The sequence below is a fragment of the Mustelus asterias genome, chromosome 13 (assembly GCF_964213995.1).
Source record: "Mustelus asterias chromosome 13, sMusAst1.hap1.1, whole genome shotgun sequence".
NCBI classification, from domain to species: Eukaryota; Metazoa; Chordata; class Chondrichthyes; order Carcharhiniformes; family Triakidae; genus Mustelus; species Mustelus asterias.
This window is the reverse complement of record NC_135813.1, coordinates 80,640,545-80,762,440: the sequence shown is the minus strand read 5'-3', so window position 1 is coordinate 80,762,440 and position 121,896 is coordinate 80,640,545. Positions and strand designations below refer to the sequence as shown.

At 43.1% G+C, this 121,896-nt stretch overlaps 5 protein-coding genes across 13 annotated transcripts in view; 4 read left to right on the top strand and 1 right to left on the bottom strand.

Moving 5' to 3' along the window:
• Positions 1–519: 519 nt before the first annotated feature.
• On the top strand, positions 520–15,769 carry tmed2 (transmembrane p24 trafficking protein 2). 4 transcript variants are annotated; one of them, XM_078227127.1, is made up of 5 exons: positions 676–975; positions 5,125–5,317; positions 8,583–8,603; positions 9,483–9,590; positions 11,355–13,360. In XM_078227127.1, exons 1-5 carry the CDS (start codon positions 790–792, stop codon positions 11,477–11,479), a joined length of 633 nt encoding a protein of 210 aa, XP_078083253.1. In that variant the 5' UTR covers positions 676–789; the 3' UTR covers positions 11,480–13,360. The 4 variants fall into 4 exon arrangements, with proteins under 4 accessions (XP_078083254.1, XP_078083253.1, XP_078083255.1 ...); XM_078227129.1 differs by lacking the exon at positions 11,355–13,360 and adding an exon at positions 14,016–15,769 and having other exon boundaries at positions 718–975; XM_078227128.1 differs by lacking the exon at positions 8,583–8,603 and having other exon boundaries at positions 520–975.
• Positions 15,770–24,688: 8,919 nt separating this feature from the next.
• ddx55 (DEAD (Asp-Glu-Ala-Asp) box polypeptide 55) lies at positions 24,689–41,722 on the top strand. The gene is made up of 14 exons (XM_078227104.1): positions 24,689–24,910; positions 25,359–25,409; positions 25,495–25,578; positions 27,277–27,368; positions 27,475–27,537; positions 28,345–28,494; positions 30,488–30,677; positions 31,441–31,523; positions 33,549–33,680; positions 34,028–34,120; positions 36,472–36,586; positions 37,749–37,917; positions 38,722–39,014; positions 41,379–41,722. Exons 1-14 carry the CDS (start codon positions 24,809–24,811, stop codon positions 41,496–41,498), a joined length of 1,737 nt encoding a protein of 578 aa, XP_078083230.1. The 5' UTR covers positions 24,689–24,808; the 3' UTR covers positions 41,499–41,722.
• Positions 41,723–44,853: 3,131 nt separating this feature from the next.
• On the bottom strand, positions 44,854–57,081 carry eif2b1 (eukaryotic translation initiation factor 2B, subunit 1 alpha). Of its 5 annotated transcripts, none has more exons than XM_078227100.1 (9): positions 56,759–57,081; positions 54,993–55,094; positions 54,472–54,608; positions 49,285–49,401; positions 48,296–48,408; positions 47,616–47,684; positions 47,382–47,457; positions 45,320–45,445; positions 44,854–45,015 (listed from the first exon to the last, which is right to left on the bottom strand). In XM_078227100.1, the coding sequence occupies exons 1-9, from the start codon at positions 56,769–56,771 to the stop codon at positions 44,860–44,862; spliced, it is 909 nt and encodes a 302-aa protein (XP_078083226.1). In that variant the 5' UTR covers positions 56,772–57,081; the 3' UTR covers positions 44,854–44,859. The 5 variants fall into 5 exon arrangements, with proteins under 5 accessions (XP_078083226.1, XP_078083227.1, XP_078083225.1 ...); XM_078227101.1 differs by having other exon boundaries at positions 56,906–57,081; XM_078227099.1 differs by having other exon boundaries at positions 55,702–56,783.
• gtf2h3 (general transcription factor IIH, polypeptide 3) lies at positions 56,929–72,182 on the top strand. Its single transcript, XM_078227103.1, has 13 exons — positions 56,929–56,958; positions 58,851–58,930; positions 60,827–60,933; positions 61,053–61,219; positions 61,327–61,389; positions 64,062–64,091; positions 65,320–65,348; positions 65,777–65,851; positions 67,670–67,723; positions 68,119–68,187; positions 69,106–69,241; positions 69,329–69,365; positions 69,454–72,182. The coding sequence occupies exons 1-13, from the start codon at positions 56,949–56,951 to the stop codon at positions 69,539–69,541; spliced, it is 945 nt and encodes a 314-aa protein (XP_078083229.1). The 5' UTR covers positions 56,929–56,948; the 3' UTR covers positions 69,542–72,182.
• Positions 72,183–79,525: 7,343 nt separating this feature from the next.
• Positions 79,526–121,896, top strand: part of tctn2 (tectonic family member 2) — a 49,759-nt gene continuing 7,388 nt past the window's right edge. For both annotated transcript variants that reach the window (XM_078227096.1, XM_078227097.1), the window contains exons 1-15: positions 79,526–79,677; positions 82,095–82,205; positions 84,285–84,355; positions 85,473–85,674; positions 89,230–89,330; positions 93,382–93,581; positions 96,963–97,083; positions 103,841–103,982; positions 106,068–106,205; positions 107,341–107,490; positions 107,684–107,767; positions 110,975–111,058; positions 112,087–112,204; positions 113,539–113,642; positions 117,371–117,518. In XM_078227096.1, the coding sequence (XP_078083222.1) occupies positions 79,584–79,677; positions 82,095–82,205; positions 84,285–84,355; positions 85,473–85,674; positions 89,230–89,330; positions 93,382–93,581; positions 96,963–97,083; positions 103,841–103,982; positions 106,068–106,205; positions 107,341–107,490; positions 107,684–107,767; positions 110,975–111,058; positions 112,087–112,204; positions 113,539–113,642; positions 117,371–117,518 (1,868 nt within the window). In that variant the 5' untranslated portion in view covers positions 79,526–79,583. The remainder of the gene's footprint in view (positions 79,678–82,094; positions 82,206–84,284; positions 84,356–85,472; positions 85,675–89,229; positions 89,331–93,381; positions 93,582–96,962; positions 97,084–103,840; positions 103,983–106,067; positions 106,206–107,340; positions 107,491–107,683; positions 107,768–110,974; positions 111,059–112,086; positions 112,205–113,538; positions 113,643–117,370; positions 117,519–121,896) is intronic.

Below are 121,896 nucleotides of genomic sequence, written 5' to 3'. Positions count from 1 at the left end.
GGCACTCCCTCAGTACTGACCCTCTGACAGTGCCGCACTCCCTCCGTACTGCACAGAGAATGAGAATGTCTGCCTAGATTTTGTATTCAACCCCTGGAGTAGGACTCGAACCCTGACCTTCTATATTGGAATTAAACAGGAATATCAATAACTGCGTTGCAAATGACGCTCAGTTTAAGTGAGAAGAGTGGGACCGCACTGACAGGGATATTAAGCAACAAGGGCAGCCAGGAGAATGAGATTGCGTGTTAGTCAGTGGATAACCCCCGGCTTCCTGCTCGCGACGCTGCACCTAATCGGCGCCAAAGGGAAGGTGGGTTCTGCATCGGCGCACAAGACAGTGCAGTAGGCGCGCCTGCGCACAGTACAACATTTTGATGGAGGTGCAGTGCCCGGCGGTGCGTGCGCAGACGCAGTATGGTGGGAACGAACGCGCAGGCGCCATGTTGGGGATGGATGAGCGAATGTGTGTGCGGGGAGGGGAGGGGAAGGTTGGTGGTGCTGAGCGAGCGCGCAGGCGCATTGTCGGCGACGCAGGCGCAGTGCCGGAGAGCTGGGTGAGCGGGTACGCAGGCGCAGTGCCGGTGAGCGGGCGCGCAGGCGCAGTGACGGGGAGCTGGGTGAGCGGGGGCGCAGGCGCAGTGACGGGGAGCTGGGTGAGCGGGCGCGCAGGCGCAGTGACGGGGAGCTGGGTGAGCGGGCGCGCAGGCGCAGTGCCAGGCCGGTTGTTGTGACGTGGCAGTAGGTGAGGCGGGCTTGGAGCGGCGTGGACAGGCCGCGACTCTGAAGATGTTGACGCTCGGCGAGTGCTCGGTGCTGCTCGGCCTCCTCACCTACCTGTGCGGCGCCTCGGCCTACTTCGTCAGCATCGATGCGCACGCTGAGGAGTGCTTCTTCGAGAAGGTCACGTCCGGCACCAAGATGGGACTGATCTTCGAGGTGGCCGAGGGCGGCTTCCTGGACATCGATGTGGAGGTAAGCGAGCGCCCGGCGCCGACTAGGCCTCAGGCCAGCCACAGCCGGACAGGGGGAGAGAGAGCCCCTGAGAAGAACCTCGATTAGGCAGCTAAACTGCCCCATCAATCCGGGGCTGATTTATCAACTGTCCCTTCCCTAGGCTGAGGGCCACCGTCACTGGGATTCGTTATTGAATCAAGTCCCTGCATCTGGGGAGAAGGCCTCAGTCCTCTTCTGAAGGAGAGTCATCCAGAACATTCACTGTTTCTCTCACCACAGATGCTGCTGAATCTTAGTCCGGGATCTGGGGTTAAAGCTCTCGCAGGGACTCTGTTAAAGTTGTGAAATATTTAGTATGTATTCAGTACACACTGTGCACATAATGTTTGTCATATTCTACAGTGTTGTGCAGGAAAGTATGTGTGGGACATTATGATGGAACTGACAGGTGGTTTTATTGATAAGTTTCTGAAACATGCTTTTTGTGGTATTGTTTCATTCATATCGCAATCAAAATGGTTATTCAATGTGGAAAGTGGCTTTGAGTGTACTTTGACACAGTACAGTAAAACATAAGAATTATGGCAAGTTGTCTGTTCTAGTATGTGTCTTTTCACAAAATAGGCATGAGAGACAAAACGACCTGTACTATATGCTTTGTCAATGATGAAACATGTAGAGTGTTCATTTGGGGAGCGGTAGTTTTTGAACTTTGATGTCCCTTCTGTCGGGAAGGGTTTAAGACTAAAGTTGCATAGATGCCATCAAGTTAATTTATAGAAGAGTTTGCATGCTCAAACATTAAATTTAAAGACTGAACATTGCTGACTGTGTGCCTCCAACAGTAAGAGGTTTTTTCCACAAGTGCTATGTCCCAGATCCTACTATTACTCCATGCTTGTCATAACATCATCATTTGAAATAGCATTTAATTTTTTACAGTAATTTGTTACGCAAATTTAAACTTAAGTAAAATTGTTAATAATCCTTTGAAGTTTGTCAAGTAGCTGATACAATATGGACACTTTGACTCTATCCATTCTGTTGGCCTGTCCAATATTTTTCCAGAGGATTTACCTGTGGGTATTTGTAACATTTTCTGTATATATTTTACTGAAATTATGATGATGAATGTGACACAGTCAGTATTTAGTGCGGAATGATCATTGATGGTTGTGAAGTGTGATAAGAGCAGAATGATGAGCTAGCTCTTTGTTGTTCAGGTATCCGGTTGAAGGTTGCCACTTTTGGTATAGTTAACACATTTTTCTTCCTTAGATAAAAATTGTGATTTTGCTGAGGTCTTGCAAATCAAATGAACAAATTGGCACAGTGGTTAGCATTGCTGCCTCACAGCGCCAGGGACCTGGGCTCGATTCCCGATTTGGGTCACTATCTGTGCGGAGTCTGCACGTTTCCCTGTGTCTGCGTGGGTTTCCTCCAGGTGCTCCGCTTTCTTCCCACCGTCTGAAAGGCATGCTGGTTAGGTGCATTGACCATGCTAAGTTCTCCCTCAGTGTACCGAAACAGGTGCCGGAGTGTGGTGACCAGGGGATTTTCACAGTAACTTTATTGCCATGTTAATGTAAGCCCACTTGTGACACTAATAAATAAATTTTAAACGTTTTAGGCCTCTGAAGTTGGTCATCTTTGCAAAGCTTTTTGCTGAGGCCATTTGCAGAACAAATATGAATCAGTCCACACACAAAGGGGAGACAGATGTTAATTGAGAAGTTTCTTCATTTTGTATTTGTTTTGCTTTTGTAGAAAGACATTATGATAAATTATTTCAAAATAACTGCCACATTAAAAATTATGCACAGTGGGAAGTTTGATTAATATCAATGTTTGTGTAGTTACAGGAATGACTGGAAGTGAACAGGAGCATCACTATTTGAAAAGAGAAGGTAGCTTAAAGTGTGGAGTGGAGACTCTAAACTATTTCATAGAATCTTACAGTGCAGCAGAAACCATTCAGCTGACTGCCCCTGCATCAGTGGCTTTTAAAATGCTGATCAGAGCCCCGTGGTCCTCCCCTTTTTTCATACTCTACATTTCACTCCCATACCACCAACTTCTCCTTTAATAGCAGTTGTGGAGTATGTTTGCACAATTGTTCCTTGATATGGCAGTTCATGTCCTAATAATCTGCAATAAAAAGTGTCATGATCACTAATGCTGGCCCTATAAACACTTAAATTATGCAATAAAGTCTTGATATTTCAATCTGATAGATTATGTACAAATGCAAAATGTTCCTTTTAAGTTGGTTCACATTTTTTTAAAAACTACAAAAGTATCAAGTGCTGCAGAGGTGCTTTTTGCCAGTTTGTAAGCAGGACATGTATTCTGGATCAGAGCTCTTTGGAATCTGCAAATCCCTCTCCTCCCTTGAACAGTTGAGTCATAGTTGTTGGTAACAAACTTTAATTGTATCTGAATTAAAATAGGAGTCACAGTACAGCTACTGCTCTTGCCCCAAGTCCCTTTTGATACTGCAGTGATGTATGTAAATCTGTTTGTGACAAATAGTTAGTTTGCGTGAACATAGAGTCTGAGCAAAATATGTGAGGGTAGTTGGAGCACTGTATGCAGTTGTAGTTCAGTCCACATTTTAAAGTTACGCATTCTGACCTTGCATTTACATTGAATTTTAGAATTCTGATGCAGAGGATGAAATCCATCATGTTTCTAGCACCTCTTTGAATTAGTTCTACTGCCCTGCTGTTCCTCACGTTTTTTCTTTTCAAGTATTTATTCAATTCCCTTTCAAACGTTGGTATTCAAAAAATGTTTTCCAGATGACAACAACAAAAATCCATCTTCTCTCTGATAACTCTGTAAATTCCAAAATTCACCATCTAAGTTGTCACACTGCAATTCCACTCTCCTGACAGTTGTGGCACTCGCACCTGAGCTCGTAGGAGAGTGGAATTAGTGACAAAGTTATACAGGCAGTTTCCATTATAACTGAAGATGGGATTTTTAATGTAAGAAATTGATGGTGTATGCAATGGAACGTTTTTAAAATATGTAGATATGTATAACCAGCACGTTCTTTGGGATTGAAGTGGTTGTAAGAAGATATTCTTGGCAATGAAGTGATTTTCTTGCAGACTTGGAAGTCAAAGGGCAGATGCACAGCACTAAAGGATTCTTGTGATTGAACAACTGGATTTGCTCACTGATGGTGCCTGGAAAGTTAGACTTGTCGTTGGGTTGAGATTCTTCCTTGTCAGTGGACGATAATTCTGTAATCCACCTTCGAGCTGATTAACTAGACAAGCAACAGGTGGTTTATCAGTATCCCCTGCTGCTCGACTGATAAACCTACTTTTCACGTGTTAAGCTCCCATGAGAACCCCTGCATACATTTGTAGTCAAAATTCTTTGTTTCAGCACTTTAAGCGTGTTTCTTTTCAGATGAGAGTATTTCAGGCAATTAAACTTCCTGTGTGGATGTTTCAATGGTTCTTTATATCGATCAGTGAGTGGTTCCTTTCAGATCAGATCTTCCGCTTTCCCAGAAATGTGCTTATGGGGCTTCTTACACAGTTGCGTTTTCTACATCATTTGTACAGCACGGTAAATAGTTGCAGTCCTGCATATATTCATCGTAAGAAGAGTCATATCAACTTGAAACATTAACTCTTTCTCTTTTCACAGATGTTGCCAGACCTGCTGAGTTTCTCCAGCACTTCCTGTTTCTATATTTGTATGATTTGGGTTGTATTTCTAACTGCTTCTTTGCTGCTGGACACACTCTCTCCCACCCTCACTCCCCTGCCCAGTGACCTAGTGGTAAGGACGGTCTAGTCCACGCAGCTTATGTGAGGTCTTAGCTTTGAACCTGCTCTGTGCTGATTTCAGCCATGGTAACATTAAAACTGGATTTCCAATTCTGGAAGAGTTGGCTGTTAATTAACACTTGTATTACAATTTCCATCCATGTTGATCACTATTTAGATGGCGAATTAGGATGGTGATAAAAATTTGCATCATGTTGCTGGTGTGAAGTTGTACATCTTTTATAATCAGTCTTTAATGTACACTGTGCCATTTTGGGAGGTGAATAAAAAGTAAAACTTCCATGTACTTTAAATGGATGTTTCACAGTTGTCAGAGCCTGTGATGCATTCAGTGATATTTCTTTTTTATTTCCTACAGATAACAGGACCAGATGGTAAAAATATTTATAAGGGGGACCGGGAGTCCAGTGGGAAATACACATTTGCTGCGCACATGGACGGAACGTATAAATTCTGTTTCAGCAACAGAATGTCCACAATGACCCCCAAGATTGTGATGTTCACTATCGACATTGGAGAGGCCCCGAAAGGACATGATATGGAGACAGAAGGTGGGATTTTACACTTGTTGTGAGGGGACTGGGATTCATAGCTGCAACGAGGGGTGGGTGTTGGCTGTTTCCTCTTGTGATTACATGGGGCCATTGACAATTAGAGCAGTACATAGTGAAACGTCTTGCCACTTTTACCACGATTTACCCAAGCCTTGAGGTTAACCATGCACTACCTGGAACTGTGGTGGAGGCAGGTTCCATCGAGGCATTCAAGAGGGCATTAGGTGATGATTTGAATTGAAATAATTTGCAGGATTATGGGGAAAGACAGGAGAACAGCACTAAGACATGATGGACTGAATGGCCTCTGCTTTGTGACAGTTCAGTGATCTTATGTTCTGCCAAAATTAAAAGACACATTTTTCCGGAATTGAATGTTTTCATGTAGCGAGAAAAGGACTCAAACTGTTGCTGTTCACCCACCCCTTCCCCAGCAGTACTGTGACACTCTTGTCTTTCTCTTGCACTGTGACACAATCGCTTTTACCATCCTGCATGTTGACCTAATGTCCTTAGCTGTTAATCACCAGCAGATATTTCACTGAGTAAATGATTCCTGATGCATTTTAATTTCACTTCTCAGCCAATGAAATTCAACTCCTTTGTACAACTTTATTAATTTAATTTGAAGTAATATTCTGGGTTTGCCATAAAATTCCATTTAATACCTTGTATTGAGATAGTTCCCTTTGAGCATTTTCTCTCTAGGCTACACTCAAAACTCCTCTAATCTTTCCCTACAGAGTCTCCCCAGTTGGTGGTCTTGCTCTTTTTCTGCGCTCGCTCCAGCATGTATTTCCATATGGATTTGTAGTTACATCTTTCACTATTTTACACTGACTGTTGTCTTTGATCTGCTTTGGAGCTTTGTTTTCTTTGTAGGCAGTTTCTCACATCTGTCCATGTGATTTTTACTGCTATTACAAGATTCCTATGAATAATAAAACAATACTTTAATTCATGAGTTTATTGTCCTGAGACCGGTGTGCTACACTTCTCCTTTAACCGCTGCAAAGTCTAAGCTGAGTGTGTTTTAAGATGTGGAGATCATAGAATCATAGAAACCCTACAGTGCAGAAGGAGGCCATTCGGCCCATCGAGTCTGCACCGACCACAATCCCACCCATGCCCTACCCCCACATATTTTACCTGCTAATCCCTCTAACCTACGCATCTCAGGACTCTAAGGGGCAATTTCTAACCTGGCCAATCAGCCTAACCCGCACATCTTTGGACTGTGGGAGGAAACCGGAGCACCCGGAGGAAACCCACGCAGACACGAGGAGAATGTGCAAACTCCACACAGACAGTGACCCGAGCCGGGAATCGAACCCAGGACTCTGGAGCTGTGAAGCAGCAGTGCTAACCACTGTGCTACCGTGCCGCGTTGGACTGGGGTAAACACAGTAAGAGGTTTAACACCACCAGGTTAAAGTCCAACAGGTTTATTTGGTAGCAAAAGCCACAAGCTTTCGGAGCCTTAAGCCCCTTCTTCAGGTGAGTGGGAATTCTGTTCACAAACAGGGCATATAAAGACACAAACTCGATTTACAGAATAATGGTTGGAATGCGAATACTTACAGCCAATCAAGTCTTTAAGATACAAACAATGTGAGTGGAGAGAGCATTAAGACAGGTTAAAGAGATGTGTATTGTCTCCAGACAGGACAGCCAGTGAGATTCTGCAGGTCCAGGCAAGCTGTGGGGGTTACAGATAGTGTGACATGAACCCAATATCCCGGTTGAGGCCGTCCTCATGTGTGCGGAACTTGGCTATCAGTTTCTGCTCAGCGACTCTGCCGTCGTGTGTCGTGAAGGCCGCCTTGGAGAACGCTTACCCGAATATCAGAGGCCGAATGCACGTGACCGCTGAAGTGCTCCCCAACAGGAAGAGAACAGTCTTGCCTGGTGATTGTCGAGCGGTGTTCATTCATCCGTTGTCGCAGCATCTGCATGGTTTCCCCAATGTACCATGCCTCGGGACGTCCTTTCCTGCAGCGTATCAGGTAGACGGTTGTCTACCAAATAAACATAGAAACCCTACAGTGCAGAAGGAGGCCATTCGGCCCATCGAGTCTGCACCGACCACAATCCCACCCAGGCCCTACCCCCACATATTTACCCGCTAATCCCTCTAACCTACACATCTCAGGATTCTAAGGGGCAATTTTTAACCTAGCCAATCAACCTAACCCGCACATCTTTGGACTCCTGTTGGACTTTAACCTGGTGGTGTTAAACCTCTTACTGTGTTTTAAGAGTCGGCCACATTGTCTTTGGACTGGAATTCTACATAGGGCCAGACAGCATACAGTCCAGTGATATCCCTGAAGAAAATTAGTGAGTAAATTAGGTCTTTACAACAAGTAATGGCTTCAAGATTAGTTAAATACCAGCATTTAATTTTCAGGTTGTTTTAACTGAAACAATCTTATTTAAATGTCTGTCTTCCTTGTAGATTGCTATATGTGCAGATGTCATCTTATTAATGTGGTGAAGGATTCACCTATATTGTACAGTGTGAGGTTTGTTCAGTGGGATGGGTAGGGTTCAAACATGATAGGGTTAACATTTTAAATAGTATTGTGAAACTCTGCAAGTATATTCAAATTTATTGCACTAAGTCTATTTCTTCCGGTGTAACACTTTAAGACTCAAATAAATACAAATAGATCTTGTGCTTGAAAGTGCCAGTGTCAAAGGAGAACTGGTTTAATGCAACTGCATAGTGACTAACACTTCAGAGAATTCATCATTTCCAAGATTTCCCTTGTGTGGATTTGGGCTATGAACACAGCACATGTTAAAACTTTCTACTACATGGAAAATTCTCTGATTTCACATGAGAAACCTGTTTTATTGTGATTGTCACCTTTGCTTTTGTTTGTTCCTGTTTCTTTATAGTTTGAAGCTGTACATTATGATATTCTGCCCTACATTATATTTGTGATTAGATTATCAAAGCTTTTATAGTGCACAAGATCTGTGCAAGTGTATCTGGGAGTTGGAACATGGGCCTTGAACAGCCAGCTGATGTAAGATGGGCAAAGCAATTAAGGTCAGAGGATGCGTTAGTGGTCCCAGGCTGGTCTCTGACTGTCACAGCATGTCTTACAGCAGCAGGTGACCCACATTTCTGAAGCCCAGGGGCACCAGTGCAATGTATAAGCATCTTGTTTTTCACTTAGTCCCCTTTTACTTGCTGTGTCTTTACTTTGAACTTTTATTTATCCCATGTCCTTCTGTTTACCCTTTCCTTCAGGTGGTGGGGATACCTGGGATGGTACGTCAACCAGTAAACATTTTCATGTGTCTTTTGGCTGTCTCTTTATCTTTGTTTTGTAATTTCCTTAAACACCTGGCGAATGCAAAAACAGGCTTTTGGAACTTCTTTTATACTTGTGAATGAATTCTTTGCCTCTCCATTGTAGGAATCATAGTGTCAATGTTTCCAGTGTTGTGTAATGGCCGTTTGTGCTAACGATTACTAACCCAGGGATCTAGGCAGAGTTTGGAAGTGGGGTGTTGTTGCTGACATTTTGGAAGTGTTGACAGTAAAACCACACAGCAACCAGCTGTTTAATCTGCCTCAACTTTCATTTTAAACCACCTACTAAAACCATTAGTGAGTGTGACAGTGAGTCTTGGGTCACCTGCCGAATGTTTATTTTCAATTGTGACCATTAACAGGGACTGTTAAATTTTGTACGTGAAAGCAATACAATATTAACTGCATTATCATTCAGATTAGTAAATATTCGTTTGCTGCTCAATGATCTTATTAAAATACTCTGAAAGCATGCAATTTATTTTTAAGCCTTGAACAGCAGAGAGAGAATGTCACTGTAACTTTGATTAGATACAATGCATTGCATCTATCTGTTTATTGAGTTATTTGCATTTTACAACAGATTGGAAATCAGTGCTTGCCGTTTGAAAAACTTGATATTCGACCCTTCCAAAATTGTCCATTTTAACTTTTTTTATTTTACAAAATTTTCAAAGACTAATTTGCGATCGGTCTTGCCATTTTTGAGAAAGCACTTGCAAATGTTGGAGCTTCAGGAAGTTGGCTGTTTGCTCTGAGGAATGGCTTTAATGACTGAACATATTGTGCACAACTGAGGAGATTGCACACTGATCTTGCTGTTTGTTCATAAAGCTCACCAGAACAAGTTAGAAGAGATGATCAATGAACTGGCTGTGGCCATGACAGCAGTGAAGCATGAGCAGGAGTACATGGAAGTACGCGAGAGGATACACAGAGCAAGTATGTACATCTCTGTCTTTGTGCATTGTTTTGCTGTCTTTGTCTCTCACATGGGGTTGTGACCTCTCCTCGTGCTCCTCAGTATCGGGTCTTGGGAGGGTTGTCTGTTTTATGTGGGCAGTGCAGCTGAACCCAATCCTGTCAAGGGGGGCAGTGTCAGTGGTTAACTGTCAGAGTGGGAATGTGAGTTGGTTCTCTTGTCCTCACTCTAAGGGTGTTGAGGCCAGTTTCTGCTTTGTTTGAGATTAATTAATGGCACAGACCTGTTGATTTGCACAGATAAGCTGCTTGCAGCCCTCCAGTTTGCTTCATGTCTTACTGTGTGATGGACAAAATTTCATACCATTAATTCCTCAGTTTTGTTTATTCATTCTCAGGATGTGGACCACATTGACAAGGGCCATTCCTACTTGGGTGTTTATAGTTGTCAGTCTTGCAGCATGGGGCACACCAAGTAGACCTGTGGTATATGGATTTCAATGTGGGCAAATGTGAGGTCATCCACTTGGTTTAAAAGGATAGAACAGGAAACTTTCTACATGATCAAAAGCTAGAAGCAGTGGAGATCATTAAAATGGCACGAACAGGTACAGAAAATAATCGAGGCGAATAGAAAGCTGGCCTTTATAACTGGAGGGCTAGTGTACATGGGCTGTAAGTCATGCTTCAGCTATACAAATCCCCAGTGGACCACATCTGTGTTGTGAGCAGTAATAGACACCGGCCCTTAGGAAAGATTATTGGCCTTGGAGGGAGCGGAGTATAGATTTCCAGAGTGATACCCTGGACCCCAAGGATTAAGTTATGAGGAGAAATTACACAAATTAGGGTTGTATCCCCTGGAATTTAATCGGAGCAATGGGGTTTTCATCGATGTTTACAAGATAATAAGGGGAACTGATTGGGGAGTCAAGTACTAGAGGGCATAGTTTAAAAATTAGAATCATATTTTTAGAAGTTAATTTGGAAATATTTCTATAAAAGATGGTAGACGTTTGAAACACTCTTGCAAAAAAAAAACCTGAGATTTTTAATTCACCAAATGTATGAAGCGGTAATGGGCATTAGGCCGCAGATCAGATATGATCTCTGGCAGAAGAGGCTTGAGGGGACAATCGAGCTTGTCCAACCCGGGGCCCATGGGCCACATTATGACCCGCAAAGACCCTCCCTGGCTGCCGGTGCTCTGGCCCAGCTTCAGCTACATCCTCCTGGCTGTCAGTGCTCTGGCCTGGCCTCAGCCATGACCCCCACCCCCGTTCATCCCACATTTCCCCAGCTCTCAGCCCTACTCAGCAGGCACATGTTTGGCCGCTGCTAGGCCTCACTCCAGCTCTCACCGCATCTACCTCCACCCCCAGTCCTAAGCCTTTGGATTGCTAGACCAGTGCCATAATCAGTAAACTATCACATCATTCTGAGGAGTCCATCATTATTCAGAGATTGTTCCTATCAGAAATGAATGGAGGAAAGTCTGCCCTTGTGTCTAAAGAGCTTACACAAAGTGGCAAAAGCCTGAAGAGCTATCTGTAGGAGGATATGGGGCAGAAAAACTAAACATCCAAGCTTTAGTTTGAAGAAGAGAAGGATGATAAACATTTGTAAATTGGAACCAAATAAATTGGTATAATCTGAATGCAAAATACAACCATCAATTTCACTGACATGAGTTTAATCTGTATGTTTTTTGTGATTTGCTTTTCATAATGTTGTTAATCGTGTGACTGGGTCAGTCTTATTTATCCTATCATGTTTTCTCTGCAGTCAACGACAACACAAACAGCAGAGTGGTCCTCTGGTCTTTCTTTGAAGCTCTGGTACTAGTTGCCATGACTCTTGGACAGATCTACTACCTGAAGAGGTTTTTTGAAGTCCGGAGGGTTGTCTAGCAGCCCCCTGTAGAATTTCAGCATCGGAACCACAATCTGAAAAATATCTGGTCACAACAGCTTTTAATACTTTGTCACGTGACTGAAAACCTTTCACGCACTGTGTTAATGGTCTTCATTTACTGCTGTTTATTTAAAACCCTTTGTAGTACAATATTGGGAGTCCGTGGGTTTAAAAGAATAATTTGCAGAGGCCTCAAATTGCAATGTAGGGGATTTTTAATGCTCCAAAACGTCTCAGATCAAAAAAAGGGATCTGACTAATACACAAACCCACCTAATGTTTTTAAAGCATTTCTGTTACAGTGCGTAAGCAGTTTAATTTGTTTGCAGTGCTGTACATAGATTGCCCCTGCTTTTTAGAACATTAGTGGTTCCCTGCAACTATGTTTTTTTAAAGTGGCTGTGCATTTCTGTGGAGGATTTCTGAAAATTTATGATTAATTTAGCACCTAAGATATAGATTTACTGTAATTCTTTCTGTCCAGCCACTTTAATGTTGTCAGATTTGATTTTCTTTCTCCTTTTGTTATCTGTTTTCACCACTGGAACCAAATTTGCCTCTGGATGTTTGGTGATTGGTTATGGATGTGGATGTTTTTATAAAAATCCATATGGATATGCTTTTTATTTGCTTTGCTGTAATTAGTTGGTAACATTGATGATGGGCTTAAACTGCAAACAAAAAAGAAAAGCATTAGGTGTGTGGGTTGCTGATAAAGATGTGACTGGTGTGAATAAGTCTTTTGAAAATCTTTCACTCAACAATTTTGTACAATTTATTTACAGTTATGGTTTCCCTTCATGTTTAGAGGTCAACTTGTATTACTTTCGAGCAGCAAACGGTGGGTACAGCAGATGAAACTCCACAACCCCACAACTTTACACTATTGAAAGTTCTTTTATTTGAAAATAAAGCAAATACTACTAGATTCTGGAAACAGTTTTAAATAATTACCTGTGCCATGGGTTACACGGTGGCCTGATTGGACTTGGTTTCTTGAATCCGCACTGATGACCTGTAACCTTTCCAGCGGACAAAATGTTTAATCTTTGGGCTGTGATGTGAGGGATGATTTGTCCCTGATGTCATCTTTGGTTTCTAGTTTTCAGAATGTTTGTGAAGTTATTGGTAGGAGTTTCTCCATTAACTGAAACATTCTTCATTGTACAACCCCAGTAGTTAAAGCTCCTAGGAAGAGTTGGGATATTTTGGGGGAGGGTAGGTCGTATTTTCATATGAAAAAAACCCCCCAGAACAGTGACTCATTTAGATATTCAAATCTTCCAGAATTTGTTTGCAGTAGAAAATTACTATTTAATTTTCTAATTCAAACTGGTTATCACCACAGTTGTTAGAAGGTTGCAGGTCTACAGTGGCTGGAGATGCTATTGTATAAATAAATACTGCTATTATTTTGGACCAGGGAACATCTGCAATGATTTGGAATTTGGCTGATGGACACTCTGCCTGGAAGGACTTTTGATGGATTAAAAACTTGTGGGGATTGTGAGACTTTCAAAAGAACAGGTTTATAAAACTTCACCTTTTAAACAGAAACAGCTGTCTGCCAATTATTTTTAAGATGTTTATGTAACATCATATCTTAAATGGATTGGATGTGATATGATGTAAAGTCAGACGTGTGTCTCCAATAAAATGACCCCAAGCCAATGAGTAATTAATGTAACATTCTCTTTAAAAGATCTACAAGGTGCGGAGAAGCAGTGGTCTTTATACGTGTTTGTATTCTATCCTTTGTAAACATGTCGGTGCCTGTATGTGTACAGGTAAACATCATTATGAAAAGCAAAATTCCAATTGATTGTTTTTAACCTCAAAGGGAAGCAGTATATATATAAAAACTTGCCAAATCTTGAGTTCATTCTTTATTTGATAATTTCAGATGTACTTTGTAATGTGCTGCTTTGTTGGTAGGAATTTCAATCATATGATCCAATAGGTTCATATTTCTGTGGCTTTCAAAAACAAGAGCCAACCAGTGCTGTATAACCAACAGGACATTCCCCCAGCTGCTCCGTTCCTCGCAACATCCCCCCCCCCCGCCCCCCCCAGCCCTCCCGATAAGCATATAGGTTTGTGAATGATTTTGAGTCAGTATTAACATGGTTGCTGAAAGTCCTTTAATTTGTCAGTGGTGAGTATTATTGGTCTGGAGTGATCTGGTACAGCAAGAATCACTAAAGATAGACACACAATGATTGTTTTTTATTTTGTGCAGCTTAACTCCGTCTCATAATAAAGTCGGCCAAATTAGTTATAATAAAAAGTGGGGAAATTTACAAAACCTGGGAATCTGAAACAGAAATTCTGGAAATACTGTGAGGACAATGGTGAGTTGATGGTGGGGTGGGGGGGGAATACAATCCTGATGAGCAAAGCACTGAAATGCTCATTATTTCTCCTCTTTACAAATGCTACGAATAGTGCTGCAAATGAGCTGGTTGACGTAATTGTGGTTATTAACCAGGGCTTTGTCTATTTAATAACTTTTTTTCAACTATTCTTGTACAGTCATCGCCACAAAGACACCTGGTCTTCCAACTTTGAAAGCTTCAGTACAGCGACAGGTATCTAGCTTGTGGTAAACACTCATCGATAGAATTAAATTCCAATCCTATTTGTATTTTCCACAAAAGTGTACTTGCAAATGAGAAATATATGCATTAAAGGAATTTACAGTAAATCAGGACAATCCTGTTGAATTTCCTAAGCCAACAAAATGGGGAATGGGAGATGTCCAAACTGCATGTGGCTGTGGATTTAGCCATCCTTATCTTTCTTTGGTTATGCTTTTACTGCAATGAGATTTTTTAATCCGTCACCTAAGGTTTTGAAGTACTTTGCTGATTTCCTTTCTTCTAATAATTCCATCCTCCTGTTGTCTTGTTTGAGCATGATGGGTCTGGGCTATCGCGCTGATTTCCCCACATTCATTGTTTTAATATGGATTGTGAAAGTTAACTGCTCTTTCAGTGACCTTGCAGTAAGAATTAAATTAACAAAATTGCAAAATCATTACATTAATATTGGAAGGATTCTCTGATATGTGGTGTGGCACAAACTGTACAGTTCAAAATCCATTTGAGCTTTAGTCTGTGTTACAATAGCTGATAAAGGAGATTAATGGGATCGCAGTAATTGCCCTCAGTGCTCATGGGATAAATCAGTCAAAGTTCCTATCCCCTAATTATGTTGGAAGATACATTGGATGTGGACAAGATTGTGCTTTTCTGTGATAGTTCTTCGTCCGCTGCTAGAAACTACTGTGGCTCACCTTTTGTGAACGATCACTGTAACAAGGTGGGTGTGATGGAGTTGTACCTCAGCTTGACCGTACTAGTTTCAGGAGAGATGGAAGTAAATTGAGAGATTGGAACAAGGAACCAATAGATGACTTTCCTTCACGGTTTTAGAATATGCCCGTTTCTCAGTTCTTATCCCTGTGAAGCCTTGTGATTATTGGTTGCTGCGATTTGTTCTCCACAAGCTTGGAGAGTTCAGCAACTGTACTTCACCTTGGAGTGTGAGCATTCAGACCACAGGTGGTTCTCTGTGTGTCTTGAAGTTACAGCTATTTGTTGGCGGGGGGTACAGCTGCAAAGGAAGAACTTGCGTTTATAAAACTGCTCAGGAACCATTCTACAGCACTTCACAACAAGCAAATTACTTATTGTCACTGTTAAAATGCTGGAAACACAGCAGCCAAATTGCAGACAATTTCCCACAAGTTATCAATATGGTAATGACCAGATAATCTATTTAAGATACTGGTTAAAAGATAAACATTGGTACCAGGACATTAGGGAGAGCTCCCTTGCTTAATGAAATGCATAATTGAGCTTCTTTGGTGTTGAAAGGAGACTTTTGCTTGATTACTGAGCCAAGCCAATATACTTCAGAATTAGAGGCTAACAGCTTATCCTGTTTGATCCTGTAACTTGAACCTTTTCCATGTAACTGTCCTTTCGCCTGCTTTAGTGCAGACTCCCTCCGTACACTCACAAGTGGGAAACATGAGCACTAGAAGTTAATTTCTGTAACTTTTAAAACAAGACCTTGTAATAAAGTTGCCCATTTACATGATTGGATGTGTTCAGTTGGCTTATCAATGTGTCTTGGTTTGCTTTATTCAAAATTCTAATTCCGTTATCAAAGTGGAATCCTTTTTTACTGATCAGGTTTTGTATAGTATGGTATGGGAGCTGAAATGAAGCAGAACTGGACTAGCTGCTCTTTTTAATAAAATATTAAATGAATAAAATATCTGGACAATTTCCTTGATTTCTTTTTTCAGTTTGGAGTTTCTTTTGCATCTATTCTGTTGTCCATTCCTCCTGATCCACAATTCCATTGCTTTCTCTTCTATCTTTTTTGTTTTCCCCAATCCCCACCCACTCTTCATACATATCTATGCATCGTGATATTTTGTTCCTGGTCTGTCCAGTATTTATCAGGGCAGGATGTAGCAGGTATTTTCTCCCCATTGGATTGCTTTGGGCTTTGAAGTTATGCAGTTAATGACTGGCATGAGCTCTGCCCTTTGCTGAACAAGATGTGGAGATGGTGGCGTTGGACTGGGGTAAGCACAGTAAGAAGTCTCACACCACCAGGTTAAAGTCCAACAGGCTTATTTGGCAGCACAAGCCACTAGCTTTCGGAGCACTGCCCCTTCATCAGGTGAGTGGGAGTTCTGTTCACAAACAGGGCATATGAAGACACAACATATAAAGAACAACACAGGGAGGTGAATGTTAACTGAAGGCTATAAATACTATGGTGGGTTGTAGTGCCTCTACTGACGGGTGTGTTTATTTACTGCTTTTATTGATTCATGGGATGTGTGTCACTGGCAAAGTCAGCATTTATTGCCTACCCTTAATTGCCCTTGAGAAGGCAGTGTGAAGTTACAGCTTTGAACTGCTGCAGTCTTTGTGGTGCAGGTGTACCCACAGTGCTATTAAGAAGGGAGTTCCAGGATTTTGACCCAACCACGATGAATGGGGCAATATATTTTCAAATAGTATATGACTTGGAGGGGAATTTATTTTATAGCTGATGTGCCCATGTATCTGCTGCCACTTGTAATAGAACTTGTGGGTCTAAAAGTTGCTTTTGAAGAAGACTGCGAATTGTTGCACTGTAGATTATACACACAGTAAAACTTTTGTGTCCCACTGAAGGATAGGGTGATTATTGAACGTTTGAGCTGCAAGTATTCAGGGAGTATCCATCACACTCCTGACTTGTGCCTTATAGGTGGTGAACAGGCTTTGATGAAACACTCACTGCAGAATCCTCAGCTTCTGACATGCTGTAGCCATAGTATTGTGGCTGGTCCAGTAAATTTTCTGGTCAATGGTGACCCCTAAAATGTTGATGGTGAGGCATTTGACAGTGGTAATGCCATTGAATATCGTGGGGAGATGTTAATCTTTATTTGGAGGTGGCCAATGCTTGACACTTCTGTGGCCTGAATGTTACTTGTGACTTAAAAGCCAAAGCCTATATGTTGCCTTGCTGCATGTGGAGATGGACAGTTTTCGTATCTGAGGAGTTGTGAATGGTTCTGAACACTGATCATCAGCCAGCGTCGCCACTTCAGACCCTAGGGAGGAAAGGTCATTGATGGAACAGTTGAAAATGGTTTGGTGTAGGACTCTACCCTCAGGAGTTACTGCAGTGTTGGCCTGGGGCTGAGATGATTAGGTTCTAATAACCACAGCTATCTTGCTGTGTGTTTGGTATGACTTCAATCAGTGGGATAGATCTTCCCTTGATTCCTGCTGACTTCAATTTCACTAGGGCTCCTTGATCCCAAGGGCAGTCAATTGCACCTCACTTCTTGAACTCCCTCTCACATCCATGTTAGGATTAATGCTGTACAGGAACAGCTTGATAAGAGTTGTGGCTAGTTCTGCAGGACAAATCTTTTAGCACTGCAGCTGGGATGTTGTCACTGCACATCGTCTTCGCAGTATCCAGTGCCATGAGCCATTTTTGATTCTGTTACAACACTTCCATCTTGTCTTTTGCACTTCTAGTTCTATGAGTTGTGAAATTGAGTTGATCAGAATTTTCAACTTTGCAAAGATATTGTTGATAATATGGGTTTCACATCCATTGCAACTAGTTTTTTAAGATTGATACCAATCATCATAACTTCTATTTGAGAACCAAGGTAATGTTTGTACATTCTAATGGTCACAGAGAGTCATTGATGGTGTTATAACTCAAGTCTATAAAATAATGAGGGACACATTAGCTAGATAGTAAACACCTTTTCCCAAAGGTAGGGGAGTCTAAAATTAGAGGGCAGAGGTTTATAAAAGTTAAAGTTTATTAGTCACAAGTAGGCATACAGTAACACTGCAATGAAGTTACTGTGAAAATCCCCATGTCTTCCCTTATGGTGAGGGGAGAGAGACACAAAGGTCCAGAGAGGCAATTTTTTTCACGCAGGGTGCTGAGTGTCTGGAATGAGCTGCCAGAGGCAGTAGTAGAGGCGAGTACAATTTTGTCTTTTAAAAAGCATTTAGACAGCTACATAGATAAGATGGGTATAGAGGGAAGGCTAAACGCTGGCAATTGGGACTAGCTTAGTGGTTTTAAAAAAAAAGGTCGGCATAGACAAGTTAGGCTGAAGGGCCTGTTTCCATGCTGTGTGACTCTAGGTCAGATACTCCAAAGTGTTTTATGAAGTCCGCTTAGATCATAAGTTTTGCACTTTGAATTTGGCTAGGGTGAGCATGAGAGGTTTCACTTCAGGTATGATTCAAATGACCCACAAGGGAGCTTTTATCAAAGTTTATTTATGAATACGGTTAACTTCATAGAATCCCTACAGTAAGAAGGAGGCCATTTGGCCCATCGGGTCTGTACCAACCACAATCCCATCCAGACCCTATTCCCATAAACCTCATTTACCCTGCTAATCGCCCCGACACTAGGAACAATTTAGCATAGCCAATCAACCTAACTCACACATCTTTGGACTATGGGAGGAAACCGGAGCACCCAGAGGAAACCCACGCAGACACGGGGAGAAAGTGCAAACTTCACACACATAGTGAACTGAAGCTAGAATTGAGCCGTGTCCCTGGTGCTATGAGGCAACAGTGCTAACCACTGCGTCATCGTACCGCCCCTAGAAAGAATAGAATGTAGTTTGTAATTACCAATTGCAAACACGAAAAAACCCCATGATATTGTATAAATCTTAACAGCTAAATACTGTTCCAACGAAGCAAATCCCATTAACAAATCCTTTACCACAGGTTTAACACAGCAAAGACTAATACTCAATTGATACTGGAACTGAGTCCTTTGGTTGGAGAATTGAAACCCTAACTCCTCAGCCTTGTAACTTCTAGCAGCCCTATGGATATACCTAGAGCAGCTTGAAGTCAGAACAGCTTCCCAGAACACCAGGGAGAGAGAGACCCAAGGCAATCCGAACAGCAACAGCAGATTTTCTGCTCCAGGAAGGCCAGAAACCTTGCTTTCAGCTCACAGCAGAATTCCCAATACCAGGGAGAGAGAAACACTGCTTTCAATCTGATGACCACTCCCTTCTAAACTAAAACTGAAAAATGCATCCTTGGATTTTTTTCCTGGGGAGGAACCACCTGACTTCGATTTGTCAATCAATTTTCCCCCTCACAATGCAAGGTCATAAAAGATCCCAGAATAAAAATAAACAGAACCCCATTTAAGCCATTGAAGTAGCAATAAAATAACTCCAGACCGCCTGGCAACAATAAAAAAACCCTGAAAAGATCTACTTACAACTGCAGAGAACGTGATTTTTAAAAAATGTCTTAAAGGTACACCAATGTCACAAGGGCAGCCTTCAAGTTCATGTAAAACAAAGAACAAAGAAATTACAGCACAGAAACAGGCCCTTCGGCCCTCCAAGCCTGCACTGACCATGCTGCCCGACTTAACTAAAACCCCCTACCCTTCTGGGGACCGTATCCCTCTGTTCCCATCCTATTCATGTACTTGTCAAGATGCCCCTTAAAAGTCACTACTGTATTCGCTTCCACTACCTCCCCTGGCAATGAGTTCCAGGCCCCCACTACTCTCTGTGTAAAACATCTGCCTTGTACATCTCCTTTAAGCCTTGCCCCTCGCACCTTAAACCTATGCCCCCTAGTAATTGACTCTTCCACCCGAGGAAAAAGCTTCTGACTATCCACTCTGTCCATGCCTCTCATAATCTTGTAGACTTCTATCAGGTCTCCCCTCAACCTCCGTCGCTCCAGTGAGAACAAACCAAGTTTCTCCAACCTCTCCTCATAGCTAATGCTCTCCATATCAGACAACATCCTGGTAAATCTTTTCTGTACCCTCTCCAAAGCCTCCACATCCTTCTGGTAGTGTGGCAACCAGAATTGAACACTATATTCCAAGTGCGGCCTAACTAAGGTTCTGTAAAGCTGCAACATGACTTGCCAATTTTTAAACTTAATACCCCGGCCGAGGAAGGCAAGCATGCCGTATGCCTTCTTGACTACCTTCTCCACCTGCATTGCCACTTTCAGTGACCTGTACACCCAGATCCTTTTGCCTATCAATACTCTTAAGGGTTCTGCCATTTACTGTATATTTCCTATCTGTATTAGAACTTCCAAAATGCATTACCTCACATTTGTCCGGATTAAACTCCATCTGCCATCTCTCCGCCCAAGTCTCCAACTGATCTATATCCTGCTGTATCCTCTGATGGTCCTCATCGCTGTCCGCAAATCCATCAACCTTTGTGTCGTCTGCAAACTTACTAATCAATCCAGTTACATTTTCCTCCAAGTCATTTACATATATTACAACCAGCAAAGGTCCCAGCATTGATCCCTGAGGAACACCACTTGTCACAGCCCTCCATTCAGAAACGCACCCTTCCATTGCTACCCTCTGTTTTCTTTGACCGAGCCAGTTTTGTATCCACCTGGCCAGCTCACCTCTGATCCCATGTGACTTCACCTTCTGCACCAGTCTGCCATGAGGGACTTTGTCAAAGGCCTTACTGAAGTCCATGTCGACAACATCCACTGTCCTACCCTCATCAATCGTCTTCGTCACTTACTCGAAAAACCCGATCAGGTTCGTGAGACACGACCTCCCCTTCACAAACCATGTTGCCTCTCACTAATACGTCCACTTATTTCCAAATAGGAATAAATCCTGTCTCGAAGAATCCTCTCCAATAATTTCCCTACCACTAATGTAAGGCTCACCAGCCTGTAATTACCTGGATTTATTCCTATTTGGAAATAAGTGGACGTATTAGTGAGAGGCAACATGGTTTGTGAAGGGGAGGTCGTGTCTCACAAACCTGATCGAGTTTTTCGAGTAAGTGACGAAGATGATTGATGAGGGTAGGACAGTGGATGTTGTCGACATGGACTACCCTTCTTAAACAAAGGAACAACATTGGCTATTCTCCAATCCTCTGGGGCCTCCCCTGTAGCCAGTGAGGATACAAATATTTCTCTCAAGGCCCCAGCAATTTCCTCCCTTGCCTCTCTCAGTATTCTGGGGTATATCCCATCAGGCCCTGGGGACTTGTCTACCTTAATGTTTGTCAAGAACCCCAATACTGCCTCCTTTTTGATCTCAACATGACTCAAACTATCTATACATCCTTTCCCAGACTCATGTTGAATCATGATATAAATGCTGGCCTAGCCAGCAACTCCCACATCCCTTAAATAAATTGTAATGAAATGATGGTTAGCTCTGTTCAGGATCACCTGTTGTGGCTCAGGGGCTCCATTCTGGCATGTTGGATTCTGCTCCATTTGCTGCAGAGGAAGAGAATGAGCTGAGAGGCTGAATGATTCGCTGTCCTCTGCTTTCTCTGAGTTCTTGACCAGCAGAGCTTTTCATTTCTGCACACCTCTTCCAATGCTCCTTCTAACAGTTCTCCTCCAGAGGTCACAGCTGACAGCAATTGTCTCCCAGTTGTCAATGTCTGCCATCTTCATATTACACTCGCAAGTGTCCTTATAGAGGAGGAACGGACAATCTGGAGATTTGAACCGGTGGTCAATTCACTGCACAGAAAATTTTTGGTTTTATGGCTGTCATCCGTCCAATGAAAGTGGCTGAGCAAGCGCAGGCATGGTTGGCTTTGGAACGAGCGGATGCTGATAGAATTAGCAAACTTCTGGACCGCTGGGTTACTGATCTTTTCCTGCTATAGATACATTCTGAGACCAAAATGGTGGAAACTGTTCAGCCTTTTCTTCTACTTAGCAAATATTGTCCTGGTCTCACTCTAAAGGAGTGTGCTGAGGATGCACCCATGCTAAACTCTTGGTTTGGTGTTCTCAAGATTGCTGTTGTTCCACATTATTTTAGGCTGGACACAACTGCAGCTTTTGCAATGTGTGTTGATTTCAGCATCAAGTGACAGATTGCTGGTGACTGTGGAGCTTAGATTTGTGAAGCACTCAACCCCTAGCACCACATTGTCAATGCTGATAAATGGCGACATCCTGGACCAGGTTAGTTTGTCTTCCTGATGCTGATGGTCAAACCAAGCTCTTCACAGGCGTGAGACATTTGTCCATTTGCCACTGCAGCTGTTCCTCAGTATGAAATGTGAGTGCAGCATCGTCAGTGTAGAGCAACTCTCTGATGAGGACTTGGGACACCTTTGTCTTGGATCTCAGGTGAGCGAGGCTGAACAGCTTTCCGCCAGTTCTGGTATGTAAGGAAACGCCCGCTGTAGATGGTCTGGAGACAAGTGACAGCAGCAAAGATCAGAAGATGCCAAAGAGTGTCAGTGTCAGAACACAACCCTGTTTGACCCAACTGCAGATCTGAAATGGTTTGGATGTTGCCCAGTGATGGCTGACTTTACCCATTATGGAAAGAGACCATATTGAGCAGTTTTGGTGGGCAATCAATCCAGCAATTTAAATAATCTGCCTCTGCTTACGTGGTTGAAGCCTCAGTGAGATTGATGAAGGCAATATATAATGGTCTCCTTTCATAGAAATCATAGAAACCCTACAATGCAGAAGGAGGCCATTTGGCCCATCGAGTCTGCACCGACCACAATCCCACCCAGGCCCTACCCCCATATCCCTACATATTTACCTGCTAATCCCTCTAACCTACACATCTCAGGACACTAAGGGGCAATTTTTAGCATGGCCAATCAACCTAACCTGCACATCTTTGGACTGTGGGAGGAAACCGGAGCACCCGGAGGAAACCCACGCAGACACGAGGAGAATGTGCAAACTCCACACAGACAGTGACCCAAGCCGGGAATCGAACCCAGGTCCCTGGAGCTGTGAAGCAGCAGTGCTAACCACTGTGCTACCGTGCTGCCCCTTTGTTCATGTCATTTTTTCCCCTTGTTCTTGTACGGGGTCAGAATCGTTCGCTAGGTCGGCATTTATTGCTGACCCTAAATTGGCCTTGTTTATTGTAGTTGGTGATGTCCTCCCTCCCCTGCCTTTGTTTTGAACAGAGCAGTCCTTCTTTGCTGATGGCACTGTTGACTTTTTGATCTCTTTCTACCCAGCACTCGCTGTGCCAAAGACGATCCAAATATTCTGGCAAAGCTGTAACCTTTGATGCATGGCTAGCAACCTGGTGGACTTTACCTTGAATAGCTCTTAGTGCATTCAGAGTCCTTTCACTTGGATCTCCCGTAATTGATGAGGATGGGCAGCACGGTGGCACAGTGGTTAACACTGCTGCCTCACAGCACCAGGGACCTGGGCTCGATTCCCGGCTTGGGTCACCGTCTGTGTGGAGTTTGCACGTTCTCCCTGTATCTGCGTGGGTTTCCTCCCACAATCCAATGCCGTGCAGATTAAGTGGATTGGCCATGCTAAATTGCCCCTTAGTGTCAGGGTAACTAGGAGGCTAAATACGTGGGGTTATGGGGAACAGGAGGGATTGTTGTTGGTGCAGATGTATGGGCCGCATGGCCTCCTTCTGCACTGTAGGGATTCGATGACTTGGCTTCCATGACAGGATCCTGCACTGCTATGTTAGCCTTGATTCAGTCAGCATTTTCCTGTTTTTGCTTCCCATAGGTTGAGAGTGCAGCATTGTACATGGTGTCTTGAAATGTCTTCCTTTACATATTTCCACTCTGATCAGACCCACTGAACTCCATTCTCACACAATCGAGTCGAGGAACTGTTGTTCTTCTGGGTATAGCTGATGTCGATGCAAGGCTGGCCTTGAAAAAAAAATCAAAGCTTGCAACCTAACTCTGGCACACCAGGGAGTGGCCTGTATCACAGTCAATGTTCTGGTAGCTGCATGTGTTGAGAATGCTGTTCAGGGAGTCATGTTTGATGATGGTTAGATGGTGTTAATTCCCTGACCTTGGATGTCTCCAGGGCACCTTATGGCTTCATTTATTTTAAAAGGTGTTAGTTACATAAATCTCGTATTGGCAGCAACGCGCTGTGGCAGAGGAGTTGCCAATTCACATGGCCTGTGTACTGGCAGGGAGAAACACATTTTTTGTGTGGTGCTGCTAACCAGACTGGAAAAGAGAAGCAAACGAGCACACTAATTCTTCACCCACCACTGGACACATCACATTTACCTGTTGGACACATATCACAGTGAGCAGCTATCATTGAGCTTATTGTCTGGGAAGGTTTATGGTGGATCAACGTAGAGTCATAGAGGTTTACAGCATCGAAACAGGCCCTTCTGCCCAACTTGTCCATGCTGCCCATTTTTTAACCACTAAGCTAGTCCCAATTGCCTGCATTTGGCCCATATCCCTCTATCCCCATCGTACCCATGTAACTGTCTAGATGCTTTTTAAAAGACAAAATTGTACCCCCCTCTGCTACTACCTCTGGCAGCTTGTTCCAGACACTCACCACCTTCTGAGTGAAGGCCAGAAAAAATGTTGCTCTTCTGCCCTTCTTCTCATTTCGCTGTTAGGATAGAAGAGAAAGTCAGGCTACTTCTGATTGGATGCAAGAAATAGGTTCCCCACTTGTTACATTTATGAGGAATTATTAACAGGCTGGGCACTTGCAGGAAAATAGTGGCAATAGTTTTTCCACCAAATAGGTTTGGACAGTGAGCCATAAATTTCTGAATCTTAATGCATTGATCCAGTGTAAAGAGCAGTGAATGAATAACTCAGTGGAGATTTGATCCAGCACTGACTGGGTTAAACAGGCGGAGTGGAGCGTAGGCGGGAGCTGAACCTGTGGCTGCGCCCGGCGTTGCTGAGCGGAACTGAAGAGCGGGCCCGGGAAGCCGGGCCGGAGCGGCACGGTGACGGACCGGAAGTCGGTGCGGCCAAGATGGCGAATTCTGGCCTGTGGGAGAATGTGGAGAACGGGCTCCACCCGCGGATTCTGCAGACGCTGCGGGAGCTGCACTTCATTCACATGACTCCGGTGCAGGTAACTGGGGCTGAGACCGACTAGCGGGAGGGAGAGGAGGCAGCCAGGGGGTGTCTCTGGGGGGTGGGGAGGGGGCGGAGGTTGGGGGGTCTGGGAGAATCTTTCTGTCAGTTCACTGCACACGTGTTGATGTCCATTCACTATTTATTTATCTGGATGAGGACTGGTGACTTTCACCTCCCTAAAGCAAACCGGTCTGGGAGTATTCGCATAGTCGGGACGTTCCAAGCTGCTTCAAAGCCACATAAGGAGACATTAGGGCAACTTGAACAAAGCAAGAGGTTTTAGAAAGCGACTTCAAGGAGGAAAGAGAGGTGGAGAGATTTGGGAAAGTGCCAGAGTTTTCCAGATCAAACGTGGGGATGAAATAACTGGGAATGAGTCAGTGATTTCAGGAGTGGGAGCTGAAACCTGAATGTAACTCCATCGCCTGTGTGGTTTCTTGCAGGCTGCAACAATCCCTCTTTTTATGAGCAACAAGGATGTAGCTGCTGAAGCTGTAAGTTACTCAAACCTCATTTTCTTTCGTTATTGGTTCAGTGCTCTGCCTGCATGGGATAAATTTCAGTCTGAATTTAACACAGGTAACCGGCAGTGGAAAAACCTTGGCTTTTGTCGTTCCTATTTTGGAAATCCTTTTAAAACGGGAGAAGTTAAAGAAGCTGCAGGTTTGTACCCAATGAGGATTTTTTTCTGTTTGTTATAAAATACCTTTCTAATGTTCGGTGAAATGAGTTTCTGTGGTTATAAATTTGACTTTTTTATTGTTGCCCAGCCAGGAAGTAAGAGGGGTATTTCTTGTTAACTCTTGTCTTTGAGACAGAAGGTCATGGGTTCAATTCTCACTCCAGGGACATGTTTTTAAGTTATATATTGGTGTCACAAGTAGACTTACATTAACACTGCGATGGAGTTACTATGAAAATCCCCTAGTCGCCACACTCCGGTGCCTACACTGAGGGAGAATTTAGCACGGCTAATGCACCTAACCAGCACGTCTTTCAAACTGTGGGCACAGCCTCAAAATAAGGGGGGGCCGGTTCAGAACAGAGTTGAGGGGGAACTTCTTCTCTCAGAGGGTAGTGAATCTCTTGAATTCTCTGCCCATTGAAGTGGTGGAGGCTTCCTCGTTGAATATGTTTAAATCACGGGTAGATAGTTTTCTGATCGATAAGGGAATTAGGGGTTATGGGGAGCAGGTGGGTAAGTGGAACTGATTCGCTTCAGATCAGCCATGATCTTGTTGAATGGTGGGGCAGGCTCGAAGGGCCAGATGGCCTACTCCTGCTCCTATTTCTTATGTTCTTATGTTCTTATGAAACTGGAGCTCTCGGAGGAAACCCACACAGACACAGGGAGAATGTGCAGACTCCGCAGACAGTGACCCAAGCCGGGAATCAAACCTGGGTCCAGTATGCCACCATGTTGCCCTAGTTAATTGAATGTTAAATTTTCAGTTTCACAGGTTAAACTGTATCCTCCCCATACCTGCCCACCCAGTGGTTTCTGCTCCCTCCCCCTCTCACATCCTGCAATCTTTCAGTTTGCCATACCTCTCTCTCCAATTTGTGTTATCAACAAAGACTGCTGCTGTTCTCTTACAGTGTAGGCCCAGATCTCTCCTACCCATCCATTCCACATCATTCACTCTGTAAAACTTATCAGGCCTATTGTTTTCAACCTCTTCTCTGTCTGTGTGATTGTGTTCCATTTGCTGCTGTTTTGACATTTCTCATTTTAGCATCCATTCCGATTAGTCAATCTCTCTCTCACCAAGACTATGTAAAACTGATGGAGAACAAAGTCTGAGTTTGAACCCAGGTTTACTTGAAGTGAAAGGACAATGTGTTAGCCTGCAGTGCCATCACCTCCTGAATGCCCTGGAATTCATAGTAACTGCTGCACTTTGCCAGCATTTGGGACAAGATGAAGCCATGTGTCCAAATTTTGATGAGAAAATTATTGTAAAAAGTGGATTATATCAAACCGTTGGATAGTGCACAAAGCCCTGAACAAAAACAGAAAGTGCTGGAAAATCTCAGCTGGCCTAACAGCATCTGTGGAGAGCAGAGCTGACATTTCGAGTCTGGATGACTTTGTCAGAGCCTTGAATTGTTTTCTACAATACAACAGGGACTACACTTGAAAATACTATCCATCTTCAGAACAATTGACCACATGGTCTGTCGAGCCTGCTCTGCCATTCAGTGTGATCGTGGCTGATCTTGGGGCTTCAACTCTACTTTCTTGCCTGTTCCTCATAACCTTTGATTCCGAGACACCAAGAACCTTTATTCAAATGATGCAAGTTTTTCGTGTTGTTGGCACAAGTGCTGGTGATACATCGTGTTTCCTGCTGTATTTAGGTTGGGGCAATCATTATCACTCCGACACGAGAGCTTGCTGTTCAGATTGATGAAGTCCTGAGACAGTTCACGGTACACTTCCCACAGTTCAGGTGAGTTTGGAAATAACCTGTCGATTTGAATGTTAGCGACCTGCACTTTTCCGTATGTGAAATAATTCTTTCTATAAACTTGATAGAAGTTATATTTTGTGTCCAGTCAGATTCTGTTCATTGGTGGGAGCAATCCGATAGAAGATGTTGAGAAATTCAAGAAGCAGGGGTAAGTGTGGAGTTGGCACCGTCGCTGTTGGTTCACGAGCAGGATCTTTTCCTGCCTTAACATTGGTTCTATTTTCCTGCCAGTTTGTTGGTTTATCCATTATTTATTTCAATAAAGAGCAGCTGAGCTACTTTCCGAACCCTACGAGATTTGGAATAGCTGGCTTTCATCGTTCTGATTCTGTTCTGCTCCATTCCTCTCTTACTCTATTACAATTCTGCAGTCTTCCCCCAGGACTGTATTCAAACAGCATGTGTGAGCTAGACAGTGATCGTCAGCCAGTTGTTCCACTGTTACGGCATCACAGCTGAGTCTGCTTTGATATATGTCATTTCCAGAAGCTGTCTCTGAACAGTGTTCAGAATGGAAAGGAAATGGCTGAATTTTTTTTCCCCCCTGTCCCCAGCATCGAGAATGAAATGGTCCACTCAGCCGGGTGTGTGAATCTGGCCAGGCTGATTGCCGAACAATTTAAGATGATTAACAGTGAGAAAATAACAGCGGCTACACCCCAACAACCATCCCTTCCTGTTTCTAGGTCTGCTTTTTGTATTTACCTCAAATCTATGCAATCGGATCTTTTATATCCTCCTAAAAGAGGAGATGGGGCCTTTTTTTAAACGCTTCTCTCGGAGGCCACCCCCTCAGTACTGCACAGGAAGTAGCGGCCTGGATTCTCCTGCATGGGGCTTTCTATTTAAAGACCACTGCCTTTTTAACAAAGTTGAATGACAAAATAACTTGACTAGCCCCAGGAAGTACTTGAATAGAAGTGATTAAAGATTTGATAACTTGTCTTTTTTACAGAGGGAACATCATTGTGGGCACTCCTGGCCGTTTAGAAGACATGTTCAGGCGGCAGTCTGATGGCCTGGATTTACCCAGCTGTGTGAAGACTCTGGAAGTCTTGGTGCTGGACGAGGCTGACAGGCTTCTGGAGATGGGATTTGAAGTGAGGTAACTGCAGCAGCAGCGTATTAGGAAGAAACTGAATGAACTAATCTATAAACAGAAAACTACAGAGAAAAACAGTTATGCTTTGCCACAGTCACATTTGAGCAGTCACTTGGAAATTTCCTGGTGAAGGGACTGTCACTGCAGTTTCTTTTAATGCCGCTCCTGGGACATGAATTCTGCTCTTCCTAAACCTATTACAATGCCCAGGTGTTGTAAAGGCTGAACTTTCACTTTGAATGAAACAGGTGGAATAAAATGTCACAGAGTTATTTAGATCCAAGAAATAACTTTCCTGTTACTCCCATGCCTTGGCCCCAATTCCTTGGAAAAGTCATGGATAATAGGCTAGGTAGATAATGGGTGGTCAGCAGAACTAGCATTTAAGTAGCATGACCATAGGACCTCCCAAAAGCCAATGAAGTACTTTTTGTTTTGTTTGTGTTGTCCTTTTGTCAATTATAGAAATGTGGTAATCAATTTGAACACAGCAGAATTCCAGAGATATGACCCAAGAACTGTTTGTGATGTTGGTCCTGGGTATAAATGTTAATGAAGATGCAGGGAGAACACCCGTCTTCCCCTGATCTTTGAATAGGGCTCTGGGATATGTCGAAATGCATCTATCAGGACAATTTAAAGATGGAACATCCGGCAGTGTCGCATTCCCTCAGCACTGCACGTAAGTAGCAGTAGTTAATGGGCTTAGGGTGGAGCATGAACCCACAACCTTCCAAGGCTAGGCTGCTAACCTGGCTGACATCAGCAGGTTAGTTTCTACGATGTAAAGTTCAGAGGCCTAAACCCCTTAAGTTCTTTTTAACTGATCTCTCAGTAACTTTAAAATAAAGTGAATAAAGAAATTAATTAAAGAGATTCTGTATCAACATGATGGTCTACTGGTGATGCTGCACAGTCTGATGTTCTTTATGTTGTCATAACCAACAGGTGTTAAATGAGGCAGCAGCATTTCTAATTCAGTGTTAGCGCGGGCCCATTCATGATGAGCATGTTAATATTCCCATCTATACTTTAAAAAGTACTTCTAATGCAGAAAGATACGTCGATGTGTGACACGTGAATACATCATTCCTTGTGTTGCTGTGTAATCAAAATCCCAACTTACTGAATTGATTCGTTAACCTCTGTTTAAAAAAACAGCTGGGATGTCCTTTAAACAGGCTTCCTGTTTTCTTTCAAATATCAACAGCTTGAGGATAGAAAAGTCTGTTAACACTTTCAGTTAAACATATTGTAAATACACAAGCTTGACTTAATTTTCTATCATCCACTACATGTTTTTTTATAGGTAAAAGTTCTAACAGATTAAAATTGTGAAAATGAAACTCAAAACTGCTTGTATTGACCTGTGACTGAGGAAGGCTGTGAATTAGAGGTCACTTCAAAAATACAGGGTCACGCCTTTAAAATGGAGATGAAACAAAATTGTTTCATTCGAGGATCTCGATCTTGAGACTTTGGAATTCTCTTCCTGAAAAAGGTGGTGGAAGCAGAATCTTTGAATATTTTTAAGGTAGAGATGGATAGATTTTCGGTGAGCAATGGGGTGACAGGTTATCAGGAGTGGGCAGAGTACAGATTTGAAGTTACTACCAAATCAACCATGCTCTTACTAAATTGCATAGCAGGCTTGAGGGGCCGAATGGCCACCTTGTGTGCATATTCCTATGGATGTACAAGCCCATCAAATACTGCCTGAAAGGGCTGTAGAAACAGATCAATTTGTAACTTTCAAAAGGGAATTTAATGAATATTGGAAAGGAAAACAATTCCAGGTCAGTGTGAAAAATTGAATTAATTGGATAGCTCTTTCAAAGAGTTGGTACAGACATGAGGGGCCGAATGGCCTCCTGTGCTGTATTTATCTCTGACTTTCTAATTGAAGGTCTGTACACTCATATCACGGAATGTTATGGCTGTGTCAAACACTTCACCTTTGTTTAAAACCCGTGTCTTTTCCGTTGTCTTGCTGCAGCCTGAACACTATCCTGGGGTTTTTGCCAAAACAGCGGAGGACCGGTCTCTTCTCGGCCACACAGACACAAGAAATGGAGAGCTTGGTCCGAGCAGGTCTCCGTAACCCAGTTCGGATCACGGTGAAAGAGAAGGGAATGGCAGCAGACAATACCCAAAAGACACCAATCCAACTGCAGAACTATTACATGGTAAGCTTTCAGGATGGGAAAGTCACTTTACGTGGACAGGAGGAGCTGGGCAAGGCAGTCACTCTGGGCAGCCTGTCTTGATTTCCCCTCAACATTGAGGGCAAGGTACCCAGCATGTTGCTTACGTTTTATTTTTCTGTACGCATCTCACACATTGCATATCATTTCCTGTTCTCTGACCTTGTTTGATTTCTCTCCTGAATTCGGTACATCTCTATTTTCCTGATGATTAGTTTCCATTTCATTACTTTTCATTGTTTTAATTTGTTGTGATTTTTAGATACTTTTTTCGTCAACTCTTGCCCTCGCTTCAGCGAAATGAGAATTCCTGTCCCCCTGTTTCCACTTGATATCTGAACACTTTCCCTTTCTAAACCTGGCGAGATGGATCAGAAACTGGCCTGGTGATAGGACACAAAGGGTGGTGTTAGAGGGCTGTTTGAGTGGCTGGACACTGTTGTCCAGTGATATTATCACAAGGTTCAGTGCTGAGTCCCTTGTTTGTTGTATACAAATGATGATAGATGATAATGTGGGGGTAATGATAGTTAATTTTGCAGATGGCACCAAGATTGGAAGGGTAATTAATAGAGAAAAGGGCCATAGGTGAAGTATCTTCCTGTATCTATTTCCAGCTGAACGTACGCACTCATTCTCAGAATGGCTCCATTGAGCCTCCCATCATATCACTCCAATGCAGCTCCGACTGTCTGTGCGCCTGTGACGTGCTTATTTTTAATTTTTTTGCCTGTTTGCTCCTCAGACATGTCGAGCGGATGAGAAGTTTAACCAGTTAGTCGCCTTCTTGCGGCAGCACAAACAACAGAAACATCTCGCCTTCTTCAGGTGATTGCCATTTGCACTCAGAAAGCAGAAATGTTCACGAAGGCTTCTTTTGAAGTTTTCTTTCTGTGATGAATCTTTTGCTGTTTTTGCCTATTTACTGTTTTGTACCTTAATGAAACATGTTCTCGGGCTTTGAGTTTTAATCTTGACGATTTCAGACGCACCAACAGCTGAGACTGTCCATTCAGCCTCAAAGAGCCACAAGCTTCAGCTGCTTTGAGTCTAGTAATTATTATGGAGACGAATGTGATCTTCATTTACACAGCAAGATCCCACAGTAAATCAATTAACCTAATTTTCATGCTGTTTGAGGGAGGAATATTGACCTGAGCACTAGGAGAACGTCTTCCTTTTGAATAACACTGAGTCTTTCACACACACTGGGCTAGGCAAGCGGAGGGAATGTGAGGGAAAGTTTAGCGTTTCCTTTAGATGGCACCTCCAATGGCGTACCACTTCCTCTTGTCAGCCGAGATGAGGTGCCCAAGCTCTGAACTGGGACTGAAAGTCCCATCCTTCAGACTTGGGTGAGGAGGTATTATTTTAGTGCAGTGAAGCTCCCAATCTTTTCACGTTGGTTCTCCAGCTGTGCTGAGTACACTGCTGTCAATGCTGATTACTGTGTGTCTGGCCAGGAGAATCACTGATGAACCATGGGTGTGGCTGCAGATACACTTTCAGTGCCTGCACTAATTTTATTCCAGCAAGAGCTTGTATTGATATATCACCTTTAATTTTGTAAAATATACCAAGTTGCTTCACAGGAGAATTAACAGAGTTCGACGTTAAGTCATGCAAGGAGAGATCAATACAGATGATCAAGAGTTTCGTCAAAGTGGGAGGTTTAAGGAGCACCTTGGAGGACAGAGTGAGAAAGATTTGGGGGATTCAGAGCTTCGGGCCTTGGCGACTGAAGACCGCCTCCAATGGCGGCACAATTAAAAGAGAGAATGTTGAAGAGGATGGAATTAGAGCAGCGTGGATATCTCCAGGAGGAGTTTCCAGAGATAGCTAGGGTTGGGGCCATGGGGGAAATCTTAAAACAAAGGTGAAAATTTTAAAACTGAGTTGCTTATCAGGAGCCATTGATTGTCAGTGAGGACAGGTGCAACGAGTGAGCAGGCACGGTGAGAGATCAGATACGGGCAGCAGAATTTTTGATGATTTCCAGTTTATGGATTATAGGAAGTGGGAGGCTGGCCGCCAGTGCTTTGGACGAATCAAGTCTTGAGGGAACAAAGGCATGGAGGAGGATTGCAGCAGCTGAGCTGAGGCAGTGGTTAGGTTGGTTCACGTTACAGAGCGGGGAGTAGGTGATCTTGTTGAATGCATGGAAATATGGTCGGAAGCTCACCTTGGTCAACCAAGGCTGCGAACAATCTAGCTCAACCTCAGCCAGTGACCAGGGAGAGGAATAGAGTGACTGGGTGTCACAAATTTAAATGGTTGCATGATTGCTTTAAGAGCTGTTTACATGATTAGATGGTGATGTCAGTGGGGTGTTTCACAGGCTGCTGTTCAGTTTAATTTTTTGTTCTGAGCAGAGAGCATCTTTCAATAAACCTGTTGTGTTACTTTGAATCTATGTGTGAAACTCCATCTTTTTCTTTTTGTTTAAAACCCATAACTCTTAACATAGTTAGGATATTACACTGGGAAATGGAGTTTATGGTGGAGATTTAAAATGATGGTCTCTGTTCCCAATATTCTAGTAAAAATCACCTCGCACACAATACAGGTAAATGTATTTCACACATACATATTTACTGGAAAACAACTCCCCATTAAGTAATTGAGCAAGTAAAGTGGTCACACACTCTGCTTTGCATCTTCCATTTAACTAAAATAATGTGACAGAGTATTGAGATCACAGGTCCAGTGACAATGCCTGTTATCATTTATTTGCTAAGTAGACGTCTATTGCTTTTAAGTCCTGGGCTCCTTCAAAATGAATAGGTTGAGAAAAGCTTCCTCTTTGCTTATTCAGTTATTGCAGAGTTTGATTGAGGTTCCTCCTCCTTTCAGTACGTGTGCGTGTGTGGAATATTACGGGACTGCACTGGATACCTTGGTGAAAAATGTACGAATAATGTGCATTCACGGGAAAATGAAGCACAAACGCAACAAGATTTTCACTGAGTTTCGGCAACTTCAAAGGTGAGGGTTTTGAATTAAGCACGGGGGCTTTTTCTGCGCTGTATGACTCTGACACATCACTGGTATTGCTCACTCAGAAAGCTCAAACAGCAAATAAATGAAGCACACCAGTCACCAAACCTCCAGCTTTGCTTTGTGGTTGGTGCTGAGTTAGCTCGTTTCAATTGGACAGTAACAGATACTGTTGCTGCTGGTTTATGGGACAGGATATTTGCGATAGTTTCCATTCCTGATCCTAAATCCCTGCTGGACACTAAACATTGACTCTGCTGGCAGTGTAGGATGCTGAACTATTTTTCACTCTTTTACACCCTCATGTGCTGAACAATCTTTCTTTTCTGTCCCAGTGGTATTTTGGTTTGCACAGATGTCATGGCTCGTGGTATAGACATCCCGGAGGTCGACTGGGTTCTACAGTATGACCCTCCCAGCAGTGCCAGGTACTTTTTCAAAAATATTTTTATTGAGAATTTTCAACTTTATATTTAGTACGATGCACAACAGGTTCCCAGGAGTCAGCACAGTACAGGATTTCACAAATATGTACATGGTGAAGACCACCAAAGATCAATCCCAATAATTCAGTTCCTGCCATTGCGGTCAGCGCCTGCTTTTGTATGGATATTGAAAGGATAACAGGAGGAGAATGTGGGGAATCAGGGTAAGGGCATGAAAACATGGCACTATGGTGCACATGCTTCCACAAAGCAACAAAATAAAAAGAAAGTCTCACTGGAAGTTGGGGTTTCCCCAAATGCCACACTCCCTGTACACAAAGGGGATCTCCATACCAAGAAGACACTCCACCCAAACCAGTAACCAGACAGCTCTCAACTCTGCCACCCAGTCAAGTAATCACAGAAAACCAGTCCAAAGATATTCAGAACTCAAAAGACCTCTGAACCATGCATGTATTGTCACACATCTCCCCCACACTTGCACCAATGGCAAGGAAAAGATGGCCAGTCCATTCCAGGATATGGCCACCATAGGATAAGCTCAGGATTTCTTAAACCCAGAATAACTAACAAAAAACAAAGAGAAGCACGACACCAATGGTTTTAATGAGGGGCCTTTCTCCCCTAGAATGAAGACTTAAGGCCACTCCAACCATCTCCAAATCTTTCCATCCACCCTCCACCCCGTCGTGGCACTATTCTTTTCTATAACTAAAGTGAATGCTACTGTAAAAGAACGTACTCCTTCTGTACAAGTGCAAGAATTACAGCAAATTAAAAAGTTAAATGAGTATCACGCGACCTTTAAGACATTCAACCCACTTGGAGCCCTCCCCAACAAGGAAGAAGAGGGCCCCTGGCCAGAGAACCCCCCCCCGCCCATCCCCCACCAGAGCACATCGGCAGAAGAGCCATCAGCAAGGATATAAAATATAGTGATTCCCCCAAGGATAAAAGGCAAGGAATAGGAAAAAAATCCCATGTCTCTGTGCTCAACACATGCCCCTATCAGGATAAAAGACAACATCACACAACCAGGAGTAAAGTCACAAGGGAACAAAGTGCAGGATTAGAAGCCATTCACAGAGTTAGAAAAGGCCGATGTCATGACCGGATTGTCAGGGAACATCCGGGAGTCGTCCAGAATTTCATTGAAGTCTCCCCACCTCCATCATGTCGTTGTCCCAGTGCCCAGAGGAACAGGAGCCCAGGCCTCAGTGGACAGTTAACGTCCATTGTGATTGGCTACGTCCAACCCTTCTCGATGAGCATTAAGGTCAAAGCAAGACCAGTGACCAGGGTCTCTGGCCAACTCCAGGCCTCAAATTAGATTAAATATGCTTCATCGAACTCTGGACGCCCAGCCCTCAGACTGAGGTTGTGAAAGCATGACAGCCATTTCTCAAAATCAGCCTGGAATCTCATTGTAGCTCTTCCTCTTCCCGGGGGGACTAGGTCACGGATAATCCTCCTCGGGCCATGTCCCCTCGACTTGTTCAATGCACCATGCAGCAGGATTGCCAAGGATCCAAGGTGGACCTTCAACAAGGGAACCTCCTTCTAGATGGAAAGGATTATTATCTCCCCATTGTTCATTCTCTGTAGGGTATCTCGCAGCTTGTTGTGTTGAGCACTCCTAATCTGTGCTGGGCAGCAGAATACATTTGCCACATTTTTACTCATAATAGCGGTCTTCATATTGGCACCGACCCCATCTCCTGAGCATGGGCCTGCACACTGTGAACCAAGCCCGCTCTGACCGCATCTCACAAACAAGGATTTCTTCAACTTAATTTGCTGCCTCGCAGTCAAGAAAGTTAGCCAGGATTTTCCGAAAACATTTCACAGATGATATACAGCAAGATCAACTAAGGTCATGCATTAGGATAAAAGAAAGGATTAAAAGATGAGTAGAATCAGAGCTCGTGACGCAGCCGTTCCTGCGCTCACGTCACGAGACCCCGTCAGGTTTTTACTCAGTCATTTTATTAAGAGGCAGAATAAATCTTGTTGAATGGAAAACGGAACTATACCTGGAATTAAAACCATTCTTCAGTTTTGAAACTAATACTTTAGTTGATGGGATCAATAGCTAAAGAAGCTTGTGCAGCTTGGGGGCTTTGACAGTACAGGAATTGGAGTGACAGCAGTTCCGATCAGTTACATTGTAAGCTGCAGTGCAGCAGCACACAGGCGGTGATATTAAATCAGGTATTAGATATTACAGCTGTTTGTTTTGTATTTGTCTGCGATCGGTACCTTGTCGATTGTTGGTATTCAGTGGGTGTTGGAGTTGAGGAGACATTTAATGGATGCTCTTTGTTTATTTTTAGTGCCTTTGTCCATCGCTGTGGACGGACAGCTCGTATTGGTCACCGTGGCAATGCCCTTGTATTCCTGCTTCCTATGGAGATGGCTTACGTCAACTTCCTTTCCATTAACCAGAAAGTATGCTTGCTTGTTTTTCCTATAATCATGTGACATCTCTCTTGGATCTCGGGTTTTTGAGTCTGTGTAATCAGATATTTAATGCGCACATTTGAGGGACCTATAGGGGTGTTCTAAAGCTTGTGTACACTGTCTGCTGGAGGTTTGTTCAGAAGCATCACCAGTGGCTGCACAGATGGAAAAGGTGGTGAAGAAAGCATACGGAATGCTTGCCTTCATCGGACGGGGCATCGAGTATAAAAGTTGGCAAATTATGTTACAGTTGTATAAAAGGTTGGTTAGGCCACATTTGGAATACTGTGTCCAATTCTGGTCACCACACTACCAGAAGGATGTTGCTTGGTATGGGGAGTATTAGCTATGAGGAGAGATTGAATGAACTGAGATTGTTCTCCCTGAAAAGATGGAGGTTGAGGGGGCAACCTGATAAAAGTTTATAAAATTATGAGGGGTATAGATAGGGTGAACAGTTGGAAGCTTTTTCCCAGGGCAGAAATGACAATTACAAGGGGGCACAAGTTCAAGATAAGGGGTGGGGTGGGGGGTTCAGTGGAGATGTGCGGGGAAGTTTCTTTTACATAGTGTGGTGGGGGCCTGGAATGTACTGCCAAGTGAGGTGGTTGAGGCAGATATGTTAGCGACATTTAAGACTTATCTGGATAGACACATGAATAGGCGGGGAATAGAGGGATATAAGGGGTTCGTCTAGACAAGACAATGTGATCAGCGCAGGCTTGGAGGGCCGAAGGGCCTGTTCCTGTGCTGCACTGTTCTTCTTTATAATATTTGTACCTGTGATAGGTTTTAACAGAACCAAACACCTGAGTTTGTGGTTCTGGCAAAGGGAAACTTACATAAAATAGAAACTGCTGAAAATTTGTGTCTAAAAATAAAAAGTTACTGTTTGAAATTGAGATACTATAGTAAAACCAGTTTTAATATTACTCGAGTCTTTGATATTCCAAAATCAGACATCTGGTGTCTCCCGTAAAGTGATTTGGGATGTTTTACTATGTTTAAGTGCAAGTTGCTGTTATATTGCCAAGGCAGTGATCAACTTGCTGCACCTCAATTAAGTGGTAAAGCAAAGAGTTCCTGTCATGGGTCGTAAACCTCTGCCTCGCTTTTTAAAATTTGTTTAATTGAGTCTTTCTCTCCTCAGTGTCCAATAGAAGAGATGAAACCGCTGAAAGATTCTGCTGACGTCCTGCCAAAGCTGAAGAAATTGGCTGTGTCTGATCGAGCTGTCTTTGAAAAAGGGATGAAGGCATTTGTGTCTTTCGTTCAGTCCTACGCAAAACACGAGTGTAGCTTGATATTCCGAATAAAAGGTAACTGGGCGGAAAAGTCAGGGTTTATTGAGCAGGTGGTGCAAATAATAGAACTATCCAGCTTGCTTTTTGTAAAATAAATGACACCAGATTGCTCCATAGGAACCTGGTATTCACTGCGATTTATGCCATTTTTCCATCTTCGTTTTGAAAATATCTGTTGCTCTGCAGAATCCGCAGTCTTTTGCAGAAGAGAATTCTGAATTTCCGCTACCCTTTGCTGAAAATGTGCTTCCTGATTTCACTCTTGTATGGCCTGGTTCTCGGTTTAAGTTTCTCCCCCCTTTATTCTGGAATTGCCCCAATAGTGGAAATAGTTTTTACCTACCCTAGGGGATCCTTTAATAGTTGAAACACCTTAATTGTCCCATCATTTTATACGCACATATGAACAAGGACTTGACTTGTAATCTCTCCATGTAACCTGTCCTCATAATCTCGTATCATTCTGGTGAATCTGCACTGCACCCTGACAAGGCCAATATATTCTTCCTGAGACATGGTGTCCAGAACTGAACACAGTTACTCCAGATGGGGCTTAAGCAGGCTCTCTACAACTGATGCCGAACTTTCTTTATACTCCAGCCCTCTTGAAATAATGGCCAACGTTCCATTAGCCTGGGTTGTTTAATATCTGTAAAGTTTATAGATTAGTGTCACAAGTAGGCTTATGTTAACACTGCAATGAAATTACTGTGAAAATCCTCTAGTCACCACACTTTAGTGCCTGTTCGGGTACTTGCTGCTCTTGCTCTATAATGAGAGAGCTTCCAGTAATGATTTCCACAATGATTTATTTTCCAGATCTGGATTTTGCCGTCGTCGCCAGGGGCTTTGGTTTACTTAAACTGCCCAAGATGCCGGAGTTGAGAGGGAAAAGTTTTCCTGGATTCGTTCCCGAGAACATAGATACAAACTCCATCCGATACAAAGACAAAAACCGAGAGAAACAGAGGCAGAAGATGTTAGCGGAGCAGCTGCGTGAGAGGAATCAAAATGAGGGGAAAAGGAAATTTGTGAAAAATAAGCCCTGGTCAAAGCAGAAAACGAAGAGGGACAAGAAGAAAAAGCAAGCAGAAAAAAGGAGGCGAGATGAGGTGTGCTGGAGAGAGGGGGGAGTGGGTGGGGTGTCTCATGTTTCGTGAGTTTGAGTGTTGGAGCTTCTGATAACTGAAATGTGGAGAAGTTCTGATCTTTTGACATTTTTTGCATATCTTCATACCTTTTTCTATCCTTTGGGCAATAGTGGGGGGATTTGGTGGAAGGATTCCCAAGATGATTATCAGCTCATTGAACATTTCTTCCGTGGCCAACAAGTCCTAGCATTGGATTCAAACCAGAGCGTCTGGTCCAGCAGTAGGGCTGTGTAAAGTTAAAGTATATGGGCTTTTGGGTAGTGTCTTGAGATGGATAGAAAGCTGATTAGCAGATAGGAAGCAAAGAGATGGCATAAATGGGTCTTTTTCCACTTGGCAGGGAGTGACTAGTGGGGTTCCGCAGGGATCTGTGCTAGGACCGCAACTAGTCACATTATATATTAATGATTTGGATGAGGGAGTTAAATTTATTATCTCCAAATTTGCAGACGATACCAAGTTGGGTGGGAGGGTGAGCTGTGATGAGGATGCAGAGAGTTTGTGTGATTTGGCAGGCTGAATGTGTGGGCATCTGCATGGCAGATGCAGTATAATGTGGATAAATGTAAGGTTATCCACTTTCGTAGCAAAAATAGGAAGGCGGATTATTATTTGAATAGGTGTAAATTGAGAGAGGTGGATATTCAGCGAGACTTTGGTGTCCTCGTGCATCAGTCGCTGAAAGTAAGCGTGCAGGTACAGCAGGCAGTAAAGAAGGCAAATGGTATGTTGACCTCTATTTGAGAATAGGGATGTTTTACTGCAATTGCATAGGACATTGGTGAGGCCACACCTGGAGTATTGTGTGCAGTTTCGGTATCTTTATCTGAAGGAGGATGTCCTTGCTATAGAGGGAATGCAGCAAAGGTTTACCAGGCTGATTCCTGGGATGGCAGGTCTGTCATATGAGGGGAGACTAAGTCGGTTAGGATTATATTCATCGGAGTTTAGAAGAGAAAGGGGATCTCATAGAAACTTATAAAATTCTAACAGGGTTAGATAGGGTAGATTCAGACAGAATGTTCCCAATGGTGGGGGAGTCCAGAACTAGGGGTCATAGTTTGAGGATAAGGGGTAAACCTTTTAGAACTGAGGTGAGGAGAAATTTCTTCACCCTGAATAAATTAATTATAGCTCTTGGGGCTAAAGGGATCATGGGATATCGGGGGATGGGGGGCTCCGGGTATTGAATTTGATAACCAGCGCTGATCAGAATGAATGGAGCGGGAGGGCTCAAAGGCCGAGTGGCCTACTGTTTCTATTTTCTATGTATGCGTCACAAGGCCTCCCTCTCAAATTATTGAAAGGCTAGCACAGTGTGAAGGGTTTTCTGAAGATCTTGTGATGCTGAATGACTTTTAAGTAAATCTCCTTTAACCTGTGAAATATTCTAGCTCCTGGAAGTGGGAAGTAACAGGAAATACCCGGCCCAAAGGAAGATGGTTGTGGTTGTTGGAAGTCGACCATCTCAATTCCGGCCCCTGTCCACTGAATATTAATGAAGAAAATGTGGCGAATAAATTGCCTTTTAAACACGAGAGCCCAGATCTCTGGAGCTGCACTATCCTATTCAGATTAAATAATCATTAAAACAGCAGCATCAGATAATCACGGGGGGTTCCTGCATTTGGTAGTACAGTTGTTCCTGGACAGCCCTGCTCTTTTCTAGATGCCCCCTCCGAAAAATAAATGTCCATGGGGAATGAGCCTTCTGACCCCATTGATGCATTTTTTAAAATTCTTTGATGGGACGTGGGCGTTGCTGACTGGACCAGAATTTGCCCATCCCCAATTGCCCTTTGGCCATTTCAGAGGGTAGTTAAGATTCATCCACATTGCTATTGGTCTGGAGTCACCTGTAGGCAAGACCAGGGCTAAAGGTGGCAGATTTCTTTCCCTAAAGAATATTAGAGATGCAAATAGGTTTTTACAACAAAATGGTTTCATGGTCATCATTAGACTTCTAATTCCAGATTTATATTGAATTCAGATTTCACCATCTGCCATGATGGGATTCATAGCCCCCGGTCCCCAGAGTATTACCCTGGGTCTCTGGATTACTAGTCCAGTGACAATACCATTACGCCACCATCTTCCCTCCACCTCATGAAATTACTCCTCTCCATCCTCTACCCTGTATTACAGACTCTATGCTCCCAAACGTTCTGTAATCCTTAACAGAATTAAGATGGAAATGTCTGGTTTGGTTTACTTTTTTCATCTTTCATGCAGTTAATAAACTCCCCTATGCGCTGATTAGAAGGATTATTCTGACTTGCTCAGCCTCAGAACAAATCCTCTCTTACTAACGCTTCCATTTTGCAGGGATCTGACCTGGAGGAAGAGAATATCGATGAACTTCTCAATGATACCCGATTGTTGAAGAAACTGAAAAAGGGAAAGATCAATGAGGAGGAGTTTGAAAAGCAACTGATGGGAAAATGAAAGTGAACTGGAAGATGTCTGATCTTGTAACTTTCTGTGAAAGCTATTTGTAAAAGGAATTTTGAACTCAAGAAGTCATGTGGACTCAATGTTAACTCTTTCTCTCCCTGCTGATGCTGCCAAACCTGCTGAATTTTTCCAGCATTTCTTATTTTTATTTGATTTCCAGCATCAGCAATATTTTGCTTTTATTTTATGTAAAATAAATTTCTTATCGGAGCATTTGTTGGTGTGAATTGTGGTACTTGGGAATAAAATCTGCCTATTTTTGGCTTCATTGCTAATTAAATACAGTCCATGCTACAGTCGATAATTTAAACTTATCTGGCAACTGATGCGTTTAACTTGTCCAATCATAGGCTGGTTCCTCCCTGCATTGGAGCCAATCAACAGCTAAAAGCTAGAGAAACCAGCCTGCCATTGGATGACCAGGCTTACAGCATTTTTCAAAATTATGTCCATGAAGTTTTCAGTGGTTAATTTCAACAAAGTTGCGGGAAGGAGCCTTCGGAGTGGTATCTGGCCCGTGGGGCAGTGGCGAGACAAGCCTGGTCTAAACCAACACAACTCTTATCTGTGCATCTCATGCCCTGAAGCAGGGACTACAAGCAGCACCATTTTAGCTTTTATTTCCGATTGTTGAGTGCTCCTGATCAGATGTCAAGATCTAGGGGGAGCCGGTCCACAGGCCCCTGATGGAAATTCTACCTGACCAGGCTTTTGAAAATGTTCCAGTTAAAGAATAGTGGAACTTGTTGCATCAGTTTTCTAAATACTAGGATTGGAGATGGGAAAAGGATGAATATTTACATTAACCTTATGTTGATTTTAACTAATATCTGAAATAGCAGTAGACCTTTTGGAATCACAGTCCTGCTCTGCCATTTAATAAGATCATGACTGATCAGTTTATGTTGAGTTCCTCACTCTTAGCTACCTTTCGTTCCCTTGCCTAAAAGAATCTATCTTCCTGTCTTTAAAATATTCAATGACCATCCCCGCCCTTCTCAGAGTTCCAAGGTTATAGTCGTAGAGGTTTACAGCATGGAAACAGGTCCTTCGGCTCAACTTGTCCATGCCGCCCTTTTTTTTAAAACCCCTAAACTAATCCTAGTTGCCCGCATTTGGCCCATATCCCTCTATAACCATCGTACCCATGTAACTGTCTAAATGCTTTTTAAAAGATAAAATTGTACCCGCCTTTACTACTACCTCTGGCAGCTTGTTCCAGACACTCACCACCCTCTGTGTGAAAAAATTGCCCCTCTGGACACTTTTGTATCTCTCCCCCCTCCCCTTAAACCTATGCCCTCTAGTTTTAGACTCCCCTACCTTTAGGAAAAGATATTGACTATCTACCTTGTCTATGCCCCTCATTATTTTATAGACCTCTATAAGGTCAGCCCTCAGCCTCCTACACTCCAGAGAAAAAGGTCCCAGTCTATTCAGCCTCTCCTTATAACTCAATCCATCAAGTCCTGGTAGCATCCTAGTAAATCTTTTCTGCACTCTTTCTAGTTTAAGAAAACATTCTCATTTATGATCTAAACGGGTGACCCCTAATTTTAAAAAGTGTCCCCTTCTGTTGGGCTTACCCACAGGCGGAAACATCCTTTCCACGTCTACCTCGTTAAGACCATTCAGCATCTCGTATACATAAGTTGCTCCTCTTCTAAATTCCAGTGGAAACAAGTCCAGCCTTTTCAACCTATCTTCATAAGACAACCTGCTCATTCCAGATATAAATCTAATTAACTGCCTCCAACATATTTACATCTTAAATACGGACACTAAAACGTCACACGAATGCCCTGTATAATTGAAACATAAGATGCTTAATTTAATGTTCAAGAAAAGCATCACTAGTTTACTCCCCACTTTCCGATCCTCAAATTCGGCTGCCCACAGAAATCCGTCACCATTCTCCCGCCTGCTCCACGATGACATGCAAGCTGTGAGCCTCATCAATGGAACCACCACAGATCAATACGAGTGCAAACTGGGGTCAAACAGGGCTGCGCCATTGCACGAACGCTCTTCTCCATCTTCCTTGCAGCAATGCTCCACACGATCGCCCTTGAAACTCCCCCCTGGAGTGGAGCTAACTTACCAGACAAGCGGGAAACTGTTCCAATCTCTGATGCCTCCAGGCTGGGACGAGGCCCACCACAACTTCTGTCATCGAGCTGCAGAATGCAGACAATGCCTGTGTGCGTGCACACAGACCGAGATTTGAACCCCACAAGGTGAAGAGATGGGGAGTAATAAGGACCCAAATATCACCTTGCCCCACACTAAAAATACCTTTTTAGAAACAGGAGAATTGACTGTCTCCCCAGTGGCTCAGATTCAGCACCACAACTCCAGTCATTCCCAGGATATCATTGATTGATGCTGTATGTTTTGCTTCCTTGGGGAATTGAATTATTTCCGGGCTATTGCTTTATGGGGTTACATCAGATACCACCACTGCTGTTGTGTGCAGAACTGCCTATTCAATCAATGAAGTGCAGAGGGATCCTGGTGTTCTAGTGCTTGAGTCACAAAAAGTGTGCAGGTACAGCATGTAGTCAAAGCTAAGGGGAAGACTATCCTTTATTATGAAGAATTGAACTGGAGTGAGAACCCTGAGATCTGTGAACAGAAGTGTAATGAACGATGGGGGTGTATAGTCCACTGTTGGATGCAAGATTCTTCACTGACTTCAATGTGTCTGCTTCATCCCCAGTCCCTCACGGGTGACAGAGTTGAAGGCCTTTGCGAGATGGAAGAAAACCATGTACAGAGGTTGATGCTGCTCTCTGCACTTTTCCTGGATATGTCGCAGGCTGAAGATAATGTCCATTCTGCCTCTTGATGGGCGGAAGCTGCACTGAGGCTCAGAGAGGAGCTCTTCAGCTGTTGAGGATTCTCACAATGATCTAATTAATGCACTGGGAACATGGTTTCAAATCCCACCACGGCGGCTAGTGGAATTTAAATTCAATTCATAAAATATGGAATTGAAAACTAGTCTCGATAATCGTGAATTGAACCTATCATCAATTTTTGGTATAATCCATTTGATTCACTAATGTCCTGTAGGGAAGAAAATCTGCCGTCCATACTTGGTCTGGTAACTCCAGACTTACAATAATATGATTGACTCTTAACTGCCCTCTCAAAGGGTCCAGAAAGACAGTTCATGGCCAATGAACGCTGCCTTTGCCAACAACACCACATCCAATGAAAGAATAAAAAGCATTGATATATGGAGCAGAGTGATTTGTTCAGCTAGTTTTACCTGCCGCCTTGCCTCAGTGTTAGATGGTTTTTGTAGTTAAGTATTGTGCATTTTCCAAAGAGTCCACATTACTGATTATTACAAATATAATTTAATTAATTCATCACTAACAGCAGATGGAGTGAGAACCCCGAGATCTGTGAACAGAAGTGTAATGAATGATGGGGGTGTATAGTCCACTGTTGGATGCTCGTCTGCAAGATTCTTCACTGACTTCAATATGTCTGCTTTATACTGTTTGAAATAAAAACAGGAAATTAATATTTTATCAGTAACAGAAGAAAGCCATTCAGCGTTTTTTTGTGACAATTTTAAAGAAAATCCCACTGCCCTGCGCTCTCATTTGATTCAAATATTTATCCTTTAAAAGACGCCACAGTCTCTGCATCAAAATCCAGAAGATAAACACAAACAACATTCTAGATGCACAGAAATGGAAGATTTATTGGTCTGTAATTAACCGTGTTGGAGGCACATCCAGATTTGTACCCACTCAAAGAACTTCAGTTTACGTAAATACTTCAAATTTAGTTCTCACCTTAAATCGATCGGGAACATCTTGCTGATTGAGGGGATAAAGCCGAACAAATTTGAAACTCTCCGCCACCACATAGAAAGGTTTATTGTGTGATTTTGCACACACAGCCATTTGGTAAGTACCAATCTGCAAGAGAAGAGAAAAATAAATACCATTCTTTCAGATGGTAACAATGAGAATTTTCGAAGATTTATTCACTCAGGGGAAGTTGGAGTCACTGGCTATCCCAGCATTTATTGCCCATCCCTAATTGCCCTTCAGAAGGTGGTAGTGGATTGCCTTCTTGAACCACTGCAGTCCCTGAAGTGTAGGTGCACCCAAGTGCTGTTAGGGAGGGAGTTCCAAGATTTTGACCCAGCGACAGTGAAGGAATGGCTGATATATTTCCAAGTCAGGATGGTGAGTGGCTTGGAGGGAAGCTTCCAGGTGGTGGTGTTCCCAGGCATCTGCTTCTAGATGGTAGTGGTCGTAGGTTTGGAAGGTGCTGCCTAAGGAACCTTGGTGTTGTTGCAGTGCATCTTGAATATCGTAAACGCTGCTGCCACTGGGCGTCGGTGGTGAAGGGAGTGAATGTTTGTGGATGTGGTGCCAATCAAGTGGGCTGCTTTGTCCTGAATAGCGTCAAGCTGCTTGAGTGTTGGAGCTGCACTCATCCAGGCAAGTGGAGAGTATTCCATCATACTCCTGACTTGTGCCTTGTACATGGCGGACAGGCTGTTGAGAGTCAGGAGGTGAATTACGCGTTGCAGTATTCCTAGCCCTTAACCTGCTCCTGTAGCCACAATATTTGTGTGGCTAATCCAGTTCAGTTTCTGGTCAATGGAAACCCCAGATGTTCATAGTGGGGGATTCAGCGATGGCACTGAATGTCTCTTGTTGGAGATGGTCATGTTACTTGCCACTTGTCTGTCTAAGCCTGGATATAATCCAGTCTCGATACATGTGGACATGGACTGCTTCAGTCGCAAATGTTGCTGAATATTGTACAATCGTCACAAAGCAGGAATTAAATCCATGAGAAATTAACTTCATGGATACACAATCTGTTGCGTTTTTAAAGCAGTGACTGGCAGGATTTCAAAAATTCTTGATTCGATATTTTGAATTTTTTTTGGCAAAGACTCTTTTTATTCATTTGTGGGACATGGCTGGCCAGTGTTTATTGCCCATCCCTAGTTGCCCAAGGGCAGCGGAGAGTCAACCACATTGGAGTCACGCGTAGGCCAGACCAGATAAGGATGGCAGATTTCCTTCCCTAAAGGACATTAGTGAACGAGATGGATTTTTCTGACAATCGACAATGGTTTCATGGTCATCAGTAGATTCTTAATTCCAGATATATTTTTTATTGAATTCAAATTCCACCCTCTGCCGTGGTGGGATTCGAACCCGGTTCCCCAGAACATTAGCTGAGTTTCTGGATTAATAGTCTAGCGCTAATTCCACTAGGCCATTGCCTTCCCTTGACTAGCTTAGGGGTTTAAAAAAAACAGGGCGGCATGGACAAATTGGACCAAAGGGCCTGTTTCCATGCTGTAAACCTCTTTGACCCTACAACAGAATTAACAGTAATGCAACAAACTGCACAATTGGAGACAGCGCCTGGCTCAGTAAACATCCCAAAGCCTTTCACAGTAATGAAGCTGGGCTCAAACCCATGACTTTCTGACCAGCGACCAGTGTGCTACCATTGAGCCAAATCTGGCAAAGCCATGTGAAGGAGCATAACCTTAAAATTAGAGCTAAGGTGTTAAGCACGAAGAACAAAGGAAGTGGAAACCCGGAACTCGATCCCCCAAAAAGCTGCTGAGGCTGCGGTGTGAGGGTCAATTGAAAATTTCAAAATGAAGATCAGATTTTAATTGGGGAGGATATTAAGGATTATGGAACCAAGGCAGGTAAATGGAGTTAAATACAGAACAACCGTGATCTAATTCGACAGCAGTACAAGCTCAAGGGACTAAACGACCTCATGTTCCGATGATTAATTTCTTTGTCTCTGATTAGTTGGATGATTTGATTCCTTCTCTAACCAAGTGAATGGAAAAGAACAAACTGTTACCTTGTTAATGATTCCTCCACTTTCCACCACCCCTTCAGCACCAACCAGGAGCAGATCCACTTTCTCCATAACATACCTGCAAAAGGGGGAAATTCTATTTGTGACTGACCCATATTGTCACTAATCTAATAACTTAATCAGCATAGTCAAACTAACTATAATGGTTACAGTTAATAAATGTCTAAATAATATTTCCACAACTGGTATAAACAGGGACAATATTTCTCAACATACCCAACGGAAGCATCCAGTATCACTGTTACGGGAATGTTCAGCTTTCGCAGCTGTTCTGCGCTTTTGAGGCTGGAAGGCAAACAGGAAAGCTGATTCACTCCATATAACTGGCAACACTTTAAAATATTATTTATATACAACTAAATTGCCCAGTAAGTGATGAATTTTTAGCATACAATGACGGGCAATAATTTAATAAACTCCCTCCACAGACGCCAATAGTAGCCAAGGCCCTATAATTAAATTGCGACAGTTAAAGTAGCAAAACCAAATGATAAACGTGAGAGCAAAAGTCATGATGAGTGGACAGGAAGTAGATGCACTGTGGGGGGCTTCTAATAACATGCTCGTTGATCTCCATGACATTGGACAGGAATCACAATCAAGTGCACTGGGTTATAGCACAACGCAGGGTAATACTCAAAGGGCACTGGCAGGCCCAAGGGGCTCTGAGCACACCCAGTGACAGTATTTAGTATCACTGTCTAGAAAGATGATTCTATGTACGGGCCTCAGACAAAGCTAACAGTGCAGGTACTGTGAGCAGAGCTGATGATGGGTCAGTTGTATAATGTAGGTAGAATGATACATCAGAAAAATGCATTTTTGGAACATGTATCACTCAGGCGTTGCCTCGAGTTATTATAAAAAAGGTAGACTCCACACAATGCTATACTTACCCTGATGAATCAGGTTGTGATTCTGTGATGTAAACAGTGAAACGTTTCTTGGCTTCAGCTGCTCTCTCCAACACTCGTAGTACAACTCGTGAAGAGGAATGGGTTAAAATTTTCTGTTAAAAGGAAATTAAAGATACATTTTCTAAATACAATGTGCCAAATTGTAGGCTCTAGTTGTCAAACAGGATGTTTGTTCCTGAGTTAAACCTATCCACCATGTGAAGCACCAAATGGAGGCAAAGGATTTCTTCAGGAAGGGACTTGTATCTGAGGACATCTCCTAAACACCCTGGACATTCTACCCACCACCTCGGTATTATGTTTCAGTTTTCACGGCGGAGGAAGATGGTATAATACAATGGACAGCGAACACTAAACTAAGTCAAGGGAGGAACCTGTTGATTTTAACATAGCAAAACAAAGAAATATTCGAGAAAATAATGGAACTTAAATTAGACAAACCTGCAGGACTTGATGTTTTCCAACCCAGGGTGTCAAAAGGTGAGAAAATTGCAGAGGTTAGCCATAATTTAATGAAATTCTTGTTCAGGGTGGAGGTGTACAGGATTATTAAGACAGGTTTAGATAAAGTATGCAAAGAAAAGCTTGTTGATGGCACAAGTCTAGGGGACAAAGATTTATGGTTTAGGGTCAGAGATACAGGAGAGAGGGAATGTGAGGAAGAACATGGTCATGCAGTGAGTGATGATGACTAGGAACTCGCTGCCTATGTGGACGGTAGAAACGGAGACAATGTTTTCAAAAAGAAATTGGATGGGCCCTTGAATAAAGTAGATTTGCAGTCTCTCAGGGAAGAGCAGGAGAACTAGATTGCTCTACAGAGAGCCAGCATGGACTCAATGAGTCAAATGGCCTCCTGAGCTGTAGTGACTATTTAAATAGCTCAGATCAGACTGAGTGAGCTGGGAAGGATTCGATGGGTCTGGTTCTCTGCAAGTAGATATGAGTAGGGATGATTCAGTACTTACAGCTCCATCTTTTATAAATGCATGGCACAGGTTTGCTATCTTATTCCTTGAAACAGATATTTTCTCCAAGTAAAGCTCTCCTCTGTCTATCATTGTCCTTTTGCATTTTGAAAAATCCTGCAATAACAAAGTTACATCAGTTCAAACTCCACTTGCCCCATAATAAAAATTGCTAGAAACCTCAAAAGGTTTAACACTCTACTAATCGCTCTCCTGTATCATCGCAGAGGAGTCAAGATTCTGTCTAACCTTCACCTGAAATGGGGCTTGGGGGATGAATCAGACCAGGAATGAGATGGAAGTCAGCCCCATTTTAAGGTTATACATCCTGCCCCTACATTTCCACCACACATTTCTGTCTATAATGTGGACTTGTCATATTGTAATGACATCCGCTGTAGCTAAAGTGGCTCTGCAGCACCTCCAGTGGAGGAGGAATGGAATTACAGCATGACACAAATAGGCAGCTTTCATTATAAATGTCAATGCCAGAATTTATATTGGAAGTGTTTGAGACACAATGTTTTACACAGGTTGGATTATCTTAAGCGAGAACATAATTAATTAATTTGTTCCAAGTTACTGCACTTCACACTGGCAACAATTTAGTCACCATAACTCAGTTGAGGTGAAGATTTGTAACACCCGGCCAGTTACTTTTCATTAAAGGCTTTGTATCTGAAGGCCCATAAGACACTGCTCACTATCGGAAATCTGTAGACCCAGCAATCTGACATGAGTAACATTAAACCACCAAAGCTCAGAACCCGGCAATAATTAACAAATGAAGAACTGGAATTTCTCTCTTAAGTTACTGGAATAGCTGAGAATGTTGTGACAATCTCCAACGCTCACAGGAGGGGCAAATCTATTATGTGTTATGACCCCAGCTGATGTTACCACACGACAAATCAGATCCCAGAGGGAACCTGGCTTGATAGATACTAACTTTCTTTTGTATAGAAATGTGGATGAACAATGTTGCAGGATTGCCAATGAACTTTTAACCAAAGAACAAACCATTTACTAAACAAGAAAAGATTAACTACAATACATTACTCCTTCACCTCAGCTAGACCTTTACAGATTTGTAAGAATAGCACAAGTTATAAAATGTAATTTATACTCTAATGTTCTCAGTAAGCACACAGTTCATGTAAAACAACAGGCAAACAGTGGTCAGACACGCCATATTCCGAAACCAAATAACGGATGCCACCCAAAACAACTTCTTGGATTTCTCATCAAATTCCCCCAGATTTTTGTCATACTGTGAGCTAACTGGTCTCACTAGAACTCTGACTTTCACATGAGGGTTTCCAATCTCCCCGCTTGAAGAATCTCCTCCCGAGCAATGCTTTCTCTCGGATGCCTTCACCTCTGCCCCGGGACACCGTGTGCATTGCAGCTTCCACACAATCTCTCAGGTACCCAACCACGTCATCACAACACCACTGCTTCACAGGCTATATGAAACATGTTACCAACCTTAGGATCACCTTGGATGTCTGGCTCCTCGCTAGTGACGTCTCCAGGTCTGCAACTTGCAGCCCTGTCTTTAACTGGGAACTTCTTTCTGCCCCTTACTTTAACTTCCTTTGACTTCACAGCCTTCCTGGGACTTTACTCTTTTTCATTCCCAGTTTCTGGAACTTCCAGTTCTTCAGCGTGGGATTGGCTTTTATCTCTGTGCACTGTCCTGCCTGTTCTAGCAGTTTCTGTAGAATGCTTCTTGTCTCTTGGTTACCTGGTTCCAAATGGAAACTCAAATGCTTTTGCTTTTCAGTGTGGATCTCTGGTTACTAAGCAACAACTTAGATTTTTAAAAAACCCTGTAATTGCTTTTACATTGTAAATCCTTCATTAAAATGCAGGCAAAGTTTAAAGTGAAACTAAACCTATTGACTTGCAGACATGAAGCTAAACTGAAGTTAAGAACATGAGAACTAGGAGCAGCAGTGGGCAATTCAGCTCTTTGAGCCTGTTCCGCCATTCAATACGATCATGGCTGATCTCATCTTGGCCTCATCTCCACCTTTCTGTCCACTCTCCATAACCCTTCATCCCGCTACTAATTAAAAACCTATCTATCTCCTCCTTCAATTTGTTTAATGTTTCAGCGTCCTCTGCCCTCTGAGTGAAGTAATTCCCTATCAAAGAACAGTACAGCACAGGAACAGGCCCTTCAAGCCTGCGCCATCATGTTGTCCTATCTCGGCCAACCGCCTGCATCCCTTTATTCTTTGTCTGTTCATGTGTCTATCCAGATAAGGCTTAAATGTCACTAACGTGTCTGCCTCAACCACCTCACTTGGCAGTGCATTCCAGGCCACCACCACCCTCTGTGTAAAAAACTTCCCCCGCACATCTCCACTGAACCTTTCCCCTGTCTTGAATCGTGCCCTCTTGTAATTGTCATTTCTGCCCTGGGAAAAAGCTTCCAACTGTTCAGCCTATCCATACCCCTCATAATTTTATAAACTTCTCCGTCTTTCCAGGGGAACAATCCCAGTTTATTCAATCTCTCCTCATAGCTAATACCCTCCAAATCAAGCAACATCCTGGTAAACCTTTTCTGCACTCTCTCCAAAGCCTCCACATCCTACTGGTAGTATGGTGACCAGAATTGAACACAGTATTCCAAATGTGGCCTAAACAATGTCTTATATAACTGTAACATAATTCGCCAACTTTTATACTTGATGCCCCGGCCAATGAAGGCAAGCATGTCACATGCGTTCTTCACCAACTTTTCCACCTGTGCTGCCACTTTTAAGAATCTGTGGACCTGTGCTCCCAGATCTCTCTGTGTGTTGATGCTCCTGATGGTTCTGCCATTTATTTTATAGCTCCTACCTGAATTAGATCTACCAAAATGCATCACCTCGCATTTATCCGGATTAAATTCCATCTGCCATTTCTCAGCCCAATTTTCCAGCCTAACTATGTCCAGCTGTATTCTCTGACAGTCTTCATCACTGTCCACAACTCCGCCAATCTTAGTATCATCCACATCATTTCTGTTTTAAATCTGCCACCCCTTAGCCTAAAACTACGGCCTGTTGTTCTAGAATGTCCAACAAGGGGAAACATCGACTCTATGTCTACCCTGTCCTATGTCTACCCTGTCAACCCCCTTTGGCATCTTATATACCTCAATTAGATCTCCTCTCAGTCTTCTAAACTCCAGCGAGTGTAGAATTAAACTGATCAATCTCTCTCCAAATCTCAAGACCCCCATCCCTGGGATCAATCTAGTGAACCTTCTCTGACCTTCATCCAATGCATTTACGTCCTTCCTCAAGTAAGGGGAGCACACAATGACAGAAATACAAAATTAAGCTTATTTAATACCTTAGCTATCTCTATTTCCTAACGTATGCTGCAATCCACCTAATGTAGTTTTTTTGTGATCCTTGGCCAGACCCTGGGATGTGGGGGGAGGTCTAATTCAGGACCAGTAAAATTTTGAGGTGGAGATTAAAGACACCTGCCTTTGGAATAAAGCCACAAGATTCAACCTGTTTTGAACAAACACAATAAACTTTACTATATAAAGTTAGAAAAGTAAAACAATCTCCTATAATATATATGCGCCTTATACTCTAACATTCAGAATTAACATAGAAATACATATGAATTAACAGGTGAACTGTGGTCAGACTCACCACACTACTGAGTAAATGACCGATGCAACCAAGACAGAGTCCTTTAATTTCTCAAGATAGACGTTATTCAGCCAATGTCACTGAAACTGTCTTTCTCATGAGGGTTTGCAATCTCCACCTTTGAAGATCCTGTCTTGGAATTTCTTCCAAAGGCCCATTTGTCCCAATGGCCCACAGTACGGAGACCATGATGTACAGTATGGAGACAGTCCTGTTAACTGCTGCTCTTTCTTTAATTTAAGTGAAGTGAAACCTCTGCCTGTGGCTCTGTCTGGCACCCTGAAGCTGATTGCCTGGAGACGGCTCACCACAACATCTCAACTACCTGCTTCCAACTCTGCCTGACGCAAAACCGACTGACACTTGAACTGTTCTTCACTGACTCTTGAACCGATTGAGTAACCTATCAACACACTCCCACCCTTGTTACTAGGCAGGAACCACTGTAACAAAAATGTTCAAATCCCCATGGGGACACGTGGACTCTCAGATCAATGGATTTCCGAACAAGTTGGAATACTGAGTTAACAATGAGAAATGTCCAAGCTTTTGGGGCTACTTATTTACGTAACAAACAGTCCAGCAGAGTTCCAATTCATCGCTCTCATATTTCCCTGATTTTCGACTAATGGTTTAAAATTCAGTGAAAGGTATTAAGAAAATGGCTCTCTTTCTAACCACCAGGATCATGAAAGCAAGTGAGAAAAATTGACAACAAGAGGAAATTGCCTGGGTGGCCCAGGATCAGGCTATGGTTTGGAGCATGCCTGCTTTAATCATCTAGAATTTATTTCCATTTACAAAATACACTTTCTCCACTTTGGCAGGAAGGATAGAAAAACAGCATGATCTTAAAATAGAGAGAGACTGCTGAACTGTGAGCAACAGAGGGATCTGGGTGTCCTGGTACATGAATCAAAAAATGTTAGTAAGCAGGTACTGCAAGTGATTAGGAAGAAAAATTAAATGTTTTTGTTTATTGCAAGGGGAATGGAATTTAATTAGGGATGTTTTGCTACAGGGCATTGATGAAACCACATCTAGAGTACTGTGTACAGTTCTGTCTTCTTACTTAAGAAGGAAAACAATTGCATTAGAAAAAGTTCAGAGAAGGTTCACTCCTCTGATTCCTGGGATGAAGGGGTTATCTTATGAGGAAAAGTTGATAGATTGGGCCTGTATCCATTGGAGTTTAGAAGATTGAAAGGTGATCTTATTGAAAATATCCTGAGGGGACTTGCCAGGATGGATGCTGAAAGAATGTTTCCCCTTGTGGGAGAGACCAAAACTAGGTGGGGTAGTTTAAAAATAAGGGAGATCCCATTAAAGGTGGAAATGAGAGATTATCATTATCTTAATTCGACACTGCGACACAAAAGGGGACATTAGGACAGAGCCATGATCAAAATGGCAGTTTTAAGGTGTGCCTTATAGGAGCAGATATGACAGAGAGATTTAGGGAGTGAATTCCAGAGCCTATTTTAAAATGTGTAACAAGGGATCTGCACACAGTACATACCGGGTGTTCCAGGGATGTGAGACTGATAAACCGGAGGAATAGTTCACCACCCGAGGACACTGCCACTGAAGAATCCACACTGGTCAGAATTTTAATGGCTGCTTTCAGATTCTCCCTCAGACCCTGAATAGTTTCACCTAATTTCAGAGAAACAACCAGTGACTTTTTAAACTCAGGAAGAACGGAAAAGAATGTTATGTTTAGGCATCGACAACATGTACTTATACCAAATTTCTGAGGAATTGAGTCAGCCAGTAGCATATTACTGGAGAACAATAGCAAAACACTATTCCCAGCATTTTTTATTTTATTAATAATCCAAAGTACACCAGTTTGAGAATTTCAATTCAGTTAAAAAAATCTGAACATATTCCTGCAAATCTTTTTCTGCACATAAATCTCAGAGTGATTTTATATCTGTCTTATCATTTTCTAGCTCGGGATGTTGTACAGATTCAACATGTACAAAAGTTGTTTTGAAATTCTGTTCCAGTTATAATAATAATTCTATTCTCAGTTACCTTTGTCTCTCTTCAAAAACTCCAACAATGTGCGAATGGCTGCAACAGCTGAAGCAACATCTTCATTCTCTTTCATTTGGGTTTTAAAATAATCCACAAGTTCTGTAACAGGCCAGTCAGTGTTTTAAAATACAATGAATATACCAACATTGCTTTAAATGACACATGTATCATTGTTTCATGTAATCGGACTTATTTTCAAACAACTGGTATTTACATAGCAAATTCACAACAGTAAAATGTCCCAAAATGTTTCACAGGAGGGTTATCAAAACAAAATTTGATAGTGAGCCACAAACGAAGACATTAGGGCAGATGACCAAAAGTTTAGTCAAGGAGGTACAATTTAGGGAGCAACTTAAAGAAGGAAATAGAAATGAAGAGTTAGAGAGGTTTAGGGGGGAATTCCAGAGTTTAGGGACCACCTTGCTGAAAGCACGGCAGCCATTGGTGGAACGATTAAAATCAAGAATGTGTAAGAGCCAGAAATGGAGGAGTGCAGAGAATTTGGAAAGTTACAGAGGTAGAGAGGCACGAGTCCCTGAAAACAAGGACAAGGATCTTAAAAATTAAGTGCTGCCACACAGCCAATGTAAGTCGGTGACTGGTGTGGGTTAAGATAAGGGCAGCAGAATTTACAATCTTGATCAGACGAATTTCAGCTACAACAGCAGTTCAGAAGTTGAGAATTCTGCAGTGATTAACTCACCTGACACCCCAAAACCTGTCCACCATCTACAAAGCATATGTCAGGAATGAGGTGGAATACTCTCTGGTTACCTGGATAAGTGCAACTTCAACAACACTCAAGATGCTCAACACCTTCCAGGACAAAGCAGCCCGTTGGATTGGCACCCCATTCACCATTCACTTCCTTCATCACTGACGCACGGTGGTAGCTGCATGTACCTTCTACAAGATGCACTGCAACAACTCAACAAAGTTCCTTCGACAGCACCTTCCAAACACATGACTTCCACCACCTAGAAGGGCAGCAGATGCATGGAGTCCCCTCCAAGCCCCACACCATCCTGGCTATATCGCCATTCCTTTACTGTCACTGGTCAAAATCCTTGATCTTGCTCTTCCTAACAGCACTGTAGGTGTACCTACACCACACAGACTCCAGCGGGTTCCAGTCGGCAGCTCAGCACCACTTCCTAGAGGGCAATAAATGCGTTATTGCTGGCCTTTCCAGGGATGCTCGCATCCCATGGTGTACACAAGGTTTTCAGCAGAGGCCATTCAGCCCATGCTGGTGTTTATGTTCCACTCCAGTCTCCTTCCATCTTTACTCATCTGAACCTGTCATTGTAACCCTTCTCTGTCATCCACTTTTCCAGCTTCCCCTTAAATCTCTATTTTGTTGCTTCTTCCTGCGGAAGCGGGCAAGGCCAGTGCTTGTTGCCCGTTGCCAGCTGCCCCGGGAGGTGTGGTTTGCTGGGCCCTTTCCAGGGGCAGCAAAGGATTAACCTCATTGCCTGGTCTGGAATCACAGCCAGACCGGCTCATTGCGGCAGATTTCCTCCCCTGAAGGATGTTAGTGACCCAGATGGGATTGGACAACAATCAGGGACACTTTGATTGTCGCTGAGACTGGTTTATATTATAGATGATGAACTGAATTTCAGGCTGGGATCTGAACCCGGGCCCCCGGGTCTCAGTGACGGACTCACGGGTCCACCTGCCTGGTCCCCGGGCTCCAGGCCCCGGCCTCGGGCTGCAATCCCCCCCTGGTCTCGGTGCCATTCTCTCTCACACTTTACCTTCCAGCTCCATCGTCCCGCCGCCCTAAACCCTCCCCCGACAACCGGAGCCCGGCGGAGAGGCCCGGGCCTCCGTGTGCAGCCTCGCCGCTCTGGGTGAGGAGCCGGCGGGGGGCGGTGTTGTTGAAGGGCGGACTTCACATTCACCCGGACACATTTCACTGCTGCACCCGCCCGAGGCGGCGGGAAAATGGCGGATGGTGAGTAACCAGAGACTGAATCCAAAACCCAGAATACCGCCTCATCCCCTCAACACTGACCCTCTGACAGTGCGGCGCTCCCTCAGTACTGACTCTCTGACAGTGCAGCACTCCCTCAGCACTGACCCTCTGACAGTGCGGCGCTCCCTCAGTACTGACCCTCTGACAGTGCGGCGCTCCCTCAGTACTGACCCTCTGACAGTGCGGCGCTCCCTCAGTACTGACCCTCTGACAGTGCGGCGCTCCCTCAGTACTGACCCTCTGACAGTGCGGCACTCCCTCAGTACTGACCCTCTGACAGTGCGGCACTCCCTCAGTACTGACCCTCTGACAGTGCGGCACTCCCTCAGTACTGACCCTCTGACAGTACGGCACTCTCTCAGTACTGACCCTCTGACAGTGCGGCACTCCCTCAGTACTGACCCTCTGACAGTGCGGCACTCTCTCAGTACTGACCCTCTGACAGTGCGGCACTCTCTCAGTACTGACCCTCTGACAGTGCGGCACTCCCTCAGTACTGACCCTCTGACAGTACGGCACTCTCTCAGTACTGACCCTCTGACAGTGCGGCACTCCCTCAGTACTGACCCTCTGACAGTGCGGCACTCCCTCAGTACTGACCCTCTGACAGTGTGGCACTCCCTCAGTACTGACCCTCTGACAGTGCGGCACTCCCTCAGTACTGACCCTCTGACAGTGCGGCACTCCCTCAGTACTGACCCTCTGACAGTGCGGCACTCCATCAGTACTGACCCTCTGACAGTGCGGCACTGCCTCAATCCTGAACCTCTGACAGTGCAGTACTCCCTTAGTACTGACATTCTGACAGTGCAGCACTCCCTCAGTACTGACCCTCTGATAGCAAGACCTGGACAATATCCAGGCTTGGGCTGACAAGGGGCGAGTAACATTCGTGCCACGCAAGTGCCGGGCAATGACCATCTTCATCAAGAGAGAAACTAACCATTGCCCCTTGACATTCAATGACATTAGCATTACTGAATCCCCCCTACCCCAATTACATCGGGGACCTGGGGTGGAGGGTGATGCATGCAGCAGTGCCGCACAACCGTAGGATTCACTGGTTCACGGGCTCCGAAGACTGCCCTTTCTGTGGCCTTGTGGAGTCCGTGGACCATGTCTATGTTTTGTGTCTTAGGCTGCACTCCCTTTTTGTTTTCCTAAAGAACCTTTTATTGATGTTTTGTTTGCACTTCAGTCCCACACTCCTTATCTACGGACACCCGGTGCAGAGAGGGGAGGTTCGGGATGGCAACCTCCTTGTGAACCTGCTCCTGGGCCTGGCGAAACGCGCCATTTACCGGTCTAGGCAGCGGGTGATCGAGGGGGCCGTCCATCCTGACTGTCTTCCTCTCTACCGCGGCTACGTTCGCGGCCAGGTGTCCCTGGAGAGGGAGCATGCGGTGTCCACGGGCGCGGTTGACGTCTTCCGCGCCCGTTGGGCACCGCAGGGGTTGGGGTGCGTTATTGACCCTGACGATCACATTTTAATTTGATGTTTTTAAGTTTCCTTTGTACTTTGATTTCTGTTCGGGCTGTTCCCCCTCCTTTTGGGGAGCTGCCCCTTTTACTTTGTCCTGACTTAATCTGAGTTTGTCTATTTGGTTTGATCTAAAAAGAGGGCAAACTGAACTTGAAGAGCCATGTAAATATTATGGCCACAACACCAGGTCAGAGGCTGGGAATCCTGCAGTGATAACACCCTTTTGCTCATCGTGCATTGGTATTCACTTCCAATAACGCTGGTATCTCACTAACATCAATGAAGCACCTATATCTGAAGAACTGCTAATGCCTTCATAGGACTTGAAATAATCCACAGCAGGAACAGATTAATGCCCATGTTTTCCGCTTTTCTTTTTCCCACTCAGATGAGGACATTAGCCTGCTTGTCATTGTAGTAGATGTCAATCCTATTTGGTGGGGCCAGCAGATCCTGAAGGAATCCCAGGTAAGGAGAGCAGCTCTATTCTACATCTGACTTTGCTATACCTGATCTGGGAGGGTTTAATGTGGACATTGGGGATTGAGATAAAATGGATTCCATTTCTAAGCACTAACATCCCGATCTTCCCCATTTTGTGCCATATTTAAATTTGCCTCCTTAAGATACATTTTTTTGACCAAACGTCTGGGCATTTTACTGAAGGTTACTTTTTTAATTAGGTGTCTGTGTTTTCTCTCGTGACTCTCTGGAACTGCTTTGAGATGTGTTTTAGCTCCATAGATACTGCCTAACTCGAGGTTGCTATGAAATTATTTAATCTCAGCGGGTGATAATCCTACAAAATTTGACGGGATTTCCTGCTTCTGATGGCTGGCTAGTAATCTCATCTGAAAGGCGTATTGTGTGATGTCTCTTGTGATTGAACATAGGAAAAGGGGTCAGCCATTTTGCCCCACAAGCCTCTGTCACTCCCCTCATCTAAGAAAAATCAATCAAAATAAGTTTTGAAACTTTCAGTTGACCACAGCTCTTTCTGAGGAGAGAGTTTACCCTTTGTGTGAAGAAGTGCAGATGGAGTTGTGAGAAAATGCATTTTGGAAGGTCCAATGCATGTAGGAATTATACAGTATTGACAGGCAGAAAGATCTGATCGTACATGTCCACTGATCGCTAAAAGTGGCAACGCAGGTGGATAAGGTAGTCAAGAAAGCATACGGCATGCTTACCTTCATCGGTCTGTAAATTGAGTATAAAAATTCGCACATCATGTTGCAGCTGTACAGAACCTTAGGCCTCATTTGCAATATTGTGTACAATTCTGGTGGTCACACTACCAGAAGGATGTGGAGGCTTTGGAGCAGGTACAGAAAAGATTTACCAGGATGTTGCCTGGTCTGGAGGGTAGCTATGAGGAGAGATTGGATAAACTCGGTTTGTTCTCAATGGAACGACGGAGGTTCAGGGAGTGACCTGATAGAGGTTTACAAGATTATGAGTGGCATGGACAGAGTGGATAGTCAGATGCTCTTTCCTAAGGTAGAAAAGTCAATTACTAGGGGACATAGGTTTAAGGTGCGTGGGAAAAGTTTAGAGGAGATGTGCGAGGCAAGTTTTTCACACAGAGGCTGGTGAATGTCTGCAACGCAATGCCCGGGGAGGTGGTGGGAGTGGGTACGATAGCGGCATTTAAGGGGCATCTAGACAAATACGTGAATAAGATGGGAATGGAAGGATACAAACTCCGTAACTGCAGATGATTTTAGTTTAAGCAGGCATCATGATCGGCACAGGTTTGGAGGGTTGAAGGGCCTGTTCCTGTGTTGTACTATTCTTTGTTCTGATCTTACTCCTGAACTGCGATTTAACATTTTGCCCCTTCTGTACTCTTGCCCTCACCTCTCCAGAGCAAATAATTTTCCTCTATCTACCGTATCAAATCTTTTAATCATCTTAAGCCCCTTAATTAGAACACCTTTTGATCCTCTATATTCAAGGAATACGAGCCTCGTGCATCCTACCCCCACTCTTACTCTGGTGACACAGTCTTCCGCTGGGGAATATCAAGGTTGTGTATGAAACAAGGTTTCACACATCACAGCAGGAGCTGCTGCTATTAATGTTTCCCAGAAAAAACTTCCAGTCGCCGCTGTGTTATTTGGTTTTATACCTTGTGTCAGAACTTGTGCACATTTTCATGGGATAAGGGGAGCTGGAATTTTAATTCAATTGTTGTGGGTTTGGTAACACATTGCGGAGCTAAATCCAACCCTAAATCAGGAGATTGCACACCCAAAACATTAACTGAAGGGCGATGTGTCTTTTCAGCATTCTTTGAACTTATTCTGTCTTTAAGTGATGTGTTTACACAGTTCATACAGTAGGGTTTCACATATTTTACAGTTCACCTTATCAAAATGCATGGATGCAGTGATGGTGATGGGAAACTCTCACTTAGTCATGAGTCGCAATAACAGACTGGCGATTATAGCAAGTCACAGCCAGGAAAGGTAAGGATCAGTGCAAGATCTTTGTTACATCAGAGAACCATGTTTGTATACTCCCGACCAGCTTCCCCAGGACCACAGTGCTAATATGCTACAATGTTTTATTCTTTTTGTTCCTGCAGCCGCTTCCTGTATCCGGGCAAACACTGGAAATCGGGAAGCTTTGCAGAAAATGGTGACATTAATTCTGCTGAATCTACTTCTTCCGGTAGTAAGGATGGTAAATATGAACTCCTGGCCATAGGAAATGACATCATCACGGAGGAGATCAAAGACCTAATGGCAAAGAGTAAATGTCTTCACTGTGTGATAACTTGTAAAATGTTTGAGCCCTCCTTCTGCCCAGGTTTTGGGACATGGATGTTGTGTGTGACATTTTCCTTTTCTGTGTTACAGCTGAAGTCGGAGCCCAACTAACAGAAACCTTGCTGGCTGGATCATTGGCAAAAGCACTTTGTTGTATCCTTGCACCAGGAATGACTTCGAAAGCTTTGAGGTTTCTTGTGTTCATTATAGTGTGGCCAACTTTGCAAAGTTTCTACTTGTACCCACTCATAATTTACATATTTTTATTAGTTGCCTGTCTAAAATTTAGCAGTTTTCTTTTGTAAGCTGCCTGTAATTTACAGGTTTTCACTAGTTAGTCACTTATAATTTATAGGGTGTCATTGGTATTGCTTGTGGGAAATTAGTTGTTGATTGCTATTTACAGCAAGATTGTAGACTGAATTCTTTTCAGTACAAACCATTGTGAAAATTCTGAACAGCTGGAATCTTGCCCTGTTGAATATTTGATGATATTCCTCTATTATATACATTTCCACTTTATCTTAAAGAGTTAGGCCATTGTTAATTGGCAAAACATTAATAGAAAAACGTAAGTGGTCTTTTTTATTGTGTATGTATTTTAGGTATAAAGTTGAAACCTGTTAACAGAATCACTGAATTTTTAAGATGCAGGAGAAGACCGTTCAACTCATTGTGTCTGCACTGGTTCCCCGAATGAGCATTATGATGGTGCTTTTAGAGCAGGATTCTTACTTAAGGGCGTTCAGTAATAATCCCGCAGATGGTAACTTGGCACTATTGGCTCCTCAGCCAAGCACAAAAACCAAATGTCTTAATCTCAAAAGGGTAAAACTCACCTGACTCACGACAGTCTGAACCCAGATCACATTCCCTATTCGTGAAAGTACAAAGAACAAAACAAAGTACAGCACAGGAACAGGTCCTTTGACCCTGCAAGCCTGTGCCGATCATGATGCCCTAACCAAACCAAAAAAAAGAAATTTCTGCCCTTCCTGGGTCCATATCCCTCTGTTCCCTCCCTATTCATCTACCCATCCAGATGCCTCTTAAATGCTGCTAATGTACCTGCTTCCACCACATTCTCTAGCAGCGCGTTCCAGGCACCCACCACTCTCTGCTTGAAAAACTTCACCTGCACATCTCCCTTAAATTTTCCCCCTCTCACTTTGAACCTGTGCCCCCTTGTAATTAACACTTCCATCCTTGGAAAATGCCTCTGACTATCCACCCTGTCTGTGCCTCTCATAATTTTGTAGACCTCTATCAGGTCTCCCCTCAGCCTCCGTCTTTCCAGTGAAAACAATCTTAGTTTATTCAACCTCCCCTCAGAGCCAACACCCTCGAGACCAGGAAACATTCTGGTGAACCTTCTTTGCACTCTCTCCAAAGCTTCCATGTCCTTCTGGTAGTGGGGTGACCAGAAGTGTACACAATACTCCAAATGCAGCCTAACCAAGGTTTTATATAGCTGCAACATGATTTCCCAACTCTTGCACTCAATACCCCAGCTGATGAAGGCAAGCATGCCATATGCCTTCTTAATCACCTTGGCCACGTGTGTTGCTACTTTTAGGGAACTGTGGATCTGCACGTCCAGATCCCTCTGTATGTTAATGTTCCTAAAGGTTCTGTCATTTACAGTATAATTCACACCTAAATTTGTTCCTCCAAAATGCATCACCTCGCATTTGTCCAGATTAAACTCCATCTGCCATTTCTATGCCCAAGTCTCCAATATATCTATATCCTGTTGTATCCTCTATCAATCCCCAGCACTATCGGCAACTCCACCAATCTTCCTGTCATCCACAAACTTACTAATCAGACCACCCACATTTTCCTCCAGATCATTTATATATACACTACAAACAACAGAGGTCCCAGCACTGATCCCTGTGGAACACCACTATCTACAGATCTCCATTCTGAAAAACACCCTTCCACCGCTACTCTCTGTCTTCGATAACCAAACCCGTTCTGTTTCCATCCAGCCAGCCCACTCTGAATCCCATGTGATTTTAGTTTTTGTACCAGTCTGCCATGTGGGACCCTGTCAAATGCTTTACTAAAGTCCATGGGGGTGATTCTCCCAAAAAAGTTCTGCATGCTGAATTTGCAGGAAAACTGATGTAAATCATGCAGTGATCACAATGATGAATCTCATTAAAAGCTCAGGGCCTATTCACGCCAGAGTCTGACAGTTCCGGGCCTCTGTGCATGCGCAGTGGCCCCGAACTGTCGTTTTCCCGATTGCTGGCCAGCTGGATCGCTAGGCAGCCCGGGGCACTTGCAGTGCTGCTTCACAATGATAGGAGGAGCCTATATCGAACAATCAAAAAACAATATCGCTATGAATGCTTGGTCTGTTTAAAACCCAAAAGATCATTAGGATCGTGAGGCTCCGCTTTCACAGTCTGTATTTGTGTTGAAAATCAAGATTAGGCAAGCTTTTGCTCTTCTGCTCCAGGATGTGTTTCAGCTCTGCCTGAGCTCACTTTAGGACATTTGCATCACAGGGTGACAGGTGTACAGCCCCAGTCAAAGTCCCCACCTGCCTCTGTCCCTGGAGTGGGTTACACCCAGCCACTCGGTACTTGTATTGACGGAAGTCATTCTTCTCTGAGCCCTCAAAGAATTCCCTCTAAAACTAACCATGCTTGGTGTTTATTTCCAGTGAAGTCTGGGCTGAAAGTGAATCGGTTTTCTAGGTTAATTTATTAAACGATAGCTTTTTAATTCGCTAATATCACACAGAATATTTCTGACCTCTTCTTCACTGTCCTGAAACTGTTGATATTTTTTCTTAACACTTTCGAAATAAGATATTCACAAGGTGAATAAAGAGTTAGAAGGTATCTGTGTTTACTGATCTAAGTATTACTCTTTGCTAATCATCACCAACAAAACTAGAGTGCAGATTTAGATAATTAACTTTTCATTGAATTAACAAATCTTGTCTACTTTATGATATCAGTCTAAAACACTTCACTCTTTCATCTAATGGAATTATAGAATCCTACCAGAAATTGTTAGGACAATTGATGGTACCTGTACCTGGATTTTAATGACTGGTCTTCAGGCTCATGACCAAAAAATGGAAATTACCATAATTTGGGACCTGCAAACTGTTCATAATACTGGGGTCCATAAAATGTGATCGTGAATGTTATCGGGGTCGCGCTAATTCACTAAACTGGAAACCGTTTTTAAAAACGGGTCCGTCGCGCGATCGCGTAATATCCGATTTCGCGCTAAATCGGGGCGTGTAAAATCAGGGCTCCGCTGTATTTGAAAGGGTTCGATAAACTAGGTCACTTGGAGGAGTCCAGAACAAGGGAGCACAATCTTAGAATTAGAGCTTAGATCATTCAGTGGTGATGACAGTGGCAGTTGGTGAAATTTGAATTCAATAAAAATTTTGAATTATAAGTCTAATGATGACCATGAAACCATTGTTGATTATCGGAAAAACCCATCTGATTCACTAATGTCCTTTAGGGAAATCTGCCATCTTACCTGGTTTGGCCTACTTGTGACTCCAGATCCACGGCAATGTGGTTGACTATTAACTGCCACTCAGTTCTTGGGCAATTAGGGATGGGCAACAAACGCTAGCCTTGCCAGCGTCGCCCACGTTCCATGAAAGAGTAAGGAAAAATAACGAGAAGCACATCTTCACACAATGGGTAATTAAGATTTGGCATTCTCTTCCCCCAAAATGAGCCTGGGGGGGTTTATTGAAAATTTCAAAACTGAAATCTATTGATTATTGTTGGGTAAGGATATAAATGATTACGGAATCAAGGCAAGTAACTGGAGTTATGATGCATATCAGCCTGGGTCCAATCGAATGGCAGAACTGACACAAGGAGCTGAGTGGCTTCCTCTTGATTTGATGTCATTTCACATGCAAGTTTTAGCAAGGATTATAGGTTAGTTTTAGCGTTCTAAGTGAGAAGTGTAAGGTGTAATGATGGGGTTGACAAGATTCAGACTCAGGAAACCGGCTTGAGTTTGTTTTGTAAATTGGAGCTTGCGACTTGTTACAAATAAGTTTCTCTTTATTTTCATACAATACAGTCGGACATGAGCTGAAATCCCGAATATTGGTAAGTGTTCTGTAGCTACTTTGCTTAAAGTTTGTCACGTAATTTTTTTGTAAGGGATGGAGTAAGTGCTGCTGCTGTCAGGGAGTGAGAGGGCGAACGTTTAATAATTCATCGTCCTCAGATTTGAGCTGTGGAAGAGATCGATGTGTGATTGCCCCAGCACGTCTACGAGCAACCATCCCTAGAGGTTTCCTCCGGGTGCTCCGGTTTCCCCTCTCACTCCAATGATTTGCATGCTAGGTTGATCTCCCATGATAATTTGCCCTTAGTGTCAGGGGGATTAACAGGATAAATAATGGGGTTAGAGCTTGTTTGGGATTGTTACCAGTGCAGGCTTGATGGGCCAAATGGCCTCCTGCATTGTAGGGATTGATATGATCCTATGGTATCAGTTCAGTTTATAACCATTTGTTTTTCCCCCCCTATAGGTTATTAAAGCTGCTGAGGATTCTGCTGCTCAGTACATGAATTTTATGAATGTTATCTTTGCAGCACAGAAACAGGTACGTTATCTGCATCTTTATGTATTCATATTTAATACTCTGAATATTGGGTTGTTCAGAGAAAGAAAGCTGACACTTTTTTAAAGCTGGAGAGTAATAATTTCCATTTCTATAGCACCTTTCAACGTCCTCAGGACTTTCTGAAGTGTTTTGTGACCAACGAAATGTAGTCACAGTTCTAATGTAGGAAATGTGGCAATTGGCAGACAACAAGCTGTTACTGACAGCACGTGATAATGACCTGATTATCTGTTTTAGCCAAGTTGGTTAAGGGACATGTATATTGGTCAGGAGAGAACATCCTTGCTTTTCCTCGAATAGTGCTGAGGGATCTGAGAGGGCAGACAGGGCCTTTGGTTTGATGTCTCGACCAAAATCCTGTCTCTCCATTAGCCCCATCACTGCAGTGTCAGCCTGGATCATGTACTCAGTTGTCTGGAATGGGGCTCAAACTGACAACATTCTGACTCTGAGATCAGATTGTTGTCCAATGAACCACGGCAGACACCGACAAAATAAATCGGTTTTGTTCTTGTTACTTGCAAAAATTAATCAAACATTTTTGGTGATATTTTTCTTACTCCTTTTGCGGGTAGGGAGGCAAAAGAAAGTTGTTAGTGGTGAAGCTCAAATATAAACTCCCTCTGCTCAGGTAATCCAACTTGAGGAAGTTACTGATCTGCGTGGACCAGGACCACAGTCTTTGGCGTATTTGCACATCCGACCCCCAAGGAATTCATGGGATTTGCGCATTGCTGGAAACGCAACTGTTTATCGTCCATCCCTAATTGTCTTTTCCCAGAGCTTGAGTGCTCAGTTTCATAGCAATTGACAGAGTTGGAAACACAAGCTGTGATTATGCTATTTTAAAGTTAAGTTTGAATTCCTTTTTTAGTTGCAGAAACCTCGTTGATTATATTCCAGAAATCAGAAAGCCCCTGTAAACAATGAATAACTTCCTGTATTAGGTGTGGGCATCTGGGTCCCGATAATGTGTGATGCACACAGGTCTATGAATAGAATTTACATCATGCTGTTCTCCTTTATTTATATAACTGACCTGTGTTGGTGTAAATTTGGTACCTCTTTATCTAAAGGCAAGTTTGGAAGTCATTCCAATTAATCTTAGCTACAGATTCATGCTGAAGTCACTTTCTCTTTTAGGTTATTATTGCCCATCCTTAATTTCCCCTTAAGGTGATGGTGAGCTGTCTTAGAATCATAGAATTCTCCAGTGCAGAAGGAGGCCATTCAGCCCATTGAGTCGCACCAACCACAATTCCACCCAGGCCCTATCCACATGTATTTACCTACCTAGTCCCCCTGACACTAAGAGGCAATTTTAGCATTGCCAATCCACCTATCCTGCACATCTTTGGACTGTGGGAGGAAACCAGAGCACCCGGAGGAAACCCACGCAGACACAGGGAGAACGTGCAGACTCCGCACAGACAGTGACCCTAGCCGGGAATCGAACCCGGGTCCCTGGCGCTGTGAGGCAGCAGTGCTAACCACTATGCCACTGTGCCGCCTTCTTGAACCACTGCAGTCCATGTGGTGTAGGTACAGACACAGTGCTGTTAGGGAGGGTGTTCCAGGATTTTGCTCCAGTGACAGTGCAGAAATGATGAGATAATTGCAAGTCAGGATGGTGTGTGGCTTGGGCGGGGAAGTTACTGTCAAATGAGCCTTGGTGAGTTGCTGCGTTCAGCAAACTGTACACATTGCTGCCACTGTGTGCTAGCGACGAAGGGAGTGGAGGTTTAGGTTAGTGTATATCCCTATAATGTTGCAATACGGTTACTTTCTCTTTTTCAGAATATTCTGATTGACGCTTGTGTTTTGGATTCTGAATCTGGCTTGCTACAGCAAGTAAGTAATTATGTACATCTCTAGACTAAAACACAGCCAAAACACTAAGTCATTTCAATTATGTAGATCTTGGAAAAATGCCTTTCCACATTTCTCTCAACATGAACATAATCCAATAATTCTACAGCAGAGCAGTTCTGGTGCTCTTTCGTTTGCCATGTAATGCTGGATTCTCAAACAGAGCCTGTGTTCTCACTGCGCAGCTCTCGCCTGTTTGGGTAATTATCCAGCAACCACAAAGCACCATAGGCATTTCTCTCCATTAGTCAGAGGCAAATGGCTTGGGGGGCACTAGCCCACATCAAGCATGGGGCAAATAAGGAGGCAGGCCTCCATGAACTATCACAGGTTTTTAAACCTTTCAGTAAACATTATTGTGTTGTTTTTGTCTCCAGGCTTCTGATATAACCGGAGGGTTATATTTAAAAATACCACAGATGCTGTCACTCTCTCAATATTTGCTGGTAAGTTGTAATTACTTAAGAACGGAATTTGTTTCTTACTGATTTTTTTGGCAGTTGCTTGATGGATAGGTGAGTGGATTGGACAGGTGGGAGCTTTTGGATGTTCAAGGCTCCCAACATTGGAAATAAAATATGTGAATTGCAAGAATCTATTGTTATTCCTCAGGAAGTGTTTGTGATTCCACACTTCAGCATCCTTTGCCACAACTCCTCCTTGAGGAGCTGTTCCATTTAACAGCTGTCAGACTGTCTTTCTGGATTAGTAACTCGGAGATTAGGAGTTTGAATCTCGCCATTCCCAGTTGTGAATTTCAATTCAATAAACTGGCAAAATATGCTCCAAATCCAGACTGCATTTACTCAGAGCCATCAGGGCTCGGGAGATACTCAGATGGTTCAGAGTCTGAGTGTTATGTTTGAGCCAGTTGATTCAAGTGGCGTGGTGGCACAGTGGTTAGCACTGCTGTCTCACAAGTGCCAGGGACCGCGGTTCGATTCCCAGCTTGGGTCACTGTCTGTGTGGAGTTTGCACGTTCTCCGTGTCTGCTTGGGTTTCCTCCAGGTGCTCCGGTTTCCTTCCACAGTCCAAAAGACGTGCTGGTTAAGGTTTCTCTCAAGCATGAACATTTATTCCAAAAGAGAAAATGCTGCTTTGACAAAGGGTCATCTGAACTCGAAACGTCAACTCTTTTCTCTCCTTACAGATGCTGCCAGACCTGCTGAGATTTTCCAGCATTTTCTCTTTTGGAATAAATGTTCATGCTTGAGAGATTTACCTGCTGTTGCTCCATAGCCCCTGATAGTTTACTCAAAAAAAATCTGCCAAAGCTTCATTTTTCTCAGCTCTCAAGAGGCTATATTATAAGTTCTTGTGGGTTTATAAAATTTAATTTTCTGTTTGTATGTTTTTCCTTCTAGTGGGTGTTTTTACCCGACCCTGAGCAGAGATCCCAGCTAGTCCTACCCCCTCCAGTTCATGTGGACTATCGAGCTGCTTGCTTCTGTCATCGCAATCTGATTGAAATTGGTTACGTGTGTTCAGTCTGCCTATCGAGTAAGTTTCAGTACAGTGAATTGTGTTTTTAAAAATTGAAAGGCTAGTGATTTGTTTTTTTAATTAATTTTTCTTTTCAATTATTAGTATTTTGCAACTTTAGTCCCATCTGCACCACCTGCGAGTGAGTACAACGCTCAATGCTTTTTGAACGTTTGTTCATTGTGACTTGATATGATTTGATGATGGTGAATTTCTTGTTTCAAATCCAGGACTGCTTTCAGAATTGCTCTGCCGCCTGTCCTGAAAACCAAGAAGAAGAAGCCCAAACTCCCGACAGTGAACTACTTGACGAGCTGACACTGGTGAACAAGAATCATTCCGTCAGCCCTTTTTCAATTGGAATCTCTGACTTTTCCCTGCCTCAGGTGTTACACTGGAATCAATGCAATAATCCTAATCCAGAACATTCCCACTTATTACATCTGCAGCCGATATAACGGCATGAGGAGCCCTGACTGTGACAAAGTGTTAAACTCTTTATATTGTGTGGTTAACATATTCACAGATCTGGAAATATTTCTTTTTGCAAGTTTCTTTGACCAATTTGTTGAGTCACTTTGTAAATCCTAATCTTTATTAGAGAATAAGCACACCGTGCTGATAGTGTGCCGGAAAAGATGTTCCCAGAATTTAGAAATCCCCTGATCCCAACTCGTGATTCAGTTCAGAATTACTTCTGCTCCCGGTTTCTTTTCCATAAATTGGTTTTAGATTTTTCCCTTGTCCTACATGGCTGAAAGGGAGCAGGAATCCCATTCCCAGCAGCTTGCTGAAGTTGTGCATCAGAAAGATTTTCAGTGACTGGGGTCCATCCCCAGTCCGGCTGAAATCAGCAGAGTGAGCTCTGGGAAATTAAACCTGGTTTCATTTGTTTTGTTTTGGCAAATTCCCGTTCCCTGGTGTTGGGATCTTAAGAGACAAAGTAAACTGGGTCCAGATGCTCTGTGGAAAGTTGGTGCAGATTCGATGGGCCAAATGGCCTCCTCCTGCACTGAAGGGATTCTATAAAAAGGTGGAATCTAAATTCAATTGATGAATCCGGAATTGAAGGCTAGTCTCAGTAATGTTGACCACAAAAAGTATCATTGATTGTTGTACACACTCATATAATTCACTCTCCTCTACACAAGAAACAGAAGCAGGAGTGGCCACTCGGCCCTTCAAGCCTGCCCCGCCATTCAATTCGATCATGGCTGATCTATGCCGGCCTCAACTCCTTTTCTGTGCCATTTCCCCACAGCCCTCTATTCCTCAATCTATCAAATATTTATCCACCCCCACTTTAAATACTTCCAATGATCCAGCCTCCACTACCCTTTGGGCAGAGAATTCCAGAGATTCACCACCCTCTGTGAGAAGAAATTTCTACGCACCTCAGTTTTAAATGACTGGCTCTTTATCTTGTAGCTGTGTCCCCTTGTTCGAGACTCTGCCACTAGTGAAAACATCTCACCATCTACCCTGTCAAACCCCCTCAGGATCTTATATGTTTGAATAAGTTCACCCCTCACTCTTCTAACTCCAAGGAATACAGACCCAGACTATTTAGTCTCTCTTGATAGGACAGCCCTCTCATCCCGGGAATTAGCCTGGTGAATCTTCCTTGGACTGCCTCCAATGTTACTCTTTTTTTAGGTAAGGGGACCAAAACTGCACTATATTCCAGGTGAGGCCTCAATTGCAACAAAACTTCCCTGTTTTTAAACTCCAACCCCTTTGCGATAAAGGCCAAAATGCCCTTTGCTGCCTTACTCCTTGTGGGACCTGCCTGCCTGTTCGCTTTTTGTGATTCATGCACTAGAACACCTAGATTCCTCTGTGCTTCACTTTAAGGAAGGAAATCTGCCATCCTCACCTGGTCTGGCCTACAGTGACTCCAGATGCATAACAATGTGGTTGATTTTTAACTGCCCTCTGAAACAAAGAGACTAGGAGTAGGAGTAGGGCCATTTGGTCCTTCGAACCTGCTCCACTATTCAATATGGTCATGACTGATCCTCGATCTCGATGCCACCTTCCTACTTTCTCCTCATACCCTCTTGATGACATTAAAAATCTAAACAATTATCTGACTCTGAAATGGTTGACCACTCAGTTCAAGGGCAGTTAGCGATGGGCAACAAATGCTGGTCTGGCCAACGTGTGAAGCCCACATCCCATAAAAGAATAAATTAAAACACTCCCTGTATGTCTTCATATCTGGCCCAGGGAATATTGTCTGTCACAGGAAGAGGGAGGAAAAAATAGAATTGTAGAATCCATACAGTACAGAAGGAGGGCATCGAGCCTGCACCAACATTAATCCCACCCAGGCCCTATCCGCGTAACCCCATGTATCTACCCCACTAATCTCCCTGACACTAAGGGTCAACTTAGCATGGCCATCAATCTAACATGGACATTTTTGGACTGTGGGAGGAAACCGGAGCACCCGGAGGAAACCCACGCAGACAGGAAGGAGATTAATTGTTAATTTTCATAAATCCTTCTGGACTGAGTTGGGAATGTCTGCTCTTCACTGGGCTCCTTTGGTTTTATTTATTTATGGGATGTGAGTGTTGTTGACTAGGCCAGCATTTAGTGAGAATGGGAAGTGGGGGTGAGTTGCCTTCTTGAACCTGTTGCAGTCCATGTGGTGTAGGTAGACCTACAGAGAATAAAGATCAGGAATTGAATGGGGGGAGGGCAGAAAGAGATGGTTCTAAACTTCCATTACAGCTAAGCTATCCATTTAGTTATTAAACAATCATAAAGTTCACCCACTGACTTTAGTTTCATGTCTCTCCTGGTGAATTCTGTTGGATTAGTCCAGATTTTAGGTCAGTCTTTGTCCAGTAGAAATAGCTGTTGCTACAGAGACTCTGTTTTAGCTCATGCACTAATTTTAGTGGAAAATATCATACAATACAGCTAAATATACTTTATTTGTTTAAACATTTCACATCATTGTCATCATTTTATTAACAAATATATAAAGAAAACTCAGGTTCCTTCACTGTGTGAATATGAATAAGATCACAGGCACAAAGTCTATTACTCATTTTTTATTCAGAAATCAGATTGCAGAAAGTCACACCTGGATTCCCAATTAGCCATTAGTGGCTACTGAATTACCTTTGTGTCACAGAAACAGAGCCCCGACATTGTTTTATATAGACTAAAATCAGAAATGAGAAACCTACAACTTTTAATGACCATTTTTTGGTGTTTTTTTGACATGAAACAAAAAGCATTTTTTCATCCAACTAAATGGGGCGGCACAGTGGTTAGCACTGCTACCTCACAGCACCAGGGACCTGGGTTTGATTCCCGGCTAGGGTCACTGCCTGTACGGAGTCTGCATGTGCTCCCCGTGTCTGCGTGGGTTTCCTTCGGGTGCTCTGGTTTCCTCCCACAGTCCGAAAGACGTGCTGGCTAGGATGCATTGGCCGTGCTAAATTCTCTGTCGGTGTACCCGAACAGGCACTGGAGTGTGACAACTAAGGGATTTTCACAGTAACTTCATTGCAGTGTTAATGTAAGCCTACTTGTGGCACTAATAAATAAACTTTTTAAAAAAACAATGTCTTCAAGTGTTATGGATCAAAATCAGAGATGGTAAACTGGAGATTGGGGAGAGAACTTGTTTTTTTCATAAGTTTTTTATGTGAGCAGGTGCAGATGTACTTGGGAACTTCGGGAATAAAGTGAGAACGTGATACCTGAAATTAAAAAAAGATTTCCATTGTGAGCTATAACTTTCTATTTCACAAACTCATCTTAAGAATTAAAGTTTTTTTTTCATTCTGATTGATAGTAATTGCAGTTAGCTATCAGTCTGAGATATGTGGCTGTTTCTTTTAATCATTCTTGACCTTGGTAACCAGGCATTGGTAATATATGCCAGTCTTATCAGCGATGCCTACATCCCGAGAATGAACAAGAACAAATGAAATGCCATTCTATTCCAATATAATTTCAGGAATTGTGTCTCTGGATATGGAATCTTAGCAAGCCCCACATTTTAATCTGAATTCAGGCTGTTTCTATTGTGTGACTGTACAATGCCCAAGAGAAAAGTGGACTGTATTTAAATCTACCCAGCTGCTGAAAAAGCTGTTGCGTGAACACCAGCTATTTGCACAGTAGTAGAAAGACTGCAGTTCCACAGCTGTTGTTAGCAAGTTACAAAATTCTCTGAAATAGTTGCAATCCCAACTGGGAGAGTATTTGTAGATGGAACGGAAAAAGCAGATCAAAATGAAAAAAAAGGGGTGAAGAATAACTTTATTTGTAAAGCTGCCAAAACTACAGTTCAACACTAATTTCTACTTTGATTCACACTTACCTTTGAGAGTTTAGATTTGGTGCTGTCAACATCTGCTCTGGCGTCAGATGGGCACTCAGCCAGATGCTGTGTCCTTGTGCCTTTGTTTCCGGTGGGAGAAGAGAAGTTTACACTCGAGTAAGTGGCTCTTAGGGGTTTTTTGGGAGGGCTTTGTGGAGGAGTCACCCATCTGTGGACCCTGGGAGCCAGTTTTCTTTTCATCAGAAGAGCGAAGTGTTGTCTTTCTTCATTGAGCTGCCTCATTCTGGTTATTTTTTGGTACTCCAGCCTCCTTAAGTTCTAAAATGGAGACCAATATTATTCAACTTACTTTCTTGGAGGATGTGTTTCAGACTTTATTAATCCACTGACTTCCTCGCTAGCCTCCCATCCTCTAGCCTCAAAAACTGCTATCCTACAATAATTGCCTTTCATTACTAGTCTTGTTGATCTATCTTGCATCCTGCTTTTCAACATTTCAAATATAAAATCCTTGTCCTTTAAATCTCCCTATCATCATTCCCTATCATCCAACTCTACAATCTTTGCCCACCCAACGACAAAACTTTCCATTCCTCTGACTCATCTGTTCCACATTCTCTTTCACCTAAAACACCAACCCACATTCCTGTTACTTCACCCTTTTATTCGGCTAATCTCTTTGGCTGTTCATTTGAAAACCAAAGATCCAGTAGTACTATTGAAAGGGCAAGAAAAACATTCCTCCTGCACTCACCCAAAATAAACACCACCAAGTGAAATGTTCATTTGTTAGCACAATCTTGCTGTGTCTAATTTTCCTTTTATATTTATCTGAAAAAAAGTTACCTCACATCAAAACTAATTCATTGATTGGAAAGTGCCTTGGAATTGCCTCAGGATAAGTTGCTATATAAATGAAAGTTTTTTTTGCCTGATCTCCAAAAGTAGTGTGGGTGGAGAAGAGATAAAACCTAAAATGCAGCACGTACATAATAGGTGAGTCAACATCTGTTAGTGAAAGGACATTTTAAAAATCAGACAAACCTTTGCATTTCTGTAACGCCTTTTACAACTTCAGGGTATCCTAAAATGTTTTACATACAATTAAATTCTTTTGAAATGTAGCCACTGTTGTAATGTAGAAAATAGACCAGCTAATTAATGTATAGCAGGAAACCACAAATAATGTGAAAACTACGAGATAATTTGGTATAGTGACATTGATTGAGGGATAGATATTGGCCATACCTCCTCTAATTTTCTTCGAAATAGTGACAAGAGACTTTTTACACCCACTTGAGAAGGCAGACTGGGTCTCAGTTTAACATCTCATCTGAAAAATGGCATTTGAAATATCAGTGTAGATTATCTCTTGTGTATTTCCTAACTCGCAAGTAAGATCGCTTTTATTCAGCCACAACTAAACTTGAAGATCAACATTCAAGAGCTTTTCCCCAGTATAAAAACATACAAAATAGGAGCAGAAGTAGACCATTTGGCCCATTGAGCCTCCTCTGCCATTCAATAGATCATGGCTAATCTATTTGTGTTTAAAACTCCACATTCCCACCTACTCCCAATACCCTTGATTCCTTGGCCTAATAAGAATCTATCTGCTTCCACCTTATAAACATTCAATTACCTCACCGCCACTGCCTTCTGAGGTGGAGAGTTCCAAAGTTACACTGCCCTCCGAGAATATTCTCCTCATCCCTGCCCTAAAAGTGGGTGCCCTAGTTCTGGGCACACCTACAAGAGGAAACATCCTTTCCACATCCACCTTGTCAATACCAGGATTTCATATACTTCAATGAAGTCACCCCTTGCTCTTCTGAACTCCAGTGAAAACAAGTCCAGTTTGTCTAATCTTTCCTCAAAAGACAACCTGCTCATTCTAGCCATCTATCGAGTAAACCTCCTCTGAACTGCCTCCAAGACAAATGAGAGCAAAACTGCACACACAGTATTCAAGATGTAGTCTCACCAATGCCCTGTATAACAGAAGCATAATGTCCTTACTTTTATGTTCAGTTCCTCTCATAATAAAGGAGAACATTTCAATAGCTTTCTTAATTACTTGCCGTATCTGCATGCTAACTTTCTGTGACTCATGCACGAGAACACCTAAATCCCTCTGCACTTCAGAATTCTGCGGCTGTTCTCTGTTTAAGTATTAATCTGCTTTTATTATTCTCCCTGCCAAAGTGAACAACTTCACGTTTTTCCACATTGTACTCCATCTACAGACTTTTGCCCACTCACCCAACCTTTCCATATCCATCTGCAACCTCCTTAGGTCCGCTTCACAACATGCTTTTCTACATTCATACCTGGATTGGAGATACATTTTGAGAACGTCCTATTTATAGTTACAGAGTTAGTCACACTCTTTAGTCACTTTCTCTGCAGGTCTGGGTGGGTAGGTAAGAATTATTACTGTTTTTTACTGACATAAAATAAACGTTAGGAAATAAACAAATGTACCTCCAGTAAGGCTCTCTGATCCTTAATAAACTGGTTATGAACAGACTGGGGCGCTTTCATCAGATCAGCAACACAGAGAGAATAGACGGGATCATTTTTGCATAAGAAAGATAAAGACAGTCGAATTCTAGTTTCGAGATCATTTGCCATCCTTGAAGCAGGACCCAAAGTACATTTTAACTTACGATCCATGAGTACAAAATACTGCTGTATCATCCAAAGAGGAACAAAGCAGGACAAGACTTGGTGGCAGAATGAAATACTTATTCAGTGGGATGGGAGCTGGAATTTATCAGCTGGAAATCAGTCAGTTAATACGATGGCTTTCACCCGATTTCACATGCGAAGTTTTGTCAACCTTTTTTATTGATGTTAAACATTACCCAAAGGATTAACAAGTAACAGCTTGTCCGTTTTATTTGCCTTGTGAGTTTTGGGGAATATCTGCTTTTCACTGAGACCAGTGATTTATCATGCATCTGGATCTTTCGCTGTGATATTCCTCATCGAAGCAGGTGAAACCAAAACTCTGCAACACTTAATGTTTGATTAAATTATTTATATATATTTATTTTACTGGAGAAGTTCCCCGTTTACTGAATGAATAAACTGTCTGATTCAATCCCCGTCTGTCTGGATTCAAGCACAAGTTCAAACAGCTGGTGCACTCTGTAATGCCCAATGATCAGGCTTAGAGCACAAGAGGAAACCTGACAGCTCACTGATGTTATCACAAGGTTCAACCTTAAGAACAGAATCAGCACAGTGAGAAAACCATTCTGGTGTGGCAGAAATGAAGGAAGTAAGTGATATGAAAGCATGCGATATGGCTGCTGGGTTTCACTGCACGATTGATGTATTAAATATTAATCTAGGTTGCCAGTAGTGGCTTGGCCCCCAGCTGAGAACCACACACAATAACTGGATCTCTCTGAATCTTGAAGAATTGTAACGTTTTTGGTTTCTTTGTCACTCTGTCCCATATCAGGAAAACACACGATTATCACAGATTTGGATACAATACATCAGCTGAGGCTGAACCAGTATTTCAGAAAGGTCTATCATTACTCCTTTGATTTTGTACTTAATACCTCTGTTTATAAAATCCCATTTGTTTTTTTAACTGCTTTCTTAACCTGCCTTGTCAACTTCAGTGGTTTGTGTGTGGTGAGGGGGTGGCGTGGTATTGTCACATACGAACATACAAACAAGGAGCAGAATGAGGCCATTTGGCCCCTCGAGTCTGCTCTCCCATTTACTAAGATCAGAGCTGATCTGACAGTAACCTCAACTCTGCATCCTGCCTACCCCCGATAATGTATCATCCCCTTGCTTACCAAGAATCTATCCAAATCTACCTGAAAAGTATTTTCTAGCTATATCTATACATATTTATTTATTAGTGTCACAAGTAGGCTTACATTAACACTGCAATGAAGTTACTGTGAAAATCCCCTAGTCGCCACACTCCAGCACCTGTTCGGGTACACTGAGGGAGAATTTAGCATGGCCAATGCACCTAATCAGCATGTCTTTCAGACTGTGGGAGGAATCCGGAGAAAACCCACACAGACATGGGGAGAACGTGCAGACTCCGCACAGACAGTGACCCAGGGCAGGAATTGAACCCAGGTCCCTGGTGCTGTGAGGCAGCAGTGCTAACCACTGTGCCACCATGCCTATTAGCAATAAAACATTATTAAGAACTGAAGGCTGATCTTCATGCCATCTTCAGTGTGAGGAGCGATGCTGCCTCCTTTGCACATCTGCTTGATGTTGGGGTGATTTTGGAGATCTGGATTCCCAGTGTGGCATTCAGACAGTTCATGTTCTTTGCTTTTATAGCTGTGTATTGGGAGAAGCTACTTTCACGCTAATACGTTGCAGCTGCTTCTCACTCCTCTCCCATCGGCTCCCGTCTCAGCTGGAACTTTCTCTGTTGGCCTTGGGCTTTTATGCCCAACAATTGCAAAAAGTCGAATGGTCCAAACAGAGTTCAGCCTTTCTGAGCACTGGATGCTGATAGGCTGCTCAGACTAAATTGGAGCGTTGTTCCAGAGTTCCAGTCAGCATCAACTAGTCACGTGGGGGCTGCCAACTGTGCGGAACCCCTGCAGGCCTTTCGCGGCACCCTGGAGTTCCATAGACCCCAGGGAATCCCTGCATTAGATGATTATTTGATTAGTAACAATGTACAGAGATGTAAGGAAAATGCAGGGGAATGGCAATAAGTCTTAATGCTCAGTTGGAGAGCCGATGCAAACATGATGGCACAAATGGCCTCCTTCTCCGTCGTAACAATTCTGTGATACCTTACAAGTAATGTCCCAAACACCACCATCACCATCCCGAGGTCTGTCCTGCCCCACCGGCAGGACAGACCCAGCAGAGGTGCAGCACAGTGGTATAGAGTCAGGAGGGGGTTGTCCTAGGAGTCCTCAGCATCGACTCTGGACCCCATCAAATCTCATGCCAACAGGTCAAACAAGTGCAAGGAAACTTCCTTCTGATTATCATGTACCATCCCCCCTCAGCTGACGAATCAACACTCCTCCATGTTGAACACCAATTGAAGGAAGCACTGAGGGTGGCAAGGGATCAGAATGTATTCTAGATGGGGGACTTCAATGCTCAAGAGTGGCCCGGTAGCACTGCCACAGACCAAGCTGGCCAGGTCTTAAAGGATATAGTTGTTAGACTATCTGCGACAGGTGGTGAAGGAACCAACAAAAGTGAAAAGCACATTTGAGCTACATGACTGCTGCAGATGCATCTGTCCAAGACAATATCATTAAGAGTGGAGACAAAGCCCCATCTTCACACTGAGGATACCCTCCAACATGTTGCATGGAACTAGCGTCATGCTAAATGGGATAGACTTCGAACAGATCGAGTAGCGATATTGGCCAGATCACCGGGGTCAATTCCCCTGTTCTTGGTGCTGTAGGACGTTTTATGCAGCCTTGGTTTAAAGTTTCATCTGAAAGACGATACCAGTGCCATACCCTCTGACAGTGCGGCACTCCCTCAGTACTGACCCTCTGACAGTGCGGCACTCCCTCAGTACTGACCCTCTGACAGTGCGGCACTCCCTCAGAACTGATCCTCTGACAGTGCGGCACTCCCTCAGTACTGAACCTCTGACAGTGCAGCACTCCCTCAGTACTGACCCTCTGACAGTGCGGCACTCCTTCAGTACTGACCCTCTGACAGTGCGGCACTCCCTCAGTACTGACCCTCTGACAGTGCGGCACTCCCTCAGTACTGACCCTCTGACAGTGCGGCACTCCCTCAGAACTGACCCTCTGACAGTGCGGCACTCCCTCAATACTGACCCTCTGATAGTGCGGCACTCCCTCAGTACTGACCCTCTGATGTAACGGCTCCTCTTCGGCACAAGGGGGCGGTCGAACCGGTGTCGGTTTCTATGGCAACCGGCCACGATTTACTGGGAGCGCTGATTGGTTGGTGTGCAGCGGGAGCCAATGAGCGGGCGTTTTGCTGGGGGGTGCGGAGTTTGGTGATGGCGGTCGCCGGGGGACTGCGAGATCAGAGAGTCTGAGCGCGATGGGCCGAGAGGCCGTGTCCCTGTCCCCGCTCGGCTGGATGATCGCACAGCTTTGCTGCAGCCTCCTGCTGAGGGGGTGCCGGGGCGGCCTGGGTGAGGCTGTCTGTGTGGGGGCCAGGGCGGACGGGGGCTGTTTGGGGGAGGGGAAATGGCTGGGGGAGCGGGTTGAGGTGTTTGGCTCTGGGGCGGTGAGGGAGTGAAGCTGACCATGGGGTGATGTTGGTGTGGGGTTTCTGGGACTGCATTGTGGATGTAGGGGATGCATCCTGCTCAGTTCCAGGTTCTGCCGAAAACCAGTGCTGTGCTGGGTCGTGTCCTGGTCATGATGTAGAGATGCCGGCGTTGGACTGGGGTAAATACAGTAAGAGGTTTAACAACACCAGGTTAAAGTCAAACAGGTTTATTTGGTAGCAAAAGCCACAAGCTTTCGGAGCCTTAAGCTCCTTCTTCAGGTGAGTGGGAATTCTGTTCACAAACAGGGCATATAAAGACACAAACTCAATTTACAGAATAATGGTTGGAATGCGAATACTTACAGCTAATCAAGTCTTAAAGGTACAAACAATGTGAGTGGAGAGAGCATTAAGACAGGTTAAAGACATGTGTATTGTCTCCAGACAGGACATAAGAACAGGAAATAAGAACAGGATATGGCACTCGACTCATCGATCGACAGTTCCGACACGCCACAGCGAAAAACCGCACCAACCTCCTCAGAAGACAAACACGGGACACGGTGGACAGAGTACCCTTCGGCGTCCAGTACTTCCCCGGAGCGGAGAAGCTACGGCATCTCCTCCGGAGCCTTCAACATGTCATTGATGAAGACAAACATCTCGCCAAGGCCATCCCCACACCCCCACTTCTTGCCTTCAAACAACCACACAACCTCAAACAGACCATTGTCCGCAGCAAACTACCCAGCCTTCAGGAGAACAGTGACCACAACACCACACAACCCTGCCACAGCAACCTCTGCAAGCCGGATCATCGACACAGATGCCATCATCTCACATGAGAACACCATCCACCAGGTACACGGTACATACTCTTGCAACTCAGCCAGCGTTGTCTACCTGATACGCTGCAGGAAAGGATGTCCCGAGGCATGGTACATTGGGGAAACCATGCAGATGCTGCAACAACGGATGAATGAACATCGCTTGACAGTTACCAGACAAGACTGTTCTCTTCCTGTTGGGGGGCACTTCAGCGGTCACGGGCATTCGGCCTCTGATATTCGGGTAAGCATTCTCCAAGGTGGCCTTCACGACACACGACGGCGCAGAGTCGCTGAGCAGAAACTGACAGCCAAGTTCCGCACACATGAGGATGGCCTCAACCGGGATATTGGGTTCATTTCACACTATCTGTTATTCCCACAGCTTGCCTGGACTTGCAGAATTTCACTGGCTGTCCTGTCTGGAGACAATTTAACTGTCCTGTCCTGTCTGGAGACTTTAACCTGGTGTTGTTAAACTTCTTATCGTGTCCTGGTGCCAGGACAGGTGGGGGGCAGATCCCCACTGCTTTGCACCAACATGCTGCACAGTAGTATTCTGTGTAAATTCTGGATAAACTCCAGAATTATTCCTGGTACAGATTAGGGATTGCTGAAACTTGTTGCCATTTCTCACCTAAGCTTACAAGACTTGGATTTTTGAGTCTGTTCAGTCCTGTCCCTCCCTGAACTTGTCTTTCTCTAATATCTCCCCTCAAACCCTCTTATAGCTCATCTTATCCATGATTTCATTTCCTGTTCCCTCGCCCCTATTCCCACTAAACTGCTGATCGCCCACTTCCATTCCTGGCCCTCAGGTCTGCCAGTATTGTGAATGGATTTTTCTCCTCGGACACTGTTACCCCCCTTTCCCCTTCAAATCTGCCAGCATCACCCCTTTGCTCAAAAATTCACCCTCGACGCCACTGTCTTTGCAAACTATGTCTGCATCTTCAACTTACCTTTCTTCCCCAAAGTCTTTGACTGCTGTCACCTCCCCAAATTATGCCCATCTTTCCCTTAACTCCCAAGTATGAATCTTTCCCATCATATTTTCAACCAAACCACATTACTAAATGTGCTTTGCTGTACCTCTGTCTCTTTACCTTCCTTTCCTTTAAGACTTGCTCCACCTCTAACTTAAAACCAACCTCTGAGCTACGTTCCCCTCACCTGCTCTAATATTTTTTCCTTTGCCTTATGAAGCTACATAAGAACTGGAGGAGGCCATTTAGCCCCTTGAGCATGCCCTGTCAGCAATGGAACCATAGCTTACTATGACTTAACTCCAATTATCCACCTTTGCCTCATATCCTTGAATACTTATGGTTCTAGGAAATGCCTAACCACTTGTAGATAAATTTACAGAACTATAGGGAATGAGTGAGGCTAATTAAATAGCCCTTTCATTGAGTTGGCACAGGCATGATGGTGGGGTGAATGGTCTCCTTCTGTTTAGTAGGGTTTTTCGCTTTGATGATATCAAGTAACTATTCTACTTTCCATTCAGTGTTCCAACCACCTTTCCTGATTGCATCTGGACCTGAAGTAAATGTGTACCTGGTGGGAGAAAACAGCTCTTCAGCTCTTATTGGTGTGGAAAAAGTTGCTGCCACTGATGGTACATCTCTCTTATTCTGGTTTACTGGTGCATGAGTTTCAAAAGTGGGACAGTCAGTGTACGGAAACTGTAATTAGTTTTAAATGACATTATAAAAGAAAAATAATTAGAATAACCTTCTTACAACGTAGAAAATATGTATCTAAATTTATATTGTTTTTGGATTCTGATTCCTCTTTCCAAAACCATTTTCTCTTTGTATTCCCTTGAGAATTGAAGGCTGAGGGGCAGTCTAGTTGAGGTGGTAATGGGACTTGTGAGGTTACAGGGAAATAACTTTCCCGAAGTGGGGAAATCCTGACCTGGGGCATAGTTTCTTAAAGCATTTAAGAGTGAAATCAGGAAGCCCTTCTTTACAGAGTGTTGTGGAAATCTGGAACTCTCTCTACATGGTTTCTGGATATCAGCTGAAATTTTAAAGACAGTTCAGACTTTTGTTATGTAAGAATATCAAGGGAAATTGGAACAAAGATGAGTAAATTAAGATACAGATACTAGGGGATTTTCACAGTATCTTCATTGCAGTGTTAATGTAAGCCTACTTGTGACTAATAAATAAACTTAACTTTTAACTTTAGAGTGGCTGTGATCTAGTAGAATGTGGAGTAGGCTAAATAGTCTCCTCCTGTTCAAAGTAAAAGTTTATTTATTAGTCACAAGTAAGGCTTACATTAACACTGCAATGAAGTTACTGTGAAATTCCCCTAGTTGCCACAGTCTGGCGCCTGTTCGGGTCAATGCACCTAACCAGCACGTCTTTCAGGATGTGGGAGGAAACCGGAGTACCCACGCAGACATGGGGAGAACGTGCAACTTCATGCCGGCACAGGGAGAACGTGCAGACTCCCCACACACAGTGAACCAAGCCGGGAATCAAACCCAGGTCCTTGGTGCTGTGAAGCAGCAGTACTAATCACTGTGCTACCGTGCCGCCCCTGTTCACACTGAATTAACGAGGTCCTTAGTGATTGGGAAGATTGGGTGGCTGAGTTATTCTCAATTTATCAGTGAAGTTCTCCAATTAGTCAGTAGGAGGTGCTCTATTGTAATATGTAATTCCTGTCATAAAGTTCTGTTTAGACCATTTGAAACCTGTATAAAAACAAATTACTGCAGATGCTGGAATCTGAAACCAAAAGAGAAAATGCTGGAAAATCTCAGCAGGTCTGGCAGCATCTGTAAGGAGAGAAAAGAGCTGATGTTTTGATTCCAGATGACCCTTTGTCAAAGCTTTTCCAGCATTTTCTCTTTTGATTTGAAACCTGTGCACTGACGGGACTACACTAGTAAGATGATCAGTGCTAATAACAACTTGTCCTACTGAAATTATGGCTTAAGGCATCTGTTAAGTTTGCCATGTAAGGGTAGCATGTTTTTGTGTAGTGATTTTAAGAATAAATAAAACATCTCGATGCACGTCACAGTTGAAGAATAGACCCGTGTAACTTGGCTGTTGAAAGAAGTGTCTGAAGTTGTCAATGAAGAGGTTTCAAGAAGGATTTTGAAAGTGTGTTCTTGTGTACAGTTTCTCTCAATCTACACAATTTCCGCTAGTTAGGACTAAGGCTATTAGTGTAAAAACAATTGGGAAACACTTCACACAAAAAGTCATAGCAGTTTGGAGCTCTTTTCTGAAAACAGTAATTGGTGTTGGATCAATTATTATTTTTAAAACTGAGATTGCTAGATTTTTGTTAACCAGAGCTATTGAGGGATAAGGGGAAAAAGCAAATATGTGGGGTTAGGTCAGAGGTCAGATCATCTATTTTTTTGTGTTGAGATTGAGGGATAAATATTGGTCAGGATATTGATGGAAAGCTCCCCTTTTTTAAATAGTCCCATGGCATCTTTTACACCCACCCTCCAAGAAGGCACCTCCAACAGCACTCCCTCAGTACTGCACTGGACTATCAGCGTAAAGTTCTGTGCTCGAGCCCTGGAGTGGGCTAACGTGGGAAGTACAAAGAGAGGTTGGGTGGTCAGTAGTTCAGAGGAAATTGGGACCGAGGGAATGGGATGAGTCTCATGAGCAAGATGAGAAAACCAAATTTCTTTATTTTTGATTTGTTTTCCATTTAGATTTGCCACAGCCTCGCTGTGTGGTGTCAAATGCCACTGATAACTGGAGACTGAGTAGTTTTGCTGAAGGGGTTAGTACTTTTTCTTGTAGTTCTTCTTTTATAGAGCTTTCTATTTGTGATAAAGCTTCCTTCAGCCAGATTTCTGGAATGTTAAACTTGACTAATATTAAAAGGACTCATGTCAGTGGATTGAAAATTGCCCATTAGCCCACTTAGCTGCAGGGCAATTCGACTCTTTGGGTGAGGTTTTCCGGCCGCGCTCATCCCAAAACCGGAAATCCCCCCCCACCCCCCCAAACTCCCCAAAGTCAACGGACCTTTGCATGGTCCGTCCCACTCCCGCTGCGATTCCTGTGGTGAGTGGAATGGGAAAATGTCCCCTTTTTGATTTAAATAATTTTTTGATTTGAAAAATTTAATGAAGAAAACAAATAATAAAGCTGGCCTGGTCAGCAACATCTTGTGAAAGAACATTAAAAAAAACACCAGCATAGGTTATAGGAATAAGGGTCTCATTGACTCCAGAAACTCCTAACTCTTTGGACAGAATGCATTTTGCAGTGCATAACATGGCTGCTTTCATCTTTTAACATCTTGGCACAACCCTACCCGAGGGAAAGCTATTTAACCTCTGTCAGTGAAGGTTGTTACAAGAATGTTGAAGACAAAAGAAGCCACTTCGGGGTCATGTTTTTTTAAAAGAAAATTGTGATTCTTGGTGTGGTTATGTAACTTTGTTTTCAATCAGCTCAAAGTGGTAGATCTGTTTTAAAGCAAATCAGGGGAAGATTTCTTTGTGTTTTGGCACTGGGCAGTGTGAGTGGTGTTTTTCTGGCTGCAGGGAGGTATATAATGACTGGGGGTGATTTAAATTTCTACACTTTATTAATTGTAAGTAAGTAGTCTCACAACACCAGGTTAAAGTCCAACAGGTTTATTTGGTAGCACATTTGGTGGTGCCAAATAAACCTGTTGGACTTTAGTCTGGTGTTGTGAGACTACTTACTGTGCCTACCCCAGTCCAACGCTGGCAGCTCCACATCTTAATAAGTAATCAGCTGGTTGAAAAATAAGGTGGTATTGAAAAATGGTGTAGAGCGATTTAATTATTTAATTTTCTTGATTGCTGATTGAAAACTCTTCTGCCCAACTGCTGAAACGCTAGTTCTGTATTAATGTTGTACAGGGAACTTGCAATGTGGCATTGACCCTAGTTCGACCACTCGTCCTTTGTGAAGATTTTACAAATGAAACCAACTGCTGTCCAGAACCTCTGTGCATTGTTGAAACTCTCCAGGTGACCGCCTGTCTGAATGACCAACTTCTAGCAACACTGCTTGTCCAAGTTAAAATATATGTGAACTCGACGTTTCATGGGATTATGAATGGTAAGTACTTGCTGGGTGCTTTTAGAAAATCTGGCAACAACCAATACTAACTCAAAACAAGAAGCTTTTTCTGAGTTGTGACTAAAAACCTGGTGGTACAGTGGTTAGCACTGCAGCCTCACAGCTCCAGAGACCCGGGCTTGATTCCTGGCTTGGGTCACCGTCTGTGTGGAATTTGCACATTCTCCCCGTGTCTGCCTGGGTTTCTTCCCGGTGCTCCGGTTTCCTCCCACAATCCATGCTGGTTGGGTGCATGGCCATGCTAAATTCTCCCTGAGTGAACCCAAATAGGCGCTGGAGTGTGGCGACGAGGGGATTTTCACAGTAACTTCATTGCAGTGTTAATGTAAGCCTACTTGTGACTCTAATTAATAAATAAAACAGCAACAGTGATGAGAGGCTGCAAATTCGACACCCAATCATTGCTTTCTGCTTCTGCATTTTTTCCAAGGTGTTCCATTGCAGAATATGTCAGCAGCAAAACTTGTATTGAATTTTTTTAGCCATTTATAAATATCAGGTGCCACTCCAATAGATTTACAATTGCTTTACTACCCGCTGGAGATACAGGAGGCAATTGTTGGTCACCAATCTGTTATTCCGCTTACATTGGGTGCAATGTTTCAGGTGAGCCTGACCTAATATAATATAGTGAAATAGCTTGGATTTATTAAAGGCAAATTATGTCTGAGAAACCAGATTGAGTTATTTAATGTAGTAATGGAGAGGGTTAAAGAGGTTCTGTGCAGGTTGATGTGTCAAAAGGCATTTCATTATGTGCTACATAATAGACTTGTTTGAAAAATTGGGACAGTGGATGCGGATGGGATTGACTAAGGGACAGGAAATAGAGATAAAGGTGAAATGATCTTCAGGCTGGAGAGAATTGTACACTGGTATTCCCCAGGGGTCAGTATAAGGAAATCTACTCTTTTTGGTATATGTTAATGACCTGGATTTTGATACACAGGGCAAAATTTCAAAGTCTGCATATGACTCCAAACTCAGTAATGTAATAAATAGTGAGGAGGACAGACAGAGCTGGTGAAATGGACTGATACGTGGCAGATGAAATTTCATCCAGAGAATTGTGATGTGATTCATTTTGATTGGAAGAACAATGTGGGGAAAAAAGCACAATTTTAAAAAGGCTGCAGAAGCAGAGCGAGCTGGAGATGTCTAAACAAATCTTTGAAGTTGAGAAGGAAATTCAAATAGCTTTAGCTTTATAAATAGAGCCATAGAGTACAGAAGTAAGGAGGTGATGTTGATCATTAAACTGGCTGGGAGGGCTGGTATCCAGAAGACACACATTTAATTGGCAAAAGAACCTGAGGGGACATGACACCTCTACTTTCTCAGAAGACTAAGGAAATTTGGCACGTCAGCGATGACTCTCCAGCTTTTACAGATGCACCATAGAAAGCATTCTTTCTCGTTGCATCACAGCTTGGTATGGCTCCTGCTCTACCCAAGACCGCAAGAAACTACAAAAGGTCATGAATGTAGCCCAATCCATCACGCAAATCAGCCTCCCATCCATTGACTGTCTACACTTCCCGCTGCCTCGGCAAAGCAGCCAGCATAATTAAGGATCCCGGGCATTCTCTCTTCCATCGGGAAGAAGATACAAAAGTCTGAGGTCATGTACCAACTGACTCGAGAACAGCTTCTTCCCTGCTGCCGACAGACTTTTGAATGGACCTACCTTGCATTAAGTTGATCTTTCTCTACACCCTAGCTATGACTGTAACACTACATTCTGTACTCTCATTTCTTTCTCTATGAATGGTATGCTTTGTATCGTGAGCAAGAAATAGTACTTTTCACTGTATGCTAATGCATGTGACAATAAATCAAATCAAATGATCTGGGATGTACTGCATGAAAGACTAATGGAAGTAAATTCATTTACTTCTGGGGACGGCACAGTGGTTAGCACTACTGCCTCACAGCTCCAGGAACCCAGGTTCGATTCCCGGCTTGGGTCGCTGTCTGTGTGAAGTTTGCACTCTCTCTCTCTCTCTCTCTCAGTAAGAAGTTTAACAACACCAGATTAAAGTCCAACAGGTTTATTTGGTAGCAAAAGCCACAAGCTTTCGGAGCCTTAAGCTCCTTCTTCAGGTGAGTGGGAATTCTGTTCACAAACAGGGCATATAAAGACACAAACTCAATTTACAGAATAATGGTTGGAATGTGAATACTTACAGCTAATCAAGTCTTAAAGGTACAAACAATGTGAGTGGAGAGAGGATTAAGACAGGTTAAAGAGATGTGTATTGTCTCCAGACAGGACAGCCAGTGAAATTCTGCAAGTCCAGGCAAGCTGTGGGGATTACAGATAGTGTGACATGAACCCAATATCCCGGTTGAGGCCGTCCTCATGTGTGCAGAACTTGGCTATCAGTTTCTGCTCAGCGACTCTGCGCCGTCGTGTGTCGTGTAGGCCGCCTTGGAGAACGCTTACCCGAATATCAGAGGCCGAATGCCCGTGACCGCTGAAGTGCTCCCCAACAGGAAGAGAAGAGTCTTGCTCTCTCCACAGATGCTGCCTAACCGGCTGAGTGTTTACAGCATTTACTGCCTTTACTTCAAATTTCCAGTGTCTGCGGTATTTTGTTTTTTTGTTATGGGCTGAATTATGTACTCTGATTCAGTTTCATTTAAAGTGAAGCTGGATTGGTTCTGCGGAATAGTATAATTCAGGAGGCCAGATAACAAAATCAGTGTTGCTCTTAAGGAGTTCCATTGGAGTCTCCAGCTTTTTCTCAGCTAGTCAATCACCTTTGTAAGGTGGTGTTGGTTGTGATGGTGACTGGGCCTATAAGTCTCTAAATGGCCTCCTATTAAATACAGTATTTAATAGAATATTAATACTTGACTACTTTCTATTTGATGAGGCACGGATGTTAAATTTAACCTCAGTTTTAAAAAAAATCAGTATTAACAAAAAAACACTTGCCAATAATTAAGACTGTAATGCAGCAATGCATGAGATTTTTTAATACATGGTTGAAACAGTACAAGCTGCTGTTCTGAATGTCAGAGATTGTTCTGAACAAATTATTGTATTGGCAGTTCATTAATATCCATGGTCAAATTTTTCCAGTTCTCTGTGGGTAAGCTATGAATGTATCTTCCTGCTCGTCCAATAGTGAGAAAAGCTTGTCATTTCAAATAAAACTAACCATTTCTGAATTTGTTTTTCATTGGATATGGTTCCACAAGTACTGGGGTCCACTAGCCCATCCAAGTAGAAGCCTAAACAACTAACTCTGGTATCGCCACATTGCCTGATTTTGTCCTTTAACATGTGTGTTTTCATCAAGAGTTGTTGGATGATGATTCAGAGGAGGGAATTCCCAAATAACTCTCCCTCTTAAATCTGAGGATGTTGAGGCAGCATCTTCACAACTGTTCTGGTTAAGATTGGCTAATTCAGAACAGACTAGAGATTCATAGTGGCACTATCCTGCTCTGAATGGCTTTGTGCAACCTTGCTTCCCCAGTAAAGGATATGCTAACCATTGAACATTTGTTATTTTGTTTAATCAGAAACAAAGACGTTGATTCCAGAACAAAAATACAATCCCCTCGGCTCATGTCCATGCAACTTAACAGCGAAAGTTTGTGATGTACGATGCTGCTGTGATGAGGTATTTCTGTATTTTAATAATACTGTTCAATTATGTAGCCGCAGCTAGATTATAAACAGTTTTATATGTGAAATTCAAGCATTTTACTCTGCGTGAGCAGGTTCGCAAGTAAAACTGGCAGTTCTACTTATTTAAATAGACCGTATCTGTAGTGTTTGGTATAACGGAGTTTGTTGCTTATTCCTTATCTTTACTGTGTTGCATTAAGGAAATATGAAATAATTATTGGACTCGTGAGTAATGCTCGTCCAATTGGTGGCTTTTCTGAAATCTAGGAATTGCGCCTAATGACCATACAAGTTAAGGACAGGAGTAGGCTATTCGGCCCTTCAAGCCTAATCTGCCGTTCAATAAGACCATGGCTGATGTGACTGTGATCCCCCACCCCAATAGTCACTCACCCCCTTGTTTATCAAGAATCTGTGAAACTCTACCTTGAAAGCATTCATAAACTCTGCTTCCACTGTCTTTGAGGAAGGGAGTCCCAAAGACTCTCTACCGTCTGGGAGAAAAAAAATCTCATCTGTCTTAAATAGACAACCTCTTATTTTCAAACGGTGACCCCCCCTAGTTCTAGACTGTCCCACAGGAGATAACATCTTTGCTACATCCCCCGTGTCAAGAACCCTTAGGATCTTGTATGTTTCAATCAAGTTACCTCTTACTCTTCTAAATTCCAGCAGACTGAAGCCTAGCCTCTCCAATCTTTCCTCATCAAGTAACCCAGTCATTCTTGGTATTACTTTAGTAAACCTCAACTACTTGCATTGCATTTATGTCCTTCTTTAAGTAAGGAGACCATTACTGTACTCGAAATGTGGCCTCACCAATTCCTGTACAACAGAAGCGCAACTGTTACTCATTTGCATTTATTCTTATTGGCTCACAGAAGCTATGCTATATTAAGTATGCACTGGAAATAATGTAATTGACCTTGCGTGGGAAACAGAGAGATAAAGAAGCAGTCATGGAAGAGATCACACCATTAATAAAGCTGTTCATTTTTAAACAAAGTCTGTCCCGCATATCACATCTTCAATACACAACAAAAACTGGCGATGGGGACTATTGAGATGCGTTTGCTAGCCACCTGGAAAGAAGAAATAAACCGAGGAAAAGTTGGGATAAAAAGAAAATCTTTGTATGTGCTCTGGAGACTATAACGGGCTAGGTGGATGTGAGCACAATAATCTGCAAGTGTATTATAGAGCTGGCAGTGATAAATATGAGGCTAAAGCTTGATTAGGTACCTTTATGTATAAGAAAATCGAGGTAGCTGCTGGAAATGTGGTTGCGAAATGTGCATATGGGAAACCTGCTTAAGTGAAAGAATGGCAGGAGTTCTTGGCATCGTGGGACTCTGATGAAAATGGGAAGCAATGGAGCACTTTGACTATTTTGCGCAGGCAAGCAAAGTAACTGAAGACATTATGGTGCCCACTTTACTGAGTGTGATGGTGGGAAACCGTTTTAATCTCCTCCCGTAGTTTAGTGCAACCTGACACTAACATACAAACAGATTGTGGACATTCTGCAAGCACGTTTTTAAATGAAACTCTTGTGATTGCAAAGTGCTTTAGAGTCCATAAAATAAACCAAGAGGAGGGGGAGTCAATCACGCAATTTGTGGCAGTGCTTAAAAGTTTTGTAGAATGTTGTGTGTTTGAACATGTGCCTAATGACACTATTTGACACAGATTTGTTTGTGGTCTACGCAGTAAACGACAGAAAAACATCTGTTAACTGAAAGTAATTTTACTCTGCGGAAGACCATTGAAATTGTTGTTTCTATGGAACTGGCTGCAAAGGAAGCTCATCAGTTGAGTTTGTGTACTCGAAGACGCACAATGTCCACTGAATCAGCACCCAAAGCCATTGAGACTCGGAACATGTTACTGGTGTCGAAAGCCAGGATATGCTGCTGCTGGTGTAAAGACAGGAATGTTGAAACCGTGGGGGGATAAAAGGACACACACAGCGTGCTTGCAGGAAGAAAAAGCAAACTATGAATAAAATTAAGAAGCAAGAGCAAACCAAGACAGCATTTAAACAAAATAGAAGGAGAAATGTCTGTGCTGCACAACAGGGTCAAAAAGAGACTCAGTCAGAGGAGAAATTATCACTAATTGTGCTCACCATCGTTGGTGCTGCTCACTGGGTCACCCCATGCTGGATGGGCAGCCATTAAGAATGGAAGTTGACATGGGGGCAGCAGTCGTGCTAGTGCCAGAGACTATCTACAATGTGAAACTCCAATACATTTCCTTTAGGCCATCAACGATCGTGCTGAAAACGTACACGGGTGAAGTGGTTCCTCTGCAAGGCCACGTTGAAGTGGCTCTGCAACTCAATGGGCAAACAGCAGATATGCCTCCACTCATAGTGAAGGGAAACTATCCATTGATGGGGTGTACATGGCTGGAGAAGATTTAACTGACCTGAGCTGAAGTCAACATAATGACCAATGGAGAATCAAACCTCATGGAAATATTAAAGAAACGTACATTTTGATTTTTTTTATTGTCAGATGTATTAACATACAGTGAAAAGTATTGTTTTTTGTGCGCTATACAGACAAAGCATACCGTTCATAGAGAAGGAAAGGAGAGAGTGCAGAATGTAGTGTTACAGTCATAGCTAGGATGTAGAGAAAGATCAATTTAATGCAAGGTAGGTCCATTCAAAAGTCTGATGGCAGCGGGGAAGAAGCTGTTTTTGAGTTGGTTGGTACGTGATCTCAGACTTTTGTATCTTTTTCCTGACAGAAGAAGGTGGAAGAGAGTGTTGGGGTGCGTGAGGTCCTTGGTTATGCTGGCTGCTTTTCCGAGTTAGCGCGAAGTGTAGACTGTCAGTGGATGGGAGGCTGGTTTGAGTGATGGACTGGGCTTCATTCACAACCCTTTGTAGTTTCTTGCGGTCTTGGATAGGGCAGGAGCTGTATCAAGCTCTGATACAACCAGAAAGAATGATTTTTATGGTGCACCTGTAACAGTTGGTGAGAGTTGTAGCAGACATGTCAAATTTCCTTTGATTCCTGAGAAAGTAGAGGCATTGGTGGACTTCCTTGACTATAGTGTCAGACATGGGGGGACCAGGACAGGTGGTTGGTGATCTGGACACCCAAATTGAGTTTGTATCTATATATGCCTTGTTTGTGAACAGAACTCCCACTCACCTGATGAAGGAGCAGCGCTCTGAAAGCTTGTGGCTTGTGCTACCAAATAAACCTGTTGGACTTTAACCTGGTGTTGTGAGACTTCTTACTGTATCTGCTTACAAACCGGACTGAAATGGAGAGGCTGTTTTTTATCATTCATTTGTGGGATGTGGGCATTGCTGGCTGGGCCAGCATTTATTGCCCATTCCTAATTGCCATTGAACAGAGTGGCTTGCTAGGCCATTTCGGAGAGCATTTAAGAGTCAACCACTTTGTGGGTCTGGAGTCACATGTAGGCCAGACTGGGTAAGGCAGATTTCCTTCACTAAAGCACATTAGTGAACCAGATGGGTTTTACAACAATTGACAATGGTTTCATGGTCATCATGCATCATGCTTTACAGGAGTCTTTGGAGGCAATGTGTCCCAACCCTTTGATTAATTATGCTCAGTTGAGAATGCAGTTGATACTCCTCCTGGTTCCCTTTCCTCTGTGTGCAATCTTCTCTTGCTAGACTTTTAATTCCAGATTTTTATTGAATTCAAATTTCACCATCTGCTGTGGTGTGATTTGAACCTGGATCCCCAGAGTATTAACCTGGGTCCCTGGATTACCAGTCCAGCGACAATACCACTGTGCCGCTACCTCCCCTCAAATTTAAGGAAGAGGTGGACAGATTTTTAATTAGTCAGTATTGAAGGTTTACGGAGTACAAGCAGGAAAGTGGAGTTGAGGCTGAGAAAAGATCAGCCATGATCGTATTAAATGACGGAGCAGGTTTGAGGGGTGAAGTTTTATATATATATATATTATACTGCTCATCTGTTAGTATTATTTATTTGATGTCATTATGGAACGTGAATTATGCTAAGTAATTTTCCTTTATTTTTCAGGAATGTACACCCAGTATGATACAGCTGTTTCGGTCTGAATGCTTTACAGGAGTTTTTGGAGGCGATGTATCCAAACCCTTTGATCAATTATGCTCAGTTGAGAATTCAGTTGATACTCCTGACTGGTTCCCTTTCCTCTGCGTGCAATCTTCTCTTGTTAACTCGCCGTACCTGGGCCTGTTCTATGACGGCAGTACTGTGTAAGTTTGTATAACCAACGCAAAAACAATTATAATTAGTAAAATAAATTAATCTACATAATCTGTTGTGCCTTAACCGTTGGTGTTCAGCTTTGATTGGATTGACTTCTCTTTCTTCTTTAATGCTTTATAGTATCGTACAATTGAATTTGTGGTTTATGTTTAAAAAGTTGCTGCTTTTATACCGGTGCAAAGCAACTGTGAAATGATGCATGTTTCTGACCTTCACCTCAAACCCGTATCCCAAATCTAAATGGCACATTCCAATTGGCACAGTTACCCAAACAAGCAATTGAACTCTGAATTTAAAAAACGATGCTGGATCTAGGAAGAGTCTCGTACCCAAAATGTTAATCTGTCTTTTCTCTCTATGACAGCTGACTGACGAACTTAATTGAGTTTTTTGAAGGGGTAACCAAGAAGGTAGATGAGGGCAGTGCAGTTGATGTTGTCTACATGGACTTTAGCAAGGCCTTTGACAAGGTACTGCATGGTCGGTTGTTGCATAAAGTTAAATCTCATGGGATCCAGGGTGAGGTATCTAAATGGATACAAAATTGGCTTCTTGACAGAAGCCAGAGGGTGGCTGTAGAGGGTTGTTTTTCAAGCTGGAGGCCTGTGACCAGCGGTGTGCCTCAGGGATCAGTGCTGGCCCACTGTTATTTGTCATTTATATTAATGATTTGGATGAGAATATAGGGGGCATGGTTAGTAAGTTTGCAGATGACACCAAAATTGGTTGCATGGTGGACAGTGAGGAAGGTTATCTCCAATTGCAGCGGGATCTTGATCAATTGGGCCAGTGGGCTGACGAATGGCAGATGGAGTTTAATTTAGACAAATGTGAGGTGATGCATTTTGGTAGATTGAAGCAGGGCAGGACTTACTCAGTTAATGGTAGGGTGTTGGGGAGAGTTACAGAACAAAGAGATCTAGGGGTACATGTTCATAGCTCCTTGAAAGTGGAGTCACAGGTGGACAGAGTGGTGAAGGTGGCATTCGGTATGCTTGGTTTCATCAGTCAGAACATTGAATACAGGAGTTGGGACGTGTTGTTGAAGTTGTACAAGACATTGGTAAGGCCACACTTGGAATACTGTGTGCAATTCTGGTCACCCTATTATGGAAAGGATATTATTAAACTAGAAAGAGTGCAGAAAAGATTTACTAGGATATACCGAGACTTGATGGATTGAGATACAAGGAGAGGCTGAATAGACTGGGACTTTTTTCTCTGGAGCGTAGGAGGCTGAGGAGTGACCTTATAGAGGTCTATAAAATAATGAGGGGCATAGACAAGGTAGATAGTTAGTATCTGTTCCCAAAGGTAGGGGAGTCTAAAACTAGAGGGCATAGGTTTAAGGAGAGAGGGGAGAGATACAAAAGTGTCCAGAGGGGCAATTTTTTCACAGAGGGTGGTGAGTGTCTGGAACAAGCTGCCAGAGGTAGTAGTGGAGGCGGGTACAATTTTATCTTTTAAAAAGCATTTAGATAGTTACATGGGTACGATGAGTTTAGAGGGATATGGGCCAAATGCAGGCAATTGGGATTAGTTTAGGGGTTTTAAAAAAAAAGGGCGGCATGGACAAGTTGGGCCGAAGGGCCTGTTTCCATGCTGTAAACCTCTGACTCTATGACTCTAATTGCATGTTTTTATTATTTATCATATTACTTCAGCTTGTTTTCCCACTCTATTTTTTTTACTTGAGCTTCTGTTTATTTAACGTGTAGGGGGCAATTCTCCCAAAAAAAAGTTAAGTGCTGAATTTGCATGAAAACTGGAGTTTTTTTACCGTGATTTTCAGAATGAATCGTCGACACTCCGGGCACTCTGCAGTGATCAAACGAGATTCCCTCTGAAAATCTGGGGGCGGGGTCTATTACTGATGGAGAGGTCGGCAGGTAGTACTGAGTGGGCCACTGCATATGCGCCAATCCGTCATAGCAGAGATCCGTGCATGCGCAATGGCATCCCAATCAATGGCTAGCCCTGTGACCCCGCATCGCTGGCCACCTGACCCCCCCCCCCCCCCCCCCCCCAAACCCACTCCACCCACTGACGGCTGGCTTATTCGGGCTCTCTCCGATGTGTCCTCCCCCCCCCCCCCCCTCCCCCCTCCCCCCCGCTCCGGCCAGGGGAGCCGCACTGGCACTGCCCAGAGGGGAGCCCCTTCTTTATCCCCCACCTCCTGGGGGAGGCCTGCATGGCCTCTGTTCCCTCCACTGGGGTCAGCTGCCTGTTCCCTGTTAATGGGGAGCAGGCGTAAGCCCCGCTGGAGTGAATCACTCCTGGCGGGAAGGGAGGGCGGCGTTAGCAGGCCCGGAGACTTCAGTCCCGGGCCCGCTCATCGAATGTGAATTGGAATATTAACATTTAAATCAGCTACGTGCCGATTTCCGGCGCAGAGTTGATGTCTCCAAAAATCTTGGAGCTGGAGATGTGCGGAGGCCAGGGTACCCAGCGGGGAGCCCGCTAAACAGCCCCTGCTGGTGTCCTGACCTGTTGCAGTGCTGGAGCAGCACAGCGGGCTGGGAAAATCATCCTAGAGAAAGTCTTGACTCCTTAATGAATAGTCTGTTCTCGTTACTATATATTCAGAGCGTTCAATTTGATTTACTGTGACCAAATCCACAGGATATCTATATATCGTGTCTTCTTCACTCCCCCATCGTCCCTCACCCAAAGCAAACGTCCCGAAGTGAAGCTTATTTCACTCTAATAGCGAGAGCTGCCAGAGCTCTGGGTATCTACCCAGATGCTGAGTGGCTTCATTCATTCTTGCTCTGTTGAAATGTGCTTCCTAGTACCTAAAGATGCAGATAAAGATGGAAGCAGGAATTTAGCTGTGCAGAAGCAGCAATTTTAGAGTTGTAAAGGGGCTTAATTGATGTGACAGAAATACCCCGGAAGCCAGGCTGATGTTGAATTTGCTAACTGGCACCGATGACCTGGTAACTCATCCAGGCTGGTCTTCAATTTGAAGCATCAGCTGTGATATAGTGAATGAAGAATAAGGAAAGTTATTTGTAATTGATATTTGAAAATATTACATGGAATTTACAGCACAGAAACAGGTAATGCTGCCTAATGGATCACTCTTGGTGTGCATGCTACACATGAGCCTACTTACATTGTATTTATTTCTTCTCCTCCAATCAACATATTCTTTGAATCCTTACTCCATATATCTATATATACTTTACTTTCCATTAAATGCATCAATGCTATTTCACTTAGCCGTTCCATATTGAAGTTCATGTTACCTCTTTGAAATCTGATAATAAATGCACTTGACTGCACCCCCACATCCTTGCCATCTATGTCTGTGAAGCAATGTAATACATTCTTAATTGCACTGGTATTTAATCTCCCTTCAACAGCAAGGTTTCTCATGACCTTTCCTTTGGGATAGTGGCACCTGCAGTGGCAAATGTACCAGCTGGCTACCATCAAGGCGACCCTATTGTTAAAAATGATGATGCGTACCTTACTGTTCCACAGGTAGGAATAACAGCACATTATTACGTTAACATAGTAATTTCAAGAGAGATAAAAGATAAGTTAAAACTTTGGTAATATTGTAAATGAGTTCATAACGTTCAGGGGATCAACAGTCTAACTTACTACTGCTTGAATTGGGCAGTGTGTAAATTGAGGCAAATTAATTAGAGAGGTGGCAAAAGGAGTTTGCATTTGCACAGTGCCATCTCATAGTGGATCAGATCCAATGAAATACATCCTGAAATGCTGTAATTGTTACCTGGGATTATATTACTGGACTAGTAATCGGGTCCTTAGACTAATGATCTGGAGACGTAAATTCAAGTTGCACCAAAGCTGCTGGGAATTCAAAGTTGAATAATTAAATTTAGAATAAAATTCTAATATCAGTAATGGTGACCTTGGAAACCACAAGCTTGCTGTTTAAAGGCCTATCTGGTTCACTAATGTTCTTTAAGGAAGGAAATCTGTTGTCCTTACCTGGTTTGGCCCACATATGACTCCAGACCCACAGCAATGTGGTTGAATTTGAACTGCCCCATGAAATTGCGTAGCAAGCCACTGAGTTGTATCCAACCGCTACAAAGTCTACAAAATGGAATGAAACCAGACGGACCATTCAACATCGACCTAGGCACCAGAAACGACAATGGCAAACCCAGCTCTGTCAATGCTGCAAAGTCCTCCTTACTAACATCTGGGGACTTGTGCCAAAATTGGGAGAGCTGTCTTGCAGATATAGACATACTCACAGAATCGTACTTTGCGGATGATGTTCTAGACACCACCATCACCATTCCTGGTTATTTCCTGTCCCACCAGCAGGACAGACCCAGCAGTGGTGATGACGGCACAGTGGTATACAGTTGTGAGGGAGTTGCCCTGGGAGTCCTGAACAGTGACTCTGTACTGCATGAAGTCTCAGCACCAGGTCAAACGTGGACAAGGAAACCACGTGCTGATTACCACATACCTCCCTCAGCTGATAAATCAGTAATCCTCCATGTTGAACACCACTTAGAGGAAGCACCTCCAAGGTGTATAGGTCAGGCAACCCTGATCTATAGAAGAAATAATGTGGAGATGCCGGCGTTGGACTGGGGTAAACACAGTAAGAAGTCTCACAACACCAGGTTAAAGTCCAACAGGTTTATTTGGTAGCACAAGCCACTGTGCTACCAAATAAACCTGTTGGACTTTAACCTGGCGTTGTGAGACTTCTAACTGTAGAAGAAAGCCAGATATGATCTACGGAGATCCATCAAAGATGCCAAAAGACAGTACTGGACCAAGTTGGAAACCTAGGCTAGCCACACGGACTCCTGCCGACTATGGCAAGGACTGCAAGACCTAACAGGCCACAAGATGAAAGTAGGTAAAATCACCGGCTCCAAAGCACCCCTCCCCGATGAGCTCAACACATTCTACGCCTGTTCTGAGCAAGTGGTCAGCGAGAGCACGCCCTCCATCCCGGAAGCCTCGGACGAACCTGTACCGAGGTCACCATTGCCGACTTCAGAGCAGCCTTCTCAAAAGTCAACCCACGGAAAGCAACTGGCCTGGATGGGGTGCCCGGATGAGCGGGTCCTGCGCGAACCAGCTGGTGGAGGTATTTGCAGACATTTTCGGCCTCTCTTTACACCAATCTGAGATCCCTACCTGCTTCATCCCAGTACCAAAGAAAAGCCAGGCAGCATGCCTTAATGACTATCTTCTGGTGGCTTTGACATCCATCATTATGAAGTGCTTCAAAAGATTAGTCATGGCACAAATCAATTCCTGCCTCCCAGACTACCTGGATCCACTACAGTTTGCCTCTCGCCGCAACAGGTCCACAGCAGACGCCATCTCCCTGACCCTGCACTCAACCCTGGAACACCTAGATAACACAGACACCTATGTCAGACTCCTATTTATTGACTATAGCTCAGCCTTTAACACCATTATTCCTACGAGAATCATCTCCAAACTTCGTGGCCAGGGGCTCAGCTCCTCCCTTTGAAACTGGATCCTAGACTTCCTAACCCATAGACCACAGTCAGTGAAGATGGGCAACAACATTTCCTCCATGATCATCCTCAACACCGGTACCCCACAAGGCTGTGTTCTCAGCCCCTTACTGTACTCCTTGTGTATCTATGACTGTGTGGCCAAATTCCTTTCCAACTTGATTTTCAAGTTTGCTGATGACGCCACTGTTGTGGGTCAGAACTCAAACAACGATGAGACAGAGTACAGAAAAGAGAGAGAGAATCTGGTGAATTGGTGCAATAATCTCTCCCTCAATATCAACAAAATGAAGGAGATAGTCATTGACTGACTTCAGGAAGCGTAAAGGAGAACATGTCTCTGGCTACATCAACGGGGATGAAGTAGAAATGGTTGAGAGCTTCAAGTTTTTAGGTGTCCAGATTACCAACAACCTGCCCTGGTCCCTCCATGTCGACACTATAGTTAAGAAAGCCCACCAATGCCTCTACTTTCTCGGGAGACAAAGGAAATTTGGCATGTCCGCTTCAGCTCTCTCCAACTTTTACAGATGCACCATAGAAAGCGTCCTTTCCGGATGTATCACAGCTTGGTATGGCTCCTGCCCTATCCATACCTGCAAGAAACTACAAAGGAATGTGAATGAAGCCCAGCCCATCACTCAAACCAGCCTCCCATCCATTGACGCTGTCTATACTTCCTGCTGCCTCGGAAAAGCAGTCAGCATAATTAAGTACCACACACACCCCAGACATACTCTCTTCCACCTTCTTCCTTCAGGAAAAAGATACAAAAGTCTGAGATCACATACCAACTGTCTCAAGAACAGCTTCTTCCCTGCTGCCATCAGACTTTTGAATGGACCTACCTTGCATTAAATTGATTTTTCTCTACACCCTAGCTATGTCTGTAACACTACATTCTGCACCCTTTCTCTATGTACGATATGCCCTGTCTGTATAGCACGGAAAAAAACATACTTTTTACTGTATACTAGTACATGTGACAAATCAAATCACTGAGGGTGGCAGAGGCACAGAGTGTACTCTGGTGGGGAGACTTCCATGTCCATCACCAAGAGTGGCTCAGTAGCACCACCACAGACTGAGCTGGCCGGGTCCTAAAAGACAAAGCAGCTAGACTGGGCCTGCGACAGGTGATGAGGGAACCAACAGAGGGAAAAACATACTTGACCTCACGCTCATCAACCTGCCTGCCGCAGATGCATTGGCGGGAGTGACCACCTCACAGTCCTTGTGGAGACAAAATAGACCATAAGACATAGCAGAAGTAGGTAATTCGGCCCATTGGGTCTGCTCTGCGATTCGATGAGATCATGACTAATCTGATGTGATGATCCTCATCTTCACTTTTCCACCTTGTCACCATACCCCATGATTCCCTTACTGATTAAAAATCTGTCTGTCTCAGCCTTGAACATAACGATCCAGCCCCTGCAGCTCTCTAAGAAAGAATTCCACAAATTCACTGAGAAGAAATTCCTCCTCATTTCTGTCTTACTTTGAGATTATACCTCCTGGTCCTACACTCTTCCATAAGAGGAAACAACCTCCCAGCATCTACTCTGTCAAGCCCCCTGAGAATCCTATATGTCTCGATAAGGTGCCTCTCATTCTTCTGAACTCCAATGAGTACAGGCCCAACTTACTCAATCTCTCCTAAGAAAATCACTCCATACCGGGATCAGTTTAGAGAACCTTTCCCTGTTCATCATGGCTACCATTGCCACCAAGCCAGGAGATTGACCCTGGTTCAGTGAAGAGTGCAGGAAGACTTAACAGGAGCAGCACCAAGCATACCTAAAAAATGAAGTGTCAACCTGGTGATGCTACAACAGAGGACAACTTTTTTTTTTTTGGTGAATCTTTGAATTCTTTGCCCTGGGAAGCTGTGGAGGTCAAGCCCTTGAACATTTTCAAGGTTGAGATTGATAAGTTTTTAGTCAGTCGGGGAATTAAGGGTTACAGAGGTAGGCAGGAAAGTGACTCTTTATTTTGGATCAGCCATGATCTAATTAAATGGCGGAACAGGCTCTCAAAGACAGGATAGACAGAGCTAAGTGATGATCAGATCAGGTCTAAGCTCTGCAATCCTGAATAGTGGTGGACAGTGAAACAGTTCACTGGAGGAGGCTCCACAAATATCTCCATCCTTGATGATGGGGGATCTTGGCACATCAGTGCAAAACATGAGGCTGAGACATGTGCTACAATCTTCAGCCAGAAGTGCTGAGTAGATGATCCATCCTGGCTTGCTGTGGAGATGCCCAGCATCGCAGATGCCAATCTTCAGCTAATTCGATTCACTCTCGGTGATATCAGGAAATGGCTGAGGATACTGCAAATGCTATGGGCCATGACAATATTCCGAAAATAGAATTGAAGACCTGTGCTCCAGAAATTGCCGTGCCCTTAGCTAAGCTGTTCCAGTACAGCTACAACACTGGCATCTATCCGTAAGTGTGAAAAATTGCCCATGTATGTCCTGTACACACAAACAGGACTAATCAAACCCAGCCCCATCAGTCTACTCTTGATCATCAATAATGTGAAGGAAGGGTTCATCAACAATGCATTCATGTAGTATTTTGCAATAACCTTCTCACTGATGCTCTGTTTGGGTTTTGTTAGTGCCACTCAGCTCCTGACTTCAAACATAAACAAAACAGCTGAACTCCAGAGGTTAGATGAGAGTGACTGCCGTTGAAATCAAGGCAGCTTTTGGCAGAGTATGGCATCAAGGAGTTCTAGCAAAACTGGAGTCAGTGGGAATCGGGGGCAAAATTCTTTTGTTGTTTGAATCGGGTGCAAAAACTCATCAACGACTTCCAGTTCCCCGGCCCAAACCGCTGCCGCCTCACAATGGATGTCCAATCCCTCTACACCTCCATTCCCCACCGGGATGGCCTCAAAGCTCTTCACTTCTGCCTTGATCAGAGGTCTGAACAATCTCCATCCACCACCACTCTCATCCGTCTGGCTGAACTGGTTCTCTCATTCAACAATTTCTCCTTTAACTCGTCTCACTTCTGGGCACCCGCATGGGTCCCAGTAATGCCTGTCTCTTTATGGGTTATGTGGAGCATTCCCTGTTTCAGTCCTACTCCGGCCCCCGGAGTTTTATGAAAGAAATGAGACTGATGCACCATTTATTGAATGGTTTTGTAGAGACCCAGGCTTTTGATTTGTTAAATTGCTTTCAATTTCCACTTTGGACCATTTAATATCTCTTCTTTTATCTTGCTGGTTCAGGAGTGATTTCTGGCAGTGTTGCTCTGAATCAGAGTGAAGGCAGGATAGTGATAACTTTTCTGATTTCCTTCCTTCCTCATGCTCATGTTCTCTGGTACCTCTCCACAGTGACATGAGAAAGATTAGGCTATCAGTACTCTGGGCTTTTTTATTTTCTCACTGGATGTGGGCCTCAGGGACAGGACCAGCACTAAATACCCATTCCTAATTGCCCTCGAGAAGGGTAGTAGTCAACTGTTGCCGTTTTTATGGTGTCTATGGGAGTCCAATCTCCAACCAATTCTTTCCTGTCTCATCAGTTTTCTTGTCTTTCCCATCTCATGAAGGCATGGACTCCTTGTTGATGTGTAAAGCGTTGACAATGAGTGTTGGCACCAGTGCAGGAGAAGCAAGTGTCCAGAGAATGGGTGGATGATACACTGTTGCGTATCATGGATGTTATTTGACTGGGCTGACGGAACAATTCACGAGGAACAAAATATTTTCAAACCATATTGGGCAAAGGAATGAAAATTAACTCTATACATTATACGAATATATGTATGTTGCTTGTTAATGGTAGCAGTAACTTCACAGTTGAGACCTTTTCTCACAATTCAGATTGTATGATTATTTCTGAAAAACTTAAAATAGATGATATCAGGAATGGTGTAATAAATTTTCATGTGACTGGGGTTTTTTTGCATACATTTCTTTGCTGCTTAAATGTACATTTGGTGTTTATAGATTCTCTGTTTTTAAAACATAATTTTGCAAACTGTCCAAGTTTAATTCCTCTCGCAGTTTATGTAACAGGTACAGCAGTGTGTATGTTGTACCTGTTCGTATTACAGTATCTGAGAACTTACAGTTTAACCAACCTTCCCAGTTGCAGATAATCCTGGATAAGAGTCTGGCAGATTACTAATGCATTTTTTAAATTAAACCTTTGGTGAAAAGCACTTTAACCAATCACCAAGAGAAACTATTTTCTTACACTTTAAGATGTGTAAGGTGAAAACCACAAGTGGCTATTTACTGATGCCAACTTCGGTATCCCATGGAATGCACAATACAGAAATGGTCTGTTCCATCTAACTGTTCTATGCTTGTGTTTATGCTCCATATGAACCTCGTTCTACCCCACTTCTAACCCTATTAGCATATCCTTCTATTGCTTTCTTCCTCATGTATTTAACTAGTTTCCTGAAATGCACCTGTGCTGTTCACTCCAACTACTCCGTGAGGTAATTTCCTCTCTTCCCGCTCAAACTAACTCTTAGCAGAATATTATTTTTTATTTCTAAAATGTTAGCTAACCAAGGCTGTCGATGAGAAATGATACATCTCAGATTTCTGAGGATATCTTTGTACGGTCAGTGGCCATAAAGTCAATGAGGAAATTAACCTAAGAAATTGTGAGAACCTTGAATGTTTCTGAAATTATAATTTGCAAAATTGGACAAGGAGCAAAGCTGTTTCACTTCTTTCTTTTTGTATGTATGTTTATGCTGCAGAGATCTTTGAGTGGTCAATGCTTAAGGAATGCACCCGTGGCCTATCTTGAAGATTTTGACACCCGTTGTGTGACTCCGCTCACTGCTGCAGCTTGTGCAGATAACCGTGGAATTAGTGACTATATCGAGAATGGCCATGGATGTAAGTTCCATGTTTATTGGAAAGAATGGCACTGTTTATATAAGACTTACTTTCTTATGCTTTATTTGATTAAATTGATGGGTTTTTTCCAGAATAAATAGGTAACCAGAGGACACATATTTAAGGTAATTTAACAAAAGAACCAGATTGGACATGAAAATTCTTTTGCCCCAGTGAGTTGTTGAGAATTGGAATAAATTGCCTGAAAGGTGGAGGAAACCGGTTCAGTAATAACTTTCAAAGCAAATTGGATAAGCATGTAGAGTGGTGGAGGTGATGAGTAGTGGTGGAAATTGCAGGGCTGCAGGGGAGAAAGGAAGGTTTTGTGACCAAGAGGATTGTCTTTCAGAGAACTGACACAGGCATGATGGGCTAAATGGGTGACTGCTCTGCTGTGCAATTCCTGAAATCAGATTTGGTTCCTGTCTTGATGATGAACTGTTCCAACTCGAGGAATCTAAATTGAGCATCGCTAAAGTTTCTAAGAATTAAGAAATTGCTGCTCTTCTGAAAGCTTGGGTAATTTGTGAAGCACTAGATTGTCATTGTCTTGCAGCTTTGGGAACAGAAGGAAGCTGGTCAAGGGCTGGTCATTGTGTGTTAAGTTGTGCTTTGGAACCTCATGCCAATGGAATTCACTACCACTGAAAGTAGTTGAGATGAAAACATTGAATGTTTTCAACAAGCATTTGAGGCAAAGGGGATTTGGGAGGCAGGCAGGATAAGGCTATGGAGTTGGATGATCAGCCTTGCTCATAATGAATGGCGGAGCAGGCTCAAAGGGCCAGATGACCTCCTTTTCCTATTTTCTGTGTTTCTATGAATTCCATGGTATTATGATCACTATTTCTTAGTGATCTTTTACTATGACATTACTAGTTAACCCTGCCTCATTACACAATACGAGGTGTAGAATCGCTTTATCCCTGGTCAATTCCACAACATAGTGTGCCACTTAACATACAGCATGCATGCCACAGCACACTGCTCTACTTATGTGACTATTTTAAAAAGGCTTAAAAGCAATTTTATTGTATAACTTTACCGCCTTGCAATGTATTAAGATTATTCTGCAGTGTGTAAATAACATGAAAACATAAGAACTAGGAGCAGGAGTAGGCCATTTGGCCCCTTGAGCTTGCTCTGCCATTTAATAAGATCATGACTGATCTTTTTGTGGACTCAGCTCCACTTACCCGCCCGCTCACCATAACCCTTAATTCCTTTACTGTTCAAAAATTTATCCTTGCCTTATAAACATCCAATGAGGTAGCCTCAACTGCTTCACTGGGCAGGGAAGTCCACAGATTCACAACCCTTTGGGTGAAGAAGTTCCTCCTCAACTCAGTCCTAAATCTGCTCCCCCCTATTTTGAGGCCATGCCCCCTAGTTCTAGTTTCACCCGCCAGTGGAAACAACCTCCCTGCTTTTATCTTATCTATTCCCTTCATAATCTTGTATGTTTCTATAAGATCTCCTCTCATTCTTCTGAATTCCAATGAGTATAGCCTCAGTCCACTCAGTCTCTCCCCATAAGCCAACCCTCTCAACTCCGGAATCAACCTAGTGAATCTCCTCTGCACCCCCTCCAGTCTCCTTCTCAAGTAAGGAGACCAAAACTGTACACCGTACTCCAGGTGTGGCCTCACCAGCACCTTTCATTGCTTATAACGAGTGGGAAATAGCAACAGACAGAACAAGTTGGCAGGTTGTAGTAATTTGGTATGAATGAAAACCTACAGGAATAGCTGGTGTGGGAAATGATAATAGGACCATTAACTCAAGAAGAATTCAGGCATGTTTTTGGGGCAAAACAACATTTATTCGCTGCAGTATGAGCTACGCTATACCTGCCAGATGTGATGACTACACTGTTCACTTTCTTAAATGTATGTATCTTTATAAAATTATTTTAAAATGCTACCATCTTCAAATTCATGCATTGGTTATTGATTGGACCACCAAGTGATTTTCTACTAAAGTACCAAAGTGGAAAAGCAAAATAAAGTGGCTATGTTTGTGTTAAATGGAAGTGAACTGGAATGAGATTGAAAGAATAATTGAATTGCCTCTTTTTCCATGTAGCATTGATACCGATTGTTATAACCTACCAGAATACCACAGACCTCAGCAATTTCATTACAGTAATCTCTTCAACTTCAGAGTCAAGTCCTGCTGATCAACCCTTGTTTCCTGAGCTGCAGAATATCTCAACTTCTTTAGGTATGAAATCCCAGCATGAAGTTTGTTGATATTTTAGCTATGCTTTAAACCCATTTTAATTTCAGCACAGCCATGATGAGTAACCCATCGAACATGGTACTTACACGATGGAGTCAGGAATGTGATTCGCAGCTTCTGCTGAGGTTTTCAGTTGAGATCCCCTAGTGGGTGATATTAACAGTTTTTGTTTTATCGTGATCACTCGGGGAGAGAGAGAGACCCACCCCTCGGGCACCTGCCTACCATATACAGATGTGAATGGTAATCTCAACCATGTGTGTGAAGTGCCAGATGAACTGGGTAGATCTTGATGCCACCAGATGGTCTTCAGCCCATTTGTCTTCTCCTCCAACCGTTTTAATCTTCCTGTTATATCATCTGGTGCTAACTGAGCCTGGATTCTCTGCTCAACTACTTTACTTTGTTCCAACTCTGTGTCAGGAAATACCTCCTGGTCTCTGCCACAACCTCACACTTGTTTTCACATCCTGACCCTGTCCCCTTCTACTTTAGTGCACCTGGAATATTTTTTTGGCTTTGCTTTCTGCGTTCTCTAATGTATTGGAGTTCCATAAGACCCAATAAAATGTGTCCTTTGGAGGATGACAATCTCCAGTTTATTAACTAGCTCCTCTTTGACACTTGGATCAGAGTTGTTGCTCTAATTTTCACTGTCATGAAGGTCTGGGTGCCTCCCTATTCTGGGATGGCTGGACAGTACACAGCAGTGTGACCTGGAAAATGCAGTTTCAGCAGGAAATTTGGAGGTTTGACCTTGCCAGATTTGCTTACAGCCACCTATGGTTGGGAGATGTGGAGCAATGATTCAGGTAATGCTTCCCTGCCTATTTCTGTTTGATTCACATGTGCCTCATTTTGCCTGATTCCTGGAAGACTGTAATGTGCATTTGTCTGAATAACCGGCATTTGTCAAAGTCTAAATCTCTCTTCCGAGTACTCCGCCCTACCCTTCAAGTTTGGTGTGCAAGGTTACGACATAACTGCAGGAGTTTATGGCCCAGTCAGAGGCGCCTGCTCCCATCATGAATGCTGGCTCTTTGCTAAAACAATTCAAAATGAATTCTGTAACTTGGGCTTAACTAACAATGTGATTTGTTTGTTTTCTTCAATACAGAACCGGTTAATAAATCAGATTCCAAACTTGGAGAGGGAATGTGTGAAAATATGATTTTGGGAGCAGAATATGTCTTCAGCTGGAAAGGAAACATGATTTCTAATGTCTCTTTGCTTGTCACGGTGGGAAACGTTCCCCTAGATTCTTCAGGTAGGATGTTCTTTCATTTGGTTATAGTAACTGTGATATAAGCAGTGATTTTGATTGTAAATTTCTGTTTGATTATTTAGTATTAGTTAGTTTTACACTTGTATCACTGATGGAATTTAACTCCCGAATACCTGCGGTCTGTGTTTGTCTGTCTGTCTCGCGTACATTTTCAACTCGTTCTCTTTCTTTCCAGCTATTTTGACCCAGAGATTCAGTGTGACTTTCATTAACTTGATAAATGACTATTCGCCCAATATGACTCGTTCTGGCAATCCAGGTGAGACTGCAGCTTATTGCATCATCTTGTATCACATTCCAGAAAAGTTTTATCAATCAAGTTTGGAATTTGTGCCTTGTACTTAAAAATGTAAGTATAAAAAGAGTTGTTTCATCCTAAAATTAATTACAAGTTAACTTCTGTTGGCAGATGAAGTTTTTTAAATGACCTGGAGTGAGAAACTTGGTCATCTGCAAATTTCTCTCAGCAAAAGTACAGTGATTAACCTGTTTAATTCCTCTTGGGGTTACAGGAACCTTTTGACTCTTGTGAACCTAGGTTATGAAATTTGTAAATGTGAACTAAGAACAACTGGTGTTTTCATTTCAAACTTTCAACATTACAGATATTACACTGCTGTTCAAAAAAAGGGAGAGCTATTAAATCCAGCAGACCAATTGGCCTATTGTTGATGGTCAGGTAATTTGTAGAGACAGTAATCCTGGACAAAATTAATTGACACTTGGATTAAAGGAAGTGGCTAAACTGGACTTGGGTTTACAGAACATATTTTTAAAGTTTGCAGATGACTAGAAAATGGAGTAGACAGTTTGGAGGACATTTAGTGGCGAGAGTGAAGGGCAAGGCTGGCAGAAGTAGGGAACCCTGGATGACTCGGGATATTGAGGCCCTGGTCAAGAAGAAGGAAGAGGCACATGACGTGCATAAGCAGCTGGGATCAAGTGAATCCCTTGAAGAGTATAGGGGGTGTCGGAGTAGAGTTAAGAGAGAAATCGGGAGGGCAAAAAGGGGACATGAGATTGTTTTGGCAGATAAGGCAAAGGAGAATTCAAAGAGCTTCTACAAATACATAAAGGGCAAAAGAGTAACAAGGAAGAGAGTAGGGCCTCTTAAGGATCAACAAGGCCATCTATGTATGGATCTACAAGAGATGGGTGGGATCATAAATGAATATTTCTCATCAGTATTTACTGTTGAGAAAAGCATGGATGTTAGGGAACTTGGGGAAATAAATAGTGATGTCTTGAGGAGTGTACATATAATAGAGAAGGAGGTGCCGGATGTCTTAAAGCGTGTCAAGGTAGATAAATCCCCGGGACCTGATGAAGTGTATCCCAGGACATTGTGGGAGGCTAGGGAGGAAATTGCGGGTCCCCTAGCCGAGATATTTGAATCATCGATAGTTACGGGTGAGGTGCCTGAAGATTGGAGAGTGGCAAATGTCGTTGTGCTTTTGTTTAAAAAGGGCTGCAGGGAAAAGCCTGGGAACTACAAGCCAGTGAGCCTCACATCTGTGGTGGGTAAATTGTTGGAAGGTATTTTGAGAGACAGGATCTACAGGCATTTAGAAACGCAAGGACTGATTAGGGGCCCTCAGCATGGCTTTGTGAGTGGAAAATCATGTCTCACAAATTTGATTGTGTTTTTTGAAGGGGTAACCAAGAAGGTAGATGAGGGCAGTGCAGTTGATGTTGTCTACATGGACTTTAGCAAGGCCTTTGACAAGGTACTGCATGGTAGGTTGTTGCATAATGTTAAATCTCACGGGATCCAGGGTGAGGTATCTAAATGGATACAAAATTGGCTTCTTGACAGAAGCCAGAGGGTGGTTGTAGAGAGTTGTTTTTCAAACTGGAGGCCTGTGACCAGTGGTGTGCCTCAGGGATCAGTGCTGGGCCCACTGTTATTTGTCATTTATATTAATGATTTGGATGAGAATATAGGAGGCGTGGTTAGTAAGTTTGCAGATGACAGTAAGATTGGTAGCATAGTGGACAGTGAAGAAAGTTATCTCCAATTACAACAGGATCTTGATCAATTGGGCCAGTGGGCTGACAAATGGCAGATGGAGTTTAATTTAGACAAATGCGAGATGATGCATTTTGGTAGATTGAACCAGGGCAGGACTTACTCAGTTAATGGTAGGGCATTGGGGAGAGTTACAGAACAAAAAGATCGAGGGATACATGTTCATAGCTCCTTGAAAGTGGAGTCACAGATGGACAGAGTGGTGAAGAAGGCATTCGGATAGCTTGGTTTCATCGGTCAGAGAATTGAATACAGGAGTTGGGATGTCTTGCTGAAGTTGTACAAGACATTGGTAAGGCCACACTTGGAATACTGTGTGCAATTCTGGTCACCCTATTATAGAAAGGATATTATTAAACTAGAAAGAGTGCAGAAAAGATTTACTAGGATGCTACTGGGACTTGATGGATTGAGTTATAAGGAGAGGCTGGATATACTGGGACTTTTTTCTCTGGAGCGTAGGAGGCTGAGGGGTGATCTTATAGAGATCTAAAATAATGAGGGGCACAGATCAGCTAGATAGTCAATATCTTTTCCCAAAGGTAGGGGAGACTAAAAATAGAGGGCACTGGTTTAAGGTGAGAGGGGAGAGATATAAAAGTGTCCAGAAGGGCAATTTTTTCACACACAGGGTTGTGAGTGTCTGGAACAAGCTGCCAGAGGTAATAGTAGAGGCGGGTACAACTTTGTCTTTTAAAAAGCATTTAGATAGTTACATGGGTAAGATGGGTATAGAGGGATATGGGCCAAATGCAGGCAATTGGGATTAGCTTAGGGGTTTAAAAAAAAAGGGCGGCGTGGACAAGTTGGGCCAAAGGACCTATTTTCATACTGTAAACCTCTATGACTCTATGAGAGGAGGTTGACAGGTAGTGGACCATACTGAATGCAATTTTACGATTGCAGGACAAGTTGACAACTGTTTAAATAAAAATACGTGGGATAATTTGTTTCTTAGCTGACCAAAGCAAGGACGTAATGCTCAACTTTTATTGTGATGAGACTCAGAACAGATCTAGCAGTTCAAAACTGGGCATCCAGTGGCATTGGATCAACCACAGTCTGTAATCTTGTGATTTGGCATATCTCTTCTTCTAGCAATGCCATCAAGCTAGTCAACCACTTGATTCAATGAAGAATGTAGGAGAGGTTGCGGTGAGGTGATTGGTAAAAGAAATAGAGGCTCATGATCTGAAAAGTGCTAACCAATGTGTAGTGGAAGCAGATTCCGTATAACTTTCAAATGGGAATTGGATAAATACATGAAGGGAAAAGATTGCAGAGTCTGTGGAGAAAGAGGAGGAGGAGTAGGACTAATTGAGTAGTTCTTTCAGCGATGTAACCAACATGATGCAGAATGGCCTCTTTCAGTGTTCTGTTATACTTTGTGACCATCTATAAAATGCACAATAATGTAAAGATATTTATTGATTTCAGGTTATCAGATTGGCAAGCCTGTTTTAGGTGCTTTTGAAAATGGCAAGACTTTACAAAAGGCTCCCTTAAGCATCTGGCAACCAGGTAATATATTTCCTATGGCCATTAAAATTTAGTCTTTGGGGAAGCGGGGACAGGAAAGCTAATGGTTCACTCACTGCCCTACAAATTCTGATAATGTTGCCTTCCAGACGATGATGTTGCCTTCTCTTGACAGAGACAGTCCACTTGTCAAGTAGAAAGAGTAAAAATACATGTAAGGTGATGGTAATATGGAGAATGAGGAAACTAAATTTGTATTAAAATAGTTGTGAGAGTTAACTCCTGTACTGATTTCATCAGTTAGCAAGAGAAAACCCACCAACTGAAGTGCAAACAATGCAATTTTCTTCTCCCGTAGAAACATAGAGATTAGGAGCAGGAGTAAGCCATTTGGCCCATCATGTCTGCTCCACCATCATTATGATTAAATTCCTATTGCTGCTTTTATCGCTGTTTGTGTACTGAGGGAGTTCTGACATCAGGTTCTGACATCAGGGGGCGGCACGGTAGCACAGTGGTTAGCACTGCTGCTTCACAGCTCCAGGGTCCCGGGTTCGATTCCCGGCTCGGGTCACTGTCTGTGTGGAGTTTGCACATTCTCCTCGTGTCTGCGTGGGTTTACTCCGGGTGCTCCGGTTTCCTCCCACAGTCCAAAGATGTGCGGGTTAGGTTGATTGGCCAGGTTAAAAATTGCCCCTTAGTGTCCTGGGATGCGTAGGTTAGAGGGATTAGTGGGTAAATATGTGGGGGTAGGGCCTGGGTGGGATTGTGGTCGGTGCAGACTCGATGGGCCGAATGGCCTCCTTCTGCACTGTAGGGTTTCTATGATTTCTATGATTTCTATGAGGTGCCCATAGAAGAGGCTCAATTAGAGCATCTCCTGACTGCGCTGATGTTGAGGTTAGCAAGGACTGGCCTCCATCACACTCCCAAACCAATAGCACTAGCTGTACAAATCCAGGCCCATGTCCAATGGGGTTTTAGCCACGTTAGTAAAACATCGGTAATTTTAATGAAATGAAGTTCTGCTTGTACATTGTCTTGCGTTTTCATCCCTCTTTGTTTTGCAGTTGGAAATGGGCTGTGTTCATCAGCTCAGACCACATCTGTGTTGTTTGGAAAGAACTCCATTTCTGGATGCTTGTTGAAGTTCAGCATTGATAACTTTACTGAGTGTGCTGATCTCAGGTGTGTAGCTTGCCCATGTACAATTTCCTAAAATATTAAGAAATCTAGAATATTAATGGAACGTGCAGGCTGTGTTACTGTCGAGAAATTCACCGCAGTAATTGTGTCCATTTGAAGTTCATTCATGCTCTTAAAAACCACCTAATAGGCAATTGACTAAACCATACACCTGTCCTTGTGTTGAAGTAAGTTGTTTTTGAAAATGAAAATGGAGGAACCAAGATGGATAAGATGGTGTGGTGCGACATGATACACTTAGGATTACTGAGACCAGCTACTATTCTACATGGGGCAGAGAAAATCTGAGCTTGAATGTTAACTAGCAACCGGCCGCAGAATGGCTTGCAGACACATGGGCAAAGGGATTCCTCTGATTCACCTCTCGTATAAAGGAGTGATGTATCTTCACTGTATCAACACAAAAAAATTAAATGGTACAATAAAAGAGAATTTATTTTAAATGCTTTTCTGACCATAGGATGTCCCAAAGTGCTTCCCAGGCCAGTGAAATACTTTTAAAAGGGTAGTCACTGTAATGGAGGGGGAAAACGGAAAAGAAAGCTGCATGAAGCGCATATATAAATGAACTGCACTCGCTCAGAAATGTAAGGGCTGCAAAATTCAGATCAAAATAGCTATTTTTAATTCGCTACTTCCTGCTACATATTGGAACCACTGATTAAGTGACCAGAGTGTGTTAAGGACGTGTTCAAGATCATAAACAGTTTTAAAAGTATGAATAAGGTGAAACTGTTTCCAGTTACGAAAGGGATGATAACCAGAGGATACAGATTTATAACTGATGACGAGAAGCAGAGGAGAAATTATGCTTTTTTTTTTACATAGGGAGGTTAAAATCTGAAATGAAACGCCTGAAAGGACGGTGGGAGCAGCTTCTGTTGGTAAATTTCAAAGGGGAATTGGATAGGATAGAAAATTGCAGGGTTAGGGGGAACGAGCAGGGGATTGGGAGTAATTGGGTAGATCCTTCAAAGAATCAGCATGGGCGAGATGGGGCAAGTGACTTTTTTCTGTGCTACATGGTTCTATGAAATTGTAATTTATTTAATCTTTGCGTTGGGACAATACTGGCCTCTCACTGCGGAAAGAGGAGCTCTGTGGCTCTGTGTAACTGCACCTTTGGAGAAGTTGCAGTCAGTGTCTGAATGGGAAGGTCTGGCTGGGACCAACACATCTGCTCTAAAACCGTTGCCACCCATATAAATACAGCACCTCTGCAGCACTAATATAAAAAGACAGTGCATTGGTTCTGTTGCCCACTCTTTACATGTTTGCTAAGAATTAAATAATAATACTTTTCTGCTTTATGACAGGTCTATTGTTTACAAAACCCTTCTGAATCTTATGCCAGGGAATGTATCAAAGAGAGGCAATTCAAACCCGACGGATCTGACAGAGTGGCTGCCATTATTCAAAGGTATTTGCAGCTGAAGTGCAGCATTTGATGCATTTATTTATTAAATAACTTTATAACATTCTGTTTAAAACGTTGAGCAAACTCCTATTTAATTATTCTTCACATACCATAAGCAATTGTCTAATTTCAGAAACATGGATGAGTTTGTATTTATGGTCCTCACAATACACCAAAGTGCTTCATAGCAAATTAATTACTTTTGAAGTGCATTCACTGCAGCAGTCATTCACCAAGGACCCACAGAGACAGCAATGTATATGGACACACAAATTAGGAGCAGGGGAGGCCACTCAGCCCCTCGCGCCTGCTCCACCATTTAATAAGATCTTGGCTGATCTGATTGTAAATTCAACCCCACATTCCTGCCTATCCCTGATTACTTTTCACCCCCTTGTTAATCAAAAATCTATCTTGCTTTGTCTTAAAAATATTCAAAACCTCTGCTTCCATTGCCTTTTGAGGAAGAGAGTTCCAAAGACTCATGACCATCTGAGAGAATTTCTCCTTGTCCCCATTTTAAATGACCCCTTATTTTTAAACAGCGACCACTAGTTGTAGATTCTCCCTCAAAATGAATCCTCTCTAGATCCACCCTGGCAAGACCCCTCAGGATCTTAAAGGTTTTGATCAAGTGACAGGATAAAAGCAAAGGGACAGTCAGCATGGCATTGTGAGTGGAAAATCATGTCTCACAAATTTGATGGAGTTTTTTGAAGGGGTAACCAAGAAGGTAGATTAAGGCAGTGCAGTTGATGTTGTCTACATGGACTTTAGCAAGGAGTTTGACAAGGTACTGCATGGTAGGTTGTTGCATAAGGTTAAATCTCACAGGATCCAGGGTGAGGTAGCTAAATTGATACAAAATTGGCTTCTTGACAGAAGCCAGAGGGTGGTTGTAGAGAGTTGTTTTTCAAACTGGAGGCCTGTGACCACCGGTGTGCCTCAGGGATCAGTGCTGGATACATTGTTATTTGTCATTTATATTAATGATTTGGATGAGAATATAGTAGGCGTGGTTAGTAAGTTTGCAGATGACACCAAGATTGGTGGCATAGTGGACAATGAAGAAAGTTATCTCCAATTGCAACAGGATCTTGATCAATTGAGCCAGTGGGCTGACGAATGGCAGATGGAGTTTAATTTAGACAAATGCGAGGTGATGCATTTTGGTAGATTGAACCAGGGCAGGACTTACTCAGTTAATGGTAGGGTGTTGGGGAGAGTTACAGAACAAAAAGATCTAGGGATACATGTTCATAGCTCCTTGAAAGTGGAGTCACAGGTGGACAATGGTGAAGAAGGCATTTGGCATGCTTGGTTTCATCGGTCAGAGCATTGAATACAGGAGTTGGAATGTCTTGTTGAAGTTGTACAATACATTGGTAAGGCCACACTTGGAATACTGTGTGCAATTCTGGTCACCCTATTATAGAAAGGATATTATTAAACTAGAAAGAGTGCAGAAAAGATTTACTAGGATTCTACTGGGACTTGATGGATTGAGTTATAAGGAGAGGCTGGATAGACTGGGACTTTTTTCTCCGGAGCGTAGGAGGCTGAGGGGTGATCTTATAGAGGTGAGTGTAGTGGCCATCACTAAGCAGAAGGTTCTGAGGAAACTGAAAGGTCTGGATAAATCACCTGGACCGGATGGACTACACCCCAGGGTTCTAAAAGAGATAGCTGAGAAAATTGTGGAGGCATTGGTGGTGATCTTTTAGGAACCACTGGAGGCAGGGAGGGTCCAAGGAGACTAGAAAGTAGCTAGAAAATATGGTTTTTTGGAGCATTCCACCTTAGGCATTCCACAAATTCCTTTTCTTGGGATCCACTACCTACCTGATTTTTCCAGTCCACCTGCATATTGAAGTCCCCACATATTATTGTAATATTGCCCTTTTATATGCTTTTTCTATCTCCTGACTACTGCTAGGGGGCCTGTACATAATTCCCATCAGGCTCTTTTTATCTTTGTGATTCCTCAACTCTATCCACGGAGATTCTATGCCTTCTAATCCTCTATCACTTCTTGCTATCGAATTAACTTCATTCCTTACTAACAATGCAACCCTTCCTCCTTTGCCCATCTGCCTGTCCTTTCGATAGGACACATATCCTTGGATATTTAGATCCCAGCCCTGATCCCTATGCAGCCACATCTCTGTGATGCCCACAACATCGTACCGGCCAATTTCGATGTGTGCAACAAGCTCATTTACCTTGTTCTGTATTCTGCACGCATTTAGGTACAACACCCTCAGTCCTGCGTTGACCATCTCCCTTCTCATACTTGACACCTTTTTTGCTTTGCCTGAGGTTAGATTCCTGCCACCTTTTATACTCTCTGTTCTATTACGTGGTCTGGAAACTTTACTAATCTCTCCTGAGCCCTCGGCTCCTTTAACTAGTTGAAAGTTCCCATCATTAACCTGCACTTCCACCCTCTCCTTCAACTTTGATTTTCTAATTCTCCATACAGTGCATAAATATAATCCTAACTGACTTAATCGCTCCTCAATGCCCGTGGCACAGTGGTTAGCACTGCTGCCTCACAGCGCCAGGGACCCCGGGTTCGGTTCCCGGCTTGGGTCACTGTCTGTGTGGAGTTTGCACATTCTCCCCGTGTCTACGTGGCTTTCCTCCAGGTGCTCCGGTTTCCTCCCACAGTCCAAAGATGTGCTGGTTAGGTGAATTGGTCATGATAAATTCTCCCTCCATGTACCCGAACAGGCGCTGGAGTGTGGCGACTAGGGGATTTTCACAGTAACTCCATTGCAGTGTCAATGTAAGCCTATTTGTGACTAATAAATAAACTTTCCTTTTCATATGACAGAATTGCCATCCCAGGAATCTGCCTGGTAACCGTTGCTGCTCCCTCTACAGCAAGGACACCATATTGCACACAATACTCAGGGTGTGGCCTCACCAAAACCCTATACAATTGCAGCAAAATATCCCTATACTCAAATCCCCTCGCTGTGAAGGCCAACATACCATTTGCTTTCTTTACTGCCTGCTGTATCTGTGTGTTTACTTTCAGCGACTGATGCATGAGGACTCCAAGGTCTCATTCAGTATCCACCTCTCTCAATTTGCACTAATTCAAGTAATAATCTATCTTCCTATTATTGCTTCCCAAATGGATAACCTCACATTCACATGCTCATCGCTTAGTATTTCAATAAGCTATTGGAAGTCATTATGGAACCTAGAAGACCTACCATCAGAAGTGGAAGATGTTTTCTCTCTGATAACATTCAACTTTCAGTCAGAGGGTAATGAATTCAAGTCTCCAGTAAATAATCTGAGCTGGCATTTCGATGTAGTATTAAGGGAGTGCTGTCTAAGAAACAGATGTTGAAGGACGGATTACACTAAAGTCCCAATTGTCTGTTCATGTGGAAGTAAATGATTCTATTTGTAGAAGAGGAAGCATCCTTTGTGCCTTGCCCAACATTTCTCCCTCAAACAAATCCACCAGAAACAGATGACCTCATTGTATTTCTCACTTGCTGTTTGTGGGAGTTGCCTGTGTGTAAATTGGTCTTGTTTGCAGAACTACAGTGACTACAGTTCAAAAATTGTTTTTTATCATTTAGAAATTCCAAAAGGATATGATCAAGTGCCATATGAATTCAAGTTCTTGTGTTCATTTATATTCTAGGGCTGTAAGATCCTTTAGTTTAACAAATTAGGCACTAATACATTTTTTAAATATTTCAATGCAGTGCCACCTAATGTTTCATCCAGTAATGACAATTATTTTAATGGATTATGCACTGAGATTCCTGCCAGCTTGAATCTTTGGTTCTTCACAGCAGTTGTTGGTGCAATTGAAGGCATACCACAACGAGAGATACTTGCATCTGAAGTTAAGTAAGTTGGGCATTGTTATTGCATTGGCTGGTTGACATCTCAAAGCAAATCTTAAGATTTAAATGTTGTAGAGAAACTAATATTTAATGTATGCTAATTAAATTACACCCAGATCAGAGCTAAGTAATTAATAATATAGCAGAGGATTTTCCAATTATAAAACAAATTCTTTCAATTTTGGCTAGGGAAGAGGAGGTATGAGAAAAAGTTATTGGAATTTAAATTCTTTACATTAGAAGTGGCGACTTACATACCTGTGATTTGTATTCTTCACCATCTATAGATCCATATCCTATTATACATTATTTCATGAAGGGAAGAGAATTTTACCATAAGCAATGGATTTCCAACTTTGCCTATTTCTGCTTGTAACTTGACCTTTCTGCCTCTGATTCTTCACAGTTGAAACTCAAGTACTGCTGAAAAAAGAGACATGCTATCAATGTCTTTTGTCTCGCACTCATCAGAACCATTGCAAGAAATTACCAACAGTAAAGGGGGAAGAACAATTAATACTGCATGAGAAGCGAATGCTGATTGGTTGGCAATTAGACTCTGGAGAAGGTATTGCCATGATGAATGCAACATGGAACAGTTAACTGTCCAGCTGTGTTCAAATTCAAACTGGCAGGTCGACTCTTGATTGGTCAAGGGGGGTGATTCCCTGAGCTTTTGCTTAGTTAAAAAAAGGCGCAAAGTGTGGATATGTTCTTTCTGTCTGCAAAGGACAGGCCCTGTGTGTAAATATATGTGGCTACCAGCATATATAGTGCTCATTGTAAATTGTTCTCTGTTTACTGTTGGTAGTTTCACATGGGTAGTTCTGATGAGTGTAAGGGAAAAAGGTTTGATAGCATTTTTCTATTTTTAAACAATACACCCAAGTTCTGTAATACCGAACGACTACTTGAGACTCGCTTTTAGACACTTCAGTGTTCCTGACAAGTTTCCGATCACTTATGTCCTGCTCTCTACATATTGCTATTTGACATTTTATGGAGTAAACCAAAGAATTCAATGAAGAAATGGGCAAATGAATGAAAAAAAAGATTAAAATATGATGGGAGTTACTAAAACCTGACACAACTTGTTGAAATCGTGTCACAGAGGCATGACTGACATGAGTGGCTCAGCACCTGAGGATTGTGTGTCTGAGCCTTACCACTAGGAATTGTACTAGTACTGGGCAACAGGAGGCCATTCTGTCCATCACCCTGTGTTGGCTGTTTGAAAGAGCTATCCAATCAATCTCCTATCCCCCGCCCTTTCCCCAGAGCCCTGTACATTTTTTTTATTTTCAAGTGCATATCCAATACCCTTTTGAAATATACTATTGAAGGAAATTGTTATTAATAAGAAAAAGTACTTGAGAAATTAGTAAGACTGAAAGCCCATAAATCCTCAGAGCCTGATGATCTACATCTCTGGGTACTAAAGGAGGTGGCCGTGGAAATCGTGGATGCGTGTTGTCATCTTCCAAAACTGTATAGATTCTGGAACAGTCCCGACAGATTGATGGGTGGTGAATGTAACTCCATTATTTAATAAAAGGAGGGAGGGAGAAAACAGGGAATTACTGACCAGTTCACGTAACCTCAGTAGGAGGGAAAAAGCTAGAGTCTATTATAAAGGATCTGATAATTGGACACTTAGAAAATACCAACGCGATTAGACAAAGTCAATGTGGATTTATGAAACAAAAATCATGTTTGACTAATGTACTGGAGTTTTTTGAGGTGTAACAAGTATAATAAGTAAGGGTGAACAATGGATATGTTGTATTTGGATGTTCAGAAAGCTTTTGATTTCGAGGTTAGAAAGAAACTTAAGCAAGGAGTAAGGAGGGCTAAAAAGAGTCACGAAAAAGCATTGGCCAGCAGGATTAAGGAAAATCCCAAGGCTTTTTATGCATATATAAAGAGCAAGAGGGTTGGCCCACTTGAGGACAAGGAAGGGAATCTATGTACGGAGCCAGAGGAAATGGGTGAGGTAGTAAATTAGTACTTTGCGTCAGTATTCACTAAAGAGAAGGACTTGGTGGATGTTGAGTCTGCGAAAGGGTGTGTAGATAGTTTGAGTCATGTTGAGATCAAAAAGTAGGCGATTTTGGGATTCTTGAGAAACATTAAGGTAGACAAGTCCCCAGGGCCTGAAGGGAAATATCCCAGAATACTGAGAGAGGCAAGGGAGGAAATTGCTGAGACTTTGAGAGAAATCTTTGTATCCTCACTGGCTACAGGGGAGGTCCCAGAGGATTGGAGAATAGCCAATATTGTTCCTTTGTTTAAGAAGGGTAGCAAGAATAATCCAGGTAATTACAGGCCAGTGAGCCTTACATCAGTGGTAGGGAAATTATTGGAGAGGATTCTTCGAGACAGGTTTTATTCCTATTTGGAAATAAGTGAACATATTCGTGAGAGGCAACATGGTTTTGTGAAGGGGAGGTCATGTCTCACTAACTTGATCGAGTTTTTCGAGGAAGTGACAAAGATGATTGATGAGGGTAGGGCAGTGGATGTTGTCTAAATGGAGTTCAGTAAGGCCTTTGACAAGGTCCCTCATGGCAGACTGGTGCAGAAGGTGAAGTCGCATGGGATCAGAGGTGAGCTGGCAAGGTGGATACAAAATTGGCTTGGTCAAAGAAGACCGAGGGGAGCAGTGGAAGGGTGCGTTTCTGAATGGAGGGCTGTGACAGGTGGCATTCCTCAGGGATCAGTGCTGGGATCTTTGCTGTTTGTAATATATATAAATGATTAGGAGGAAAATGTAACTGGATTGATTAGTTAGTTTGCGGACGACACAAAGGTTGGTGGATTTGCGGATAGCGATGAGGACCATCAGAGGATACAGCAGGATATAGATCCGTTGTAGACTTGGATGAGAGATGGCAGATGGCGTTTAATCCGGACAAATGTGAGGTAATGCATTTTGGAAGATTTAATACAGATAGGAAATATACAGTAAATGGCAGAACCCTTGAGTATTGATAAGCAGAGGGATCTGGGTGTACAGGTACGCAGGTCACTGAAAGTGGCAATGCAGGAGGAGAAGGTAGTCAAGAAGGCATACGGCAAACTTGCCTTCGTCGGCCGGGGCATTGAGTTTAAAAATTGGCAAGTCATGTTGCAGCTTTATAGAACCTTAGTTAGGCCGCACTTGGAATATAGTGTTCAATTCTGGTCGCCACACTACCAGAAGGATGTGGAGGCTTTGGAGAGGGTACAGAAAAGATTTACCAGGATGTTGCTTGGTATGGAGGGCATTAGCTATGAGGAGAGGTTGGAGAAACTTGGTTTGTTCTCACTGGAACGACGGAGGTTGAGGGGGGACCTGACAGAATTCTACAAGATTATGAGAGGCATGGACAAAATGGATAGTCAGAAGCTCTTTCCCAGGGTGGAAGAATCAATTACTAGGGGGCACAGGTTTAAGGCATGAGGGGCAAGGTTTAAAGGGGATGTACGAGGCAGATTTTTTATATAGAGGGTGGTGGATGTCTGGAACTCGTTGCTGGGGGAGGTAGTGGAAGCGGATACGGTAGTGACATTTTAGGGGGCGTCTTGACAGATACATGAATAGGATGGGAATAGAGGGAGGGATATAGTCCCCGGAAGTCGGGCAGCATGGTCGTTGCAGGCTTGAAGGGTCGAAGGGCTTGTACCTGTGCTGTAATTTTCTTTGTTCTTTGTTTGTTAGTGTGCAAAATTAAAGCAAGTGGGATTGAGGATAATATATTGGCCTGGATTGAGAATTGGCAATTAGCAAACACGAAACAGAGTAGGAATCAATGGGTATTTTTCTGAATGGCAGGCTAGCAAAGATCTTTGATTTGATTTATTATTGTCACATGTATTAGCATACAGTGAAAAGTATTTGTTTCCTGTGCGCTATACAGACAAAGCATACCGCTCTTAGAGAAGGAAACAAAGTGCAGTATGTAGTGTTACAGTCATAGCTAGAGAAAGATCAACTTAATGCAAGGTAGGTCCATTCAAAAGTCTCACGGCAGCAGGAAAGAAGCTGTTCTTGAGTCGGTTGGTACGTGACCTCAGACATTTGTATGTTTTTCCTGACGGAAGAAGGTGGAAGAGAGAATGTCCGGTGTGCGTAGGGTCCTTAATTATGCTGGCTGCTTTGCCGAGGAAGCAAGAAGTGTAGACAGAGTCAGTGGATGGGAGGCTGGTTTGCGTGATGGATTGGGCTACACTCATGACCTTTTGTAGTTTCTTGCGGTCTTGGGCAGAGCAGGAGCCATACCAAGCTGTGATACAACCAGAAAGAATGCTTTCTGTGGTGCATCTGTAAAAGTTGGTGAGAGTCGTAGCTGACTTGCCAAATTTCCTTAGTCTTCTGAGAAAGTAGAGGCCTGGTGGGCTTT

Coding starts and splice junctions, on each gene's coding strand:
- gtf2h3 (XM_078227103.1), top strand. Junction 67,724..68,118: donor AATCTGGCTTGCTACAGCAA/GTAAGTAATTAT, acceptor TTTTGTCTCCAG/GCTTCTGATATAACCGGAGG. Junction 69,242..69,328: donor GTGTTCAGTCTGCCTATCGA/GTAAGTTTCAGT, acceptor TTCAATTATTAG/TATTTTGCAACTTTAGTCCC.
- eif2b1 (XM_078227098.1), bottom strand. CDS start 56,741: ATGGCACCGAGACCAGGGGGGGATTGCAGCCCGAGGCCGGGGCCTGGA. Junction 55,095..56,668: donor GGGACCAGGCAGGTGGACCC/GTGAGTCCGTCA, acceptor GGCCTGTTACAG/AACTTGTGGATTATTTTAAA. Junction 45,446..47,381: donor GTGGAGGAATCATTAACAAG/GTAACAGTTTGT, acceptor CTTCTCTTGCAG/ATTGGTACTTACCAAATGGC.
- tmed2 (XM_078227127.1), top strand. CDS start 790: ATGTTGACGCTCGGCGAGTGCTCGGTGCTGCTCGGCCTCCTCACCTAC. Junction 8,604..9,482: donor TGGTGGGGATACCTGGGATG/GTACGTCAACCA, acceptor TTGTTCATAAAG/CTCACCAGAACAAGTTAGAA. Junction 9,591..11,354: donor CGAGAGGATACACAGAGCAA/GTATGTACATCT, acceptor TTTTCTCTGCAG/TCAACGACAACACAAACAGC.
- ddx55 (XM_078227104.1), top strand. CDS start 24,809: ATGGCGAATTCTGGCCTGTGGGAGAATGTGGAGAACGGGCTCCACCCG. Junction 24,911..25,358: donor TTCACATGACTCCGGTGCAG/GTAACTGGGGCT, acceptor GGTTTCTTGCAG/GCTGCAACAATCCCTCTTTT. Junction 34,121..36,471: donor GACCCTCCCAGCAGTGCCAG/GTACTTTTTCAA, acceptor GTTTATTTTTAG/TGCCTTTGTCCATCGCTGTG.